The sequence below is a fragment of the Paroedura picta genome, chromosome 4, assembly GCF_049243985.1.
Source record: "Paroedura picta isolate Pp20150507F chromosome 4, Ppicta_v3.0, whole genome shotgun sequence".
Lineage (NCBI taxonomy): Eukaryota > Metazoa > Chordata > Lepidosauria > Squamata > Gekkonidae > Paroedura > Paroedura picta.
This window is the reverse complement of record NC_135372.1, coordinates 131593773-131734442: the sequence shown is the minus strand read 5'-3', so window position 1 is coordinate 131734442 and position 140670 is coordinate 131593773. Positions and strand designations below refer to the sequence as shown.

The window sequence follows — 140670 nt, the reverse complement described above, 5'->3', positions numbered from 1 at the left end:
TCCAGTAGGAAATGGGGAAAGAAGAGATGTTCATAAGGACAACCCGGACAAATTTCCTATAGTTCTCTGGATTGCTCCTGGCCGGAAGAACCTCTCTGACTGCCAGCCGGAACTGAACTCCCTTGCGAGTCCCTTTCTCACCAAGGGTCTGACTCCTGAGTAGGTCTATAGAGTCTTAATGTTTTGCTTTCAACAAAGCAAGATTATGCCTGTGTGGTGTGGCTGTGATGGACCGGGATTGGAGAGACTTGGGTCCAGTCATCACTGGTCCCATGAAAGATTACTGGGTGACCTTGGGCCAGCCCCACTTTCTCAGCCTAACCCACCTTGCAGGGTTGTTGTGAGGATACAACGGGGAGGGGGGAAGGGAAATGAAGCCAGCTTCTTTGGGTCCTCCATGGGGAGAAGAATGGGGTACAAATGAACTCAGGGGCTTCTAGTCTGCGATTCTGTCACACAGAATGAAGCAAGAGCTGAGTGCGGTTCTTACCCCACCCTTGCTTCAAGGAGTTCTCTGAGCCGCATGCAAAGTTCTCCTCCTTCTCCTTCCTTGTATGCACACAACTACCCTGTGAGGCAAGCTAGATAGTAGCAGGGTGCCTTTGAGAGCCAGCGTGGCATTGTGGTTAAGAGCGGCAGTCTCTCCTCTTCGACATGCCGCCGGCTGGGTGACCTTGGGACCGTCACAGTTCTCTCAGAGCTCTCGCAGGCCCACCTAATCTCACAGGTTGTCTGCTGTGGGGAGAGGAAAGGAAAGGTGATTGTGAGCCGCTCCTCCAGTTTGTAAAAAATGGGGCACAAAAAAACTAGCTCTTCTTCTCCTCCCCTGCCCCTATCGTGAACCAGTTTGAAATTGTATTTATTCTTTTAGCTTCTGCAGTTGCCAAACTTTACCTTTATGTAAGGTGACCAGATTGTCCCACTTTTGGAGGGACATCTGGGGGCACCAGGCAAATTGTACTTATGTTGAAATTAAAAATATATGTATTACAATACTATTTTTGCGTTCTGTGCGTTCTATGAAAAATTTTGTTGCTCCATATAGACCAAATTTTTAATCAAGAACCCCCCATGGTCAATGAGTCTCCAGGGAGGGCGGTATATAAATATAATAAATAAGTATAATATATAATAAATAAATGGTGTCCCACTTTACCAATGTTAAAATCTGGTTACCTTACCATTATGCCAATTCGCTTGACTTTTTGCAGACCTGCCTGTCCTATAAAGCAGGGGTAGTCAACCTGTGGTCCTCCAGATGTCCATGGACTACAATTCCCATGAGCCCCTGCCAGCATTTGGGTCCCATATAAGGGTTACACGCCCACCAACACACCCACAAAATCCTCTCCCCACCATTTCAAGGCACACAGGCAAGTTGCCCCTCCCCCCTTGCCCAAATAGCTGAAGCTAGCTCTGTCTCCTCCCCCAGTCTCAGAAGCTCAGCAGGGTCAGCCCTGGCCAGTATTTGGATGGGAGACCACCAAGCAATCCTACAGCCATGATGTGGAGGCAGGCAATAGCAAGCCACCTCTGTATGTCTCTTGCCTTGAAAACGTCATGGACTCACCACGTCGGCTGGGACTTGACAGGCAAAAACAGCAGCACCTGGCTCCATTAAATGCTTTGAAGTGATACAGAAAACCAGAACAGACCTAAAAGCCGCTTGCATTTGCCCCCGGGGGGTGAAGGAGAAGCATTTTTGCTGCCAGGTTCAGGCATCCTCCAGATCACAGAGATTTTTGTTCTTGGCGGACCTACTGTGAATCCAGGACACCCTCCTGTGTTGGACCAGGATCTGGGAGACCCGGGTTCAGATCCCCCCTGCAAATCCTTGCTGGCCTCCACTAGTAATTTCTGGATCCGTGTCAGAGGAGGGGAGGGCCACAGCTCAGTGGCAGAGAAACTACCTGGCAGGCCCAGGGTCAATCACCTGCATCGCCAGTCGAAAGGAAGGGGCAGCAGGTGAAGGGAAGGCTCTCCAGCTAGTGACCTGCTGCCTGTCTGAGTTGACAATACTGACCTTGATGCGTTGAAGGTCGGGTTTGATACAAGGTGGCTTCCTATGTGTCAGAGAAAGTGGTTTGCCTACCTCCTCTGCAGAACTATTCCACAAGAGGAGGAAAGGACAGCCACAGAGATGCTTGTGGCTCTCTGGGAAGGAGAGGCTTTATCTGTCTTTCTAAGAAACCTACTTAAACAGATTATCCTGCAAGATTATCTCCCAAACTCCGTAAGGATAACCCACGCATTAAAGCAGGGCTGCTTCTTATAGACGTCCTTACAAGGCTGCTTATTTCAGGGAAGGGAATGATCCAGCAATTTGCCCCTAATTTTAGGACCAGAATTTCACATGGTCGGTCCTATACGACAATGGAAGAAGGGCTAAGGTGAACTAGGGGGAAATGGGGGGAGCTGGCACCCATGCCCAAGATTAAAGTTACACTTTCCCCCTCCATGGCAAACACAGGATGCTATCATAGCAGGTGTTTAGGGTTACAGGAAGAAAACCCACCCAAGCCACATGGATCTGCACATAAGTAACTGCAAAAAAAGGAAACAAGATTACAAGAACCAACTTCAGCTGTATGTAACTCTGCAGAAAACCCGGAAGGTTTTCAAAGGGGTTCGCTGTGGCCTTCTTTAGCAATGTCTTGCAGCCTCCCATCCCAAATACCGACCCTGCTTAGCTTCCGAAGATCGGGTTAAATGATACCATTTCACAGCCCTCCAATATTACTGAAGAAGAAGAAGAGTTGGTTCTTGTATGCCGCTTTTCTCTACGCAGAGGAGTCTCAACTGAGAGCCATTTTGGTGTAGTGGTTAGGAGTGCGGACTTCTAATCTGGCATGCTGGGTTCGATTCTGCACTCCCCCACATGCAGCCAGCTGGGTGACCTTGGGCTCCCCACAGCACTGATAAAGCTGTTCTGACCCAGCAGTACCCCACAGGGTGCTGTTGTGGGGAGAGGAAAGGGAAGGTGATGGTAAGCCGCTTTGAGCCTCCATCGGGTAGGGAAAAGCGGCATATAAGAACCAACTCTTCTTGTTCTTCAAAGCGGCTTGCATTCACCTTCCCTTTCTTCTCCCCACAACAGACACCCTGTGAAGTGGGTGAGGTTGAGAGAGCCCTGATATCACTGCTCAGTCAGAACAGCTTTATCAGTGCTTTGGCGAGCCCAAGGTCACCCAGCTGGCTGCATGTGGGGGAGCGGGGAATCAAACCCAGCTCTCCAGATTAGAAGTCTGCCCTCCCAACCCCTGCACCAAGCTGTAGTGGTCAGGGGGTGTCCTCGAGGGTCTGACCCAACAGCATGCAACTCTTTCATGGCAGATGGAGGTGAAGAAGACTGCCGTGCAGCATGCCCTCAAAGAGAGAAACCCTTGAACCCTTTTTCCTGGTCCTCTTCTCCTCTTCCAGAAGATGTGGAGATGGCAGGAGGGATCACATAGTGAGTGAAAGTAACCGGACCTCCCCGCCTCCCCCCTTTTGTGCTGCTGGCAAAACTCACATCAAAACACTCCATTTAATTCACCCTGTCATATATAATCACACTAATAAGGCACCAGCGATGTGCAGTCAGCATCGTAAAATATCAAGCGCCTGCTATTTTTTTTTTAATAAAAAGAAACAACCCTCCAAGTCTCACGGACAGGTGGCGGCATAATTGTGTTTGCGAACCAACATGCCACACTACCGACAAGGAGCCCACCCAAAAGCCCCCTGCCCTCAATTCCTGTGGAAGGGCCCTTGGCTGCATTTTGTTTCAGGAGCAAGTTTCTAGTCCCTTGGAACCCCTGTGGGTAATTGTGGGTCAGAATCTCAAAGGCAAAGAAATAACTCTGTCTATAACTCCACTACCATCTCATGGTTAGAAGCCACCTAGTTTTGTATGAGGAGGGGGCCAACTAGACCAGGGGTAGTCAAACTGCGGCCCTCCAGATGTCCATGGACATCTGGAGGGCCGCAGTTTGACTACCCCTGAACTAGACAGTGGGAGAGCCCTGTCTGGCCAGCATGTATATAATGACAGCACCTGCTTAATGGTAAATAATTAATGAGAGAATGATATTGATAAATAAATGGGGATGGTAAATAACAGTAGGGCCTGGCTCATATTGGGACTGTCGGTGAGGTTTACTTCTTCGCCCCGTGCTTCCTTCCGGAAATCACTTATATGTATTCATATAGGATAGAGATTTACTAAATAAGTACAAGTCATGTAATATATAAATGTATAGTAAATGCATAGAGAGTACTACACGCTAGCGCAGGGGTGGTAAAACTGCGGCCCTCCAGATGTCCATGGACTACAATTCCCATGAGCCCCTGCCAGCAATTGCTGGCAGGGGCTCATGGGAATTGTAGTCCATGGACATCTGGAGGGCTGCAGTTTGACTACCTCTCCTCTAGACGCATCAACAAGCTGGTGACCCCTGCCTCAGGAAAGCGGGTCCGGACGTGACCATGGCCAGAGCTTTCTCCGTCCTGGTCCCTGCTTGGTGGAAGGAGCTCCCAGAAGAAATCAGGGCCCTGCCAGAGTTAAAACAGTTCTGCAGGGCCTGTGAACTGGAGCTCTTCCACCAAGTCCTCGGTCAAGACCAGTGAAGCAACTCCACCAAACCAGAGGCCCTAGAGGCCTCCTTCTCTACAATCTGCACCCTGGAGATGAAGAACCGACCCACAGTGCAGTGTTAATCATTAAAAATGATACATAGAACCATAGAATCTATAAAGTTGGGACCTCCAGGGTCATCTAGTCCAACCTCCTGCACAATACAGGAACTCACAACTACCTGCTGTAATTCCTGTGGATCCCCAGATCCCAACTGGAGACAGGCATCCCTAAAAGCAGCAGTAGCAGAAGAGGTGGTTTTTATACCTCACTTTTCATTCTTACTATCAGCTTACAATCGCCTCTCTTCCTCTCCCCACAACAGACATCCTGTGAGGTAGGTGAGGCTGAGAGAGCCCTGACAGGACTGCTCTGGGAGAACAGCTCTGTCAGGACTGTGATGATCCCAAAGTCAGCCAGCTGGCTGCATATGGAGGAGCCAGAAATCAAACCTGGCCCTCCAGATTAGAAACTGGTGCTCTTAACCACTACACCACGCTGACTTCCTGATTTTGATGGCTACTAGCATCCCAGCTCAGTCCTAAACATGGACATGATTAGTGTGCTAGCAACTTTTAAATTGCTCCTCTAGCAGCCACTTTGATATCAGTTTAATCTGCTGCAAATACCAGGTGAGGTTAGTAAACTTCAGTGCAAAGTTTGTGTCTAGTGGCACCTTTAAGGCCAACACAGTTTAATTTGTGTGCAGGCACGGCGTGTGCTTGCAGATAAAAGCTTATACCCAGAATGAAACTTGGCTGGTCTTTAAAAGAGTTGAAGAAAAGTTGATCCTCATGCTGTGCGTTTCACTGTCCAAAGAAGTCTCAAAGCAGCTTTCAATCGCCTTCCCTTCCTCTCCCCACAGCAGACCTCCTGTGAGAGAGGTGGGGCTAAGAGAGCTCTGGGAGAACTGTGACTGGCCCTAGACCACTCAGCTGCCTGTATATATAGGAGTGGGGATTCAAACCCAGTTCTCCAGATTAGAGGCTGCCGCACCTAACCACTGCACCATGCTGGCTCTCTTAAAGGTGCCACGGGACTATTGCTTCAGACCCACATGGTGACCCATCTGAATTTATTTAACTTGATGATAGTAGCCTGGAAATCTCCCACTGTCCATTGCCTTCAGTTAAACCTCTGTTAAAGGGACAGGACACAATGTCTTCCTTGCCAGTCTGCATAAGAAATAATCAAGGCAAAAACGAAAGCACTCTAAATACCCCCTGTCTACAGCAGAAGGGAAAAAGCCACTTGTGGCACAGAGTGGTAAGGCAGCTGACATGCTGTCTGAACGTCTGCCCATGAGGCTGGGAGTTCGATCCCAGCAGCCGGCTCAAGGTCGACTCAGCCTTCCATCCTTCCGAGGTCGGTAAAATGAGTACCCAGCTTGCTTGCTGGGGGGTAAACGGTAATGACTGGGGAAGGCACTGGCAAATCACCCCGTATTGAGTCTGCCATGAAAACGCTAGAGGATGTCACCCCAAGGGTCAGGCATGACTCGGTGCTTGCACAGGGGATACCTTTACAGCGGAAGAAGTCACTTCACTCTGGGGCCGCCTTCCTCAACTTTTTTTACCATGGAGAAGCCCCTGAAACATTCTTCAGGCTCTGAGAACCCCCAGAAGTGGTGCGATCCTCCAGAATATATTTGGGAAGCAGAGCTGTGGACATGCCCACCCAAGGACCTTCCCCACCCCTCCAGGCCCATCATTGGCCATTTAATGAGGAGGGGGGGGACGGAAATGGGGCAACATGAGCATATGTGGTCATAACACCTGATAAAGGTTTAACAAATTTTAAAAATGAATGAATTCCCACCCATTTTGGAAACCCTTCCAGGGCTGTCAAGAAACCCCCGGGTTCAGAAAGCCTGCTCTTGGGGCAGGTTGGTCTCACTGAGGATACAGTGGAAGAACTCTTCCCTGGGAGTAACCAGCCATTGAGTACAATGGAGCGTACTTCCAAGAAGACCTCTGAGTACGTGTATCCTTTCCCTGAATTGTAGCATGGCTTATGTCATATTAATAAGAAGGGCTGCCCCACAGGTCTATCCAAAGGAATTGGCTTCAGTCCACCCACCTGAGCTAGTGACGGCACAATCCTAAATACTGTTGCAGCTCTCCAAACCCACTGAGTTCCACGGATTGTAAAAGGGTGCAACTCTTTTTAAGATTCCACGCTTAGGAAGGAATCCTTATGACGGCTTTACGGCATGGTCCACCGACCTCCTCTTTATCAGTCACAGCAAACGGAATGGCCTATTTGCTCACATCTGCTTGACGGAATGTTTCGTTTTTCAACAGCCAAGATCAAGTCTTGAAATCTTAAAAAAGAGGGGGAAAATGGGTATGTTAATACATACATTTCCCCCAGGGACAAGCCCAACTGTTGAGCAGCCTGTTATTGTAGCCAGGAAGGCCCAAATCCCAGCGAAATCAAGGAGATTCAGGCGAATGGTCACTAACTTTGCCCATGCCTTTTAGCAGGACGGACTCCTCTGAGTTTCTCGGTGGCCAGGATTTCTGCACATGCTAAAAGGCAGGGCAAGAGGCCAGAGACTGCCAGCCAGCCGAGCTCTCTTCGGGGTTGCCAGACGCACGGGGCTGTTCCTCGAGGCAGCAGCTCCTCACAGTGGTGTACTGAACAAACGCCATGGAGAGAAGAGAAGAGCAACCTCTTGCAACGAGGAAAAGTGTGCATGGGTTTTATTTATTTATTTAAGGGACTCATTTCATAGCGATGCTTTTATTTTGGCATACGCCTCTCCCGAGCCCCAGAACTTGTTTTTCAGTGCTGATTGTTGGGGGGGGGGGGGAGGGATACAATAACCTCTTGCAGCCGGTCCGGTCCGTGGCTCTGTGGCCTGGGGCTGCTGGAGATTCCGAATGAAGGGTGGAAGGCCACGGGTGTAACAAAAATGTGTCAGTCTGCTGGCGAACAAGCTGGTGTCGGAACGAATCCGTTCTTCCGCAGAACTGCCTACTGTGCTAGTGGTAAAGGCTTGACGTGAGTTTTTCTGTCCCAAACAGATCTCGGAAAATGTGGAGGGGGGGGGGGAGGGAGAATCCCCCAACATTATCCCTGGCAGATGAGGCAGTAATTGCTGCTTTCCTTGGAGCATAACAAGCTATGGATGTGAAAGCTGGAGGAGAATAAATGCTTTTGAATTATGGTGTTGGAGACGAATGCTGCGAATACCATGGACAGCCAAAGTTACCAACAAGATAGTTTTAGAGAGGAGCAAACCAAGTATGTCATCAGAAGGCAAGATATTACAGCTAAAGCTCACTTAGTTTGGACACATCATGCGATCAAACTTGCCAGAAAAATCATTAATGCTCGGCATGGTCAATGGCAAAAGGATCCACTGGTCGCCAAAGGATCCACTGGCTCAACACGATCAAAGACGATACAGGGATGACCATGAACCAATTAAAAGAAGCAGTCAGAGACAGGGGAGCGTGGCAAAAGACTTTCCTATAGAATCACCAAGGGTCAGACAGGACTGAACGGATAATATCATCATCATCATCATTGGGACATGCACCTTGTCCTTCACCCCTGTCTGCCCACAACTTACTGCTCCCATTCACTTTATGTCTGGAAACAAATCAAAGACTGTTAGAAACGAAAACGTGGCTGATTACTTTAAGGCAGAGGTAGTCAAACTGCGGCCCTCCAGATGTCCATGGACTACAATTCCCATGAGCCCCTACCAGCGAATGCATTCGCTGGCAGGGGCTCATGGGAATTGTAGTCCATGGACATCTGGAGGGCTGCAGTTTGACTACCCCTGCTTTAACCTTTTGGCTTCATGTGCACTTCAGATCTGATGCAAAACTGTTAGCATCCCTAATGCTCACAGAACATTCTGCATCTGAGCAGCTAAGATGTATTGAGCAAAAGATTAGATCTATGGGTACCTCCTGAGTTTCTTTGTTTATGGCAACTGAATCCTGTGCTTTTTGGAAGTGTTGGTCACTGGACATGGAATTACAAAATCTCACTGAAACAGCCGGACGAGCATGTTCTGCTTTGAGCCTGGGATTTCTGCCAAACTATGGATCCATTGCTTTATATTTTTACCCCCAAACAGCCCCCCCCAGTTGCCTCTTATCTAGCAGGATTTAATGCTCTCCCATCAGCTGTTCTTCAAGGGAGATTTACAAAAAGACCCTACTCTAAAAGGACATGTCCCTATAATTCTGGCTGCACTGAAACCAGCCTACATGTGTTTTTCTACTATCCCTTCTATGCCATTATTGGGGGCAGGTAATTTAACCCACTCTTTTCTAAACAACCAGGAATTGACGATGAGACTCGGATCATTTTCCGATTCGGAAACAAAATTCTCAAGTTGCTGATTCGGTTGCCAAGTTTGTACAGCTGGCAACAATTAATACTTTATAATGCATTTTTCTTCTTTTCTCAGCTTGGTATAGTGGTTCGGAGTGCAGACTTCTAATCTGGTGAGCCAGGTTTGATTCTGCACTTCCCCACAAGCAGCCAGCTGGATGACCTTGGGCTTGCCCCAGCACTGATAAAGCTGTTCTGGCCAAGCGGTGATATCAGGGCTGTCTCAGCCTCACCCACCTCACAGGATATCTGTTGTGGGGAGAGGAAAGGGAAGGCGAATGTAAGCCACTTTAAGACTCCTTCGGGTAGAGAAAAGCGGCATATAAGTACCAACCCTTCTTCTTCATCTTCTTTCTTTATATGCCAATAAAGGTCTTCTGATTCTGATCCCGTTCACCAGGCAAGGCAGCTTCTAGGCAAGAGACCTCTGTTTTGAGAAAGGTAAGCCATGGTCCCATGCGGACAGGTTCAGAAGGAAAGAATAGAAAGGGGGGGGGGGGAGGAAAGGAGACTCCAGACGACTTGTGTGCTGAGGTTGGGGTAAACAAGCCGGGTGCCTTGAATGTTCCTAGAACATAAATTAGTTTGCTGCAAGTTAATTATCACTGGTGCCTTTTTCACCCATGGTAATTAAGGGATTTGGATGCCGACACATTCATTACTTCGGTATTGCCCTCTCAGTTCTGGAGGGCCTACTGAGGCACGGTCCCAGCATGCTCTGCCGTCTGTAGACAGGAACTTTCGGATTTGCAGCCACCTTCAGAACTACCAACCTGTAGCCTGTGGGCCAGACGTGGTCCCTAATCCCAAGTTATCTGCCCATCAGTGGTGTATTTCAACGGAGGTTACCGAAAACATCTCCGCTTTTGCTTATACGGAAAGGGATACTCAGCGTAAATACTCAGCTTAATAACTGGGACATTCTGGCTAGGTGTGACCGAGAGTGTGTCCTGCATAGATGGCAGAAGCTCATGGCTTGGTGGAGCCAACTTTACCCTCATTCCGGTCCACCTGTTGGGTGGTTAGCTTGGGTGGCCTGATTCTCTTCCAATCTAGGTTCCTTGTTGAGAGCTTGCTGCTCTCCCTGTCTTTGGCCACCTTCCAATCATACGCTTATCCTGACCTTCCTCTGTGGAACTCAATGTGCTATCATCACCCAGCTGGGGAGCCAGTATGCACGGTGGAGGACACCTGGGTCTGCTGTGTACTGAGTCAGACCCTTGGTCCGTCAAGGTCAGTGTTCTCCACTCAGACTAGCAGCGGCTCTCCAGGGTCTCATGATCTTTCATGTCAACCACTGCCTGGTTCTTTTGAGTGGAGATGCTGGGGATTGAACTTGGGACCTTCTGCATGCCAGGCAGATGCTCTGAACCACAGCCCCTCCCCAACACACAAGGGGGAACATGAGAGATGTTTACAAATGGATTTAAGGGGGGAGTAGATAGATTTGAGGGGCCATGCATGGCCACTAGCCATGATGGCAGAAGGGAACTTCAATATCCAGAGGTAGTTGACTTCTGAATAACAGTGCAATGAGGCACTGTCAGCCTCTGTGCCTCTCAAAACAACAACACGGGATGATGCAGCAATCGGAAAAGGAAACTGTGGCTCCGCAGTCGTGTATATTCTAACAAAGTTGGCTTCAACGGCACTAAATGAATTTCAGCCTTCCATCCAATCTGGATGGAATAATGCATATTTACAGTATAAAGCAGAATATGATGAAAGTTGTCTTCACTTGAACACTATAGAACAAAGGGAGTAAAAGAACAAGCACCCCAGATGCGAGCTAGTTTCGTAAATCTTCCTCAGTTCATTCATCAGTTTCATGCAACCATACAAGTTAATCTTAGCACATAGCCTCTTCATCCTCTCAAGACATCTAGTTGGCCAGCATGCTGGTTACAAGCAATGAACCTTCCAAGGAAGGAAAGAAAGTCCTCCAATGCGGAGAAATGGAAATCCCTGTACAGGTGATATCGATGGTTCAAAGGCCTGCTGGCTTTGCTTTCTTTGGACTGTGGCAGAATCCTTACTGTCATCCCAGAACTTCATGGTGTTGTAGTTATTTTGGAAGTGTTGGCAAAGGACACGATTAAGCAAACCTGGGCTCACATTGCCAAAAATACCAGGCAGGAGATGGTACACCTGCATGTGTTTAGACGGTTCTTTCCTGCACTCTCAACCCCCAAAATTCTCTGAGCTGTGAGATTTGGGGGGGGGCGGGGGTGAGTAATGCAACAAATAAATAAAATTAAGAAACCCACCAGCTACAAACCTGCTTAAAACTAGCAAGATTGGACACCTGATGAGCCAGCGTGGTCTGGTGGTTACAATTCTGGTTGAGTTGAGACCTGTGTAGTAGGTCCTGGCATTTGGTTTGCACTTTTGATAGCTGGTTTCGGGAAGGGGGCCTCTGCTTTGCAGGCTGAAGGACCCCAGTTTCATCCCCAGCATTTCTGCTTAAAAGTATCAGAAGGTGATGGGAAAGAGGACCTCCGCCTGAGACCCTGGAGAGCTCCTGGCAGTCTCGGTGGACAATCCTGACTTTGACTCAGTATAAAGCTGTTTCATGTGTGTACAGTGATTGAGTGAATCATAGCAGTCCGGTTTACAGGGTGAGAAAACTACTTTTTGAACACGGACCCAAGAAAAAAAGAAGGACTCTGGTTACAGCTCTGCCTTCTCTTTGCTACACTCATTTCCTACATCTGCGGAGTTCCTTTTTATGTCCTGGATAATTTAAAACAGATAAAACTGGCTGGAAGCGATCACTCTGCAACTTCAGGATTCTAGTCCCCAACTAGACTAGCTGACAACCGTGCCATGACTCAGAGGGCCAAATATGCAATTAAAAATAACCTGTTGCTGCTAAAAGAGTATTTGTGGTCAGAAACATGAGCAACCTGGTTAGACCAATCTCTCCATGCTGGTCAGGGCTTGGGAGTTCAGCTGGTAGGGATGCCAGCTCATGGTTGGGAAAAACCTGGAGATTTGGGGGGGGGGGGTGGATCCTGAGGACAGCAGGAATTGGGGAGGGGGACTTTGGTGGGGCATAACGCCATGTCGTCCACATTCCAATGCAGCCAATTTCTCCAGGTGAATATCACCTGAATGGATCTCTAATCGCAGGTGATCTCCAGCCACCACCTGGAGGTTATAATATAACACAAAATGCTGCACGAAAAAAATGGACGATTCCAAAATAGCGACGAAGGAGAGACAGAATCTATCCAGTGGCTTAATTAAGCACAAGACAATAAAAAGTCTCTTATGTTATTTATTTAGGCTTTGACTCTGCCAGAACGGTCTCTAGATTGGTTTTCCAATGGTTTTCCGTTTTCAGTCTGGCTTTCGTCAGTGGCAATGAGTCCGTCCTTGTTAATATTTGAATATAATGAGGCAAATGCTCCTGTATCATGGAGAGTCAAGGCTGTGCCAGAGATCCGGGTGTGAATCCCATGCTGCCAAGGAGACTCACTCGACCTTCTGTCTTTTGGGGAGTTTCCTGTGAACCAGCACACCTGCCTTCAGTTCCTGCGCAAGCCCAAAATGAAACAGTCCGCCGGCACGTAGGCTTGCCAGCCTCCAGGTGGGGACTGGAGATCTCCTGGGATAACAAGAGTTCTCCAGATATCAGTTCTTTTAGGGAAAATGCAGCATACGTTGGGCAGCCTGTAGATTCTAGGTGAAATCCCTTCCCTGTTTGGCAACCGGGGCTGGCACTGTAAAGGCGAGCTCTGGCCCTCAAAAGCTAATGCTAAGATACCTTTTGTCCATCCTTTAGGATGCCCCTGGCCTCCTGTCGCCTTGTGCTTCTCCCATTCAAAGGCAGCAGGGCTACCTGTCTGCAGTTCTCTGGGGGAATCCAGTGGTTGGGGGGGGGGGGAGAAAGAGTGAGCCCCTTTGCATTCCCAGAGCTACTTAACTCAGGTGACACTTGAAACAAAGCCCTGCCCTAAATCAAAAGAGAACACTTGAGGAACAAGGGGGTGCTTAGGCAGCTTTAATAAGACAGATTGCCCCATTTGATAAGGGCTTCATTTAAATAAGCCCCAAGGAGCCTTTGGAAATTGAATGGAGGGGAGGGGATGAGCCGACACTTCTGCTGAGATGACTATTGTTTGACTGGAGACAGTTTTTTCTGCTAGACTGGTTTAACAAGGTAACAGTCCATTGACTCCCGAGGGGGCGAGGCCTCAACAAAAGGAGGGGATGGGAGATTGACTCCGGGAGCCGACATTCCACCCCCACCCCCACCCCAAGCCAGGTTTCCAGAACCACCATGCAGGGACAAGGAGACCTCTCACTTCTGTCTCCTGATTTTGCCTCTTGAAAATGTGCCTTTATCGCAGAAGGATCTGCTAAGGGCTCAGCCCCAGTTTCTGGACACATTCTGGAAAAGTGCAAATTCATCCTTTGATCTGTTTTCTGCATTTATATGGGATTGGGAGTCCAAAGTGGCTACTGAGATCTCTTCTCCTTTAATATGATGATGATAACAATAAATGTATTTTTCTATTCCACCCTTCTCAGTTGACTCTGGGCACATAGCATCAATAAAAACCATACAAGTGTCATTCATTCATTCATTCATTCATTCATTCATTCGTTTGATTTCTTGGCTGCCCACCCCGCAAGCCGGATCAGGGCGGTGTTCAAAATGGTGTATAAATGCAATATTTAAAACAAGTAAAAATGTAAGTTTAAGTAAAAATGTAAGCTTAAAATTAATTTTTAAAAAATAGATAACACACTCTCTGTGTTATCTACTTTAAAATTAATTTTAAACTTAAATTCAAACACAATAACACAAACTCTGTGCTATATACTTTAAAATTAATTTTAAACTTAAATTTTTACTTGTTTAAAATATCGTATCTATACACTATACAATCTCTGTGTTATCTACTTTAAACTTAATTTTAAATTTTGTTTTAAATACTGTATTTATACAATTTACAGTCTTTGTGTTATCTACTTTAAAATTAATTTTAAACTTAATTTTTTACTCGTTTTAAATAGGTAGTTCCATTGGCCTGCAGAAGATGTGCAAGATTACTGAGACCAACAACACTTTAAAGACCACCAAGATTTCCAGAATAGAAGCTTTTGAAAGTCAATGCTCCCTTTGTCAATTATGAAGGCAGCTTTGCTTATCCAAATTGTATGCCCTGGAAATCTCACTGATCTTTAAGGTGCTACCAGACAAGAACCACCTTTGCACTCCACCCTTCCTCTGAAGAGCTGAGAGCAGGATACATACATTTCACCTCCCTGCTTCTATCTCTGCAACTAGGGTTGCCAATCTCCAGAAGAGGCCTGGAGATCCTATGGTCACCAGACTACAGGGATGAGTTCCCCTGTAGTGTTGGAGAGCAAACTATGATATGCACAGACTCTCACTGAAATTCCTTCCTGAATTCCCCCTTCTTCAGGCATCATCTTCAAATCTCCAGAAAACGCTCTTTAGATGATGTAAGGGAAAAGGTGGTCCCATAGATATCTCCCAGACCATTTAGGGCTTTGAAGGTTAGCACCAACATCCTGATCTGGTCTGCAATCTGGAGCCAATGCAGATGGGTAAGCACTGGTGTCATGTGTGCCCTCCATTGGGTTCCCGTGAGGACCCACACTGCTGCATTTTGAACCCATGGGAGTTTCTGGAGCAGTCTCAAGGGAAGCCTGACACAGAGTGAGTTGCAAAAGTCTAATCTACAGGTGACCGTTTCAGGGATCATCCTGGCTAAGTCCGATGCTGAGAGATGGGGAGCAAGATGTTTGGCATAAGTCAAAAAATACCAGGCCTCCACTGAAAGAGAGGTATCCAGTCTCATGCCCAGAAGGCATTGGTATTAGTTGGGTTCTGTCAAGGGCTGGAAGATGCATCCCCTGTCTCTCTGCAGGCCAACCCAGCTAGAAGACCTCCATTTTGGCTGGATTCAACTTCAGCCAGCTTCGCTTGAGCCAGTCTACCATGGCCTCCAGGCATCTGGCCAGGTGGTCTGGTGGTGTTGACAGCTGGCTATCCATTAGCAGAAATTGCTGGGTGTCATCAACATTTTGATGACAACCTAGCCTGAAACTCCAGATCAATAGGAATATGACCTCCCTTGACCTGGATAGCCTAGTCTGACCTGATCTTGTCAGATCCCAGAAGCTAAGCAGGGTCAGCTCTGGTGGGCATTTGGATGGGAGACCATCAAGGAACCCTGGGGTTCTTATGTGGCGGCAGGCAATGGGAAACCAACTCTGAACATCTCTTACCTTGAAAATCCTACGAGTATAGGTTGGCAGCTGGTTCTCCAAGACAACTGATCTCTGCAGCTTGCAACTCTAGGAGATCTCCAGGCCCCACCTGGAGGTTACAAAAAACAAATGGGGTACACAGTAAATTGGAAAAAAAATCAGAAAGAGAGCTGTGTAACAGTAGCCTGGTGTAGTCACTCAAAGGCAATAGATATCCTATGGGGTAGTAATCTCTCCCCCTGGATATTCAGTAGGCCATGTGCAGCTAGAAAGATTATCTTGCTAAAGTAATGGTAAGTATTGACATTATATAACTGTCATATAGTGAATAAAAGGTAAAGGTAAAGGTATCCCCTGTGCAAGCACCGGGTCATGTCTGACCCTTGGGGTGATGCCCTCTAGTGTTTTCATGGCAGATTCAATACGGGGTGGTTTGCCAGTGCCTTCCCCAGTCATTACTGTTTACCCCCCAGCAAGCTGGGTCCTCATTTTACCGACCTCAGAAGGATGGAAGGCTGAGTCAACCATGAGCCGGCTGCTGGGATTGAACTCCTAGCCTCATGTGCAGAGCTTCAGACTGCATGTCTGCTGCCTTACCACTCTGCGCCACAAGAAGCTCATATATAGTGAATACAGCATTTTAATTAAGTAATTGTAGTATTTTCTATTTTAGAATTTGTTTGTGATAGAGAAATCTCCTAAGTTTGTATTATTCCTCTGGGGAACTTGATAGTACATTTTTTTCCTGTTGGGTAAGAAAAATGCATCTATGTGTTTGTGTTAAGATTTTGTACAGTTTCAAAACATTTGCATCTTTGAGATTTTGCACCATTCCACATTTTGACATTAATCATTCAGGTCCACAGTAGAAGACACCTTGCAAAATGGGGTATTACGGGATCCTCGTTTGGACCTCAGTTCAGCTAGAATCATGGAATAATAGAGTTGGAAGGGACCTCCTGGGTCATCTAGTCCAATCCCCTGCACTATGCAGGACACTCACATCCCAATCGCTCATCCACTGTAACCTGCCACCCCCTTGAACCTTCACAGGATCAGCCTCTCCGTTAGATGGCTATCCAGCCTTTGTTTTAAAATCACCAACTACACCCGTTGGACTGCTGTTTTGACCAGTTCTTTGTTCTACACCTGTTGAACTTTTGGACTTCAATTTTGAACTAACTGTTGCACTGTTGGATTTCTGTGTTGGCCATTTTTTTTTGTTCTACACCTGCTGATATTTTGCCTACAAATTTGTAAATTTACATATTCGTTGTTGATGCTTTCTTAGTTATGCCTTCTATACATATTTTGCGCTTTTGGAGGCATTTGCACCTGATCGTTAGAGCTCCTATTGCACAGCTCTCTTTTCACCTGGAGGTTGGCAACCCACTCGTAAGGCCTATTCAGCATCTCATGCAGAGAAGCACTTTTCCTCCTCAAACCTGCTCCATGAGTTGCTTCAAGTGGAGAATCCTGGGCTTGAGCCGAATTCATTCCCACTGAGTCACAATCCCTCCCCAAACCTTATCCAGCCTCCCGATCTTAAGAGGGAAAGAGCAGTTCTCTTGGATCTTTGCTTTTTCCCAGACAGACCCTAATTAAAGTCAGCAGATTCCAAAAGCGGCCGTGCCAGCTCATCTTTACAGCAGACTCTGCATTCTCCATGAATCATCGCATTAGCTTGTGGTCCGGCGTGCATTTTAGGGAGCTCAGGTTCTATTGTTGGCCATGGCTCTTAAATTGCTTCGCCTCGTCATAGCTCTGCAAGCTCAGCCAAAGAGGTTTCAGAGAAATGGAATTGGTAGGAAGTTTGGTTCTTATTAAAACACCCATTCGAATAATTAATTCCCCAAAGTGCATATTTCTTTTAAAAATCGTCACCAATAGATACTGGAGTTTGGAGAGATGAAGTTTTTAAATCTGAGCATTGGCATTCAAGAAACTTACTGCTGAATCTTGATAGATCCAGAAGAGCCCCATGTAAGTCCGTCTGTAGCCGGAGAAAAGAGCCAGAGCCCAGGAGGACCTTCAGAACTGCCAACATGAGTGGCAGGATGAGCCTTCCCGGGCCACTGCTCATGAAACAGAAGAAATTATATTAACTATATATCATCTAGGGGCATCTTGGGTCCATTATGGTCCATTATGGCCCTCCCACCCACTCTCTCCTCACTGGCAGTCTTCAAGCAAAGGTTGGATGCACACTTTTCTTGGATGCTTTAGGATGCTTTGGGCTGATCCTGCGTTGAGCAGGGGGTTGGACTAGATGGCCTGTAGGGCCCCTTCCAACTCTATGATTCTATGATTCCAGCCAATAGAAGAATTGCGCGATTGGTTGTTCAACTGTGTTTTTGATCATTTTAAAACACATTTGAACCACCAGTTGCTCAATTCTTCTATTCTTCTGATAATTAATGATTTAATAATTATCTGTACATTCTATTTGCTGTATTCATTTTACCTTGACTTAATCCGGCCTGAGTCCACAAGCAAAGGGCAGACAACAAATATTGTTATTATTCCGTGTAAATAATAATAATGATAATGATATAAACTGATTCACTGAAAAAGATTTTGTTAGATTCAAGGAGGTAGCCATGTAGGGCTGAAACAGCAGAGCAGATTTTGAGTCCAGGGGCACCTTTAAGACCAAAATTTGAATAAAACTTCATTGATCTTAAAGGTGCTACTGGACTCAAAATTTGTTCCACAGGCCTTGTAGTTTTTAAGGTGCTGCCAGACTCCTGCTCTTTTCTGCTGCCAAATCCTGACGTTTCTTTCGGCATGAAGTCCTGCAAAATATTTTCAGAAAGCACGGAATCTTACCTACCCATGTATTTTCCGAAAACAAAACAGGAAAATAAATTCTTGAAACCCAGGTTGCATTGTTTTGTGTGTGTGTGTGTGTTTTTTTAAGGGAGATTATGTCATTAACCATTTGCATTGCAAAATAAGGCATTTCTAGCTTGTGGCCCCACCCTTCATCTCATATCCTTACCAAAGGCAAATCAGTATTAGGAAAGGTTTATCAATGGTATGAAAGGTGCATTGTGTTAACTGTTTAAACCCCAAATATTGTGCAACGGGGTTAACTGCTTCACGGATGAATGCCAGAGCAGAAATATTTACAATTTTAAGGAGAGTTGGGCCTTGGCAGCCAATGACCTAGCAGGGTGTATCTGTGTTTAGAACCTCAGTGTTAGATTAGGTTTCCCTCTAATAGCAGGAGTGAATGACTCTCCCAAGGAAACATTCCAGCTTTTGAGATGGATGTCCACTTGGTAACGACTATGCATGCCTTGATGGGTTAATCCTGTGGGAATGATTCCAAGGCTCTGGTGTTTGATGAGAACTCTGATCACAAGTACCAATTACTGACTTGAAGCTGGGAAATACCTGGGAATATGGGGGAATTTGGGGAGGAGAGAGACCTCAATGGGCTTTCATGACACTCTCCGAAGCAGCCGGTTTCTCCAAGGGAATTGATCTCTGGAGTCTGGTCAGTTGCATTTCTGGAAGATCTCCAGACCTGGGAGTAGACAACCCTTGGATCAGAAAGAATGAGGCCATATCTAGAAAGAATGTGACTTTTCAACTTTTACAGTCAGGTCTTCAAGAGGTGAAGCTCTCCCTCTGTCATCCTGCTGTCTCAATTGAGCCAAGCTACTATGGCCCCAGAACACCTTGCCACAGTGACCCATGCAATGGTCATCTTGACTTCTGGAACTCGCTCTATGTGTGACTTCTCTTATCCAAGTTCTGGAAATTACAGTTGGTCTAAAATGCAGCTGCCTGCATTCTCATCTGAACAACAAATATCACACGAATCCTCTGGCACATGCACTGGCTACCAAATGAGTACAGGTTCAGGTTTAAGGTGCTGGTACTTACCTTCAAGGACATACGTGGACCAGGTCCTGCATACCTCAAGGGCTGTCTGTTTGTCCATATCCCCCAAAGAGTGAAACGCTCTGTCCTCTTGGTGGGTAAAGGTAAAGGTAAAGGTATCCCCTGTGCAAGCACCGAATCATGTCTGACCCTTGGGGTGATGCCCTCTAGCGTTTTCATGGCAGACTCAATACGGGGTGGTTTGCCAGTGCCTTCCCCAGTCATTACCGTTTACCCCCCAGCAAGCAAGCCGGGTACTCATTTTACCGACCTCGGAAGGATGGAAGGCTGAGTCAACCTTGAGCCAGCTGCTGGGATCGAACTCCCAGCCTCATGGGCAGAGCTTTCAGACTGCATGTCTGCTGCCTTACCACTCTGCGCCACACGAGGCTCTTCTTGGTGGATACCTGGCCCCAAAGAAGTCTGCCTGGCCTCAGCAAGAGCCAGGGCTTTTTCAATGGTGGCCCCAACCTGGTGGAATGAGCTCTCTATTGAGATCAAGGAACTTAAACAGTTCTGTAGGGCCTGCAAAATGGAGATCTTCCACCAGGCTTTTGGATGAACCCCAACAATGGGAGACCTTCCTGCAACCAGATCCATGTCCATCAGGCAACTCTCCCAGCTCATGGTCTCCTCCTCTCCAAATTGCCACAGTCACTGTTCAGTGTTTCCAAACTACATTTCTGATGTTGTCTTCATTCATTCATTCATTCATTCATTCATTCATTCATTCATTCATTCATTCATTCATTCATTCATTCATTCATTCATTCATTGCGTTTTTAGCTTGCCACTCTCAAGTTATGACTGTCTTTGATCTCTTTATACCATGAAAGAACAGTTGATGTGTGTTCCAATTTTACTGGTTCTATGTACACCGCCCGAGATGTCATAGGGCAGAGTGGTATATAAATTGAGCAGATAAATCAAAATTAGAGATGCCGGCCTCCAGAGATCATCCCCCTGGAGAGAATGGAGTCAGAAAGTTGCCTCTAAGGCTCCCCAGGCTCCATCCCAAAATCTCCAACTAGAATCGGGCATCCCCACCCCCACCAGAGGCCAGCAGGGACTGGCAATTCTTGTCTCCCTGCTGGGGGAAGCTGAGCTATGCTGGCTTCCGCTTGTCAATGCAAGGAGGTCCAGCGGTGGAGGAAAGGGCTGTCAAACCACAGCCATTGTATGGCATCTCCGTAGGGGCTTCCTCCCAAGAGCCTCTGTGTAGACTCCCCTCCAAGTATGAACCAGAGTTGGCCCTGCTTAGCTTCTGAGATCTGAGGCGACCAGGCTAGCTGGGCCCTCCAAGTTAGGGCTGCATGGTCTTTCCTGGCCACTGGCAAGGACACATGGAGGGGTACGGTTGCTAGATCCAGGCTCAGAAATGCCTGGAGATTTGGGGATGGAGTCTGGGGAGGACAAGGGCATCAGTGGAGGACAAGGCCAGATACCGCAGAACTCCCATCGGCAAGAGAGCAGGCAATTAATACCGAAATAACCAAGTCTATTTCAAGATGTCAGTTAGTCCTAATGAAATATATAATCTAGGGTTTGTTTTCTTGTAATGGACCAAGACAGCAAGCTGCTCTTTTTTCCATCCCTTATCAGCCAAGGAGCAGAGCCAAGAAAAACAGCAGCACCCTTCCTGACAGGTGCGGAATTTCTCAGCCTAGCAGCTTCCTACCAGCTGTACCCGTCTCCTTTTGCAGCTGGCTGATTGGAAGTCCCAAGATAAAATCTCACCAGCTCTGACTCTGGAAATTACAGCACGGTGCTCACCACACCCCTTCGTGAAGTGCGGCCACACCACAAGCCCCCGAACGAGGCTCCTCTGAGCCAGCCCTTTGCCTTAAGTACCTGTTTTCAAGGCCTGGGAGAGGTCCCAGAATCTGATGCCTTGGCCAGGTCCTCCTTAGGAGACTGGGATTAACTCAGGTGCCATGGCGGTGCCGTGTGGTCAGAGAATCAGCCTAGAATCTGGAAGGCCCAGGTTTGAACTCCCACTCTGCCATGGGTGCTTGCTGGATGACCTTGGGCCAGTGAGTCTCTCTCAGTGTAACCTACCTTGCAGGAGGGTTGTGAGAAGAAATGGAGAAGGAAAGAATGTCATAAAGACCTTTGGATCCTTGTTGGTTGCTGACCTCCATGTGAAGAGAAAATGGCTGCTTTGGAATATTTGTTTGTTTGTTTGTTTTGTCTCTATGGCATTATCCCTTGCTGTGGTCCCTCATTTCTCTAAACCCCATCTTTCCCAAGCTCTACCCTCAAACCTCCAGGTATTTACCACATGGGAGCTAGCAACCCTAGTCCCTATTGGGGAGACAAATGGGGTGAAAATGAAGAAAGCAAACGGTGTCCAGCTAGACCAGGGGTAGTCAAACTGCGGCCCTCCAGATGTCCATGGACTACAATTCCCAGGAGCCCTTGCCAGCGAATGCTGGCAGGGGCTCCTGGGAATTGTAGTCCATGGACATCTGGAGGGCCGTAGTTTGACTACCCCTGAGCTAGACCTTCCAAAGCTTTTGACCAGCCAAGCTAAAGACAGGCATCCCAGCCAGGGCTTGTGGCCTCCCAGGTATTAGCTGAAGCTCCCCTCTCTTCGTGCAGTCCCACCCAGGTAGCCAGAGTACTGGGCAACTACAGTGGGTTGCCAATGTCCAGGTGGGAGCCTGGAGATCTCCTGAAATTAAACTGCTCTTCAGCCTTCAGAGAACAGTTCTCCTGGTGAAAGTGCCAGCTTCCAAGGGTAGGCTCTATGGCATTATACTTGCAGGGGTCTTTCCCCTCCCAAGACTCTGAGAGCCAGCATAGTGTCGTTGTTAAGAGCAGCGGCCGCTAATATGGAGAATGAGCATTGCTCCTCCATTCCTCCACATGCAGCCAGCTGGGTGACCTTGGGCCAGTAACAGTTCTCTCAGAGCCTTCTCAGTCTCACAGGGTGCCTGTTGTGGGGAGCAAGAAGGTAGGCAATTGCAAGCAGCATTGAGACTCCTTTGGGTAGTACAAAAGAACTTTGGGGCACAAAGAAACAGTTCTCCTTTTCCTCCTCCTCTCCAGAATCCAGCCCCCAATCTCCAGGAATTTTCCAGCTCTGACCTGGCACCCTAACTGGTAGGAATGAGGTTCATTTGCATTGTGTCAACACAGGTAACATGACCACTTTGAAATTTCTGCTCCACGATCTGCTCAATTCTCAAGGGTGTTGTGGCATCAACAAGACCTGACCCCCATTTCTCCCTTGCCAGCCTCTGATGCAACAGTAGGGAAGGCATGGTGTTGGGGAATGCCGGGAGCCCCCCCCCCACCACCAAATTTATCAAGCTCCTTCTGAGCTTTCAACCTGAACCAGGGGAGAGTCCCAAGGTGAGCAGCGAAAGGTAGCAGAAGTGCAGTGGCCCTTTAAAGTTGAGCCGAACCTACGCTTTCTGGAGTCAATGCTCACTTCATCAGATGCAGTGGAGTGGATATGAGATGCATATGAAATGATATCTCAAAGGAAAGGTGGGGCCCCATGACAAAGAGAGGCACGGTCAAAGCAAGATCTGATAAGAAGAGTCATCAGTTTGCTCAGGATAGGAGAAGGGAGGGCCACCTCCAAGTGTTGTCAGATAGGAAAAGTACAAGATAAGGAGACACAACAGGAAGTTACAGGAAGAAATCAACATATTATCACTTACAGTAAGTGATAGAATTTCCCTTATAAAAAACATGATCTTCACTCAGAGTAAGTTAAGAGGCCAGCTCGGCATAGTGGTTAAGAGCTGCGGCCTCTAATTTGGAGAGCCGTGTTCAACTCCCCACTCCTCCTCCACATGCAGCCCACTGGGTGACCTTGGGCTAGTCACAGTCCTGTTAGAGCTGTTCTCACAGAGCATTTCTGTCAGAGCTCTCTCAGCCCCACCTACGGCACAGGGTGTTTGCTGTGGGGAGAGAAAGAGAAGGTGATTGTAAACCACTGAGACTCCTGTGGGTAGTGAAAAGTGGGGTATAAAAACTAACTCTTCTGCTGCTGCGGATGCTTTTAAGCAGAGGTAGTCAAACTGCGGCCTTCCAGCTGTCTATAGACTACAATTCCCATGAGCATTCACTGGGAGGGGCTCATGGAAATTGTAGTCCATGGACATCTGGAGGGCCGCAGTTTGACTACCCCTGCTTTTAAGGGTGCCAGTCTCAAAGTGGGACCTGGGGATCCCCTGGAATTATAGCTCCTCTCCAGACTACAGAGATCAATTCCTTTAAAAGCAACACATGCTTTGGAGGGCGGAGGGTGCATTGCACCTGACTGAGGTCCTTATTCCCCCAAGGCTCCTAGGATCTGGCTGCCCTACTCCCCACCCCCTGCCTGTGGCCAGCGATGACCTGTCAGCTCCACCTGTCTCAAATATTTGCAAGGGTGGAGCTCTGCTAATTTGTTGCAGGGAACCCATACAGTCAGTCCGGTGGCATCTTAAGGACTAACATCCTTTGTTTCAATAGGAACTGTCTGGAGTCACAGGCCACTCTGCCAGATATGTGTGAGCCAGCCTGTGAGTGACACATGAAACCTGCTCATAGAATCATAGAGTTGGAAGGGACCTCCAGGGTCATCTAGTCCAACCCCCTGCACAATGCGGGAACTTACAACTACCTGCTCACACACAGTGACCCCAATTTCATGCCCAAATGATCACCACCACCAAAAATCTCCAGAATCCAGCCCGGCCTGGAGGAAATTCATCTACCATCCTACAGTGGTGATCAGCACTTCCCTGGATATGCAAGGAAAGGCCACAAGAGACAAACACTGGCGCTCCCCTTTCTGCCCACCCATTCACAAACTGCCTAAATTCACAGAATCAGCATTTCTGTCAGATGTCTATCTAGCCTCTGCTTAAAGACTTCCAAAGAAGGAGGTCACCTCCCAAGGAAGCCTGTTCCACTGAGAAACCGCTCTACCTGTCAGGAACAACTTCTGAATGTTTAGCCAAAAATTCTTTTGAATTAATTTCATCCCATTGGTTCTGGTCTGATTCTCTGGGGCAACAGAAAACAACTCTGCTCCATCTTCTCTATGGCAGCCCTTCAAGTATTTGAAGATGGTTATCATATCACCTCATTGTCACCTTTTCTCCTGGCTAAACAGACCAAGCTCCCTCAACTTTTCCTGATACGACTTGGTCTCCAAACCCCTCACCAACCTCCTCTGGACACGCTCAAGTTTCTCTACATCTTTCTTCAGTTGTGGTGCCCAAAACTGAACACACTATTCCAATTGAGATCTAACAAGAGCGGAGTAAAAAGGTAACATCACCTCGCGTGATCTGGACACTATACTTCTTTTAATACAGCCCAAAATCCCGTTTGCCTTTTTAGCTACCGAGTCACACTGCTGACTCATGTTCAGTGTCTGGTCTACTAAGATCCCCAGATCCTTTTCACGTGTACTACTGCCAAGTCTCACCCATCCTATAGTGATGCATTTGATTTTTTCCTACCTAAATGAAGAAGTTGACATTTATCCTATTGAAAGAATTGTTACCCATTTTTAAGGTTCCCTTGGACTTTTGCTTTAAATAGGAGAAGGTGCTCAGCATGGGTGCAAATGCTGGATTTCATCCATCAGCTGACCTGCACAGATGCAAAGTGGAACAATTAGGAAAGCTGGATGGAGTGGGAAAAATTGTGGAAGGGGCATTCGCAATTTGAGACATGCAGATGACACTGCATTACTGGCAGACAACAGCAAAGAAAGTTAGAGCAAAAAGTGTGCCATCTCTGAACCTATGGCAAGGACTGAGATTGAGGTCTGAGGCAGGACCTCAACCCTTCACCCAGTCATCCAATGTGCAGCTCGATCCAGTCAGTTTGATCTAAAGCTGACCTATCGCGTGCACTGGCAGGAAGATCCATTGTGTTGCAATGCACATAGGTTGGGGATTTTGGTGGACTTCCTAGTTCAGTGCTGCTCTCTTTCTGAACCATGCTGGAGTCCTAATAAAGAGCTTAAATCACTTCCAAGATCCATGCTCCTTCGAACCACCGATTTAACAAAGCAACCTGGGTACTCATTTTACCGACCTCGGATGCTTTAGGATGCTTAGGGCTGATCCTGCGTTGAGCAGGGGGTTGGACTAGATGGCCTGTCTGGCCCCTTCCAACTCTGTAATTCTATGATTCTATAACTGCCAACAAGGGAGAGAGAGGGCCCTGATGCCCCTCTCTACTGCTGCTCTGATCACTCTTATGGGGGGGGCTGATGTTCCTTGTCGATAGTTCAGCAGTGGAATAGGCTGCCTAAGGAGGTGGTGAGCTCCCCCTCACTGGCAGTCTTCAAGCAAAGGTTGGACACACACTTTTCTTGGATGCTTTAGGATGCTTTGGGCTGATCCTGCGTTGAGCAGGGGGTTGGACTAGATGGCCTGTATGGCCCCTTCCAACTCTATGATTCTATGATTCTATGATTCTACCAAAGCAGGATTCCAGCAGAGCATCAAGAAGACAAAAGTAGTGACTACTAGGCAATGACATGACTTGAAGGATGTCAATGAAAAAAAAATTGAAATTGTTCAGGATTTTCTCTTCCTTGGTTCCATCGTCAACCATAAAGGAGACTGAAACCAAGAAACCAGAAGGAGACTGAGACGGGGAAGGGCAGCCATGAAGGAGCCAGAAAAGATCCTTAAGGGTAAGGATGTCTCACTGGGGACCAAGACCAAGTTAATTTGTGCCCTGGGATTCTCCATTACTGAGCATGGGTGTGACAATTTGGACAATAAAGGAAGCTGCCAGGAAGAAAGTTGAGTCATTCAAAATAGGGTGTTTGAGAAGAGTTGTACGGAGACTGTGGCCCACCCAAAAGACAAATGGGTTCTAGATCAAGTCAAGGGGGTTCTAGATCAAATCAAGAGTAGCTCAGTTCAGTTCAATTTATTGATCAGCCATGGGCCATTTTAGATGTTAAAAGTATACAAATTAGAACGGGATTTGAATATAGAATGGATAAAACAATGAACATTGAAATGTTGTCAGATAAAGTTCTTACAAAATAAGATAAATAAACCATTAAAAGAAATCCACGCAATATAAAAAGTCGTACTAGTTAAAATCTTAAATCTAGTCGCACAATTTGGATCTTATTTTCCTGGTGGCCAGGGAGAACAGGACAACTCTACCGGTGACATGGACATCATTATCTGACACTTTCAAATCAGATTTTCAGTTTTGGAAAGACCCAAATAGGTGGGGAGTATTCTTTGGATGAAGTTGGTTCGTTATAAAATGGGCAATCCATTATATCAGGGTTAGTCAACCTGTGGTCCTCCAGATGTCCATGGACTACATTTCCCATGAGCCCCATGCCAGCAAATGCTGGCAGGGGCTCATGGGAATTGTAGTCCATTGACATCATGGGAATTGTAGTCCATGGACATCTGGAGGACCACAGGTTGACTACCCCTGCATTATATCCTGCAATCAAATAAACTGGGATCAGATAAAGTGGGTTCTAGATCAATTCCAGTGGGGTTTAGATCAAACCAAGCCTGAATTCTCCCTCAAAGCGAAAAATGACTAAACTGAGGCTGTTATCCCTTGCTCACATTGACCGTTTACACACTGGGAACTTCACTGCCCCGGCTCCCGTGCAGGAGCACAAATCAGGGGTGGATGAGGTGCACCAGGCCAAATGCTCCCCCGTGTGGGTGCAGGAAGAGGTGGGGCAACCTGCCATGACTAAAACTCCAGCCTGCAGCCCGGCATGAAACCTCCAGTGCGTAAACGGTCGTTATGAGAAGATTAGAGTCACTGGAAAAGGCAATACTTCTAGAAAAAGTTGAAGGCAGCAGGAAAAGAGGAAGAGCCAAAATAAGATGGATGGACAGAAGTAAGGAAGCCGAGACCCTCAGTTTGCAGCACCCGAACAAGGCTGTTAAGGAGAGGACTTTGGGGAGGACATGAAGGCATAGGACCGCCATAAATCAGAAGTGATTTGATGGCATTAACACACACAACCCAGCCCCAGGCACAGCCTTCCTTCCCACGGGGAGCGAACAACACTGTTCTTCCCTCCTCTGCTTAACCCTTATAAACCCGGCCGTGTGAGGTAGGTCAGGCAGAGGATGTGTGACCAGGCCAAAGTCACCAAACCAGGTTCCATGTCTCGGATCACGGCTTGGACGCCCTCTCCCTTCCTGCTTTTCGAAAGGGTTCTTTTCTGACCACCGCCTTGTGTCCCTGATTCTAGCGGTTTCTCTTCTGAAAACTTAATGGGATGTTTATTCTCACAAGGGATCTGGTTTGCACTGATGACTCAAGCAGCCTGGGCAATATTAACTTTTTATAGCCGGTTAATGGTCCCTGTACTTATCTTGTACACTTTGCATGAAAATGTCACAGATCTCTTGCCTTTTGTGGCCTTGTAACCTTTCACAATGCCTTCCCAACTCATGTTAATGCCGCGTTGTGTAGGCGTTGTGTAGTGAGGATCCATCTCCCTCGCATCTGAAAAGGGATGCTAAGCCATGAATATTTCTGCTGAATTAAAACCATTCAGCGGGATGGAGAAATTAGGTAGGGAGAATTTACCACCACACACCCACACCCAAAAACCCATAATGTTAACTTGGGGCACTTAAGGAGAGGAGAATTACAGAAAGGTCTTTGGGAGAAAAGTGAGGTATAATAAATACATAAAAGATCATGCTTTACCAGGGACCAATTGAGGACTTATCTTTGAGAGGGGACGGGATGGCTCTTTTGAAATATTCCTGTGGGCCTTGGTCTGAAGCAGCAGGGCAAATTTTGAGTCCAGTAGAACCTTTAAGACCTGCAATTTTTTATTCAAGGGATGAGATTTCGTGTGCATGTATGCTTCAGACATTGAATCTGAAGAAGTGTGCAGGCTCATGAAAGCTCATTCCTTGAATAAAACTTTGTTGGTCTTAAAAGAGCCCCTGGACTCAAAATTGGTTCCCTTTAAATATTGGAAAGGTTGTCATTTGGAAAGGGATAGAGAGTTTTTCCTGTTGGCAGCAGAGGAAAGGACCCTCAGTAATAGATTTAAATTACATGTAAAACAATACCGGCTAGGTATCAAGGGAAATTTCCACAGTCAGGCAAGTGCAGTAGGGGAATGGGCTGCCTAAGGAGGTGGTGAGCTCCCCCTCACTGGGGTCCTCCAGAAGCAGCTGGATGGATCCTTATCCTGGTTGTTTTAGTCTGATCCTGTACTGAGCAGGGGGTTGGTCTAGATGGCCTGTAAGGCCCTCCCAACCCTATGAATCTAAATGGAGCCAGATGGAGCAATTACACTGAATCTTCCCAGTTTTTCCACAGGTACCTCTTTTGAACTCCAGAAAGGCTACACCGAGCATTGTGGAAATACTAGGCTTGCCAACTCAGGTCTGGGAAATGGAGAAAATGGCCACTTTGGAAAGTGGACTCTGGCAAGATACCACATTGAAGTTCCTCCCCTCTCTAAACCCTGCTCTTCTCTGGGTCTCTACTCCGAAATCTCCAGGTATTTCCCGACCTGGATCTAGTAAACCTCGGAGTGCTGTGGCTGGACTGCATGGCCTCACGGTCTGCTTTGAACTGGATTGCTATCTGTGTAGCTATGAATGCCTTGGTGGATGTTGTGCAAAGTGAACATGGACATTCCTTCCTTCCTTCCTTCCTTCCTTCCTTCCTTCCTTCCTTCCTTCCTTCCTTCCTTCCTTCCTTCCTTCCTTCCTTCCTTCCTTCCTTCCTTCCTTCCTTCCTTCCTTCCACAGAGTGAATCCATACAATCAACAAGATGGGGGCATTCAATAAACAGTGAAACAAGATTTGGGCTGTCGACCCAACCCGAAGTCTTGTGCCTGTGCAAAGTTTGCTTATTCTCTATTTTATTTTTATTTATACCCTGCTTTTTGACCCAATGAAGTCTCAGAGCAGCTTACAACATCTCCTGCCTGTTCTTTTTTGGACCTTACAATAACAACCTTCTGCAATGACTTAGGTAGAGACATGGTGACTGGCAACGCAGGGATTCGAACCTGGAGACCCAGACCCCTGACCATGGTATGTGAGCAGTCTCTCCCTTCCCTTAGTGTCATGTTTTAATCAAGCCCAAGAAGAGGAGAATTGTACTAAATTTGATCTAAATTGACAGCTCGGAGGTGGGAAAGTCCTAGGGATGGGGAGGTGGAGCCTGGAGAAGGCGGGGTCTGGAAAAGGGAGGGGCCCCTGGAGGGTATGTAAGGCCATGCAGTCCACAGTTCTTCAGAGGAACTGATCTCTGTTGTTCATGGAGTAGAGCAGCTAGAAAAAGAAATACTTTTCTCCGTTTCTCACAATACCAGGTGCATGATACAAAAATATCTCCTCAAGGTCCTCTTCATTCTAATGTTTATGAGGCATTCTCTATAAAATGCTATGATTAGTTAAAATCTATGAAATGCTATCATCCTTACTCTTTAAAATTTCATATTTCCTAACTGATGCATTTTACAACCAGATTACTCCTTGCATCATTGCTATGTATTCTAAGCCTTGACAGCTTCAGGAGGGGGTTGGATAAATGTGGGGCAGAGGTCCTTCTGTGACTATTAGCCACACCGTATAGAGGGAACCCTACGACTGGGGCTCTGATGCACTGTATTCTAGGTCAGGGATAGTCAACCTGTGGTCCTCCAGATGTCCATGGACTACAATTCCCATGAGCCCCTGCCAGCATTTGCTGGCAGGGGCTCATGGGAATTGTAGTCCATGGACATCTGGAGGACCACAGGTTGACTACCCCTGTTCTAGGAGCTTGGGGAGCCACAGTGGGAGGGCTTGGACAGTTCTGGCCCTGCTGAGGGACTTCCTGATGGCCCCTGGATTTTGGCCACTGAATGACACAGAGTGTTGGACTGGATAGGCCGTTGGCCTGATCCAACATGACTTCTCTTATGTTCGTAGCACAACTACAAAGTACTGAGTGTTGAGACAATGAGGTTAGATTTTATTGGTGAGGAGTGTTGCCCAAAACTGTTTTTGTTTTGTTTTCACTTTACTGTAATCTTGCTAACTGCCTAGCTGTCCTTTTAAGATCCAGGGAGACGAAACAGCAAGGCGATTTGCATAACCTAATCACACAGGGAATTCCCCAGTCTCAAACTTGGTCTGTGAACCCCTGGTCCATTCGCAAGTAGTTACCACTTATCAATGGATTGCGAATAAATATAACCCAGCCGATTGGTGCCAGCACCTCGGAGGGTGATAGGGCGCTGCTGATGACTAAGGTGCTTTATCTGTTTTGGACTGTTTTTGGAAAGAAGATAATTCCATTCCACAAACCAAAGCCAACATTCGGAAGAAGATAGAATGATCAAAGGGCTGAAAGGGAGTGAAACTCTCAAGTGTGAGAATCCTTTAAGATTGCTCACACTTGCAGGTTTTGACCTTGGCCACTCAAGGACAAACTTGGCCTTTTGTATGTTTTTTAGAACTTAAATCCTAGGACAGGGTGGCCATATTATGAGAAGCAAAAAAGCGTATGTATTTCCCGATCATTATGACAAATCTCATGTTAAATACTCCTACAGCTTCAGCTGTGGAAATTGCTATACACTAGGGATATTCCTAACCTTCCAGCCGTCAAAAGAGGACATTTTCACCAGTTTTTACAATGAGCCGAAAAGAGAACAGACACCAAAAACAAGGACATATCCAGCAAGGTGTTGTTGTTAAGAGCGGCTGTCTCTAATCTGGCAAGCCGGGTTTGATGCCACACTCCTCCACATGCAGCCAGCTGGCTGACCTTGGGCTAGTCACTGTCCTGTTAGAAGCTGTTCTCACAGAGCAATTTCTCTCAGCGCTCTCTCAGCCTTACCTACCTCACCTTACTGACCAGGGGAAAGGAAGGGAAAATGATTATGAACTGCTTTGAGACTCCTTTGGGTGGTGAAAAGTGGGGTATAAAAACCACCTCTTCTGCTGCTGCTGCTTTTAAGGATGCCAGTCTCCAGAGACACGTTTTTATAATAACCCCTACATGGCTTATGCTTGCCAACCCCCAGCTGGGGCTGGAGATCTGACCTGGAATTACAACTGACCTCCAGACTACGTCATTCATTCATTCATTCATTCATTCATTCATTCATTCATTCATTCATTCATTCATTCATTCATTCATTCTGCCCCCTTCTCCCGGAGAAAATGGCTGCTTCGGAAGGTGGACTCCGTGGCATTCCACCCTACTGAGATTGCTCCCCTCTCTCAGTCCTCCCCTCCCCAGGCTTCACCCCCCCAGAACCTCTGTGGCCTCCAGATGTCCATGGACTACAATTCCCAGAAGCCCCTGCCAGCATTTGCTGGCAGGGGCTTCTGGGAATTGTAGTCCATGGACATCTGGAGGGCTGCAGTTTGACTACCCCTGCTCTAGGTATTTCCAGAGTTGGCAACCCGGTCTCAGTTAATAGTTTAAGAATGCAATGGACTGGGCAAGGTTTGGCATTCATAGCTTTGCTCAAGGTTGATCATCAGGGGTATGGCTTTTGAGCTTGAGAGGAATGGGAAGGCGACTGTAAGCTGCTTTGAGCCTCCTTTGGGTAGGGAAAAGCTGCATATAAGAACCAACTCTTCTTCTTCTTCTTCTTCGGGTCCCTTAGCCATACCCATTTAATTGAAGTGCTCCCCTCTACCTAGGCTCATTTGTCCCCATGGAGAGCACTTGGATACCGAAGCCAGATACATTAAAACATATGCACATCTCATTTGCCTCTGGAATTCTCTCTGACTGGCAGGGTAACAGCATCCAGCAATGGATGCAGCCAGTGAATTGGGCTATGGGTCACAAAAGTTTATACCATTAAAAAAAACCCCGTCAGTCTAATTATCTTCCCCAGTGCTCATATACAATTCACGAGGCCTGTCACAGTTGGAACAATATGTCATATCAGTTGATCTAAATGTCATGAACTGTTTTGAGAACCACTGGAAAGTGGCATCCAAACTTTGTACAGCACATTTTTTTGATGTGCACACAGATGTCAACCAGAGACAGGGTCTGTTTGGTAGCAGCCCCCTCCCCATTTATGGAATGCCCTTCTCCTTGAAGCTTTCCTGGTTTCTATGTTGCTTTTGTTTAGGCACCAGGCCAAAAAATGTTTTTTCACCCAGACTTTTAATTAAGGGGTTGCTCTTTTTAACATGATTTTATAGTGTGCCTTTAGTCTGAAAGCTATTATTTTTAAGCTACTCAATTATCCATTTTCCGCCTTCTGGCTGGGTCTGTTGATTCGGTATTTTAATTAATAACTTTTAATGCTTCACGTTTTTATTAAGTTCTATGTTGTAGGCTGCCCTAGGCAGATTCCTTGAAGCGGTGCTACAAAAACCATTCTAAATAAATATCAGTATGCACCCTGTTTCTAATATTCCTGCCATCAGTACCTCTATGAACACAGTGTGACCATTTTATTAGAGAAGCATCTCATAGTTTTCTCTCCTGGAATCATAAAGTTGGAAGAGTCCATAGAGGCCATCTAGTCCAACCCCCTGCTCAATGCAGGATCAGCCTAAAGCAGTGGTTCTCAACCTTCCTAATGCCTTGACCCTTTAATACAGTTCCTCATATTGTGGTGACCTCCAACCACAAAATTATGCAAGGGTTCTTTCACAGAAATTAAACCAAAACTGACCAAGGGCATGAAGATCCATTGTTCATGATTGTATATAAATTGGTTATAAGTTGGTTATAAATTGGTTATAAATTGGTTATAAATTGGCGGGTGCCTTCAGGAGGTGCCCAACCCCCCCCCCCAGTCAAGCTGCTCACCCTGCCGCAACCCCTGTGAAATGGTCGTTTGACCCCCGAAAGAGGTCCTGACCCCCAGGTTGAGAACCATTGGCCTAAAGCAGGGGTAGTCAAACTGCGGCCCTCCAGATGTCCATGGACTACAATTCCCAGGAGCCCCTGCCAGCATTCGCTGGCAGGGGCTCCTGGGAATTGTAGTCCATGGACATCTGGAGGGCCGCAGTTTGACTACCCCTGGCCTAAAGCATCAAGGATACGCATCTGTCCAGCTGCTGCTTGAAGACCACCAGTGAGGGGGAGCTCACCACCTCCTTAGGCCACCCATCCCACTGCTGAACTACTCTGACTGTGATCCCTCCTGCCCACAATATCTAGTTGGTCACATTTTACGCATGTTTTAAAGCATTGCTGTGAGTCATCCACATCTATCCGTTTTTGTCCCACCTTCCCTTCAAAGAACTCAAAAAATAGCTTCAGCTGAAATAATTTGATTGGGCTGAGATTACGGTGAGTTTCGTGGCTGAGGGTGGCTCTGAACCCAAGACTCCCCTGCCCGAGTTCAGTATTATCCACATCACTATATTGTATGCTCAGGCAAAATTTCATTCATTTATTTTATAGTCCACCTTTCTCAAAGGGATGCAAGGTGGTTACAAACTGTGAGTCAGCACCATCAATCAAATGGGATGTTTAATAGCCAATGCAGGAGGGATTTAGAAGTCTGGAACCACCGGAAAGAACTGACACATAGCACAAGTATTCTCATGACACATGAAGAGGTACAGGAATTACATAAATAGGCTCCTACTTACAGTAGGCTAGACTCAGCTGTCTAGACCACAGTCCCCAGCCATTTATCCAATCAAGTTAGTACAGCTATTTTGTGTGGTACAACCAACGCTTCCTTCCTTCCTTCCTTCCTTCCTTCCTTCCTTCCTTCCTTCCTTCATTCCTTCTAGAATTCAATTACTCCTTCCTTCCTTCCTTCCTTCCTTCCTTCCTTCCTTCCTTCCTTCCTTCCTTCCTTCCTTCCTCCCTTCCTTCCTTCCTCCTAGAATTTAATTACTCCTCCCTCCCTCCCTCCCTCCCTCCCTCCCTCCCTTCCTTCCTTCCTTCCTTCCTTCCTTCCTTCCTTCCTTCCTTCCTTCCTTCCTTCCTCCTAGAATTTAATTACTCCTCCTTCCCTCCCTCCCTCCCTCCCTCCCTCCCTCCCTCCCTTCCTTCCTTCCTTCCTTCCTTCCAACTTTTACCGTCAAGTCTTAGCTGTCTTGTGGTGACACCATCAAAATACTACCCAGGGCCTTCCCTGTTTAGCTTCTGAGATCTGGTGAGATGGGACTAGCCTGGGCTCTCCGTGTTAGGCTATTTCCTCACATCAATCGTGTATTAAAAGTATGGGACATTTCCTGCATTCTGCAGGGAGTTGGGCTAGATGACCCATGAGGTCCCTCCCAGCTCTGTGATTCTATGATTCTCCATGCCAGCTGGCAGCTCTACGAGGAGGATTGGACCACTGCTGCAGCTCTAGCTCCTAAGGAACCCCCAAAGGTGAAGAGGCCATTGACTGACCACCTCTAACTGGCTTTAGCAGCAACAGAACTGAAATCCGGATGCACCTGCAGTTGCACAGGTGTGCACAGCGTTCAGCAGTGCTGACTGGGTAAAAGTTTTCCTTGATGGTGGAAAGTGCCAATAAGTCACAGCTGACTTAGGGTGACCCCATGGGGATCTTTGAGACAAGAGAGGTTCAGAAAGTGGCTTGCCATCACCTGACTCCAGCCCTGGAATTCCTTGGCAGTCTCCCATGCAAATACTAGACAGGTTCCACCCTACTTAGCTTCTGAGACCTCAAAGGATTGAGCTAGCCTGGGCCATCCAGGTCAGGGGGCAGGCCTATGATCTGCACAGAAAAGTCCTCTTGAACCAATCCGTTTTGCATGGTTTACAGAGAGCCAGGAGAGCTTTCCTGACCTCCTCAGGTGAAGCTTTTGAAAAGTTGGATTGAATTTTTTAAAAATTATACCCTTATGTATAAAATGTAGGGGGAAATGTGTTTTGTCAGTCCTTTCAATATTTTAAGAGTGATCACAAGATGTCATAGTCCAGCTGTATACTGCATTGGTCAGACCCCACCTGGAGTCCTGTGTTCAGTTCTGGAGGCCCCACTTCAAAAAGGACATGCAGAAAATTGAGAGGGTTCAGGGGAGACCGACAAGGATGATAAAGGCCTGGGGACCAGGCCCTCTGAGGAAAGGCTGAAGGGCTTGGGAATGTTCAGCTTGGAGAAGAGGAAGTTGAGAGGGGACAAGATGGCTCTCTTGAAGTATCTGAAAGGTTGGCACTTGGAGGAGGGCAGGGAGCAGTTGACAGCTGAGGAGAGGGCCCACATTAATGGGTTTAAACTACATGTAGAACAATAGCAACTAGAAATCAAGAAATAATTTTTCACAGTCATCAGCAGCGGAATGGGCTGCCTAAGGAGATGGTGAGCTCCCCCTCTCTGGCGGTCTTCAAGCAGCAGCTAGACCAATACTTATCCTGGATGCTTTAGGGTGAATCTGCATTGAGCAGGGGGTTGGACTAGATGGCCTGCATGGGCCCTTCCAACTCAATAGTTCTACATAGTCTTGGTGGTGGAAAGAGCTGTCAAGTCACTGGTGACATGGCTACTTCACACAAGGCAAGAGACGTTCAGAGGCGGTTAGCCATTGTGTGTCTTGGCATAATGACCCTTGCTTTCCTCAGTGGTCTCCCATCCAAATTCAAATCACAGCCGACCCTGCTTAGCTTTTGAGATCTGACAAAGTAAGGCTAGCCTGGGCCAGGGTACATTTTGTCTAGATCAGGGGTAGTCAAACTGCGGCCCTCCAGATGTCCATGGACTACAATTCCCAGGAGCCCCCTGCCAGCGAATGCAGTTTGACTACCCCTGGTCTAGATTGATGCTCATTCACAAAGGTTATAGTATTGCAGGTGAGAAACTCCTTGTTCGTTTCAAGTAGCCAAGTATGTCTGCCTTACTTTTTTTTTCTTTTTTAACATTGAGCGATTTAGAAAAAAGGCTTTGTAAACCTGCAACTTGACATTTTATATCAGATTTTTAAATTTGCATACATTTATTCTAAATATTTCTTTCCCGCAAGGTCCCGACCAACTGGTTCGCGGGACGACTTGCAAGAGATCTACAACCCGTCATTAAAAGCACACAAAAATTACTTATAAAACAGTTATTAAAAAAAATCCTAAACCCCGAACACCAGTGGAAGCAGATAAACAGTAAAACGTTATCTGAAAATCAGTAGATGTAGCAGTGTCATTAAGGACAAAAGGCAGGTAACATAAAATCAAATTACATGACATCCAGCATAAGAAGACGTACAGCACCCAAAAACCACACACCTAGCAATCAACACGCTGCCTGGGAAAACAGGTATGTCTATTATTTATATAGCTGCGTGTGTGAAGTTTCTTGGGGTTGGGGAAACCTGTTGGAAATTTCCTTCCACCGCCAAGGACAAATAGGTCACCAATTTTCTTGGGAGCCAGACAGGAGAGATAATGATACCACTACAAGCTGTGAGATGAAGGACTCCAGAGCTCTTGGTGGCCCTTTCAAATGCAAATGTGGCCGTTTCTTTCTTTGGTTTTGTTTTTTTTTTGTTTAAAAAATAAAGAGAGGAATAAGACAAAACACCCATCCAGGGTCGTTGAAATTTATTGTGAAATATTTTATGTTGCTAATTAGGGAGTCCTGATGGATGGAGAGGGCATTTCCTGGGTGTTAAGTAAAACCACCGGACCTCTGAGGTCAGGATCAGTCCTTGAGAAATTATCTCTTTAAAAAGGAAAAAGCCAAAGCCGTTGAGTTTTTTTGCTCCTGTAAGTTTATACCCTGAATTAAGCTTCATTGAACTCCAAGGTGCCACTGAACTCAAAGTAGGGCAATGGATCTCTCCCATAGGGTTGCATGCATCATGCCCCACCTGCTGATGCCAGATTCCCTAGAGAATTTCAAGGAAACAACAGCCATCTTAAAAATCTGTCTGAGAATGCGATCGTGCTATAAAATGCCAGTGCTTCTGGAGGGTGGGTGACGGGGAGTCTCTTGGCCTCCTCACCTGGTGAGGAGGCGATATGGAGAGCCGTTTCAGAGCTGTACCCTGTGGGTGCTTTGGGGCACGAAACCATTCAGTGATACCCTAACTGGTGAAGGCCTGGATCTATTGTGGCCAGTGTGTTTGTGTGTGTGTGTGTGTTGGGGAAGGGGGGGCTAGAGAACCCCTGGAATTAAAGCTGATCTCCAGACTACATACGGTGATTGTTGATTATTTATGTCCTTGACACATTTATTCTACCCCTCTTGGAGAAACCGGCTGCTTTGGCAGGGGGATTTCCTAGCTCACTATAACTCTATAACATTATAGGTCACTGAGACCAGATTGATGTAGTGAGCCCGCTTGGAGTAGTGGTTAAGAGCAGAGGCTTCTAATCTGGTGAGCCAGGTTTGATTTCCTGCTCCTCACCATGCAGCCAGCTGGGGGACCTGCAGCCAGTCATGGCCCTTTTAGAAGCTGTTCTCACCGGACGTTCTGTCATGCTCTCTCAGCCTCACCTCCCTCACAGGGTGTCTGATGTGGGGAGAGGAAGGGAAGGCAAACGTAAGCCGCTTTGAGACTCCTTCGGGTAGGGAAAAGCGGCATATAAGAACCAACTCTTCTTCTTCTTCAGTAATATCAGGGCTCTCTAAGCCTCACTTCCCTCACAGGGTGTCTGATGTGGGGAGAGGAAAGGGAAGGCAAACATAAGCCGCTTTGAGACTCCTTCGGGTAGAGAAAGTGGCATATAAGAACCAACTCTTCTTCTTCAGGAATCTCAGGGCTCTCTAAGCCTCATTTCCCTCACAGGGTGTCTGTTGTGGGGAGAGGAAGGGAAGGTGAATGGAAGCCCCTTTGAGACTCCTTCAGGTAGAGAAAAGCGGCATATAAGAACCAACTCTTCTTCTTCAGTAATATCAGGGCTGTCTCAGCCTCCCCTCCCTCACAGGGTGTCTGATGTGGGGAGAGGAAAGGGAAGGCAATGGTGCCTTGAGGCTCCTTCAGGGAGTGAGAAATGAGGCATCAAACCCAGCTCTTCTTTTTCTCCCCAAGCCTCACCGTATAAAATTTTATTTTGGATAACTTATTTTGTAGGATAACAAAATCAATGGAGACAGAGCCCATATAAAAATATCCGCTTGTCAGATAAGAGTCTCCTTTTCTCAGGCTGCTTAAACATTGCCGTGAGTGCCCATGAAGCTGGCAGTGATTATATTGGCTGCTTTATGTACTTTCTACCGGAACATTGTGTGCATCCATAATTAGGAGGGAGACCCAATTTGGGAATAAAGTGTATTACTGTATAGCGCATATTATGTTCTTCTAAGAATAACCTATGGGCTTTAAGCATGTTTTTAATTTTATACGTTGCGCACAATAAATGTTCATAGGATTTTATGGTTCATATTGTACAGACTTCCAATCTTTAGGGTTATAGAATCATAGAACAATAGAGTTGGAAGGGACCTCCTGGGTCATCTAGTCCAACCCCCTGCACTATGCAGGACACTCACAACCCTATCGCTCATCCACCAGTTCCTCTCTCCTTCTGCACATCCGCAGGGAGCTTTTCCCAAGGATCCGCTCTCTGTTTCTCTGTCGGTGTGGGGCAGGCCTGTTCATGAGGACCAGGACTTGAGAGAACTTCCCCCCAACAGGTGCCGGAATCCAGTAGCACTGAGTACCATCATGAAAAAAACAAAATGGAAGACATCCATGAGAAATGATAATGACTCATCAAAGACCAAGGGATAGAGCAACTGGGAAGTCAAGAGACTTTGGGTCCTTTGAACAGATCTGAAGACAAATATCAGTGGGTCAAACTTTCCTCGTGTCCATGTGTCTGCCGAAGAGCCCTGCTGGATCAGCCCAGTGGGGTATCTGTCCCAGCATCCTGTCTCACACAGTGGCCAACCAATTGCTAAGGAAGGCTGACAACAGGCCATAGAGACTGTGGCCTTCCCCTGATGTTACCTCCTGGCTCTGGAATTCAGTGGTTTAGTGCCTCTGAACGTGGAGGTTCCTCTCAGTCACTATGGCTAGTAGCCATTCATATTCTTGAATCTCCATGAATCAAATTCCCTTTTGGAGTTGTTTATTCCTGTGGCCAACGCAACATCTTCTGGCAGTGAATCCCACATTTTAACCACCCTCTGTGTAAAGCAGTATTTCCTTAATCTCTGCTGAACCTACTGCCCATCAGTTTAATTGGACGGCCTTGAGTTCTAGTCTTTTGAGAGAGGGAGAGCAATTTCTCTTTGCCAGCTCTCTCCAGAGCCAGTTTGGTGTAGCGGTTAGGAGTGCAGACTTCTAATCTGGCATGCCAGGTTCGATTCTGCGCTCCCCCACATGCAGCCAGCTGGGTGACCTTGAGCTCGCCTTCCTTATAAAACTGTTCTGACCGAGCAGTGATATCAGGGCTCTCTCAGCCTCACCCACCTCACAGGGTGTCTGTTGTGGGGAGAGGAATGGGAAGGCGACTGTAATCCGCTTTGAGCCTCCTTCAGGTAGGGAAAAGCGGCATATAAGAACCAACTCTTCTTCTTCTTCTTCTTCTTCTTCTTCTTCTTCTTCTTCTTCTTCTTCTTCTTCTTCTTCTTCTTCTTCTTCTTCTTCTTCTTCCTCCACCCCAGGCATGATTTGATAAAGCACTATCATCTCCCCCGCCCCCCGATGTCTCTTTTCTTAACTGAGAAGGTCTATCGAGCTGAACAACAAGGGCCAGTGTGTTATAACAGGGAAAAACCTATACCTGCAAATGGCTGCCACAAGAGATGGTCCCTCTTACAAAGAGATTATTCAGTGGTGCAGTTGGTGTGCAGAGACCTAATAAGGTGCCCCATTATTAGTTGCAATTAAAATGCCTTGCAGGTGGCAGGAAGGGACAACTGATTATTTTTTTTTCCTTATCCCTATTATAATCCACTGGCATTTGTTATTTAGCCCCACAGGTTGATAGCTGGCTATTAGCCACAGTCACTAATTAGAACTCTCATCTTTAGAGGCAGCATACCTCTGAGCATCTGCGTCTATGGCCTGGCCTGCACATGCCGTGGAATGAAGGGGCATCACGGACTGTACCATTTCAAAATGAGGAGGCCGACACGTGCTTAATGCCTCCCGGCCCACGGGTTAAAAATCACCGCATATTAACAAAATAGCACATCAGGTTCAGTTCTCAGTGACACAGGTGTAGACGTTATGCTCCAGTTTGGCACCCCCCCCCCCTTCACTTCAGTGTTTTCCTCTGCTTTGCTATGATCTTTCCAAACCAGTGGTGGAGGGATAGCATCTTTCTGGAGAAATTGCAGCCAGAACATGCTTGTGTGTTGCGTGGAATGGAAGGTGTATATTTTTGCTCATTCCTGGCATCAAATGGCTGCCATTTCCCCTCACCATCAGAGGGTTTATTTAAAAAAAACAACACAACAGTGGCTATAGCATTATAATGTAGTGATCTATCCGCTTGCTTCTATAAAATCACAGCTCTTTTGCTATTTTTGTTGAAGTGACATGCTTTCCCTTTATATCTCCACAAGGAGACTTGCTCTCTTCTAGGGGATGAGGCATGCAGACAACACGTGGGGAACCGTAATCTGGAAAGCTGAAATGTCGCCTTTGCTCTCAGCCTCTGCATTCCCACCTTATTCTACCGCATGTCCGGACCAGGGCTTTGCACAAGTACATACGGTGAAAGAAGCAGCCACACGCTTTGCTTACGATCTTTATGACGGTGCTCCTGACAGGGCTGGTTTATCCATGTGGCACGTGCTATGGGCCCCACACTTCCAGGGGCCCCACACAGTGCCTTCCCCCCCACCATGGATCTGGGATGTAGCCTCTCACCTTGCCCCTCCTTAAGGACACTGGGAGTGACACCCCTTTCCACTGTTTGGGTCCCCTCTGTTCCCAAACTGGTTGTTCCTGCCGCAGTTGTGCTCCACTAGGGACCCACAAATCCTTAAACCGCTCTTGGCTGGCTGAAACAGGCCACCCTCCAGTCGAATCCAACCTGGCCATTTTGAGGCTCAGGTGTGATTTTACTCCACGTTGCCCTAAAGTCGATGTCACAGAGGAGGGCTCTGGCCAGGGGGACGAAGCTTTCGACTGGCCAAGAGGGTCAGAGGTCCGGGCTGTTGACTTGTTGCTGAGAAAAGAATTTCCCCTTCTCCCCCTTCCCAAATTCTTTCCGCGAATCGTCTGAATTTTTACCGTCCCTGCAGCCGAAGTGGCTCCCCAGCTGTACATTTTATGACGGGGCTGTTGAGACAGAAATATTACAGGAATGCGATTGCTACCTGATCTGCCATCTGAGGGTTTTTTGGGCTAAGGTAACAATCTGGGGAAAAGGTAAGGGCTTTGTTGTCAGGTGCTTGTTGCTGAGCCGGTCATGTGAAAGTGTGCCTCAGATGGAACGAGGGATGCCAGCCTCCAGGCGGGATCTGGGGATCATTTCCCCTGTAGAAAGAGGCTGCTTTGGAGGGGGGACTCCAGAGCATTACACTCCATTGAGGTCCCTCCCTGCCCCAAATCCCACCCACTCCCAGATCCACCCCCAAAATCTCCAGGTGTTTCCTAACCCAGAAGTGACCACCCTAGATGGAACAGAGAAGAAGAAGAATTGGTTCTTATATGCCGTTTTTCTCTACCAGAAGGTGTCTCAAAGCGGCTTACAGTTGCCTTCCCTTTCCTCTCCCCACAACAGACACCATGTGAGGAAGGTGGGGCTGAGAGAGCCCTGATATTACTGAAGAAGAAGAGTAGGTTCTTATATGCCGCTTTTCTCTACCCGAAGGAGTCTCAAAGCGGCTTACAGTCGCCTTCCCTTTCCTCTCCCCACAGCAGACCCTGTGAGGAAGGTGAAGCCCAGATATTATACTCGGTCAGAACAGCTTTATCAGTGCCGTGGCAAGCCCAAGGTCACCCAGCTGGCTGCAGGTGGGGGAGTGTGGAATCAAACCCGGCTCGCCAGATTAGAAGTCCGCACTCCTAACCACTACACCAAGCTGGCTCTCCCAAGCTGGCTCCTGTGAGGCAGAGGAATCTCTGCCTCACAGGAGGCACCAGCATTCCTGCAATGACTCTTTTGCCACTAGTCATTTGGCACTGCCCTGAAACGGGTGGCCTGTCAGCTAGCCCAAGCGCCTCAGATCTCCGAAGCTAAGCAGGGGTGGGAGACCATCAAGAAAGCCCAGGGTCACAGAGCAGAGGCATCCAACGGCAAACCTCCTCTGAACCTCTTGTTGCTTGAAAACCCAATGGAGGTCTCCCACCCTAAGTGGCCTGCAACTTTCCACCACCACGCTGGTGTTCCAGGATGTGCAATGCGTGCATCTCGCGAAGCTCCCACACACGCACATGGCAGAGCTCGGAACAGACCGGGGCATGCTGACAAGGGACTCGTCAGGGGCTTAAGCCGGCCGATCTGTCAAGAGCACTTTGTCTGCATGCAGATGTAACCACAGTTAAGGGAAGACATGCATGGACCTGGCCTGTGGCCGAGCCGTGCCTGCCTACCCCACGGCTTCACAGGCTGAACGCCACATTCACTCAGGCTCCCTCGGATCCCCGCTCTGGATGAAATCCTGGCGGGTGGTGGGAAAGCAATGGTCCGAAAGGAAAGGGAGCACCGTGTGGTTCTGCTGGCACAGGGAACAGCGCAAGGGATGGAACTACCCCTAGCCCTTCCATGTTGGTTTTAGCTAAACAAGTATCTGTGCATAGAGCCAGGGACTGCTGGAAGGGATCTTGGCTTGGAAATGCATTCAGCAGAAGCATTCTTGGGTCCATGGAAAGACAGCAAGGAAAAGATCACATCCAGTTAGGGCAAGTTGGCTCTCTTTTGGTTCCACAAGGACTGCCGCAAACATGGGGTCCGTCTGCCGGAAAGGAGGTTCCACTTAAATCAGGCTTTCCCAATCAGAAATTCGTGAAGCCCTGAGGTTTCTTGGTGGCCCTGGAGGGGCTTCCTGAATGGGTGGGAGTTATAGGACTTTGGGGTTTGTATTTTAGGATGTTTTTAAGATTATGTTGTATTTTATGAGATGTTTTATGGTGAACTGTCGCAAGCCAGTTTACTGAGAGCGGCGGTATAAAAATTATAAACAAATGCAAACATTTTAATCTATATTTTTAAAATATGTTGAACATTTATTGGGTGATGTAACTATATATGGTCAGGGTGACCCACCTCCCCTTCCAAAACGGCTGATGATGGGCCTGGAGGGGGTGGGGAGGGGCCCGTGGTGGGCATGTCCACAGCTCTGCTTCCCAACCATATTCTGCATGATCGCATCACTGCTGGGGTTTCTTGAAGCCTGAAGAATGTTTCAGGGGTTGCTCAATGGGAAAGAAGGTTAAGAAAGGCTGGCTTAAATATTAAAGTAGCATTTTCTGATGGTCAGGGCTGTTCGTAGATGGGAAATGCTGCCTCAGAGGGCAGGGAGTGGAACTGTTGTCCTTGGAAGTTTTAAAGAGGAGACTGGATGAGCATCTGTCAACAGTGTGCGTTTTTTAAGTCCCCAAGAAGGTGGGGGGCTGGGCTGGATGGCCCTTGGTGGTCTTTTCCAGCTCTGTGTGATTCCGATTTGATCCCCACGCAGCTGCAGTTGACTGTCAAGGGTAATCACATCCCACATGCATTAGACCAGGGGTAGTCAAACTGCGGCCCTCCAGATGTCCATGAACTACAATTCCCAAGAGCCCCCTGCCAGCATTCGCTGGCAGGGGGCTCCTGGGAATTGTAGTCCATGGACATCTGGAGGGCCGCAGTTTGACTACCCCTGCATTAGACAATGCACTTCCATTGTGCAGAACAGGGAATTCTGCTTCTACAGAGCCCTGTTCAGTGCGTGCAAAATGAGTCTACAGTTGGCTTTTCCACAGGGGCTGTTTCTCCTGGGGCTGATGCTGCAAGACAGCACCCCCTGCCCCCATTTCCCCGTAGCATTGTGGTTCCAAATCTTTCCCAAACGTGCCTCGGTCTGATGTTTTGGGAAAGCTTGCAACAAAGGGCTGATGTGCAAGTGGGGAAGTCCCAGTTTCCCCAGTCCTGCCCACAGCGAAGGTGTTTTCTCAGGGTGTGCCCAAGCCAGGAGGTTGCACAGTTTCCCTTGACCTGGGTTACACTTGCCATCCCCATCGAACCAGTTCCCATTGCTCAACTCAGGGTCCTTATGCGGGTGGGTGGGAGTGTCCTTGTGAAGGTGAAACGGGGTGGCCCTGTCTATTCTGTCCATCATGCTAGAAGAAGACACGCTGTCGTCATTATTCCTCAGGGGACTCCAGCAACACCTTCGAGGACAACAAAATTTGGGGAGGGGGGTGGTGGTATGAGCTTTGGAAAGCTCCCTTCATACTATGATGGTGGTGGTGGTGGTGGTGGTGGTGGTGGTGGACTGCTGGCCTACATAACACCAAAGCGATGGTGAGGACATGGCTCTGCAGCAGCGCACCTGATTCGTGTGCAGAAGGTCCCAGGTTCAATTCCCGCTGACCCCAGTTGAGAGGAGGGTCAGGGAGCAGGCAGTACAACCTCTGCCCCAGACGCAAGGCCACAACCCTCTGCAGAGAGGTGGGCTGGCCAGAGCTTCCAGGCAGCGCAAAGCTCCGGAGCTCCTTTGGCTTGTGCCGGCCGCAACCCCGAGAGAAGCACCCAGAAGAACTCGGATGGAAACGGCAGCTCCAGAGGCATCGAAAAACGGCTCCAAGTGGAGGCTTTGAAAGGAGGATTCTGCAATGTCTCTACATGAAAGATCATAATAAAAAAAAGTACAAGGGCTCTAATCCTCCCCAATCCCTTACATTGTAGAGTTTTGAGGCACAGGCTGTCTTGAGATTAGGCGCTTCTAAGTGTTAGTTTAGCTGCTTAGTGAAAGATGCCAGCTGAATTTTGGCATACTGAGCAGAACAGAACAGCAATGGGTGGATTCATACAGAAGCCAGTTTCTTTCTTTCTTTCTTTCTTTCTTTCTTTCTTTCTTTCTTTCTTTCTTTCTTTCTTCCTTCCTTTCTTCCTTCCTTCCTTCCTTCCTTCCTTCCGATTCCCTCCTCCATAGGCACTGCCCCCAAAATTTCCAAAATTTCCCAGCCCAGAGTTGGCAACCTTAATGGAGAACAGGAAGATGAGGCTGTAGCTCTGCTGATGCTGCTTAGGATCCCAAAGCGGAAATATCATGAACTTCAGGTGGCACAACAAGGGTGGCCAGGTCCAACCACCAGCAGAGGACGGGGGTGGGGTAGGGCTACCAGATTCAGGCTGGGAAACTCCTGAAGATTTGGGAGGACAGGGACCTCGGTGGGGATCAAGGCCCCAGAGTCCACCTTCCAAAGCAACCATGTCCTCCAGGGGAACTGAACACTGCAGTCCTGGAGATAAGCTGCAATTCCGAGGGAGCCCCAGGTCCTGCCTGGAGGCTGGCATCCCTCGTGCCAAGCCAGAAATGACATATTTTTGATTCACTGAATGGGTTGGCAATAGAACCAGGAGTGACCACTGCCCATGAAGGCTTCTCCCCCCTGCCCCGGACCTTCCGGAAGGGTTTCAGCCTGACACAAGCAGACTTCAGTGGTCTAGAAAAAGAAGAAGAGTTGGTTCTTATATGCCGCTTTTCTCTACTGGAAGGAGTCTCAAAGTGGCTTACAGTTGCCTTCCCTTTCCTCTCCCTACAACAGAGGGAGGGGAGGCTGAGAGAGCCCTGATATTACTGAAGAAGAAGAGTTGGTTCTTATATGCCACTTTACTGGAAGGAGTCTCAAAGCGGCTTACAGTCGCCTTCCTTTTCCTCTCCCCACAACAGACACCCTGCGAGGGAGGGGAGGCTGAGGGAGCTCGGATATCACTGCTCGGTCAGAACAGCTTTATCAGTCCCTGGCTTCATGTTGATCTAGCCCAGCCTCTGGAGGAGGGGGATCTGTGGTCTCATCTGTGGCATGTCACATCTCCTTGGATTGATTCAGTGCCCAGTTCTTCCTCGTGCTCCGTGGGGCTAGGTCTGTGGTCTTTCCCACTTCCCAAGGACCGAAGAAGGAACTGTCACCGCCAGAAAGGGGGAAATGAATGAAATCCTCCCAGATCAGGAACCGCAGCCAATTGGAGCCCAAGGCTGGGATCACCGGAGCCTCCTTGCCAGTTCCCCACCTGAGGGCACAATGGGTTTCACTGCTTGTTACGTTTACACGCTCCTCTGGAAAGGAGCAGGGTAATTACTTGGGGAGGGGGGGGGAGAACCCTTCCTTAGAGATCTCTCGGTGGAGATTCCAACCCAAGCGGGAAGTATTATTATCACATTTTCCCTCAATTTGGTGGCGCCCTTAATGAACATTTAATGAACGCTGTGACATTTTAAATTGTCTGGCGCATCCCTGCGTGAGCAAGATAACAGGTGCAGAGCCAGCTCCCCGGCTGCTCCGCTGTGGTCTTTAATTAGCGCTGGCTTTTTTAATTTGTTTAATTTGTACTCTCTGGTTAAACGACTTCTTCTTTTTTGGCAAGGCTTGAAAAGGAGCCCTTCTTTCACTCTCTTTGCCGTTTGGGAATTTCGGCGCAGCCTCGTCACCAGCAGAACCACGGCCCGCTTTGCCGAGGCACCGAAAGTCCCAGTTCAAAAAGTGCAAGGGAGGAATCTCGATGATTCGGGGCAGGGCAGCGCCCGGCGTCTTGAGCTGCCCGGCTTTTTATGCAATTAGGACCTTCACTGTGGGTTTAGGGGTGAGCCAGGCACATGGCGCAAAGCGGTTGTGGTTGGTAGTGACAGTGGGGGGAACTCCCCCAGTCCCAAATTCTTATTAGAATTTGGGAGGGCCCAGTGACTCACCGGTGGAACACGCATTTTGCAAGGTGAAGGTCTCAAATGGAACACTTGGCTTCTCTGGTTAAAAAAGACCCAGGAAATGACCTTACTCAAGGGAGACCCTGGAGAACTTCTGCCTGTCAGGGTCCAATTCCACATAAAATGTGCCACCACAGCGATGAGCAGTGGCTTAGATTCATAGAAGACGAAGAAGAAGAAGAAGAAGAAGAAGAAGAAGAAGAGTTGGTTCTTATATGCCGCTTTTCTCTACCTGAAGGAGTCTCAAAGCGGCTTACAGTCGCCTTCCCTTTCCTCTCCCCACAACAGACACCCTGTGAGGGAGGTGAGGCTGAGAGAGCCCTGATATTAGTGAAGAAGAGTTGGTTCTTATATGCCACTTTTTTCTACCCAAAGGAGTCTCAAGGTGGCTTTTATTTGCCTTTCCTTTCCTCTCCCCACGACAGACACCCTGTGAGGCTGTGAGAGCCCTGGTATTACTAAAGAAGAAGAAGAGTTGGTTCTTATATGCCGCTTTACTCTACCCAAAGGAGCCTCAAAGCGGCTTACAGTGAGGGGAGGCTGAGAGAGCCCTGATATCACTGCTCAGTCAGAACAGCTTTATCACTTCTGTGAGGAGCCCAAGGTCACCCAACTGGCTGCATGTGGGGTAGTGGGGAATCGAACCCGGCTCGCCAGATTAGAAGTCCGCACTCCTAACCACTACACCAAACAGGCACCGCTACAGCCCCCAGTGCTCCCCTGAATCCTCCCGAGGACAAAATGGGGAGAGTGGAGAACCAAGCACTTTGGGGGAAGGGTGGGATTTTTAGAAAGGCATAGAGGCAGACAATCTTGCAGTGGAGCTGGCTCTGAGGACTTCAGTGGGTGACTACACAGATTTACTGGAGTCAGGTGGATGGATATTACAGGGGATGGCGAAAGGACTCTTCCATGTTCAGGAGCAGTGTACCTGTGAACGCCAGAGTAGCAGCAGCCTTCTTCCTCTGCTGTTACCCTTCCTAGGTCAGCTGACGTGTCATAGAATCACAGAAGTGGAATGGAGCTGCAGGGTCATGCAGTCTGACTCCCTGCAGGATGCAGGAGATTCACACCCACAGTGACCCCATGCCCAGATGCCATCCATTGCTGAGAAGACGACGCAGGATGAGATTGACCTTAGATGTGGTCCAAAACGGTTGCCTCAGCTCAGAGGCTGTGGCCATCAGCTAAAACAGATCCCACTGCCTCTTCCCTGCCATCTAAAGAACAGTAGAGCACCTCCCTTTCTTTGGGCGCTGCTTGGGAGAGAAACCTCCACAGGTCAGTCGGAAAAGCGGGTGAAACCTTGAACATTTTGCAGCAATTCAGTGAGTCACTGCCTTCTTTGAAGTGAGGTTGCCATCTCACCAGCAAGAAACCAGCCCAGCCTGCTCCTCTGCTGTGAACAGGAGCGTAATTTTGAAGACAACAGGCACCCGTTGTCAGTAGACCAGGCCACTGCTAGAAGCACAGGGCAGTAACATGCACACACACACACACACACACACACACATACACAGACATGCACACCCCCTCCCCAAAAGCCAGCTAGCCAGTGTCAGATTAGTATCTTGGAGACCCAGGTTCAAATTTCCACTTGTGCTATTGGGAGCTCACTAGCTGATTTTGGGCCTACCTCACAGGGATGTTGTGAGGATTCAAGGGAAACAAGGAGAATGCTGTCAGACACTTTGGGGAGAAAGGAAGGATATAAAAGAATTAATGAATGAATTCAAAAACAGTGGTCCAGGCGCATTCGGCTCCTCATCGGAAGTGGTGCTGCCTTTCCACCCAGCAGTCCATTCTGGCAACAGAACCCAATTTGATTTATTGTACTTGACTGGGGAAATACCTGACACCTCCCCTGCCCTGATTTCAAATACTGAAAAAGCAGAAGGTCCCCTGCAGGTTGAGATGTTCCCATCCCTTACCTGACAAGGTGAGGCTTTGCTCCTTGCCAGGACGAAAAGGAACAGGAAGTAGAGCTGTCTTCACATCTCCCGGAGAAGCAAAGAAGAGTCTCAGTGGTACAGACCAAGGGGCCGGCATCTGGTTTCTCCCAGGAAAAGCACCGATCCTGTGTGGTTGGATGCTTGAGGGAGAGGAAGCAGGCTCCAGGGCAAGAGGCTATCTTGCCCTGAGGGGGGAGCCCTGCTGGTCTGTGCAGATCCAAGGGAGAATATTCTGGTGACAAATTGTAAGCTCCTGTGTGTCCTCCCTGGAACAGAAGGCGGCACAGAATCCTAGAGCAGGAAGGGTTCCATAAAGGCCATCCAGTCCAACCCCCTGCTCAAAGCAGGATCAGCCTCAAGCATCCAGGAGAAGCATCTGTCCAGCCGCTGCTTGAAGACCGCCAGTGAGGGGGAGCTCCCCACCTCCTTAAGCAGCCCGTTCTACTGCTGAACTAGTCTGACAATTCCTTCCCCATGATATCTAGCTGATACTGTTCTACACATAATTTAAAACCATTCCTGCAGGTCCTCTCCACTGCTGCCAACAGGAACCGCTCCCTGCCCTCCTCCAAGTGACAACCTTTCACATACTTAAAGGGAGCAAATATGTCCCCTCTCGGCCTCCTCTTCTCCAGGCTGAACATTCCCAGGCCCCTCAGCCTTTCCTCACAGGGCATATCAGTCTTCCCTAGAATAGCACTGCCTCGGAACGTTAAAAGTTCTCCTCGGCCACGGCGACAAGAGGAACAAACCTCCAGGTGAGGCCTGGAGTTCTCCTGGCATCCCATCCCACCTCCGCACTATAAAATGGAAGTCCTGGAGCCGCTGCAGAGAAGGGGTTGCTCTAGGACTTCCGTTTCTCCTGAGACTCCTCCGGAACATTCCAGTCAGCCGCCAACTGCCTAACAAACCGTAGGCAAAATCCTCAGTCATCGAGCGGGAAAGCTATATTTTTTAAAAGAGCTTTACCACTTGGTGTTCATTTAAATCATAGAATCATAGAATCATAGAGTTGGAAGGGGCCATACAGGCCATCTAGTCCAACCCCCTGCTCAACGCAGGATCAGCCCTAAGCATCCTAAAGCATCCAAGAAAAGTGTGTATCCAACCTTTGCTTGAAGCCTGCCAGTGAGGGGGAGCTCACCACCTCCTTAAGCAGCCTATTCCACTGCTGAACTACTCTGACTGTGAACATTTTTTCCCCTGATATCTAGCCTATATCGTTGTGCTTGTAGTTTAAACCCATTACGTGTCCTTTCCTCTGCAGCCAACGGGAACAGCATCCTGCCCCCCTCCAAGTGACAACCTTTCAAATACTTAAAGAGGGCTATCATGTCCCCTCTCAACCTCCTTTTCTCCAGGCTGAACATTCCCAAGTCCCTCAACCTATCTTCACAGGGCTTGGTCCCTTCAATCCATAGATTCAGGTAGGTAGGTCTGTTGGTCTGAAGCAGAGGAAGAAAATTTGAGTCCAGTCAGGGCTAGTTGATCCACGTAGCACACACTATGGGCCCCGTACTCTCAGGGCCATAGCCTCTCTCCTCCCCCTTCTCCCTCTGGAAGGACACTCAGAGTGACACTCCTTTCCACTGGGGGGGGGGGCTCTGCCTCCAATCTGGTTTCTTCCACCATAATGATTCTCTGCTAGGACCCCAGAAATCTTTAAACCACTCCTGAGTCCAGGAGCACTTTAAAAACCAAGCAAGCTTGATTCTGGGTCTCAGCTTTTTGTGTGCAGGTGCTCTTCTGCAGATCATTTCACCGGATCAGGTTCAAGGTTCTGGTTTTGACCTTCAAGGTAGAGACTTACATATCTGTGAGACTACCTGTCGCCCTATGCCCCCCCCATAGGGCTTTATGCTCTGTGGGTACTAACTTGTTGGTGGTCCCTGGACCCCGGGAAGTTCACCTGGCCCCGACCAAGACCAGGGCCTTTTCGGTCCTGGCCCCAACCTGGTGGAACGAGCTCCTGGAAGAGCTGAGGGCCCTGCAGGAGCTTCCAGCATTCTGCAGGGTCTGCAAGGTGGAGCTCTTCCGACAGGTCTACAGTTGAGGCCAGGGCATGGAAGATCAGATGGGCCCCCATAGAAGTGACCACCCCTGGCCCAGGGCATCGGCACTGGTGGACTGCTGGCATGCATAGTCGCCCTACGGCGCACCAAGAGGCAGCCTGTTGTTGTGGGGGTGGGAGGATAGGTTTCTGCTGCCAGGGCACATCATTTTAATGGGATATGATAGTTGTGCGTTTTATGTGGGGTTTTTACTGCGTAAGCCACTGCGAGATGATTTGTCAAAAGTGGCGGAAATAAATCTGATAATGATGATGATGAAAGCTTAGACCCAGAAGAAAAGCTGGTTGGTCTTCAAGGTGCCACCCGACTCAAACAGTTAAATCCACCTTCTTGATAGGATTCTGTGCGTGTGTCGTTTTGAACAGGCTCTTGGGAGTTGTAGTCCTCCCATTTCTCAGCGATGCAGGTGCTGTGGTGGCTCCGTGTCATTGCTGGGCCTTGCAGTGGCTTAGAAAGAAGAAGAAGAAGAAGAAAAAGAAGAAAAAGAAGAAAAAGAAGAGGAAGAAGAAGAGGAAGAGGAAGAGGAAGAGGAAGAAGCAGCAGTTGCTTTTTACTACCCAAAGGTGTCTCGATTCCCCCCTTCCCTTCCTCTCTCCACAACAGACACCCTGCGAGGTAGATGGGAGAGCTCTGAGAGAACTGGGTCTGTCACAAGATCACCCAGTTGGCTGCATGTGGTGGAGGAGTAAGGAATCCAACTTGGCTCTCCAGATAAGGGGCTACCACCAAGCTGGATTCTGTCATGCTCCTGGTTAGAACCATCTTCCCTGCAATGTAGCTTGGCAGTTTGGCAGCACCAGGAGGATGGCAGACAAGGGAAGAGGGTGCTTGTAGCTGTCTGGCCTCCTGGAGCCGCGTCACAGACTAGACTACTGTAATGCACTCTACTCAGATCTCCCCTTGAAGTCAACTAGGAGGTGCCAGTTGGTGCAGAACACTGCAGCTCAGTCTGTTTGCCCATTGGCTGTGATGGTCGCTGTGGAGCTGCCTGTCTGCCCTCCCTCCATCTGCCTACCCTGCTGAATAGCGGGTTCAACTAAGCGCAGAGTCGCTTGTGTGCCAAAACATCAGCTATTCAATAGATTACACTAACTGACCTTAACTCAGTAGCCCAGCACCCAAAATTATACACGATGTAGGGGTCCCACCAAAGCCTGTGATTGGCCCAGTGTGAGTTCAAACTAACTGGACCATTTTAACGAACCAGCAGCAGGACGGATCTGGAGAGCTAGCCAGTAACTTGAAGAGTCCCCAATGTTTGAATCGTGGTTCGTGTTTTGCGGTTCCACTAACCTGCTGACCCAACAAAGCCCCCCTTAGGTCTGGAAGAAGTTCTCTGCTGCAGACCAAACACAGTCATGCACACCAATCTTCCCCTTCGAAGCAAAATTAAAGCAAATCTGGTAATTATCACAACTTGGATTCTAGACCCACGAACACAAATACAGCTTGAAATCCCAGCTCCGCCTGCGTATGTGCAAAGTGAGAAGCGAGTGTGTGTGTGGGAGCTCCACCCTTTCACAAAATACTTCTATCAAGAAAGTATGGAGACGTCCAGGAGCATCTTCACTGTGAATACCACTTATGAGTCCAAATGGGAATCCAACGTGGTCATTCAAGCACATGCAGGGGGCAGCTAGGCTGTGTGATATAATCTTCAGAACTATCTTAATTTTCACATTTTTAGATGTCTGGATCAAGTTGTGTGTGTGTGTCCGTCTGTCTAATTGTCGCCACATCTTCAAAGTCGAGTTTTATACTTATGCCACGCTGCTAGTGCCACCTTGAGGACAAAGCTAGTAACTGCAGCTCATCGCCTCTAGAGGACCACAGGGGGCAGAAAGCTACAATTTGTTTTGTCTTCTTTTCATTCTTTGCACCAGATGTGTTGCTCAAAGCCACAAAGAATATGGGCAAGTTTATTCCCTTGAATTTGCCAGGGGAAATCTCAGATTTGCATCTGGATGTGTCCCTCAAATTTTAAAACATCTGAATGAAGAAGACTTGGTTTTTATACCCTGCTTTCCTCTACCCGGAGGAATCTCAGAGCGGCTTACAATCGCCTTCCGCTCCTCTCCCCACAACACGCACCCTGAGAGGCAGGTGGGGCTGGGAGAGCCCTGGAAGAACTGCTCTAAGAGAGCCCAACTATCAGAGCTGTGACTAGCCCAAGGTTACTCAGCTGGCTGCTTGGGAATAACTCTTTCCCTCGCCCTCCACCCCTTACCGAAGCAGATGATGCGACTTTATGGATTGTACAGCCACTTCCTTTGTCTTCTTAGAGCTTGCTGTCATTCCTCAGACCCTCCATTCTCGTTCTTTCTGCAGACCAACATGGCTAACCTGTTGGAAACCAGATCTGATGTCCTTTTGGTTGGCCCTAAGTAAAAGTATTACATGGATTTCCCCCCCCCCCTCCCCCTGTTCTGGGTTTTGCTTACAACTCCTTTTTTTTTTTTTTAATCCAGCATCTCCCCAAAACATTGCCTTCCCCCCCCCCCCAGTTACCTTGTGGGGAGGATTATCCCTAATGAGGGAGCCTGAAGAGGGGGGGGGGTACATCTCACACAGGTGGTTTCCACTGTAATTAGACCAAGAAGGTTTTTCAGTTCTTGGTTTGCAAACAGCAGCTGTGAGGTCCCTGTTCTGCGATACTCTAATTCACCTTGATTCAGATCACTGCCAAAGGCCTGTTTACACTGGAGAAAGTGCTGGTCGTTATGGCTCCCCCCACCCCTTTCCTGCTTCCTCCTGCACATTTGACGGATGCAGAACAGGGGAAAGGGATCGTCCCCTTTAGGAGAACCGAGGCGTCAGCACGAATCCAAGGCTGCGCTGCGTTTTCTTTTCGGATCTGCGGGTGAATCGAGCGCATGCACCATTGTACACCCATGTCGTGCCATGTGGCCCATGTGAGAACTCATAACAGCGAGAAGCGCTTATCAGATCCCCAATTTTATATTAAAAGATAATGATCCCTTTTCTTTCAATTACACCGAGTGCTGGCGAGCCTCTTGCTGGGGGAAGATGACAGGCTTCGTGGAAGCCAAGGCTTCCCAGCAGGTGCCGACTGGGTTTCGAGCTTTTATTGAAAAGCCGAAGAACGTTTCATTTTCCAGAGAGGCAGATAGGGTGTCTTTGCTGGCGGCAAAACAGGGCTTCTCGTTCTGATTCTCCGTTCGAGATAGTCGCTAATAAGCAGGTACAAATTCCCCGCATAGATAAAAATCGCACGGGGATCAGGTTGGCTTCCAAGCGTTTGCTTTTTAAAGAGTTGTCTTCTGACCCAAATTGTTTCCAAATCAACGCTGCAGAAACAGAGGGCCGGGTCTCCTGCAGACCCTGGGACTGCCGGAATCGCAGAACCAGGCACATTTTAATCAAAATTTCCACGCCAGAATAAGAACTTTTACTTCTCATCTTTTACTTTTACTTCTCATCAAACAGAACTGTATATAAGGTCAAACAGAACTCATCAAACAGAACTGTATATGAGGTCCACTTTAGAGCCTGAAAGAACAAGGCAGAAATGGGGAAATTCCCTATCCCCCATACACAATAACTTGCTTAATACTGAGTCAGGCAATCAGTCCATCAAGGTCAGTATTGTCTACTCAGACAGGCAGCTGCGCTCCACAGACTCAGGCAGAGGGCTTCCTTATCACCTACTGCCCGTTCCTTTTAAATGGAGATGCCGGGGATCGAACCAGATGTTCTCCCACTGAGCCACAGCCCCACATTCTTCCCAGGCCTGATCAGGACAGGTGAGGTCAAGTAAAGATCTCTTGGGGGTGGTGGGAGAATTCAGAAAGGAGTCAGGCAGGCTTTCCCGCGGCAGAAGTCTCAGAGATAATCTCACTTAGATGGAGGCAATCAGGGTAGGCATTGGGCTGCCATAAACGTGAGTTTGGGCAGGTTATTAAATGTATTTTTAAAAATGACCAGCGTTTATACCTTCGGGTTCTGTTATTGAACTAGCTGATCGAATGGAAGTGTTCCCGGCTTTCCTCAACAGATTTTCTTGGGAGCAGCTCTGTGGTCTAGAACAGGGGTAGTCAACCTGTGGTCCTCCAGATGTTCATGGACTACAATTCCCATGAGCCCCTGCCAGCAAATGCTGGCAGGGGCTCATGGGAAGTGTAGTCCATGATCATCTGGAGGACCACAGGTTGACTACCCCTGGTCTAGAAGAAGAAGAGTTGGTTTTTATACCCCAATTTTCACTGTCCAAAGGAGTCTCAAAGTGGCTTACCAACATCTTCCCTTTCCTCTCCCCAGGACAGCACCATCAGGGCTGTGATGAGCCCAAGGTCACCCAGCTGGCTGCATGTGGAGGAGGAGCAGGGAATCCAACTTGGCTCACCAGATTAGAAGCCGCTATACCACCCTGGCTCTCTACCCCATTATGGGTCCGACTCTCCAGAAGCAGGCTCTCTTGGGCACAATTAAAATGGCCTCCATAACATGTGATCTTGAACAGCTTTGCTCAGGTCCTGCAAGCAGAGGGCCATGGCTTCCTGGGTTGAGTCCATCGATCTCACCTTGGGTCTTCGTTTCCTGCTGCCTTCCACTCTTCCCAACTTGGTTGTCTTTCGTCTTCTCCTCATGTGACCAAAGTACCAGGGCTTCAGCAAAGTCATTGTAGCTTCAGGCTATTGTAGAGTTCAGGCTCGATTTGGCCTAGAACCCTCTGATTTGTCAGATTTGAAGGACCAAAAACTCTCCTCCAAAGCCGCATTTCAAAATTAGAAAGTAGCATGGTTTTCATGTAAGCCTTAGGCCACCTCTAGGTTGTGACACAGCCTGAATTTGTAGAGTGTCGGTTTTGTCAACTGATGACTGGCAGCTTCTCTGCCCACTCTTGCAGCTCTTCATCTTAAATTAAATTTCTTGGAAAGCAACGCGCACCTGTACGGCAGAGTGAGCGAGCCAAGCCGCACATTAAAGCGCACCCAGAGTCCCATAATCTTGGAAGAAGGGCTCCAACCTCTCTGGAGTCTCCACAGCATGCAACATGCAAAGGGCTGGGCCATATGATCAGTAGCATTTCTGTTCTTTCAGGACGTCTTCTTAACGGGTCAGACATGACCCGGTGCTTGCACAGGGGATACTTTTACCTTTACCTTTAGAGCTGAAGCAAGTGGGTGGGATCCAATGAGATTTTGCCTGGGTGAACAAGAGAGGAGAGGGTCTCCTTTGGCCACCCAAGAAGCTATGCTGGGGATCACGGCACCGGCATAGACAAAAGCTGTTTGGGGAGGGGTGGAAATGGGTGAAACTCAGCCCTTAAGAAGGCAAGTTGGATCCAACCCAATATTTGTACATCTTTGAACACCAGAATGAGAAATTTTGGATAGATTCAAATGAGTAGCTGTGTTGGTCTGAAGTAGCACAATAAAATCAGAGTCCATCACTGGCATTGACAGTTTTATTTCTCACATGTTTTTGTGAACTATTTATTATTATTATTATTATTATTAGATAACTACAACTGAATTCGAGGGGTCTGATTGGCTGGTTTAGCTGGTCTATATGGCTGTATTTGGATGCTGTGACACAGTTTGCTAATGTAACAGAATTAATTTTTGCTTATATATTCCCACTGTCATGGTCGGTTCATAGTCTGACAAAAGAGTGCTTGCACTCGAAAGCTCACGCCTTGAATAAATCTTTGTTGGTCTTAAAGGTGCCACTGGACTCTTGATTTTATTGAGAAATTTTGCAGTAAGTTTTGGATTTGCCTTCTTGATGAAAATATTTTAAAATGTCAGAATTCGCTGCCTGGACTATTATAGGACATATTAATAAGCTGAGGCAGTAGTGGTGGTGGGAGAGAAAATGTTCACTTAAGAACAAGATACTGAGAGTTTCAAAGCGGCAGAGGATAAACCCAAATTCATTTGCAAACCCCGTTGTGTTTCTGGAACTGGACACTTAAATATTCCATTTTTATCCCTCCCTTCCTCTAAGCAGCTTAAGGCAGCATACAGGGGTCTCTAATTGATTTCATTTTTCTCCTCACAACCATCCTGTGAAGGTGGTTAGGCTGGGAGAGCAACTGGCCCAGAATCACCCACTGAGTTTCGTGGCTGAGGGAGAATTTGACCCTTACCAAACCATTCAAAGATAAACCCACAGGCCCTGTAATACCTTTTCCACCCTTCACAAGCAGAACTTTCCATACAGAGTTTAGTCACCAGAGAGGGGGTGGGAGTCATGGGGAAACATCAATGAACACTACGGTTGCCAACCTCCAGGTGGTGACTGGTGGCCTCCTGGAATTTCAACTGGTATCCCGGCAACAAAGTTCGGTTCCCCTGGAGAAAATGGCCACTTGGGAAGGTGGACTCACAAGGGTAGTCAACCTGTGGCCCTCCAGATGTTCATGGACTACAATTCCCATGAGCCCCTGCCGGCAAACACTGGCAGGGGCTCATGGGAATTGTAGTCCATGGACATCTGGAGGACCACAGGTTGACTAACCCTGCTCTATGACATTATACCCCACTGAAATACATGCCATAGCCAAGCCCCACCCCTCCTCTACCTCTGTCCCCCTCCCCAAAATCTCCAGGCTATTTCCCAACGCATATCTGACAACCCAAATAAACACTCAAAATTAGGCCACAGAATTAAAGAGTCAGTCTTTCTCTCAGGACTTTTACAAGACTCTCAGTTTTTCTTCAGTTTGCCAGGGCTCTCTGAGGGGTAGCTATAGATCTCCAGAGGCTGCAGCTCTCTTTGAGAGAGAGAACATATTTTCCTTCACCCTCCAGGACCCATTTCCCCAATTGGACTGATTTATGCAATATGGGATCAGTTGTAATACTGGGATATCTCTGGGCCCCGTCTGGAGATTGACATCACTCCCTGGTAAATAGAATCCCATTAAAGGATCTGGGCAATTTTTCTCTCTCCAGCCGTTTGTCAACACAATGACACCTTGTGTTCCAAACCGGCTACTTTTTATGGGCACACAACACAGGTGTTCTGTAGCACGAACCCCTTCCTCTCAATTAAGCTCTTGTCAATTGATGTTAAACTATGTCAACAGACTGTCCAAAGAGCCAGCGTGGTAGTGGTTGAGAGCAGAGGACTGAGATCTGGGTCTGATTCCCCACTCCTCCACATGCGGCCTTGGGCTAGTCATAGTCCTGTTAGAGCTGTTCTCACAGAGCAGTTCTGTCAGAGTTCTCTCAGCCCCACCTACCTCACATGGTGTCTGTTGTGGGGAGAGGAAGGGAAAGGTGTTTATAAGCCACTTTGGGACTTTTTCGGGTAGTGAAAAGTGGGGTATTTTAAAAAACAAACAAACAGCTCTTCTTCTTGAGCAGCTTCAGGGCTTGATACTTTCCCTAACTGGACCAGTTCTCATGTTTATTGCAAGCATTTCCTATGGCTGATCATCCCCATCCAGAGCTAACTGTCTTTCTTATTCTCAAGTGCATTGGAGGATAAGAGGGAAAGAGCCCTGCAGGATCACACCGGAGCTTTCTGCTCTGTCCACGAACTGGAATTCAAAAACCACAAACAGGGCAACATTCGTAACAACTTTTGCTTTGTGGCTTTGGTTTGTGCCCATGCCTAGTAAAGACTCTGAGATGTTTCAAGGCAAGAGATGGAACGGAAATGGTTTGTCATTCTTTATCTCTGCATAGCAACCCTGGATTTCCTTGGTGGTTCTCCCACCCAGATACTAATTCGCTGGCAGGGGGCCCATGGGAATTGTAGTCCATGGACATCTGGAGGGCCAGTTTGACTACCCCTGGCCTAGACTGAGTGGAAAACACATGACTTTCCCCCCAAATGCTCATCTAGGCAGTGGGTATGCTAGTGAACCAGTCCAGGAGAGAAGTGAGAGATGCCCGTTCTTTCAGCGGTACATGTACCCTTTAGATGTCCGTTACTGTGACAGGATGTTCTCTGGTCCAGCAGTAATAGCCACTTTGATATAGCGGCCTCTAATCTGGAGAAATGAATATTCTTCCTTACTCCTCCACACAAAGCTTGCTGGGTGACCTTGGGTCAATACAACCATTCTCTCAGAGCTCTCTCAGCCTCACCTCCCTCACAAGGTACCTGTTCGGGGGAGAGGAAGGGAAGGCGATTGTAAGCCACTTCTTCAGGTGGTAAAAAAAGCAGGGTACAGAAAAGCAACTCTTCTTTTTTGTCTTATTATTAAGTCCAACGTTCATTTTGTCCCCATGATTTGGCAGTGTATCCTGGCTTGCTATACTTGAGGGAGGATAATGACTTTCAATTATCCCATCAGAATGTACCAGAGCGTTCCTGCTGGATCCCCAGAGCTTGTAAGGGCAAGGGCCATCTTTAGGGGAATATGACTTCAGCAATTCTTTTGTCCAATGTAAGGATAAAGTTCTCCAGTTGTTGGTCGGAACAGTAGATCATAGCTTTGGCTGTCACCACACCAAAGACTACCAGGCAGAGCTGACCTCCTGCAGAGGTTATTTGTCACAGTGTTGGACGGTCCCCAAAGACCCAGGTTCAAATCCCTACCCAACCACAAAAGCCATGGGGTGACCTTTTGCCAGTCATTCCCCCCCCCCCCCGCCTCTCAGCCTAACCTTCCTCACCAGGTTGTTTTGAAGACGTGGTAGAGGAAGGGAGAGCCACCGACACCACCCTGCGGTCCTTGCAGGAAAGGTGGCACAAAAATGTACCAAACAAAATAAATTGCCAGAAAGTCTCTCTCTCTCTCCCTCCCTCTTCCTGTTGGTTGGAATCCGAGCTGCCAACGGGCACCTGACAGGGGGCCGACTTTGACTCCAAGGCTGGCAGATGCCGATCAGGAGCCCTCATTCGAGCGGATGGCACCCCGAACCCTCGAGCGAGACAGAACTGCAGGGCACCCGAGAACCAGCTGAGTCTGTTCCCCTGCTAGGATATGAGCCACATTTAATAAGTCAGGAGGTAATAAGCATTTTTTAACTCTAATATCCCCAGGGCAGGGATGCTCTCTAGAAGGAAAAAAAAATAAAGAGATGTTGTCAAAACACAACCAGGCTATGAATTAGACTGTCATATTGTGGCTCCTCCACTGGGAAGTTTATTGTCATGGTGCCTTGAGAAAAAGTGGGATCGTTGTGGGGAGGGAAGAAGGAGAGGGGCGGAAAAACCCCAATAAATCAAAATGTCAGGCATTCATTTATAAATGGCAAATGTGGAGGAATGAGTCCTTGGGGCGCCACAAATGCTTTCCATGTTTTGATCTGGAAGGGGGGGGGGTGGGAAATTCTCGAAGGAGACAAAGAGTTTCTTATAGGTTAACATTTTGGAAGCCGAGAAAGATTATGCAAATCCCATGACAAACCCAAAGTGTGGAAAATATCGCTAATTATGCTTGGGGGTGGGAGACGGCAAAACTGTTCCAGCTGTTAATGGCCTGCACCCACATATCAGAGAAATCACCCAAGTGTAAACACGATAATCTGAATTTCTAATCAACACTTCCTTATTGCATCCGAGGACACTTTTCAAAATAAATTAAGCCTAATTTATCACCCTCCCTCCACCTGTAAGGAGGCAGCAAAGCAGCACCATGCTGAGTGCTGGAAAGCTTGCACTCAAAACATGACCGATCCCGGTGCGCGTGAACAAGAGCCACGCAAAATATGACACTTAAAATTAGGCTTTGCAGAGAAAGGCAAACGCAATGGAACGTCAGGCTTTTAATCACAGAATCATAGCGTTGAAAGGGACCTCCTGTGTCATCTAGTCCAACCCCCTGCACAATGCAAGACACTCACAACCCTATTGCTCATCCACTCTAACCTGCCACCCCATTGAACCTTCACAGAATCAGTCTCTCTGTCCAGCCTGTTTAAAAATCTCCAAAGATGGAGAATCCACCACCTCCCGAGGAAGCCTGTTCCACTGAGAAACCGCTCTGTCAGGAACTTCTTCCTGATGTTTAGACAGAATTTAATTTGAATTAATTTTATCCCATTGGTTCTGGTCTGTCCCTCCGGGGCAAGAGAGAACAACTCTGCTCCATCCTCCATAGGGGAGCCTTTTAAATACTTGAAGATGGTGATCAGATTCCCCTCTCAGTTCATCTCCTCTCCAGGCTAAACAGACCAGGCTCCCCCAACCTTTCTTCATACGTCTTGGTCTCCAAACCCCTCACCATCTTTGTTGCCCTCCTCTGGACACGCTCCAGTTGGAGCAAAGCACGGCAACTTCTGCAGTGAGATTCTTGGGGCAAGGATGAAGTCAGTTTCTGCAATGTAAACCCTGGTCATCCAATTCTGTGACGGCTTCCCCAGCTGCTACAAGTGAGCTTTGATAATTCATGTTAGATGACAGATGGCCACCTGGTGGCTTGTAGAAGGGACCCAGGGCTCTGGAAAGAAAGTGGCCTTCCCTGCTTGCCAGGAGATCTCCACCTGCTTTCCAACCTCCAGGTGGGGCCTGGAGGCCTCTAGAAATTACAACCAATCTCCAGACTATATAATTCATTCATTTATCTGGAAGGCCCATTCTACATCTCCTGTAGAGCACGGCTGCTTTGAAAGGTGAGCTACATGCCAAAGTCCCTTGCCTCCCTATATCTCACGCTCCTGGGCCCCACCCTCGATTCTCCAGGTATGTCCAAACTGAGTTGGTAACCCTAATTTAACCTTTTTGTTTCAGGCTTTTAATTGAAGGGGCTCCATCTTTTTGGCTGGTTTTATGATCGGCGTGGTGCTTCGTGTATGTTTGTATCTTCTGTGGGTTTTATATGTATGCTGCTGCAGCTCAAAATATATAGTTCCAAAATTGTCTAGCTCAGGGCCCTTCTACTCAGCTCAGGAATTACCGCATCAAGGAAAAGGGCGCGATCCAGCCCGTAACTTTAGAAACAATTTGGGTCTCTCAGCCATGGTTCTCTATGGACTCTCTCAGCCCCACCTGCCTCACAAGGGGCCTGTTGTGGGCAGAGGAAGGGTAGTGCATTGTACGCCACTATGAGACTCCTTAGGACAGAGCAGGGTCAATGATCAATTGATTTCTCCATCTTATGAAGGGGCCGGTCATCACTTCCAAGGTTCCTTGAAGCCTCAAAAATATTTCAGGGGTTCCTCCACGGTCAAGTTTGCAAAAAGCTGGGGTAGGGAAAAGCAGGGTAGTTAAAAACTAACTTTTCTCCTCTTCCTCTTATTCCTCTCAGTCCATTGTCCCTCCTGTTGAGGTTGAATCCCTCTACCTTACAAACATTACAAGGCCAGGTTGTAGTGTTTGGTCTCTGCTCTTATTTGGATGCAACAGAAAATCTGTTCAGCTCTGGTCATCAGCCTCCAAACATACTAATGTTTGCACAGGTGCAAGGACTTCGGCCCACCGAGCACCTGTCAGGATTGCTAAAAACCCTGCCATAAATTAGCCTGAGTTCTTCCATGACAGTTATATTGCTTGGTGCCTGGTTGCTCCAGGTCCTGTAATCATGCTAACAAGTAGAAAGTGAAATGTAGGTTGTGGTATCCATTATCTCTTGCTGGGGCCTCTCGGCTGGATCTGGTTTCACTATCAACAGTGGAAGCCAGTCAAGGCCATGAGAATGTAACACTGTTTTTAATTGCAAGTGTCTCCTCTCTCCCTCTCCCCTCCCTTGGGAACTTTCAAGTTTTGGGCGGGAGAATTGTATTGATAAGAAGAAGCAAATCTGCCCTCAAGCCAGATTTGACTTCGCTAGTCTAGATGTTTGTAGTGCTTCTCAATAAAGCTTTCTTATTATTAAGAAGTTAGTTGTGAGTTCTTTCAACGTCTGACAGCACCGTGTTCCTGCCTACCCTCCTGTGGCCCTTGAAATCCTGTTTCTTGGGGATCCCTCACCCCCCCACCCCCAGTATCTTTGGCTGTTAGGGGAAGGCAGGACAATTGTGCTGGGGTGGTGGAGGATCCTAGTCGGACACCACACCTCACTGCTATGTCCTGTTGCTCGACAATAACAATAAGTATTTATTTATGCTAGTTTTTGAAAAATCCTCAGTGTTGATGATTCTTGCCTTTGTATGTTGGGGAGGCAGGAAAAAAACAGCTTACTCAGAAAGGGAGTGTTAAAAAGCAGAGTATAGAGCAGTGGTCCTCAGCCTGGGGGTCGGGACCCCTTTGGGGGTCGAACGACCCTTTCACAGGGGTCATGGCAGGGCAAACAGCTTCTCCAGAGGGGTGCCATACACACAACAGCCTTGTGGGGTAGATTGAGACAGAGCATTTGTTTGTCTGGACCAGCGGAAAAGAGCAAGATCCACATGGCAGTACAAGAGACAGAACTGAACTGAGAAACCCCGGGGAAAAAACCCAATTGATATGCAAGCATGAACAATGGATCTTCACGCCATTGGTCAGTTTCGGTTTAATTTCTGTGAAAGAACACTTGCCTAATTTTATGGTTGGGGATCACCACAACATGAGGAACTGGATTAAAGGGTCGCGGCATTAGGAAGGTTGATATAGAGTACAGAGGCAGGGTCCAATTCAAACCATTTGAAAACCACTTCTTTCTACCCCATCCTCCTCCTAAGAAACTCTTGCCTTGAAGACCCTACAGTAGGGGTGGCCAAACGGTGGCTCTCCAGATGTCTGTGGACTACAATGACCATGAGCCCCTGCCAGCATGCATTTATCTCCATGGACTACACTGACCATGAGCCCCTGCCAGCATGCTGGCAGGGGCTCATGGTCAGTGTAGTCCACAGACACCTGGAGAGCCACCATTTGGCCACCCCTGTCCTACAGGCTTGCCGTGGATTGGCTGTGCCTGGATGCAATGGCAGCACTTCAGCGCCTAGCAGACTGCACCCCTCCTGTGTAACTAACACTCCAGCCCAGAATGGCAGGAACAGAAGGCAGATTGCATAGCGTGGGAAGGACCCCGTCATTTGAGGCTGGGTTGGAGACACCCGACCAAGTGGGATGTGGTCCATGGGAGAAGGGAGAACAGGGATTAGAGAAGGTTCCAGCCAAATGAAAGAAGATGCCTTGAGAAGTGGCACAGCTCCTTCAGTGTGGATGGAAGACAGCGTGATCTCTTCCAATCTTGGAAACGAAGCAGGGCTGATACATGGATGGGAGAACACCAAGGAAGGCTCTGCAGAGGAAAGCCATGGCAAACCACCTCGGCTTCTTACTTGCCTTGGGAGTTCCCTGCAGGGGTTGCCATGGGCAGCACTGGCGTACGCCCTGCAGCGTGGCGCGCCGGATGTGGAAAGTCAGCACGAGATGCAGAGGCAAATCAACAAGCAGCTGCAGGCGACGCAAATGAAAACTGCGCAGAGAATGACCCCTGTGGGGACGACGTACCACTGGTCTTTGGAGAACCAATTAAGCACACCGCAGTTGAGGAAAACATGGTATTACACTGCGTTTTATTTGGAAGGAGAAAGGCATCGGAAAGCCGCAAAAGACAGGGACAAGCGTGGAGATGGTATCTTCAGTAACACTCCACGCCTGCAAAACTGGGAGGAGAAAGAGCTGTGACTAGTGGAACAGCCAGTAGAGTCTGCAATGCTGCTTTTGACCTGGCTACAAAACTGCCCACATACTGCTGATGGGGGAAAGCAGGGCTGGCTAAAGTAATCTTCTAGATCAGGGGTAGTCAAACTGTGGCCTTCCAGATGTCCATGGACTACAATCCCCATGAGACCCTGCCAGCATTCGCTGGCAGGGGGCTCCTGGGAATTGTAGTCCATGGACATCTGGAGGGCCACAGTTTGACTACCCCTGTTCTAGATTTTAAAAAGAGGGCTAGTCGAATGTCCTGTTTGGTGGGACCTTCTCAGACTGCATCTTGCCCCACCAAGTCAGAAGAAGAACTGGGCAAGAACTGTGTGTGTGTGCGTGTGTGTGTGAGTGACAAAGGTACTGGATGGTGCTCACACGACCTCGGCCCTGGGATTCTGTCTCCTACGTCCGCACTCCTATGGATGCACGTGGCCCAGTTGTGAAAATGAAGTGGGAACAAGAAAAAATCACTGAACAAAGACACCAGCTGTGAGAAAGGGTGACAGGAGGTGATCTTAAATTCTGGTGCTTCTCCAACAAGCTAAGACAATCTGAATAATGCTTTCTTATCTACTTCCCCGCCTTTTGAACTGGCAGATCCCTGGAGAAGCTGCGCAAAAAGCGCATGACAAAGACCTGCCTTATCAGAGGTTAAAGAGGACTTGGAGGAGCCGCGCACTGCACTGCGTCAGAAATAGTAAGCTGTGTGAGTAATCCAATTGGATGACTGCTCCTTGGAGCGCTTGGCAGAGCTGTGGGAAGTAAAAATCGACTTGTAGGCTTCGGATTTCTCCTCCTTGCTTGCTGCAGGTCGCTTGAAGGGCCCAGATGCATTCTTGCCGTCTTTCCCGGACGAAGAGGACAGGCTCCCCTCGACTGCTGCAGGGAAAAACCAACAGCAAATAAAAGCAAATGAGAACCGGTGGCCAAATTGTGTTATGTAGCCAGAAAGATCAGACTATGTTTTAGGGCTGATTTTGACCGGCACGAAGATCATTTCCCGTTGCAAAGGCTGCTGCAGTGTTAACATCAGTAACAAGGTATTTTTTTTAATGTTTAATTAAAAAAATACAAATATGGTACATCCAAACAGATGCCAAAACCAAATGAAGATGCATCTTTTTAAATTTCACTTTTTGTGCGTATCACGCACGGACATTATCCAACAACAGCGATAACCGTGCAGCAATTGGAATGACTTCCGGAACAAGGGAGCTGAAAGGTTCATGCCCTACAAGGAAGCTGGCCAAGTCAGCTGACCAGCTTCAAATGCCTGCCTTAAAATGGGAGCTTGCTTATCTGCTTAGAGTCAGCTACTCTTATGGCTGGGGCCAAGTCTGCCAGGGTTAAAGCCAGCAGGGAGGTGCTTAAGAGGGGAGCGGGTGTCATCCCAGGGCTCATTCTGATCCTTTAACCTTGACTAAGGAACGTGGGGTGTGATGGCCTGGATCCTATCAGGTTTTCCCTTGGGGGAACAAGGAGGATGGGGTCCTCTTGGACTCCCAAGTACATTGACAACCTGAAGGGTGACTGAGACGGTTGAGGGGTTGGAATCCAGGCCTTACGAGCTGAACGTGAGTTGGGTCTGTGGAGTTTGGAGAAGAGGCGGGCCAGGGCTAATGGGATAGCTGGGTTAGCTATGCATAAGGTAGATATGTTGAAGAGGGGGCCAGCTTGCTTATTGCAGCTTTAGAGACAAGGACTAGGAGCCATGGGTTCAAACAACGGGAAAGGAGGTCCCACTTAAATATTAGGAAGCATTTTCTGACGGTGAGGGCAGTTTGTAGACGGAATTTTCTGCCTCAGAGTGTGGCGGAGTCTCCTTCGCTGGGCCTTCTTAGGAGGAGATCGGAGAAGCACCAGTCAGGAGTGTGTGATTTTCAAGTCCTCGAGAAGTCCTCAAGTAAATTGGATGCAATATTTAGTAAACGAATGGGGCGGTAGTTTTGTGGGTCGATCTTGCTGCCTTTTTTGTGGATAGGAACCACTATGCTCATCTTCCAGCCATTGGGGAAAATGCCTGATTCATTTATCTGGGTGAAGACCCTAGCTAAGACTGGGGCCCACCAGTTAGGGAACGCTTTGAATAAATCAGGTGGAATTAGATCTTCTCCAGGTGATTTATTTGAAGCTCTTTGCAGCCAAGGTCATTCCTCACCTACTATATGGCATTGACATCTGGGGCTGGAAAGAACAAACAATCAATAGCTTGGAGCCCATTCAGAACTTTTTCTTCAGACGTATCCTGGCTCTTCCAAAAGGGTCCCCCGCAGCCCTGATGAGGGCAGAGCTTGGTTTTCCCTCACTCAAAGCCCACGCCCACTTAGCTATTCTGAAATCTTGGAAGAAAGACATCACAACCAAATTAGATTCTTTAAGCCACCAAAGTTTTAAGCTCTTATTGAGCAAAGACAGGACTCGGTCTGATTTTTTTAGCTCCATTCTTTCATGCTATACCATACCAGATGACTTACTGCATACATCAGCCAATATTTCTGATTTACATGATTGGGTGTTCAAAGCTGACTCACTGATTGACCACTCTTCAATAAAGCTATCACAAGCAGCCCCATGGTATAAAACAATTAAAAAAGACCATTCTAGAGCATCATATTTAGTCAATATAACAACACGTAATCTTAGAATGGCCCTAACATCTTTGCGGTTTGAAACGATGCCATCAGCCATGCTCTCTGGGTGATATCTCCGAATACCCACAGCCCAACGCCTGTGCATATGTGGAAATCCATCTGTGGAGGACCTGCCCCACTATGTTTTGGCTTGTCCCCTGTACTCCGAACCCAGGGGCAAATTCCTTGCCAAGTTATTACAAAACTCTCACCCTATTTCTGATTTTAACAAAGTCACCTATCTGTTATCAGATGTCGACCCCTATGTCTCTTATAGGGTGGCACTTTTTGCTCTGGCTGCCAGGAAGATTCGAGCTAATGCATTTTTACACCTTGATACGCCATTTATCCCTTTTATTGTAACTTAGTTGTCCATGTTTACATTTTTAGGTACACAATATTGGAGAAATATTGTTTTATTTATTTATATTTGTGCCATATTGTTTTAATTGTGTTTTGTAATGGCCTTTGGCTACATACAATAAATGTTATCGTATCGTAAGTAAATTGGAAGAAACATCAAAAAAGCACAACGTGGGCTGATCTGCACAACAGAAAGCAACATCGAACGAGGACTTGCTACAATGACCAAAGCCGTGCAAGGCTGAAGCAGCAGCATGGAGGAGACCTGAAAAAGGCTGGCTGGGTGCAACCCAAGGCCTATCCGCTCCGACGAATATTTGGCTGTGAGTGACTCACAAAGGCTTGCTCCCAATAATGAGGCTAGGCTGCAATATCTCCACCGACCTGTGCCCTTGCAGAAGGCGATATTCCTCTTCTCTCCAGAACTGATGCTTGTGGTGTCCTTTCCGGTATTTGTTTGCGATGGTCCGGGTGACTCTGTAAAAAGCGAAAAAGAAAGAAGAGGTGTGTGGCAGGAGATTAAAAGATAAAGCTGCAAGTGCCATCCTATTAAAATCAACAGCTGAGCTCCCTGTCATTACTTAAATGTATATCCTGCTTTTTCATACAATCACAGAATCATAGAGTTGGAAGGGGCCACACAGGCAATCCAGTCCAACCCCCTGCTCAACGCAGGATCAGCCCCAAGCATCCTAAAGCATCCAAGAAAAGTGTGTATCCAACCTTTGCTTGAAGACTGCCAGTGAGGGGGAGCTCACCATCTCCTTAGGCAGCCTATTCCACTGCTGAACTACTCTGACTATGAAATTTCCCCCCCTGATATCTAGCCTATCTCGTAGTTTAACTTGTAGTTTAAACCCATTACTGTGTGTCCTCTCCTCTGCAGCCAACAGAAACAGCATCCTGCCCTCCTCCAAGTGACAACCTTTCAAATACTTAAAGAGGGCTATCATGTGCCCTCTCAACCTCCTTTTCTCCAGGTTGAACATTCCCAAGTCTCTCAACCTATCTTCATAGGGCTTGGTCCCTTGGCCCCAGATCATCCTCGTCGCTCTCCTCTGTACCCTTTCAATTTTATCCACGTCCTTCTTGAAGAGAGGCCTCCAGAACTGCACAGAACTTTTTGGCCCAAAGGTACTTAAAGTAGCTTTTAAAACAAACCATGGGCACATGCTTGGAGACGGAGGGCAAAGTCCCCAAGCGCGGTGAAACCACAGATAGGAGGCAACCGGTTCCAACACCTCTGCACAGCCATAAGCAAGTTGTGCTACCTTGGGGGGGGGGGGCATCATTTGGGTTTCAAAAGCAATGGAATTCTGGTGCAGTGGTTAAGAGCAGCGGCTTCTAATCTGGCAAGCCGGGTCTGATCCCCTGCTCTTCCACATGCAGCCAGTTGGGTGACCTGGGGCTCCTCCCAGTCCTGATCGTGCTGTTCTCGCAGAGCAGTCCTCTCAGGGCTCTCTCGGCCGACACAGCTACCCCCAAACAGCACTGGAAAAGAGTCTCTTTGCTGCATCTCCACAGGATGATCAACTCACCTTCGACAACATCCGATTTCACAATGGTCTCTGCGGCTTTTGGTTTCTTGGCTTTCTGAAACAACAGAGGCCAGCATGAAGGTACGTTAGGAGCTCTGACAGTGACAACTTCCTGGCATATGCTTGATAATTAGAAAAATCTCACAAAAATCTCACAACTGGATCCGGTCCAACGTTTTGGTTTTAAACTTCAAGGCCTTACGCGGGTTGGACCACCTATCGCCCTATGCCCCCTACAGGGCCTTACGCTCTGCGGGGGGAAATCTATTGGTCGTTCCCGGTCCTAGGGAAGCACGCCTAGTCTCAACCAGGGCCAGGGCTTTTTCTGTCCTGGCCCCTGCCTGGTGGAATGAGCTTCCAGGTGAGCTGCAGGCCCTGCAGGATTTACCAGTTTTCCGCAGGGCCTGTAAAACTGAGCTCTTCCGCCAGGTCTATGGTTGAGGCTGGGGTCAGCGAGGTAGATTTATCCCCCCCCCCCCGGGGTTTGTAGTGTACATCTTTCCTCTTCATTTTCTCCACTGCCTTTGGCCATAGAGGTGGAAGTAGGATATTTTTCGCTATGTTGGATTTTTTTGTGTGTCTTTTAGTGGGAGTTTTAATGGGGTTTTAAGACTATTGTTACCCACCACGAGCCTTAAGGAGTGGCAGGAAATAAACTGAATCATCATCATCCTGCTATGCTTTGTACTGGGGGTTTTAGACAGACTTTGTAACCCGCCACGAGCCATTCAGGGGTGGTGGGTAAGAAATGGAAGAAATAAATAAAAGACTTTGTTCCATACACCTGCTCTGTGCTTTTCGTATTACCCCCAACTGACTTGGCTAAAACGAGTTGAGTTGGCCCCTTTATACAGCTGGGGGCCTATTGACTGCTCCCTGTAAGTGGACCTATGAGATATGGGAAAGCGAGAAGAAGACTCATTCCTTAAGAACTCTCAGGAGCTATCTGGTTGCTAGCCACCTGCCGTGACCATGTCAGTGCCGGCTGTCCATGTCCCCTGCTGGCACCTGACAGTGGAGAGCAGATCTGGGGAGGTTAACGGATCATATCTGTTTTCCTTGCTTTGCATTGCTCACTCGTTTGCATAGTCTAAGGGTCAATTTTCTCATGGGAGGATGGAGCTGTGGGAGAGGGTTATCGGCGAGGCTGGCCTTCTTGCCTTGCGAGGATGCTATGTGCACCTGGGTGCAGGATGAGTTTGCATGCTCTTACCAGGGAACTGGGGAAACCCCCCCTCTTGTTAGTTCCAGGATTATATGGATCATTGTATCACAGTCATCAAAGACCTGATTAAGAGTATCTGATGAAATGTGCATGCACAAGAAAGCTTATACCCAAAATTAAACTCTGTTGATCATAAAGGTGCCGCCGGACTCAAACTTTAATCACCACAGATGCTATTCTTCCATCAGTTTAAGGAGCCTCTCTTTGACCTGGGCCCTTCTATTGGTCGAAAAGCCAGAGAAGTCAGAGGAAAATTCCTGGAGCAAGGCATTAAGCCGTGCGGAGCAGAAAGGTAAGACAGGCTAATCACAACGCAAATATTTCTCTGTATTTCTTCCAGCAGAGGGCAGCAAAGGGCTGAAAAAGAAACTAGCTATGAAGGGTGGGGAAGTCTGATCTCTCCCATGTTCTGTTCTCATCAGACAACTGAGACCAAGCAAGATTGCAAATTGGACATTTGTATTTCTTGGAATTACACAGCGGCTTCTGATGTTCCGCAGCCTTCCCTACATTCTGAAAATGACGTGAAACAAAAAATGGGCCAAGGCACACAGCTTTGCATGGTTTGGAAGGTGCAAAATGGAGGATCCGCAGACACCAACCAATTTATTCAATCTCACCCTCAATACAGAACAAATCCTTTGGACTTCTGCAGCCACCTTCTGGCCCACTTCCTCAACAATAAGTTCTGCAAGCCCAAATAGGGAAACGGTAACACCAGAAACAGCTGACAGAACACCAAGGAAAAGAACACAAGTAGAAGACAATAGAGCCACAGAACTCAAAGTGTAACAAGCAGCATTACAGTGGACAGAAGTCAAGGATGTCCTTTTGTGCCTAAAAGCTTCACTCCAAAAGGATAAGAAGAGGGGCTGTGGCTTGGTGGCAGAGCACCTGCTTGGCATGCAGAAGGTCCCTGATTCAATCCCTGACATTATCTGTTAGGAATCAGGTGATGTGAATGACCTTCCCCCTGACATGATGGAGATGCAGCAAGCCTGAGTTAACAATACTGACCTTGACGGACCAACAGCCTAAATCAAAACAAAGACCTCTGTTCTGTTTTCCAAGCAACCTTGAGCTCTGCTTGAATTTTCTGGTTGCAGGCAATTACAGTTACACAACTGAGGAAGTCTGTCAACGAAACTAGCTGTTACATAGGATACTAGTCTTTGGTTGTTTTGATGATGATGATGATTAAAGATTCTGAAGACAAGAACTTTTCTTCCTGCTTAATATTTACTGTCAGTTGGACTACACAAATTCTTCTGTAACTTGCAAAATCTATTGAGCCACACATTAATTTGTTTTCCTCCCTCTTCCCACCAATCAGAACAGAGCATGTTCTTGTGTGGTTAAGAAAAGCCGTGCTGGATCAAACCAGTGGTCCCTGTTTCGAGAAACCCAGGAAGTGGCGCAATCAGGGCAGCATATGGTTGGGAAGTGTAGCTGTGGACACGCCCACCCGGGACCCCTCCCCTTTCCACCCTGTGGACACACGCACCCGGGACCCCTCCCCTTTCCACCCCTCCAGACTTATTTTGGGGGAGGGGAGATCAACATGACCATATATGGTCCTATCACCCAATATTTTAACACACTTTAAAATATACATTAAAAATTAATTATTTCCCACCCATTTGGGAAACCCTTCCAGGGTCAACAAGAAACCTCAGGGTTTCTGGTTGAGAAAGATCTGGTTGATCTAAAGGGGTAATTTTGAGAGAAACCAACAAACAGCAGGAGAGGCTACTTGAGGTTAAGAAGAAAGCACCGAGGGAACATTCCTTATGAGAGTGTTGAGAGCTCTCAGTTTAGCCTGAGAGTGGCAGCGAGAGCCAGAATGCCCCCGGTTCAAGGCTCACGGGAGCCACAAATGCATGAAGGAGTTTTGCCCGGCAAGAAGGCTTTCCCCAGGCCAAGGTCTTCTCGAGTTTACTGGACCCGACTGTGCAATCTCAGCTACGAACAAGGGGCGTGCCCGGCCGATAAGACTAAGTGCAATAGGCTTTGCAGGGATTTCAGCAGAGGAAATAGCCTGGAAACAGGCCAGTGGCCCATTTGGGAGGGCGCCGTGGTCACCCGCTGCCTTCCTCACACCAATGCCCGGTGATGACAGCACTGGCCTGGCTTACAGGGCTGCTGGATGGACGACTTGAGATAATGCGTGCAGCTGAAAAACAGCATGCACAACTGCAATCATGCATGCAAGGGCTGTGAAGGCAAGACCGGCTTACGACCCCCCCCCCAGGGAGGGGGCAAATGAGAAGCAGAGGGGCTTCTCCAGGTTGCTATGGGTCCCATCCTGTTGGTGGGCAGCCATTCCCTGGCGTCCCACCCCCACCGCTAGGATCTCGGGTTGGCGGGCAGTTTTAGAAGCTGCATTGGGCTCCCTGGGGCTGGCCAGAGGCCCAGCCTCTCCCTCCCTCCCAGCTACCATGCTCTCTGGCAGCCTTACCTTTGGAAAGTGGGCTGGCAGAGCCGGCTGGCTCTTCTTCCGGGTGGGAGGAGGAGGAGGGGGAGCTGCCCATCGACAGATCAGACCTACAATTGACCATAGTGGAGTGAATGTTCCCTATTGGGGGCCTCTCCTTTCCTGGCAAATGAGAAGCAGAGGGGCCAGGGCCTTCTGCTGCAGAGCCTTTCTTGGTGGCCTCCCATCCCCACTTCAATCCTGTTGAATGATGATGATGATGATAAGATTTCTATCCCGCCGTTTTCTGAAGACTCGCAGCAGATTTAGCTACTCAGGTCAGAAACTGGGCTACCCTATGCCACCTTCCTTTCTATTGACAGCAGGGAGTACCAGCCTTATTCTTCTGCAATGAGTATCTGAAGATCTATAATGCAACCTCTGACTTGGATGCACCCACTACTGGATATGTAACCCAACGGGTGGAGGAAGAAGGGGTACAAGTGAAAGAGCTTAATACCGTAATATGGTTTAAGTCATTTTAGTGTTGTCTATTTGTGTGCGTGTGTGTGTGTGTGTGTGTGGGGGGGGTGTTCCTGACCTTGTGATTTTTCCATTTCGTCTACCTGACAAAAGAATCTGTTCTAAGCCCTGGGAGAGAAAATACCGCTCAAGGTATTTGTTTGTTTAAAGCTTGTTGTCCGACAAATACTCAAAGGGTCGCGCACGAATACTCATAGAATCATAGAGTTGGAAGGGATCTCCTGGGTCATCTAGTCCAACCCCCTGCACTATGCAGGACACTCACCACCCTATCGCTCACCCACTGTAACCTGCCACCCCCAGATGGCTATCCAGCCTTTGTTTAAAAAGTTCCAAAGATGGAGAAATATTATACCCCATTAGAGCTGTGGAGGAAAGAATGTAGACTCGTTTGAAAAAAAGCCCTGGAGTAAATCCTGACTGGGCGAGTAGATGCCACAGACAACACACCTTTCCCAATTTGCTCTTCAGCCTCCTCTCTTCCATTCTTTTCTTCAGGACTTCCACGTCCTCCTTCGTGCCGTTCAGTACGATCACGTCATCTTCTTGAAAAGGAACGGCACACTGTAATAAGAACAGAAGTAAGCAAGGCATGTTGGCATGGCCTCAGACAATGACAAACCTTATGGTTTGGGGGTTTTGTTTTTAAAAAAGATTAAGAATTCAGATCACTGCTTCCAGCACCTGGGCCTGGGCGGATGAGCCACCCATAGGCAACCCGGGGGCTTCTACAAACTTGGCTGGACAGGTAAGTAGAAGCTTGGGAACATGTTCAAATGAATAAATCCTGATTATCTGGCCTGATGAGCAATGTTCTATTTCAGGAGTAGTCAACCTGTGGTCCTCCAGATGTCCATGGACTACAATTCCCATGAGCCCCCTGCCAGAAAATGCTGGCAGGGGGCTCATGGGAATTGTAGTCCATGGACATCTGGAGGACCACAGGTTGACTACCCCTGTTCTATTTAACACCCCCACCCACATACACACTAAGTGGAACAGTCCACATCCTGAACAGAACAGCACTGCTGTCCTCTTAAAATTGGTACCAGGTAGTGGAAGACCCTGTGAGGCTCCAGCCTGCTGCTGTGGGACTTCCTGTGTTAATGAGTGGATGCTCACATGCGCAGTTCAAAAACAATGGGATGTTGAAAGCTACGGAAGGTCAGTTTAAGGATAAAAAGACAGGAGGAGAAATCAGTCTGGTCAAGCCTTTGAAAGCTTAGAGCTGGGGTAGTCAAACTGCGGCCCTCCAGATGCCCATGGACAGCGAACGCTAGCAGGGGCTCATGGGAATTGTAGTCCATGGACATCTGGAGGACCACAGTTTGCCCACCCCTGCCTTTGGTGGACCAAGGGTCTGATTCAGTAGAAGGCAGTTTCATGAGTGGGAAAGTAGTTATGATTGCTGACCGGCACAATAAACCAGTTAATTTATTCACTCCCACAGCTGGAGGTAAGCTATCAAAGCTTATCTCTCCTTAGGTAACCTTATCTGTCCTACTAATGAGGTCATAAAACATAAGGAGAGGAAATGCTCACGTTCAGCCAGAGGCTGCCTACGGAGGCTGTATCAATTTAATTTTTTTTAAAATATAGAACTTGCCTTTCTGCCCTCCTGAGAACCACCAAAGGGGGTTAACAAAGCACACCTGATAAAATAACTACTTAAAAACCATTGTAACCAATGAAAATTAAAACCAGAGCTAAGATAAGTCCAAAGACATAAAATCAACAATTAAAACAATGGGAAGGAAGAGGGGATCACCGAGGGAATGTCAGATGAGACAAACACATCTTCACCTGCCAGTGGGACATGGCAACCGAAGGGGACAGACAAATCTCCCTGGGGAGAATTGGTGTCACAACCAAGAAGGGCCATTTGCCTAATCTTAGAGTGGTAAGGCAGCAGTCATGCAGCCTGAAAGCTCTGCCCATGAGGCTGGGAGTTCGATCCCAGCAGCCGGCTCAGGGTTGACTCAGCCTTCCATCCTTCCGAGGTCGGTAAATTGAGGACCCAGCTTGCTAGGGAGTAAACAGTAATGACTGGGGAAGGCACTGGCAAACCACCCCGTATTGAGTCTGCCATGAAAACGCTAGAGGGCGTCACCCCAAGGGTCAGACATGACTCGGTGCTTGCACAGGGGATACCTTTACCCTTTACCTTTAGAAGGAAGAGGCACCTGAACCAGATCCTTTGGAGATGACCACAGTATTCAAGTGAGCTCATATACTGCATCTAAGCTTAGCAAACTATACATACCAGAATTAGTATGCCTTGCACTGATTACACAGCGAAATCACCTAAGAACTTTGTCCTGTTAGATTGGCTGAGCATTACAACTGAGTCACGATGGGAGTGGAGGGGAACAAGGTACAGCAGATCTGATAGCTCTGTGGACCATGATGACCCGGCCTCCCCACTGAGCAAGCTGGATCTCTGCCTAAAATCAGAGGGGATTCTCTAATCTGACCTGAACTCCTCTGAGTCCTACCAGCCTCCCTGGAAATGTTACCTGGGCAACTAAAAAAACAGGGATGAAAGACTGACACCACCCCTATTTCCTCCATTTTAAGAAAATACCCTCATTTGTAGGGTTACCAACTCCTGCTTGGGAAATCTCTGGAGATTTGGGGGGGGGGTGGAGTCTGGGAAGGTCAGGGTTTGGGGGTATAATGCCACAGAGTATGCTTTCTAAAGCAACCATTTCCTCCTGGGGAACGGATCTGTATCTTCTGGAGATTAGTTGAAATCCCAAGAGACAACCCTCTCTCACCTGGCAACAGAAAACTGAGCTGTGCTGGTGGAGAACTGGCCAGCCCACAACCCCACCCGGGGCGGAAAGGGTGAGAATGGAGGAAGGAAAGGAAAGCTTTAAGAAAAAGCCTTGCTCCAGCATGGCGTAATGGTTAGAGTGTCAGTATAAAATCTGGGAGACCCAGGTTCAAATCCCCACTCTGCCATATCGCCAGAGACGTATTAGGGCAATAGAATTTCAGGATGTATGAATACAGGTTTGACATATACCTATTGAATCCAGTGAATTTCCCTACTTTATCCAAGTTTCTCTTCCCAAAATGTATCTTGTATCTCTGCAGAATACGACTCAAAAGTAATCTATCCCAGTGTGAAAACGCTGCTTTGTTGATTTTGAGGATGAAAGTGCTCTGAAATGCTCATCCAATGCTTGTTGCCTGTCTCTTCCTAAAGGCAGGAATCTAGATGCCAATCTCCCCCATCCCCAAAGATCTGCACACAAATGGAAGGACTTTAGGAGGGGGGGGGGAATCAGGATGAAGTGGGTGGGCAACTGATGCAGGATGGACACCTGACAAGCTAGCTATAGAATTCACTGGCCGAGGGATGCAGTGGTGACTTTAAAAGGTCAAACAGATTCATGGAAGACAGATCCCAAGGCAATCGCTAGCCCAGATTACTCAATCCCAGTGCCAGGAAGCAGCATCGGAGAAGCTCATGGCCTCTCAGCCTTGTTTGTTGGCCTCTGCGTGAAACAGGATGCTCAACTAAATAGATCATTGTTCAAGTCAAGTCAAGCCAAGTTTATTTATATGGTCACAGACCAGGATGATCATTGTTCAGATCCAGCCAGACGCCTCTTATGTTTTACAGGAGCCGAGAGGAAGGAATGACTCTCGGGAACTGAGAAATTCCCAGCACCTTGGATTGTGGAGGTACCCGGTGTTGGTCTGGAAGGACAGACCCATTCTTTTTTGGATGGGGAGTGCCTCTCGAATCTGCTCAGACTCCTTATAATGTGAGTGAAATGGCTGGGGGGGGGAGGAGTCAAGATCCAAGTGTTTGGATGTTTCTCATCTGTGTCCTTCACCTCCAAGGCTCTTCCCATCAGCTCATTCACAGCACTGGGAATCTCTTAAGAATATCAGAAGAGCCCTGATGGATCAGACCAAGGGCCCATCTAGTCTAGCATCATGTCTCACACAGTGGCCAACCAGTTCCTCTGGAGGGCCAACAACAGGACAAAGAGTCTGAGGCCTTCATAAGAACATCAGAAGAGTCCTGCTGGATCTGACCAAGGGCCCATCTAGTCTAGTATCCTGACTCACACAGTGGCCAACCAGTTCCTCTGGAGGGTCAATAACAGGTCAAAGAGGCTGAGGCCTTCATAAGAACATCAGAAGAGCCCTGCTAGATCAGACCAGGGGTCCCTCTAGTCCAGCTGAGGCCTTCTCCTGATGTTGCCTCCTGACTCTGGGATTCAAAGGCTTAGTGTGTCAGAATGCAGAAGTTCCCCTCGGTCACCATGGCTAGTAGTAGACTTATCCTCTATGAATCTATCAAATTCCATTTCAAAGCTATTTATTCCTGCAGCCATCACTCCATCCTCTGACAGCAGACCCCACATTTTAATCACTCTCTTTGTAAAGAAGGATTTCCTTTTCTCCATCCTGAACCTACTGCCCATCAGCTTCACTAGATGTCCTCGAGTTCTAGTGTCCGGGAAGCCGGAGAAAAGTTTCTCTTTGTCAACTCTCTTCAACTCATGCATAATTTAATAAACCTGTATCATAATCCCCCCACCCCAAGTGATCTCTTTTCTAAGCTGAAAAGTCTTCAGCCTTTCCTCAGAGGGAAGGTGCTCCGACCCCTGACTCATCCTGGTTGCCCTCCTCTGGACTTTTTCCAGCTCTGCAATGCCTCTTCCCACAGACTTTTGGGGATCCGTGCATTTCCTTGCTTACCCTGGATCTTCAAATCGATGGATTTGTCCATCTGTCAAGCCTTGTCATGTTTTGCATTATTTATGTGCCTGTCAAGTAACTAAGGGCTTATTATATTGCCGCTGCTCTCTTTTTCACATACACACAAGCAACCCCCGACCCCGTGTTAACCCTTCCATTGCTGAAGTGCAGCCAGTGATTTACTAGCATGTTCACTTAACACAAGCAGGAGGGAGGGGACAACAGGAAGCTAGAGTGCATGCCATCCCACTGCAATGCCAGGAATTGGTCTCTCTCTCTCTCTCCACCCTTCCACTAAAGCCACCTGCCATCTTTGTGTATCTCCTCAAGCCAGGGCCCCTCAAACCCACCTCCTCAAATGCCAGCTCTGGACCAGCAGAGAAGGAGGAGGAGATGAACTTCCACGTGCTTGAGGTTCATAGAGGGGCAGCTGTACCCTTTCTATAAGGTTTGTTGGTTTCTCAAAACAACCTGGTTGAGCACTGAAGAAAATGGTACACTGGAACAGATAGGTGCCAAGGTCATAGTTGGCCTAAGGTAGCGATCCCCAACCTGTGGGCCGCGGACCACAGGTGGGCCTTCGACTAATTGGAGGTGGGCCCCGAAGGACACCTTCTCTCCCCCCCAGCCCTTTACTCCCCCCCCCCCCGGCCCTTTACAACACACTTCGGGTGTCATTGTCTCCCATCCCAGATGGGACTATCTCGTTGCAGAAACAAGCTCAGGGTTCCCATTGATTTCTCATTGTCATGAGTTACAATTTCCATGAAAATAAAATGTTTCTCATGTTCATTGTTGTGGCGTGTCTGTATCTTATTTTGAAGGGATGTTAAACATTACCATAGCAACCAGAGAGTGTTAGGGCAGTGGTTGAGAGTAGAGGAGTAAACTACCCCCCCCCCCCCCCGGGCCTCAGTAAAAGGCGTTGAGTGGTCCCCAGTGATAAAAAAGTTGGGGACCACTGGCCTAAGGCACCAAAAAACCTTGGCTGGGTCACTGTACAAAGCAAATGCCAACAGGTTTGGGAACCACTGCACCAAAGGCATGCACTAATTTTGGGAGGGACGCTGCAAGAGCCCACCTGACTTTTAAAGTGATATTTTCCTAGAAAGGACTGAATCAAAAGGGTTTCCTGTATTAAAAAGGGGATGTCGCCAGACGGTGCTCCAAATGTAGGTTTTGGACCCCGAAGTGCACCTAGTGCACTGTGACCTGAGCCACTGGAATCAGGTGCAGAATCAGGTGTAGAAGATCTGGTTGTGGATTGGGACCAGCCAGACCCCCTCAGGCAAAGAGCTGCCTGGTTCCAGCCAAGGGCCAAGCCAGCTTATGGTGCCACTTGCATCAAAGCCCGTTCCACCAGTTATGTCCAGCCTGGAAGACTCACTGGAACGCCAGAGGCAGCAGAGGTGAGCTGGTTTGACAGGTCACCAGAGAAGTGCAAGACTGACAGCTCACTGTCAAAGTAGATGGCACACAGCTGAGGGCCTTTCCTCTGAAGAGAACTGTGCTCAGCTGCAAGCACTTTGGAGAGCTTTCACAATTACTTAAGGGGAATCTTAGCCAGGCTTCCCTGTGGATGCAACGTGCATGTTCTTTGCCTGGGCTCTGTGCTCCACAGCGAAGGTCTGTTGGTCTGACTATCCTCCAGTTCCGGACTTTGGCTCAGCTTTCGACTGCTTCCCAGTTCCTGACCTCAGCTCGGCTTCTATTCCTGTTTTCTCACCTTCAGCTCAGCTCTGGACCTTGCTCCAGTTCCTGATCTCAGCTCAGCTTAGGAATACACTCTGGTATTTGGTTTGGTAACCACAGCCCTGTCCCTGCTTCCGCTTCACTTTCCCTTGTGAACTGACCCCCCTTGAACTCGATTCTTTGGCTTGTCTCCTGGACGTTGCTCTCACCTCACCTCACGACTTGCTGACCTAGCAAGTATTCACTCAGTCCTCATGTGCAGCCCAATGGGACAGCATAGGGCAGGGGTAGTCAAACTGCAGCCCTCCAGATGTCCATGGACTACAATTCCCAGGAGCCCCCTGCCAGCTTTTGCTGGCAGGGGGCTCCTGGGAATTGTAGTTCATGGACATCTGGAGGGCCGCAGTTTGACTACCCGTGGCATAGGGGATTAGTTAGATTCATGGAGGATATACCAGTCAATGGCTCTGAACCATGGTGGCTGAGGGAAACCCCCACATAAACTGTCATCAAACCTCTGAATCCCAGAGCCAGAAGGCAAAATCTGGGGAAGGCCTCAGCATCTGTGCCTTGTTGCTGGCCTTCCAGAGGAACTGGTTGGCCACTGTGTGAGACAGGATGCTGAAACAGATGGACTGATCCAACAGGGCCCTTCATTCTTATGCTGACCCTTAGAGCTCTCTTGACTTAGGTGACCAGATTTTAACATTGGTAAAGCAGGACAACATTGACTGGGGGGGGGGTTCTTGATTAAAAATTTAGTCTATATGGAGCAACAAAAAGTTTCATAGAATGCATAGAATGCAAAATAGTATTTTTATATATATATTTTTAATTTCAACATAAGTACAATTTGCCAGGTGCCCCCAGATGTCCCTCCAAAAGTGGGACAATCTGGTCACTTTACTCTTGACATACATTTAAGAGCTTTCTAATCCTTACAACTGCACATATCCCAGATTCAGAAGAGTACTTTTGTTTCCAACTACCTCCACAGGAGCATTTTCACACAACTTATCTCTCGTGTTACCACTCTGGTTAGGAGCTAGGCCAGGCTTTCTCAATGAGGGTTTCGTGAAACCCTGGATTATCTTGAAAGCCATGGATGGGTTTCCAGCATGGGTGGGAATTAATTAATTAATTATATATATATATATATATATATATATATATATATATATATATATATATATATATATATATATATATATATATATATATATATATATATATATATATATATATATATATATATATATATATATATATATATATATATATATATATATATATATATATATATATATATATATATTACTGTTTCTCCACAGTAAAAAAGTTGAAAAAGGCTGAGCTAGGTGCTAGAGCCAAAAGGAATATCTTTTCCGCCACTGCCTCACGGGGTATTGTTTCCAAGGCATTCCTATAATGTGGGTAGAGATGTGGGTAGAGATAGCTTTCCCCATCAGAGGACGGCCTCGTGAGACTCTGTAGAAAAGGGAACATTAAAAATTGATGCCCAATTCGGGTTTTGTTTTGTTGCTCTCTGCTCTAAAGTGATGGAAAGGTTTGCTGGAGATGGAAAGAAGGCTTGCTATCTGTAAGGGTGAAAAGGGCAGTCAAGTTGCAGCTGACTTACGGCAACCCCCTCATGGGCATTTTGAGACAAGAGATAGAATCATAGAATCATAGAGTTGGAAGGGGCCATACAGGCCATCTAGTCCAACCCCCTGCTCAATGCAGGATCAGCCCAAAGCATCCTAAAGCATCCAAGAAAAGTGTGTATCCAACCTTTGCTTGAAGACTGCCAGTGAGGGGGAGCTCACCACCTCCTTAGGCAGCCAATTCCACTGCTGAACTACTCTGATTGTGAAAATTTTTTTCCTGATATCTAGCCTATATCGTTGAGCAAAGGTGGTGGTTGGCCACTGGCTGCCTCTGCATAACAAGCCTGGATTTCCTTGGTAGTCTCCACTCCAAGTACTCACCATGGCTGATTCCCAACTTAGCTTCTGAGCTTTGAGGTTGAGCTGCCCTGGGTCATCCTTGGCGGTCTACAATCCATGTCCTAATCAGCAACGATCCTGCTCAGATTCTAAGATCTGACAAGGCTGAGCCATCTTTGGTGGTCCTCCAGCCAACTACTAACCATGGCTGACCCCACTTAGCTTCTGAGCTGTAAGAAGACTGAGCCACCCTGGGTCATCCTTGGTGGTCTGCAGTCCACGTACTAATCAGCAAGGCACACAAGTGTATGGCTTTCATATGAAACTGTCCACTTATCAGTAGGTGTGCCGGCTTAGTGGTTTGTGAGCTGCTCAGATCCTCTTTTGGGACACTCAGGCAATAATTCTGAAACACGTATTAAAGAAATACATCTTGTTTTAGTATTTTTGTTTGTTTTCAACTATGGAGCATTCGCTTTTTTACACGGCGGCAACCAAGAACGGTCTGCTTTGCATTCTATTTCCCCCCGCCTAGCCCCTTTGCCATTAATTCTTGCCTGAATTACAAATAACAACAACATTATATTGTGATGACAGCGGTGATGTCACCTGTGGCCATAGATGAAAGCTGGTGAGAAAATTAGTGCCAGTGTCACTTAATAGTGCTGGCATTCAGGTTGACGGTTCTAATTGTGCAGTTTCCTTCCTTCCTCCTCCAGCTGCGGTAGAGCTCAGACAACTGAGAGCACTTGGAGAGAGCTACTGGGGAGAGTTGCTGCTGACCAGGTGAGGCTATTGTTCTGCCTGGGTGAGGTGATTGCTGGGTAATTGTTGGGAGGATTATAAAGGGCTGCTCCTCACCAGAGGCGAGAGCCGAAGGGCGAGAGACAAAGGGCTCTTGGCCTGGGGTTCTTGGCCGAGCAATTAGAATCAGTAGATTATATTTCCCTAGTACTTCCACTGCCTAGTCATTCCAATGGACCTCCAGGACACTCATCCCATCATCTGCAGTGAGTGTGACATGATTGCCTTCCTCCCAGAAGACAAGATGGACTACAGCTGCCCCAAGTGAGACTTTTGGAGGAAAAGATTAGGGGATTAGAAAACAGAATTTTTACTCTGACCCAAAGTAAGAAAGGGGAGGAGTTCATAGTCCAGAGCTCTGCAACTTGGAATAAAGAGAATGCAACCAGTCCTGAAGAGGATAAGGAGATTGACCACAATAGGGAGCCTCTGCAGGCAGTTCGGAAAAAGACTTAACGGCGAAGGGCGAGACAGTTCTCGGGGCCTTTGGAGCTCCAGAATAGATTTCAGGCCCTTGCAGAGGAGGTGCAAGGGTCAACAAGGGAAGAGGTCCCAAAACAAACTCTAAGACAAAGGGAAGAGGCCACGGGAACAGAAGGAAATGGAGTTGAGAAGAAAAAAAAAAAGGAGAGTACTGGTAATTGGAGACTCCCTGCTAAGAGGAATGGATCGCCATGTGGCTGGGCCCGACCCCCTAACCTGAGAGGTGTGTTGCTTGCCAGGGGCGAAAATTAAAGATGTTTCAGAAAGGCTGCCCAAACTCCTCAAATCTACGGATCACTACCCATTTGTGATGGTCCATGTGGGAACAAATGACATGTCCCTGAATACCATCGCTCCTATTAAAAAAGACTATCAAGATCTGGGGAGGAAGCTCAAGCAAATGGGGGCACAAGTGGTATTCTCTTCAATCTTGCCTGTCAAGGGAAGAGGAATGCGTCGGGAGAGGAAGATAATGGAGGTGAATCACTGGCTGCGTAGTTGGTGCCGGCAGGAGAGATTTGGTTTCTGGGACCATGGGATAGGCTTTCTTGAGGAAGGCCTACTAGCACCTGATGGACTGCACTTATCGAAACTGGGGAAGAATGTGTTTGGCATGAACCTGGGGAGATTCATCAGGAGAGCTTTAAACTAAAGCCACTAGGGGAAGGAGACGATCAACATAGGGAGTGTATGGAAGGAAAATGATCGGAGGCAGCCCAACCGGCAAGGCCAGCTCATAGGGAACCAAAAGTAAAAGGATTCAGATGTCTTTATACTAACGCCCGAAGCATGGGCCATAAAAAGGAAGAGCTGGAACTTCTCATGCTGATGGAAAGGTATGATCTAGTAGGCTTGGTGGAATGATTCTCATGACTGGAATGTAATGGTGGATGGATATGAACTGTTCAGAAAAAACAGAATAGATCGAAGAGGTGGAGGAGTGGCACTGTATGTGAGGAAAGGGCTTACCTGTCAGGAAATTCTAGTGAAGGAGAGCATATCTACAGTGGAAAGCATCTGGGTGAAAATAAGTGAGGGGAAAACAAACAGTGTGGTAGTTGGTGTCTGCTACCGACCGCCTGACCAACGAGAGGATGTGGATGCTGCACTTTGTGAGCAGCTTGAGACAATATCCAAGCGGCAGGACCTTGTCATCATGGGTGACTTCAATTTCCCAGATGTGTGCTGGGAAACAAACTCTGCGAAGCGTCCTCAGTCATGCAAGTTTCTGACTTGCCTGGCTGACAATTTCATTTATCAAATGGTAGATGAACCCACAAGAGGTTCAGCCATACTGGACTTAATACTGACCAACAGGCAAGAGTTGGTGGATGAGGGGAAGGAGGTGGGGACCCTAGGGGAAAGTGACCATGTCCTCATAGAATTCCTTTTAAGATGGGGAGCCAAGGAAGCTTGTAGCCAGACGCGGATGTTGGATTTTCGTAGGGCAAACTTTAATAAACTCAGAGACATGATGAGTGTCATACCATGGACGACAATGCTGGAAGGGAAGGGAGCATGTGAAGGGTGGGCGCTACTCAAACAGGAGCTATTGCATGCTCAATCAATGACTATCCCAGAAAGACGAAAACACTGCAGGAGCTCTAAGAAGCCTATTTGGATGAACAGAGAACTTCAAGAGGAACTAAGAAAGAAAAGGAAAATGTTCAGGAAATGGAGGGAAGGACAGAGCTCTAAAGAAGAGTACCTACAGGTTACTAGGCACTGTAGATCAATCATAAGAAAGGCCAAAGCTGAAGGTGAGCTAAGATTGGCCAGGGAAGCCCATTGTAACAAGAAAAGATTTTTCAGCTATGTGAGGAGCAAACGTAAAGTGAAGGAGGCAATAGGCCCACTGTTGAGTGCGGATGGACAAACTCTAACAGAAGATGCAGAGAAAGCAGAAAGGCTTAGTGCCTATTTTACATCTGTTTTTTCCCACAGGTCAAAGTGTTTAGGCACATCTAGAGATGGCCATAGCCAAAGGACAGTGTCTGGGTGGCAGGTTAACATGGATAGAGAGGTTGTCGAGAGGCATTTAGCTGCACTGGATGAGTTCAAATCCCCTGGTCCGGATGAAATGCACCCGAGAGTACTCAAAGAACTTTCCAGAGAACTTGCACAGCCCTTGTCCATCATCTTCGGAACCTCTTTAAGGACTGGAGATGTCCCGGAGGACTGGAAGAGAGCAAATGTTATTCCGATCTTCAAAAAAGGGAGGAAGGATGACCCGGGAAACTACAGACCAGTGAGTCTGACCTCTGTTGTGGGGAAGATAATGGAGCAGATATTAAAGGGAGCGATCTGCAAACATCTGGAGGACAATTTGGTGATCCAAGGAAGTCAGCATGGATTTGTCTCCAACAGGTCCTGCCAGACCAACCTGGTTTCCTTTTTTGACCAAGTAACAGGTTTGCTGGATCGGGGAAATTCAGTTGATGTCATTTACTTGGATTTTAGTAAAGCTTTTGACAAGGTTCCCCATGATGTTCTGATGGATAAGTTGAAGGACTGCAATCTGGATTTTCAGATAGTTAGGTGGATAGGGAATTGGTTAGAGAACCGCACTCAAAGAGTTGTTGTCAATGGTGTTTCATCAGACTGGAGAGAGGTGAGTAGCGGGGTACCTCAGGGCTCGGTGCTCGGCCCGGTACTTTTTAACATATTTATTAATGATCTAGATGAGGGGGTGCAGGGACTACTCATCAAGTTTGCAGATGACACCAAATTGGGAGGACTGGCAAATACTCCGGAAGATAGAGACAGAGTTCAACGAGATCTGAACACAATGGAAAAATGGGCAAATGAGAACAAGATGCAATTTAATAAAGGTAAGTGTAAAGTTCTGCATCTGGGTCAGAAAAATGAAAAGCATGCCTACTGGATGGGGGATACGCTTCTAGGTAGCACTGTGTGTGAACGAGACCTTTGGGGTACTTGTGGACTGTAAACTAAACATGAGCAGGCAGTGTGATGCAGCGGTAAAAAAGGCAAATGCCATTTTGGGCTGTATCAACAGGGGCATCACATCAAAATCACAAGATGTCATAGTCCCAATGTATACGGCACTGGTCAGACCACACCTGGAGTACTGTGTGCAGTTCTGGAGGCCTCACTTCAAGACAGACGTCGATAAAATTGAAAGGGTACAGAGGAGAGCGACGAAGATGATCTGGGGCCAAGGGACCAAGCCCTATGAAGATAGGTTGAGGGACTTGGGAATGTTCAGCCTGGAGAAAAGGAGGTTGAGAGGGGACATGATAGCCCTCTTTAAGTATTTGAAAGGTTGTCACTTGGAGGAGGGCAGGATGCTGTTTCTGCTGGCTGCAGAGGAGAGGACACGCAGTAATGGGTTTAAACTTCAAGTACAACGATATAGGCTAGATATCAGGAAAAGGTTTTTCACAGTCAGAGTAGTTCAGCAGTGGAATAGGCTGCCTAAGGAGGTGGTGAGCTCCCCCTCACTGGAAGTCTTCAAGCAAAGGTTGGATACACACTTTTCTTGGATGCTTTAGGATGCTTAGGGCTAATCCTGCATTGAGCAGGGGGTTGGACTAGATGGCCTGTATGGCCCCTTCCAACTCTATGATTCTATGATTCTATGAATTACTTTCCATCTCACTGGACTAAAGCAACAAATGGTTACAACAGACCCTGGAGGTATCAAGCGGGCCAAGAGAGCACACAAGTCAGTTGCATGTTTCCACTATCAACATCCAGCTTTCGGGCAAGAGCATCTTCTCCCATGGCTTTCCCCCAAATCTGGCCCTGCACTTCTTTCAGTCTACACTTTGGGTTAAACACCCCTCTGTTTTTTGGTGTGGTGTTCTCACACTCCAAAGAACACGTGCAAAATGCAGACCTAATGGAATGATCTGCAATCGTCAGGGACTTAGAGCAGGGGTAGTCAAACTGCAGCCCTCCAGATGTCCATGGACCACAATTCCCAGAAGCCCCTGCCAGCGAATGCTGGCAGGGGCTTCTGGGAATTGTAGTCCATGGACATCTGGAGGGCCACAGTTTGACTACCCCTGACTTAGAGGCTTTGACAAAATGTGAGCCCGATAGAACAACACAGATTTATTCAAGGCGTGAGCTTTCGTGTGGCCTTTCCATTCCTTGGATAAAAATCAGAATTCATCCTATATTACTGCCAAACATGCAATATTAGCAATTAAATGTAGAAGTGCCTGGCTAAATATGTATAAGGGTTGGGAAGGATCTATTGAACACAGGAAGTATTTTGGAACTTTTAATCAACTTCATATAGCGTTTTACTGTTTTGTATTTTGTCGTTGACCAAAATAAATGGATCTGTCTGTCATTCCTCAGACAATGGGACGGGATCATGAGAGGACAGGTATAAGGAGAAAGTACATTAGGAGCGAATTGGTAAACGGCATCGTAGCATGGCTACCCACTTGAATCTATCTTAACGGATGGCTTGAGTGTGAGCATTATGGTAGCATGGTCCACTCTGCTCGAAGGAGAGGTTGGCAATGGGCATGCCTTGAGGGGTGGGGCAATTTCATCCTGCTGGAATGATGCAACAGGTCCATAAGATGCACAAGTGCTCAGGAGGAATGGGAGCAGGACACCTGAGTATACAAATGGCTGCTTGAAGTATACTGGTTACAGCTAAGCAGTCTGGCTCTTCTTCATAATCTCTGGGCAGAAAGCAGATCTATCTGATGAGGAGCTGTAGAGACCAGGAGAACATGGAGTTGAACACTGCCCTGGGGAAGGCATTATTAAGTCCAGTCAGTCATCTCGGACATAACGCTTCATGAAAACAGAAGTCTAAGACCAGGTTGTTGCTCTAAACAAGTCTGGACGGGCGGGAATTCTGCTGAAGATTGTAGATGGAGCAACCGACATTATAGAGAAAGCTCAAACAGTGACTGAGCATGGATGACAAGCCAGTGCATAACTAAGTGCATAACAAATAACAGCTGTTAGTCTATGGTTCAAGAGTTGTGGGGGGTGTCCAGCTGCCTTTGTGCACCCAGCCGCAGCAAAGCAGTTCTAACTCCTAACGCAGTTCTAACGCAGAAGGGAATGGTCCGATATTTATAGGAAAGCCCCGAAAGAAGTGTGGTAGTGCCAGCAGGTGGAGCCTTTGGTGAAGAACAATTGGTTCTTCGGGGAGGGCAGTATATAAATATAATAAATAAATAAATTATACCCCTCTTTTTACTACCCGAAGAAGTCTCAAAGCAGCCTACAATTGCCTTCCCTTCCTCTCCCCATAAAAAACACCCTGTGAGGTTGGTGGGGCTGGAAGAGCTCTGATCGAACTGTGACTGACCGAAGGTCACCTAGCTGGCTGCACAGGGAGGAGGGGTGGAGGATCAAGCCCGGTTCTGCAGATTAACCGCCGCCACTCTAAACCGCTACACCACCCTGGTTCTCAACTGAAGTGAAGAACCCTGCGGAAGAAGCCAAAATGTGGAAGTGTGCCTCTGACTAAGCCAAATCAGGCCATTTGAGTTAGCCATGGAGAAGTGAAGAACAACAGTCTTAAATCATCTACTGAGAATGAAGGTGTTGACAGGTCTAGGATGTGACAATGATGAATATTCTTCCTTGGGATGGTAAAATAATGGGAATAGATACTCTTGGATTCTGAGAGGGAGAAAATATGTCTGTGGCATCCTTCCCCAGGAGGGCTGCACTGCCTTCAGCAGGGAAGCGTTCAACTCCATGTTCTCTTGGTCTCTGCAGCTCCCAACCAGGTAGGTCAGCTTCCTATTCATCCTGCACAGAGATTATGAAGAAGAGGAAAACTGGGTCCAGAGAATTGGGAAGGAAAGGCAAAATTAACTCAAGAATACAGTCCAGAGAGAAGATAGTGAAAACCCAGCTGGTTGGGTTTAATTTTTTTAGCCCTGGCAGTAATGATGTAGGTGATGGTTGAACAAGGGGGAAATCAACAGCTGCAGAGAGAGGCCATTGATTCCTAGGTGTGGTCTTGCAGAAATTTGAAACTAGGCTCTCTGGGCAGAGGATCAGGCGGCTAAAGAATGAACCACAGAAGTACTGCTTCTGTAGGCAGGAAACATGGCAAGTAAGCTTCACACACCATGCAGGTAATTTCAGTTTATAAGCCTGCTCCAGAGTTTTGGTCTTGGTGCTGAATATGTCCTGAACATTAGAAATGGTCTTCAGTCATAGAATCATAGAGTTGGAAAGGGACCTCCAGGATCATCTAGTCCAGGGTAGTCAAACTGCGGCCCTCCAGATGTCCATGGAGTACAATTCCCAGGAGCCCCCTGCCAGCATTCGCTGGCAGGGGGCTCCTGGGAATTGTAGTCCATGGACATCTGGAGGGCCGCAGTTTGACTACCCCTGATCTAGTCCATCATCTGTTCGTGTAATACAAAAAAATCTGCGGGGTGCTGCAGGGAGGGAAGCAAGAAGACCCAAAGTGCACCAGGAAAAACTACATTATACATAGAATCAGAGAGTTGGAAGGGATCTCCAGGATCATCTAGTCCAACCCCCTGCGTGTTGCAGGAACTCACAACTACCTGCCTACTCATAGTGACCCCAATTTCATGCCCAAGTGATCCCACACACACACACCAAAAATCTCCAGACTCCAGCCTGGCCTGCAGGGAATTCACCTGCTATCCTAGTCCTAGTCTTAATGTGAGGTGAGAACAGTAGAATGAATCTAGGCATGTCTACAAAGGATGACAAAGCCTCTTGTGGCGCAGGGTGGTAAAGCAGCTGTCTGAAGCTCTGACCATGAGGATGGGAGCTCGATCCCAGCAGCCGGCTCAAGGTTGACTCAGCCTTCCATCCTTCTGAGGTTAGTAAAATGAGGACCCAGCTTGCTGGGGGGTAAACAGTAGTGACTGGGGAAGGCACTGGCAATCCACCCCGTATTGAGTCTGCCAAGAAAACGCTAGAGGGCGTCACCCCAAGGGTCAGACATGACCCGGTGCTTGCACTGGGGATACCTTTACCTTTACAAAGGATGACAGAACCAAGAAATGGTCTTCAAGTAAGTAGCCTGCGACTGTATCATAACACATTTGTATTGGGGGGGTTTTAACGTAAAGATCTTTTAAACGTAAGAAGTAAGCCACAGTGCATTGATAGCTGGCAGGGTGGAGAGGAGTCATTGTGCAAGAACACGGTTTACACATCACAAAGATGAGTCCCCCCCCCCCCTATATCCGTTCAGATAAGAGTGCAACTTTTATTTCCTTTTCCTTGCATAGGGATGGATTTAGGGGTGAGACGGGAAAACAGAAGGCTCGGTTTTCTTGATGCATCCTACCCATGTTCTCTAACCTTGATCTAAGTCAGTGGTCCCCAACCTTTTTCGGTCTGGGGACCGGGGGGGGGGGAGAGGGAGGCGTGCTAGCGTCAGCAAACCAGCAGGCACGCCTCCCTCCCCACCCTGCAGCGCAGTGCTCACTGCGCCAGGAGCTGGCGATTCCTCCCGGCGCAGTGACCACGCACCACAGGGGAGGGAGGGAAGCATGCCTACTGGTGCGCCCGCACCCCCCCCCCCCGCGGCCCGGTGGTTGGGGAACACCGATCTAAGTTGTACAACAAGCCCTCTTCTCTGCAAGCTCTAAAGAAGAGCAAAAGGGTATCTGACTCCACTAACTCAAAATCTGGATCCATCCCAGGGGACGGCAGTTTTTCAAAGTTCAGACACACTGAGGCATCCGGAGTGCAGCCTGAATCCTCAGCAGGGTGCTTGGTTTTTGGTTACTTACTAAGGGATTCAGGAAAGCATCTGATGGTTTGCCAGAAGACTTGGACTCAGAAGAGTCAACTTCCGCTTCCCTAGAGAAGTGAGAGGAAGGAAGTTTCCAAAGATGCAGGGGCTGCCTCAGTCAACAGAGAACTGAGCATGGAGATGTTTCTGGCTCTCAAAGCATGCACACTAGCACCCGTTCCCTTGTTTCGGACAGGGCCCACAAAATGCTTCCAACTAAGCTCTAGAAGGTTCCGAACATCACTCTATTCAGGCACAGAATCCCATTAGGGTGCCTGCAATCGAGACTGCAAAACAATGAGTAGCAAACTTTTCTCACGACCACAGAGAAGGAATTCTGTTCGTGTAATACAAACAAATCTGTAGGGTGCTGCAGGGAGGGAAGCAAGAAGACCCAAAGTGCACCAGGAAAAACTATATTATACATAGAATCATTGAGTTGGAAGGGACTTCCACGGTCATCTAGTCCAACTGCCTGCATAATGCAAGAACTCACAACTACCTGCCTACCCACAGTGACCCCAGTTTCATGCCGAAGTGATCCCCTCACCAAAAATTCCCAGAATCCAGCCTGACCTGGAGGAAATTCACTTCCCATCCTACAGCTGCAATTAGCAGTTCCCTGGGTATGCAAGGAAGGGCCACAAGAGACAAACACTGGCACATCACCTCCTGCCCACCCACCCACCCACTCACAAGTTCATAGAATCGGACTTTCTATAGCATTTAAATTTGTTCCAGGATTGATCTCACACACACATTCCATTTGATCTCTCAATGGAGGAGGGGTGTGTGCTTTGGTTGGGAAAGAAAAGCCATTTGAGGCAATAGGAAAATTTTGCATCTCAAATTTGCCTTTGATTTCCTTGTTACACAAATGAAACCACCACTTCATGTTGCAGCTGCCCAGCTGCACCTGTGAACTGACTGTCGGGGCTTCTCGGATGGAGCCCTGGCAATCAGTGCCAATCCTTTAGTGAAGCCCTGCCAATGAAAAAAACAAAACAAAAGACAACACTGGTTTAGGTGTCCGGTGGAGGCACAGCACTAGGTTATAGGGACAGACCGATTCCACAGGAGAGAAGTGAAGAGGGTTGCAGGGGCAGAAGCTTGCCTGGCCTTGGGGGAATGTTCTTTCCTAACCTCTGCCGTGGTGACCAGCTGGAAAACGGATATTTCTTTTGCCTTAGAATCATTTGCACAGCCTAGGACTCCTGTGCAAAAATCTTGAGAGCAGCAAGGTTAACTTAAACTACCGTATTTGCCGGCGTATAAGACGACTGGGCGTATAAGACGACCCCCCAACATTTCCACTCAAAATATAGAGTTCGTTACATTACATTACAGTACTATGGGCCACTATGGGCAGCTATGTCTATCCCAACTGAAGGGCACCCGGCGTATAGGACGACCCCCCCACGTGGAGGCATGTTTTTCAGGGGGGGAAAGTAGTCTTATACGCCAGCAAATACTGTTCTCATATTTGCAAACAGTACATTACAGGCAAATTGCTTCTGTGGTTTGGTGCAAAGCACCAGGACTTGAGTTAGATATAAGCCATGGAAATAAACCCCACTTGTAGTTTTTTCTCCCACAAAACCCACACGATTCCCACATATCCTATTTTGTGCTTTGTGTGTTGCCGTAAAGTGTGTCTGGACAGCGAGAGGGGAAGAGCAACATCGACTCATTCCTATTGTGCATCATGCTCAGTGCTAAGCTGCAAACATTTCGTGGACCCCAAAGCACGAGAGCTGTGTGACTTGAATGGATTGGGTACACCCACCTCACAGGGTGTCTGTTGTGGGGAGAGGAAAGGGAAGGTGGATGTAAGCCGCTTTGGGACTTCTTCGGGTAGAGAAAAGTGGCATATAAGAACCAACTCTTCTTCTTCTTCAGTAATTTCACAGGGTGTCTGTTGTGGGGAGGGGAAAGGAAAGGCGATTGTAAGCCGCTTTGAGACTCCAGCTAGAGAAAAGCGGCATATAAGAACAACCACCACCACCACCACCTCCTCCCCCCCCCTCACCCTGCCCCCCTCCTCCTCATCATCGTGAAAGCCTGCGATTCTCCAGGGCGTATAACCTGTAACAGAGATTCTCTGAACATTTTCAAAGTCCTTGAAACTTGAGTTTAAAACTAAGACGCTCAAAGCAGAGAAAATTGTAATGGTGGCTTGTCAAGCGGATAAACCTGATAGGTTATTAGCTTAGCTAGTGAAGACTAATCCTCATTGTACTGGAGGGGGGCACAGGAACGGGACAGAATAGTATGCAGTTACAAACAAGAACACTGATAAACTGCTCCAGGGAAACAAGGAGGCACAGAAGTCCATGTGCAGCTAATAGCCCCAAGGTAGAGAGGGGATTGATCATAGAGCCAAGAAAGATGAAATCATCAATACATTCCATGTTCTCATTGTCAAAGTGGTGGGTGCAGCCATGAAATCAAACGGCGAATAACACTGGGCTGGAACGCAATGTTAGGCATGAACCGAATATGGAAGAGTAAGGATATCAGCCTTAATACAAAGTGCTGGCTAGTCAATGCCGTTGTCTTCCCCATAACAACCTATGGATGCGAAAGCTGGACCCTGAAGAAGGAAGACAGGAGGAGAATAGATGCTTTCGAATTATGGTGTTGGAGACGAATGCTGCGAATCCCATGGGCAGCCAAAGTTACCAACAAGATCGTTTTAGAGAGGAGCAAACTAACTATGTCATTAGAAGGGAGGATATTACGGCTGAAGCCCACTTACTTTGGACACATCATGCGATCAAACTTGCCAGAAAAATCATTAATGCTCGCCATGGTCAGCGGCAAAAGGAAACGTGGCCGCCAAAGGATCCGCTGGCTCGACACGATCAAAGCCCATACAGGGATGACCATGAAGCAACTAAAAGAAGCAGTCAGAGACAGGGGCGCATGGCGAAGACTTTCCTACAGAATCGCCGAGGGTCGGACACAACTGAACGGAAAACATTATCATCATCATAGAGGGGCAGAGGTGCTCTGTAGTCTTGGTTGTTTGGGAGGCAACAGTGAGAGGGCTTCTACAATTCTTGCCTGACTGGTAGAGCTCTGATGGCACTTGGGTTTTCATCTATGTGTGACCCTGAGTGTTGGACTAGATGGGCCACTGGCCTGGCTCAACATGACTTCTCGTACTTGATCATGCCGTTCAGGTTTCCCATTCTGTGAGAAGTGGAAAGTCCTGGGCAAAGTAAAAGAGGTCAGGTTTTGCGGGAGAAAAAAGACCGGATACGGGAGGTTCCTCTGCAATCATGGGAGTGTTTGCCAACATTTAGGCGGGGGTGGAGAAACTGGTATATAGACCAGACTGGATGCACACAGCAGCCTCAACGGTCTTCACTGGCGACATCCCCGTCCCTATCAAAATGACCTCTTCATACATAAAACACAAAACCACCTTTCCTTTTTAATAGCCCCTGCAGACTTGACAGACCGGTTTCAATTGCTTGCTACCCTGCAGGCAGATGTGACTGAAGACAGAGACTGCAGTGACAAAGAGCTGCCAAATTTCACATTATGCCTTCCGGCTGATAAAGAGGGAAACATCTTTATACAGAGCATGGGTTCCGGCTGGATAGCTTTCCTACTCCTGAAATGATCCAGGAATAGAAGGATTTATTGGACCTTCTCTGAAGCAAAGAAGAAGAGTTGATTCTTATATGCCGCTTTTCTCTACCCGAAGGAGGCTCAAAGCAGCTTACAGTCGCCTTCCCTTTCCTCTCCCCACAACAGACACCCTGTGAGGTGGGTGAGGCTGAGAGAGCCCTGATATCACTGCTTGGTCAGAACAGCTTGATCAGTGCTGTGGCGAGCCCAAGGTCACCCAGCTGGCTGCATGTGGGGGGGGGGGTGCCGAATTGAACCCGGCTCGCCAGATTAGAAGTCCGCACTCCTAACCACTACACCAAGCTGGCTCTCAAAGGCCTAATAAAAACGGTCCCCGGAAGACTGAATTTTGTGTGTGCGTGCGCACATGCCCCCTCTATGGATTTATGGGATGGAGCCAGCCTGATTTTCTCCCTGACTGCACCCAAGAACTACATCACCGCTCAGCATTCCACTGTACTTTAAGGCTATCAATTCATTTGCTCACACAAAGGCTTGTAGATCAGATTTCCGAGATATATAAGAGCAAAGGAGAGATACACATACAAAAGGTACAGCAAAGGGGGGGGGTTAATACTGTGGAAAACAAGGTTGAGGTTTTTGTAGACAGAGTGGTACATTTGCCCCTACTCTCCACTTGGCCCTTCTCCATCTGAGAAGACATTTCAGTTTAGACTTCCACACTCTGCCTTTTAGAGTCATTAAAAGGGATGACTCAGGCGAGATATACTTAATACTTGGACAACAGCATGGCCACAAGAAGATGGCTGTGAGATCTGTAAATGGTACACGGTTCGGTATAAATGCAATCTGGACAGTGCTGGTGGTATGGGGAATCCAAGGTAGACTATTTATTGGTTTCTAGAAATGTAGCAAGATCAAAATTATGGTGTTGGGGACGAATGCTGCGAATACCATGGACAGCCACAGTTATCCACAGGATAGTTTTAGAGAGGAGAAACCAACTATGTCATTAGAAAGCAAGATATTATGGCTGAAGCTCACTTACTTTGGGCACATCATGTGATCAAACTTGCTAGAAAAATCATTAATGCTCAGCATGGTCAGCGGCAAAAGGAAACGTGATTGTCAAAGGACTCGACACGATCAAAGCCCATACAGGGACCATGAAGCAACTAAAAGACGCAGTCAGAGACAGGGGCGCGTGGCGGAGACTTTCCTATAGAATCGCCGAGGATCGGACACGACTGAACGGATAACAACAACAAAATGTTTTGGAAGACAGTTCTAAACGGTTCTGAATGAAGGACAGGGAGCACAATTCCATCAGAACCTCGAGAACTTGAAATCATTTTGAGGGAAAAGGCAGAAAGTGTAACTTGCCTACTAGAGTGTAGCTAAAATGGTTATTGGCTTCTACAGGAGAGAGAAAAAATTGCATTTAGAAGATCTGAGATACACCAGTAATGTCAAAGAATAATTTCTTAACCCAAGTAAGAGAACAGCAGATTGGCAGGGATCCGTTTCCTTATTTCTTAGCTTTTTGTAACGAGCAATTTCAGAACAATATCAAATTACCCGCTCTTCCCCCCCCCCATGATTTCATCTATGAGAGCTATAATGAGATTCTGAGCTTTATAATCGATGTATAACCTGATTAACTAACATTAACAGTGTACGCATATGGTGATATACGTGCATCTAAATGTATCCTATGCAGCTTGAGTGGATTGTTATCTGATTTGGAGATGGTACATTTTGTACAGCATGGAATTAATAGGGTGAGCTTTAATGTTTTACTAATTTTGTTATGTGGGTTTTTACCTAATTCCATTCATTAATTTTAACTTAATAACTTTGTGGTTATGCCAGACTGCTACATTTCTCCTTCCTTATTCACAAGAAAACCAACCTACTATTCCAATTAAGAGAAGAAATAAAAAGGATATATGTATGTCCCTTTTACAGATGTAAGGACTGAATCAGGTTCTCCTTTGCAGAGGAACTTCGGGAACAGACTAAAAAGCAAAACTCATGAGTTGCAAGTTATTCCAGCACTCAGAACAATAGCATTCCCCAGGACTTAACAGAGATATTGGTTTCTTATCTCACTGCATATGCTAACCTCATTCAATTTTTACATGTACATGTATATTCTCACCAATTCCCCCAGAAGAGACATACATACATCCTCTTTATTTTATTTCTTATTTGGCTCAGAAGATTACAATAGTAGATTGTAATGTAATGAATAGTAGAATGTAACGTAATTTGGTACAGTAGTGGAATGTACTCCTCTGGTCTGGGGACAGGAGAGATAATGGTGAGGTGGGTGAGGCTGAGAGAGCTCTGACAGGACTGCTCCGTCAATACAGCTCTACCAGCGCTGTGACGAGCCTAAAGTCACCCAGCTGGCTGCATGTGGAGGAGAGGGGAATCAAACCCAGCTTACCAGATTAGAAACCACCGCTCTTAACCACTACACCAAGATGGCAAGCTATATAACCAATCACCTTTCTTCAAAGAATAAGATGCTGTAAGGTCACTTTCAGCTGCATATAAGAACCAACTCTTCTTCTTCAGTAATATCTGTTGTGGGGAGAGGAAAGGGAAGGCGATTGTAACCCACTTTGAGACTCCTTTGGGTAAATAAAAACGGTATATAAGAACCAACTACTCTTCTTCTATATTTCCTCACCAAAGTCTCCAGAAGTACCTGTGCTCATTCTGAGTCAGTCTCTGGGGCTAAAAGCAGAAGAAGCTGAAGTGGATTCCAAACAAAAGAGATTCAAGTGGGTAGCCATGTTGGTCTGAAGCAGGAGAACAAATTTAGAGTCCAGGGGCACCTTTAAGACCAACAAAGTTTACCCTAGGTATGAGCTTTCCTGTGCATGGACACTTCCTCAGATACCATGTCACTGACATTGTATCCAAACAAAACAAAACAAAACACAGAGTTGGGCAAGAAGGCCCTCCAGCAAAGGCACCGGGAGAGGTCACGGGACCCCCTGTGAGGAAAAAGCCATCAGGCACAAAGGGCTGCAAGGAAGACAGGGGACTGAGCAAAATCTCTCCCCCTACTAATCTTGTGCATAAAACACAGACCCTTTTCTACTCTTTTTCTTCCTGTCGCTGCAAAAGTTGCACAGGGACATTTTCACCCAATAGCCCCCCCTTCCTTACTGTCACTCCCAAAGCTTTTTGTGCAGCACAGGTCCAATGACAGCAACAGAAGAAAACAAGAGAGGATTAACTGGTTTGCTTAGGCTGCAGCCTTTAGGGACATTCTCTGTGAGAATCGGCTGTTGTAGAATCTGCAATTTTTGGCAAGAGCTGGTTATTGTAAGATTTGTGTGTGTTTATTTTAGCCCACCCTCTTCCTTCAGATGGGCAAGCCTGGCTCTCCCTCCCTCAATTACTCCTCTCAACTACCCTCTGAAGCAGGTTAGGTCAAAAGAGAATGACTAACCCAAGGCTGAAAGCAAGTTTCAAGGCTTAGCAGGGATCTGAATGCAGGTCTCTCCTGGCCAAGACGCTGCTTTTCTGAAAAAAACGCTTAAAAAAAAGCCCTGATTCTATACAACGTTCTTCATCCTTTAAGTCAGGGTTAGTCAACCTGTGGTCCTCCAGATGTTCATGGACTACAATTCCCATGAGCCCCTGCCAGCATCCGCTGGCAGGGGCTCATGGGAATTGTAGTTCAAGAACATCTGGAGGACCACAGGTTGACTAACCCTGCTTTAAGTGACATGGAATGCAGGCACTGCTCTGCTTCCACAAGCATACCACCCATAGCTGTGCCAAGGCTTTTTATATTCACCATCGTCAGTTAAAAAAATAGCAATATAAGAAAAATAGTTGCATATGCTGTTTTGAATTTTTCCTGTACAGTTCTAATTTAATGGCAGATCTGATACCCAGAGTTTTTATTATCATTATACTGCATTAACACCCTGTGTTTCTCCCTGGATGGTGTAGTGGTTCAGAGCGACAGAACTCTAATATGGAGAACGGAACTTGATTCCCCACTCCTCTACATTGTCAGTTTGATGACCTTGAGCCAGTCACAGTTCTCTTTGAACTCTCTCAGCCCCACCTCCCTAAGGTGCCTGCTGCGGGGAGAGGAAGGGAAGGCGATTGTAAGCCACTCTGCGACTTAAGGCAGAGAAAAGTGGGGTATAAGAAGAAGGTTGGTTTTTATATGCCACTTTTCTCTACCCAAAGAAGTCTCAAACCAGTTTACATTTGCCTTCCCTTTCCTCTCCCCACAAGAGATACCCTGTGATGGAGGTGAGGTTGAGAGAGCCCCTGATATTACAGAAGAAGAAGAGTTGATTCTTATATAGATCCTTTGAGGCGGGACAGGTTGAGCACCCAAGTCACCCAAAGACCTTCCACAGCAGAGCAGAGATTTGAACCTTGGTCTTCCAGATCCCTGGCCTGACCCTCTAGTCTAAACCATTACAGCATACAGGTTCATTTCATCGTATAAACCTCTTAACTTTGCTGAAACAAAAATAACTTCAGCCGCACAAACTATATAAGGGAAAGTGAATTTATTTAGATTAGGACGAAGGAAAAGACACAAAATGTCTCCAAATGTTCCATCATTCCTACAGTATCCCCAAAGGAATCCTTACGGCTGATGTCATTTGCCTGCCCTGCTATGGAAAGTTTCAGCAACTGGAGAGTTAAAACAAAAAGCACATTTCTTCCTCCCCCCCCCCCCACATTGTTCACTGTACACTGCTAGAAGCCTAGAGGTTAAAGCCATACAGAGACTATTTATAATCAACAGCAATGTCATATCTACAGATCTCATTTACAAAGACTGGTTTCACTGCCGTAAAAGGCTTCCAGAACAAGGACGGGGCCAGAAAAATCCCAAAGCTCTCCTTCACACATACATGCTGTTTTTAATTATGCTGTACGGAATATCACTGTGGCTTAAGTACTAGAAGTTTAGATTTCAGCAGCTCAGGATAACCTGCACTCACCCCATTTTTTAAAAAAAAAATATTAAACATTAACTAATTTTATGAGAGATCCCAGCATTAGAAATAGGAAATTTTGATTCATGCAAAGCCCTTGAGACCATCGGCCTATTTTCTGCTGGAGCTGTCCAAGTCTATGAGCGTCTCTCTTACAGCAAGTTAGAAGCTTAGGAACTTAGCTTGCAACCATTTCCTCATGCGTACAATTACATTTCTTCAGAAATTACCAACAGATCAGCTGTTCAGAAGAAAAGCTTGTTTTTATACCCAATTTTTCACTACCTGAAGGCGTCTCAAAGCAGCTGACAACTGCCTTCCCTTCCTCTCCCCACAACTGGCACCCGGTGGGGCTGAGAGAGCTCCAGAAGAACTGTTCTGCAAGAACAGCTCCAAAAGAACCATGACTAACCCAAGGTCACCCAGCTGGCTGCATATGGAAGAGCGGGGACTCCAACCTGGCTCTCCAGATTAGAGGTTGCCACTCTTTAACCTCTTGTGGCGCAGAGTGGCAAGACAGCAGACATGCAGTCTGAAAGCTCTGCCCATGAGGCTGGGAGTTCAATCTCAGCAGCCGGCTCAAGGTTGACTCAGCCTTCCATCCTTCCGAGGTCAGTAAAATGAGTACCCATCTTGCTGGGGGGTAAACGGTAACGACTGGGGAAGGCACTGGCAAACCACCCCGTATTGAGTCTGCCATGAAAACGCTGGAGGGCGTCACCCCAAGGGTCAGACATGACCTGGTGCTTGCACAGGGGATACCTTTACTCTTTAACCATTCACACCTCTTATTCAGGATTAACAATGACGTCAACTGAAATGGGAAAATGTGGCAATGCTGCAGGCTCAGTTATTCCCTCCTCTACCTTGAAATTTTTGATACTGACAGTGTATAGTGGTGCTAGATTGAAATGCTAGGGTGAATGCCTTGCTTCCAAAACCACGCTCTAAAATGGGCTTGCAAATAACTCTTTAGAGGCAAAGCAGTAACAAAGGTACATCAGCTCAGACATAAGGGAAAATTATGGTTAAAAAAAAAAAAAACAGGACAAGGAGAACGGAACTGGCATGTGAGAGCAGAGGAAGAGAGAAGACAGGGACCAAGCACGAAATAACAAACAGGAATTAACTCTGGATTGTGCCACTAGATGGAGCAGAGCCATAATGCATAACCTGGGACACTCTGTCTGGGGCCTGATGCTCTGTCTTCTTGGGGCTTGGGGGACAACAGTGGGAGGGCTTCTGGAGTTCTGGTGGACCTCCTGATGGCACCTGGGTTTCATTCACTGTGTGACACAGAAAGTCTGACCCGGATGGGCCACTGGCCAGATCCAACATGGCTCCTCTTAAATCAGAATGCCTGAATTGGCACTGAAGATTCATCAGTGGCTTAAAAGGACGTAAACAGGAAGTCTGGATACAGGGTTGATCCAACAGGTTTTCTGCAGGTAGAAAAAGGGAGGAGGGGTTTCCCATGGACCTCCCAAAAGGCTACTGCTGTGGAACACAGAACCTGCAGGGATATAACCCATGTGGGGCAGGCTATTGGTACTGGAAAAGGTTGACTGAAATAGCTGGCTAGATCCAACCCCTGGTGAAAAAGGGATGATTTATACGAACGTATGATGCTTCCTTACACTGAACCAGACTGGTGGAAAACTTAGTTCCGGGCTGTCTATTACCCAGTGTATTTCAGTTCACTCCAGCACCCTTCCAAGGCTTCCATGTGGTACCTCTGCAGTTCAAACTGACACCAGGTCACCTTTCTATGTAAGCTGCATGCAGAACAGTGGCCGTGGTGAGGATAGTAACGAACAAATGGCCAGCCTGCCAATTCTTCTAAGTGGCTACCAAAGATATCAAAGTATTATGTGAATAAGGTAAAAATATCCTCTGTGCAAGCACCAAGTCATGTCTGACCCTTGGGGTGACGCGATCCAGCATTTTCATGGCAGACTCAATAGGGGTGGTTTGCCAGTGCCTTCCCCAGTCATTACCGTTCACCCCCCAGCAAGCTGGGTACTCATTTTACCGACCTCGGAAGGATGGAAGGCTGAGTCAACCGTGAGCCGGCTGCTGGGACTGAACTCCCAGCCTCATGGTCGGAGCTTCAGACAGCATGTCGGCTGCCTTACCACTCTGCGCCACAATGTGAATACTGCCCGTCAAATGTTGCAGGAAACCATAGAAAGATGCTGCTTTCGTGTAGCAAAGGCTCCCAAGTTCAATCCTTATCCACCTTCAAGTGGGAGATCCAGGGACATGGAAAACGGGAGAAGCTTGCGAAAGTTTGAATGTAGCTGTGAATTCCTGCATTGTGCAAGGGGTTGGACTAGATGACCCTGGAGGTCTCTATGATTCTATGAAATAATGACTGTCGCATAGCAACACAGATTGCAATACGGCATGGGTGGCTAAACTGTGGCTCTCCAGAAGTCCATGGACTACAATTCCCACCAGCCCCTGCCAGCACATGGCTAACTGTAGTCCATAATCAGGTTTGATCAGGTTTGATGGCTTCAGGCGGCTCTCTTTATCCGAAGTGGACAAATTGCTAGGGTCGGTGAGGGCGACCACTTGCCCCCTTGATCCCTGTCCGTCGTGGTTGCTTAAGATCAGCGACCCACGGATAGGTGTTCCCCTGAGGGAGATTATAAACCTCTCCCTTACATCGGGAGAATTCCCTCAGCGGCTCAAGGAGGCAGTGGTTCGCCCTCTTCTGAAAAAACCATCGCTGAATCCGCGGGACCCCGCCAGCTACCGCCCGGTATCGCATCTTGCATTCCTGGGCAAGGTGGTTGAGAGGGCCGCCGCGGACCAGCTCCTAGCATTTTTGGAGGAAACTTCGGCCCTTGATCCATACCAGTCTGGCTTCCGTCCTGGCCATGGGGTGGAGACTGTGCTGGTCGCCCTGACAGATGATCTCCGGCGCCAGCTGGACCGGGGCGGGTCGGCCATTCTCGTGCTATTAGACCTGTCAGCCGCATTTGATGTGGTTGACCACGAGCTCTTGGTTCACCGCCTCGCTGATACTGGGATTGGAAGGGTGGCTCTTAAATGGCTATCCTCCTTTCTAGAGAACAGATCACAGAGGGTCGCTGTGGGGGAGGAGTTATCCGACTCCTTTGCACTCCCATGTGGGGTGCCACAGGGAGCGGTGCTCTCCCCCACGTTATTTAATATCTATATGCGTCCCCTGGCTCAGCTGGTACGGAGTTATGGGCTTGGGTGTCACCAGTACGCTGATGATACCCAGCTCTATCTCTTGATGGATGGCCGGCCAGATCTCCCCCCAGAAAAATTCGCCAGTTGTTTGGAAGCAGTGGCTGGATGGATCAGGAAGAGCCGCCTGAGACTCAACCCCTCCAAGACGGAGGTCCTTTGGCTAGGCCGAAGGGAGCAGGAACAGGAAGCGCGTCTTCCCTGCCTGGACGGGGTACAATTGTCATCTGTGCCCCAAGCCAGGAATTTGGGAGTGATTCTGGATGCCTCACTTTCCATGGAGGCCCAGGTCACTAAGGTAGCCCGGACGGCGTTTCTCCATCTACGCCAAGCTCGGCTACTAGCGCCCTACCTGCCCCCGGAACACCTGGCCACTGTGATCCATGCAACGGTTACTTCTAGATTAGACTTCTGTAACTCGCTCTACGCGGGCCTACCCTTGTCTCTAACCCGGAAGTTACAGCTGGTACAGAATGCAGCTGCACGGGTCCTCACTAAATCATCTTGGAGGTCCCATGTTCAGCCTCTGCTGAAGCAGCTGCACTGGTTGCCAGTTTGTTTCCGGATCAGGTTCAAGGTTTTGGTACTAACCTTTAAGACTATACGCGGCTTGGGTCCTGCATACTTGAGGGACCGCCTATCTCCTTATGCCCCCCGCAGGGCACTTCGCTCTGCGGGTAAGAATCTGCTGATGATCCCAGGACCCCGGGAGGCACGCCTGGCCTCGACAAGGGCCAGGGCCTTTTCGGTCCTGGCCCCTACCTGGTGGAATGAGCTCCCTGAAGAGCTGCGGGCCCTGTCGGAGCTCTCTGAGTTCCGCAGAGCCTGCAAAACGGAGCTCTTCCGCCAGGCGTTTGTCTAAGGCCGGGTGATGGCCCGGGGCTAAGATCGGACCCCTCTCCCCGGAGGGGGGAGACCAGTACTAAACTGACCTGGTTCCCCAGAGTGTTCCACCCTATGCCCAATTATCCTCCGTTCCCTTCTGCTCATCCAGTGGGCCTGTACGGGAATAGTTTTAATCGCCATCATTGTGACTTAGTCATTGTTTTAATGGGGTTTTAATGGGGAATTTTAATGATTAATATATTGTATTGTATTAAAATGTTGTGAACCGCCGCGAGCCGGTTTCCGAGAGCGGCGGTCATACAAATCAAATAAATAATAATAATAATAATAATAATAATAATAATAATCAACCAGAAAGCCACGGTTTGAGCACCCCTGCCATATGGTGTCTTCTGCCAGGGGCATTCCATGAGCAGGGCTCTCTAGCAAAGATCAGTTGGGTGGCACCTCATGTCCTGCCACGGTCTGACCTGGGACTACAGTTCTTGCTGGATGTCTTGAGGAGCTCCTTCCTTTTATTTCTTCCTCTCTGAGAGGCTTGTGACACATAAGAAGGGGGCAAAGTCATTTGTCAAGACTGGTTTTCGAAATGCTGCTTCTCAGTCTCCAAAAGTACAACGCTGATTTGACGCAGAGGTCGCTGCTTGAGTTGGACCCATGAAGAAACAACCAGAGACAGGTGGGTCTCCCTTGTTGGGCTAGCATCTGTCAGGGAGACACGCTGGTCACCTGTGGAAAATGCTTTCTACCCCTTAAGAAGGTCAGTCTCCCTTCGGCGGGCCAGAGGAATCTCAAAAGCAAACGCAGCGCTTTTGCGGTGTTTCTGTGCTGAAAGCCGCAGACCCTGCAGTGACCTATCGGTAGCTCAACAGAATCAGAGTCCAGGAGCACCTTTAAGACCGACAAAGATTTATTCAGGGCGTGAGCGCAAAAAAAAAAAAGTCTTTGTCGGTCTTAAAGGTGCTACTGGACTCTGATTCTATTGTGCTGCTTCAGACCAACACGGCTACCCTTTTGAATCTATCGGTAGCTGTTAAGCCTCAACGCCCTCTCCTCTTGTGCTCTTTGAATGACGGCACTCTACGACATCAAAGCTGCAGGCGCCGGATCAGTCGCGCTCTTCCCTTTTTAATTACGCTTTGCAACAGGGCACTCCTGCCTCTGTGTGACACGGCCCCTGCTCGCCCTGGTGTGGCCACCCCACCCCACCCCACCCCGCTTAACCCTCACTACAGGGTACATAATGTCCATTATGCTAATCTATTCTTGGCGCCATTAGTCCCTTGGCAGCAGCCTGTGATCTCCTGAGCTAGCATGTTTCTGCCGAGCTCAGAAAACCTTGCGCCTGGCTTCACAAAGCTTCCTCCTCGCTCCTCTCCTTCCTTCCTCTCTCCAGAAGGCTGATGTGATGCGAGGACAGAGCATTGTACAGATTCAATGCAGCCGCTGGGAGCTCGGGTTAAGAAGATGCTTGTTTCCCTGTGTATGTTTACACAGTAAGCGTATCCCTTATGAGCTTCTAGGTGAATGGTATCCTCTTGGGACCGGTTTTCCGGCTGTTTTTCTTAAGCCCGTGCAGACAGACCTGTGCAGGGACACGATGACTAATGCGGAGATAGGAGTCGGCGTCAAAATGGATGCATCTTCCAGCTAGTGTTCCGTGGAAAGGATTTCGACACCATGAAGTGGGGGAAAGGACAGTCTCCCTTGCCGAAACCCAGGGCGAGCCAGTAAGGACAGATCTGATTTCATTTTTCATCTCGTGTACTTCATTGATAGCTGGCCTTTCTCAGGAGAGTCAAGGTAGGTTTATAACATGATACATTGTGGGTCGGGGTTTTTTGCTTCTGTCCTTCTCCTTCTGCGTGCCCTGCTTTAAAAAGCAACCGGCCGCCCGGGGAAATAAAACTGGTTTTAAGCATGGATGTTGAGTTTTTTTTTAAAAAAAATGAAATAAAAAGGCGAAAAGGAAGTTTATAAGGTTAGTTTCTCATTTTGCAGACCGACACTGTTTAAGCGAAAGAATGCTCTCGAGTATGCATCGAAAAGGAGGCGTTGGGGGGTGGGAGGCAATCAATACTAGTCAATTAATGCCAGAAAATCGTTCGGAACTTGCAGAGTTTTCCAGACTTTTCCTCCTGCTACGTTTCTCTTCTCCTGCCAGGCATCCCCAGCACCTAAGAAGTCAAGGATGGAGACTTTCCCTCTCTCTGAGCCCTGAGAGCACACACGGCCGCATTGAGAGCGACACCATGCTTCGACAAAGCAAAGTCTGTGTAAGAATATGTGCTGAAAGGTAAAAGCATGGAACTGTAAACAAGGGGTTTTTTCCCAGGGCTTTGTATGTGTGTGTGTGTGTGTTTGTGTGTGTGGCTAAAATGGGACTGGAAACATTAACCAGAAATAGCACCGGGAGGCAAAGCTGAGGAGCTGGGTCTGGAGCCTCCTCTTTTAGGCTAAAAAGACAACGTTTTGATTTTATGCCTTGCCCTCCGAAGGGCTCTCTCTGGCACTAAGTAAAAGGCGAAAAAAGAGAGAGAAGAGAGCGAGGCCAGGCCTTGGGGGCGGTTTTCATCGCGACGGAGGCACAGATGCCGATTTCCTTCATGATCCGAACAAAACGAAACAGCCGTGAATGCATGCTAACCTGCCGTTTCTTGCCCGGCGAGGACGGGCACCTCGTTGCCCTTGCTGGAGGGAAAGCGAGCCGAGGCCAACGCCGGCCTCAAAAAGGACTTTGATTAAATAGGTCTAGTTTTAAAAAGGAACTCCGATAAGAAGCCAAAGCATTGTGCAACCGGCCCCACATGCCACAGCTTTGCATTTTGAGCTTATCAAGCAACACAGCGTGCCGCCGCGCGTGCCCCCCCCCCTACACACACACACACAAAATACAGCATGGATTCAGAGACATTTGACAGCAACTCATAATGGAGTAAGGCTGGGGGGGGAGAGAAGGGGGGGGGAGAATAATTTTTGAAAAGGAAGCCTCAAACATTTGTGCATGTTACTTCACAGCTCTTTGGATGCCAGCTTTTTAAAAAGGATAAAAACAGTCACCAAAGATTCTTGTAGGAGCGGGGAATGAGAATCCAAAATAAATAAATAAGCAGAGCACCAAACCAACAAGGGAATGTAAACAGAAACTCAGAGTGAGTAAGATGAGGGCAGAAGCTTAACGCTAAGCCACAGGATGGTAACGTCAAGAAAAGAACAGCCAGTTCTTCAATGTAGTTAGGCGTGTTTTTTCCTCAATATTTGCATTCATGAGAAAAGTGCTCTATACTAAATCCCATAGAGACAGGCTTCATCTCTCACCAGATGCCCCACTGGGGGACGCACAGGGAAGGAGTGGCCGTGGTTTGCCTGTTACGCGTAGTGGCCACCCGTCTTAATTCAAACACCGATGTCTCTTCCCATCTCTCCCCAGGTAGACTGAGCACGTCCCCCTGAACTATGCTCAGAAGAAAGCTTCTGGATCACGGAAGATGAACCAACTTGAGGCAGTCAAATCCGGGTTTTTAGTATGCATTGCGGGTTGCCTTTTCATCTTCGCCTTCATCTATGTCAAAAATACAATCCCCAAAGGAGCCAACGAGCAAAGACACTCCCTGGAATTAGCTGAGTGTGGCTTCTACCCAGATGAGCTTTGCTCGGCTCTCTTTGAGGGCAAGGATGCTGCTTCTCAAATCGGCCGCCTGTGCCAGCAGGCTCTTCGTGGCCGAGGGATGTCCACCTGCGTACGGACTCCCTGCAACTGTTCCATGGTCCGCAAGGGACTCCATTTCATTACGAGGCCGCTGTCGGAAGAAGAAGGGAACTTCTCGCTGGCGTACATCATCACCATCCACAAGGAGCTGGACATGTTTGTCAAGTTGCTCAGAGCCATTTATATGCCTCAGAACATTTACTGCGTACACATCGATGAGAAGTCGCCAAAGGATTACAAGGTCGCTGTGCAAGGCCTGGTTAGCTGCTTCGAAAACGTTTTCATCGCTTCCAAGAGAGAGACCGTCGTTTACGCCGGCTTCTCTAGGCTGCAAGCGGACATCAACTGCATGCACGACCTGATTCCTTCCAAAACTCAGTGGCATTATGTCATCAACCTATGCGGGCAGGATTTCCCCATCAAAACTAACAAGGAGCTGGTGCAATACATCAAGAGCAAATGGAACGGGAAGAACATGACTCCGGGAGTCGTTCAGCCGCCGCACATGAAACATCGGACGCGCATAAGTTACAATGAATACGCCCACGCGGGAAAATCTTACGTGTACCCGACGAAGAAGGTGAAAAGCGAGCCACCCCACAATTTGACTATCTATTTCGGGAGCGCCTACTACGTGCTCACGAGAAAATTCGTGGAGTTTGCGCTGACTGACGAACGCGCAAAAGATCTGCTCGAATGGTCGCGGGACACCTACAGTCCTGACGAACACTTCTGGGTCACTCTGAACAGACTGCCAGGTAAGCAGGATTCTTATCCTACGGAGCATTCCCATGTCCTTAATGCTCAGGCCCATGGGAATGAATTGGAAGCCAGAAACCAATGTGCCAAGGCAACGTTCCCATTTGGCCCTTCGGCAATCATAAAATAGCAAACCCACAATATTCTGTGCCATTCACAATCTCCTAGGTATTATATTTGAAAAATCTCTAAATCTAAACAACCTAGAATCACAGAGTTGGAGGGGACCTCCTGGGTCATCTAGTCCAGTGGTCCACAACCTTTTTATCACCGGGGACCACTCAACGCCTTTTACTGAGGCCCGGTGGGGGGGGGGTAGTTTACTCCTCTACTCTCAACCACTGGCCTAGCTCTCTTTGATCGCTATGGTAATGTTTAAACATCCCTTCAAAATAAGATACAGACATGCCACAACAATGAAGTGTGTTGTAAAAGGCTGGGGGGATGAAGTAAAGGGCCGGGGGGGGGGAGGCGTCCTTCGGGGCCCACCTCCAATTAGTCGAAGGACCACATGTGGTCCGTGGCCCACAGGCTGGGAATCGCTAATCTAGTCCAACCCCCTGTACTATGTAGGACACTCACAACCCTATCGTTCATCCACTGTGCATGCCAGCCCCTTGAGCCTTCACAGAATCAGCCTCTCCCTCACATGGCTATCTAGCCTCTGTTTAAAAATCTCCAAAGATGGACCTGTTAAGTGGTTAATACACGGTTGTCATAGTCTGTCATCTCAAGAGTTATTTGTTCATTTTGTTGTATTTACTCTGGGATTCGTATTCCACCCTGCCTTTGTGATCTGGAGTGTCAATTACATGCATTAGGTTCTGAAGACATCAGAGCTTTAAACAGGAAAACCTCTGAAGCGCACAAGAGATGTTCAGCGTACTCTCTTATTTCCAAACACTTAACCTATTCTTAACCTATCAAGCTGCCCATAACAGTTTATGCTTTCCTTTACTCAAGAAAAAAACCTTAAAACCTTAAGAAATGGACAATTTCTCTACCTGCCCAATGCACACAGCCCAAAGTACCCCTACAGTGCTTCTCCTGGGGAGAAAGGGGAGGCCCTGAAAGGGCATGAGAGAGGAAATTTGCTGTGGGGCGGGGGACTCAGACCCATGGAAATGATCACCAAAATGGAACCCATGATATCCCTGTCTCCCCATCTTTCAGGCTAAGAGCAATGCTTCATATATGGTAGTCACAGATGATTCACTTTCGTAGCACCCTCCTGAAAGGAGAGACAGGGAATGGAAGGGACCTTTCCCCTCCACACCTTTTGATGCACAAATTGAGCCTGGCAGCCCCTTACCTGGGCACACTGTCCCACGTGAGAGCCTGCCATCCTGCACTGAGGATAAGATTGTGGGAATGGAGCTTTCCTCTCTAAGACTGCTCCTGCCAGGCTACTCCTTTCAAGCAAGGGGTGCTATAAAGGCCCACCCCCCTGCAATGAAGCTTCACCCTCCCCTCAAAATCAGCCAGGATGTGCCCTGGGCTGGTTGGCTCTGACAACTTGGCAGAGCCGTCACAATCCCCTTCTGATGCTGAGATTCACACCTCCTCTTTGACTAGGTGCCAGGGGAACTGCCTTCTCCAAGGCTGTTTGCTTCAAAGGATTTTATGACCTTCTGAGCCCTTCCCTAGTCCCTCCCCCCTTAACATATATGTGAAACCTAAGGTTCCCTTCCACGGTCACGTGAGAGTTTCTGAATCTCCCAAAGATAAATAGTCTGTTAGAATCTAGGCTCTATCCTGAAAGGTTGGAAACACATTAGCTCTGTCTGCTGAGTGAGAGCAACTAAAGAGTGGCGGGCAAAATAAGATACGTAGATCAGGGGGAGTCAACCTGTGGTCCTCCCAACCACAGGTTGACTCCCCCTGACGTAGATCATCTTACTGGATTGAGCGGGCGGGCGGGAAGGTTTGTCGTAGCAAGGCTCAAGGTAGAACAGATTTCCTAGTTTCTTACTCTGAGGTCATTGGTACCATAGTTACATTGACTGTTATTATTACTATATTATTTGATACCTATACCACCCTCCCAGCAGACTGGCTCAGAGAGGTGCAAACACAGCAACATTCTCTTCTGGTAGCTTGGTGTTTAATGAATCTCTTCAAGAGGGCCTTACTGGTGGCAGCAGAAAGGGGGGAAAATACTGGAAGCAGAAGGGGAAGGGGGAAGCACGAAGGATTTCTGTAATGCGGCTATCGTTGGACCGCACTTACCCCCAGTTCACCACAGTCCCCAAGCAAGCCTCAGGAATAGAAGCTATTTTTGTTTTCTGAAGACAGCTCGGAATCACGAGATGAGGCTGTACTGAAATTGCAAGGAGACCTAACAGGGCATGCGGGGAGGCAAAAGAGTCAGCGTTTTAATTAAACAACCCTGCTTTCTGATGTGACTGTTAGATGCCCCGGGCGCCACGCCGGACGCAGAGTGGGATGGCAACATACGAGCTATCAAGTGGAGCGATCAAGAAGGAAAATCACACCACGGCTGCAAAGGTAACACGAAAACCAAGCGCGGTGCAAGCTCGCCTCCAGATGCACGGTACACTTTCTCTCTCTCTATACCAGAGTGGCAGCCTGCTTAAGAGCAGTGGGCCCTAAGATGGAGAAGTGGGTTTGATTCCCCTCTCTTCCTCCAGTTGCAGCCAGCTGGGTGAATTTGGGACAGTCACAGTTCTCAGAGCGCTCTCAGGCACAGCTACCTCACAGGGTGTCTGTGGTGGGGAGAAGAAGGGAAGGTGATTGTAAGCTGATTTGAGACTCCTTTGGGTAGTGAAAAGCGGGGTATAAAGGCCAACGGCCTGGCGGAATGAGCTCCTGGAAGAGTTAAGGGTCCTGCTGGAATTATCAGCTTTCCGCAGGGCCTGCAAGATGGAACTCTTCTGCCAGGCGTATGGTTGAGGCCAGGCTGAGGTCCCGGAGTTACCATCAGTGGATCCCCTAGAATTAGAACTAGTGAGATCAAGACCCTTGTTCCTAAGGAAGGAGCTCTGACTGCTGCTAGACACAGGAGGAGAGATGGGGAAGCTTACACCATAGAACAGCCAACTTTTAATGCAGGGGTAGTCAACCTGTGGTCCTCCAGATGTCCTTGGACTACAATTTCTATGAGCCCCTGCCAGCATTTGCTGGCAGGGGCTCATGGGAATTGTAGTCCATGGACGTCTGGAGGACCACAAGTTGACTACCCTTGTTTTAATGTACTGGGGATTTTGTGGGTTGGGTTGTTTTATTCTTTTACTGTAAACCGCCGTGAGTCTTTGAGAGCAGTGGCATATGAGTCAAAATATAAATAAATAATAGAGCCGGGAGATCTGAAGATCGCCTGGCTGCCAGGCAAGAGACTTTGAGAGGTGGTTTGCCATTACCTACCCGTGTCATGACCCCGGCATGGTTCCTGGGAGGTCACCCTTCCAAGTGCTAGCCAGGGCTGACCCTGCTAAGCCGAGATCTGACAGGATGGGGCTTGCCTGGGCTGTTTGGTTGGTAATTGGAATTATAATACAAAATAATTGCTATGCTGGGAAAGGTTTGACTGGTAGCATTGTATAGCTGTCAGTACGACATAGCCTTTGCCTCCCATGATACATTTGTTGTAGAAGTGACTCAGAATAGGGAAACAACAGACTAATGCTGTTACTAGAAATATGAAATGAGGAAGCATTACCCGGAGCCTTAAATAAATATTCCGGAAGGCTTGGGTTACAACGATGTTAACAGCAGAGGCCTGTTTCAAATTAGGGGTGTCCGTTCTGTTAACCTGAGCCGAAAAAATACCTTACCAGAATGTTCCAGATATTATTTAAGCCGATTACAGATTCTCTTATTAGATTAGTTAACCGTATGGTTGAGCCGCAATAAAAGTCCATTGTATTTGTACGAATTGTCTCCAGGTCCATAATTCAAAGGCATCTATCTTCTCTCTTGGATCTATTGGACCAGAACTGAAAGAAACTTGATTTTTTTTGTTTTTGGTCACCCCTATTTCAAGCACAGTGAGATGTCATCTTTGACAAGGGCTGAATGAAGGACTTGTTCCAGTACTTAGTGACAAATCTGTCTTTAAACTCTTGTCCCTCCAGAAGTAAAGGTGGGGAAACAACCTCCCAATTACTTTTGCATTTTCCTCCTATCCCACCCCACCCCATTCCTTAGCCGCTGCCTCACAGAAGACAAAATGCTTACCCCCGAGGAAACTAGTGTGACTTTTCTCCCCGCTCCAAATACAGCCTCTGTGTACTGTCCTAGATTCGTGTATGTAAAAAAATCTCCCCTGACTCACAAAAGCTGGAGGATCCAAACTTTTGATCCCAAGGGCCACATGACGGTACGGAAGCTGAGTCAGGGTGGGCTCCGTTTTACAAAACCAGGCCTAAGAAAAAGGACTGAGTGATGCTTGAGGGGTGGGACTGGAACCCTTGTTCTCCAAACCCCTCCTCTTAAGCAGATCCAGTCCCACCTCAGCGTCAGCTTTCAGCAGGTGTTGAAAGGTGCTTCACCGTGGCATTCATTGCTTGAGTTTCAAACATGAGGGTGCTAAACTTGAGTAGAAAGCTACACGAGCAAATAAGAGGAGGAATGCTCGTATGCGCAGTTGTACATGGTTTGAGCGTGTAAGATGCAAAATGTGTGCATGTCCTTTGGTCAGGCCCCACCAGCATATGTACTGGGTCCATTAAGGCAGGAGGGTAAAAGACAAGGACCCCCACCAGAGTTCCCACAGATCCCCAAGGGTCCACGGACCCCTGGTGGGGAATCCCTGTTCTAGATTGTGCAATTTAATTCTTTTTTCCCCCCCTTCAGGTCATTACGTCAGAGACATTTGCGTGTATGGACTTGGCGACATCAAATGGATCATTGAATCTCCTCATTTGTTTGCCAACAAATTTGAGCCAGAAACCTATCCACTTGTCACTGACTGCCTAGAGAGGCGTTATCGACTCAAAGTACTCCAGCAGGCAGAAGTCCCACTGGAAGAGCACTGGGCTTTGCAGGAGCACGCTTATTTTAATATGAAGCCAAACATCTGAATCAACTGTGATGGACATCGGAAGGGCAAAAGACAGGAAGAAAAGAAGGTCGTTTTGTTTAACGCGAATGTTACAGATATGAAATCTGTCCGATGCAGCACCCGAATTCTGTATCTTGGGACCACCAACAATATTACAGGGGGGGGAAATCATTCACATAATGAACAACATATATATATATATATATATATATATATACATGTGCTATCTTTAGCAATCTGGCCAGGAGGACCTAATTATCCGAACACATTAATTAGGGATGCAGCATTTAGTCAATTGATCGGTTTATTAAAAACTTTTTAATATTTCTGGAACAAAGATTCCACAAATGTATCTGGCAGCAGATGCTTTAGAATGCTTAACAGTATTTTCTTAATCAAAGTATCACACTAGGGATGGGCATTACTTTGGAAGAGGCATTTAAAAAGGAGAGGATGCCTCTAAGATGCATGTGTATGTTGCAAACATCATGCATGATTTTCCTCCCTCCTACTGGTCTTTATCCATGTGCAAATTTAGGTGTATTTAATCAATTTAGTTGACAAATCTGTGACTGGACTACAAAAATCCTTTAAAAAATCCAAGTTGTCTACATGTAAAAATATCAAAACGATGTACATGAGAAGCAACTATGAAGACAATACAAGCTGAAATCTGGGGTTCCATATGCCTCTATTGAGACAGAAGGACATATTAGACAATTCACTGGAAGAAAAGAATCAACGGCTAAATGAGCGAGAACATGAACAAAGATATTGATTTGGATCCAGCAGTGGAGCTCTTGTAGAAGAGAAAAGCAAGAAAAAGACAATTTTCACTTGAGATAGGTGAAAATTATTGTATCCCTCACTTAAGTTTCTGCTACATAGGGCCCAGAAATTGGTGGTACATCTTACCATGGGTGGCCAAAATGTGGTTCGTCAGATGTCCAGGGACTACAGTTGACATGAGCCCCTGGGACATCTGGAGAGCCACAGTTTGGACGCCCCTGCTAAGATGCTGTGGGCCCTATAAAGATATAGACAGGAAAGTGCTGGGTATTTCCCAAGGCATTGAGCAAGCAAAGCTGCAGAAAGTTCACTTAGGTTTCTGCTTGTTCACCACTGGACCCAAGCTATAATAACGGAATTCTACAGATCTCAGCGGAATGACACAGCATGACACTGGAAGTTTAAAAAAGAGAACAAGTAGCTTGAAAAGAGAACAGACTCAGACAACAAAATGTTTTATATCCCTGGTTTCTCACTGTCCCCTAAGTTATTGAAAAAAAATTGATATTTTATTTCATCATGAATGTGAAGACTGATAAAAAGGGGAGAAGAACCACATGCGTATGAATCATTCCCTTTTTGTGTACTTGTGGTTTCCGATGCTGTGATCACAGTGTGCGTGCATGCGTCTGGGTTATGCATCTGGTTTAAAATTTAGCGGAAGCATTTTAGAATAGGGGTGGCCAACAAGAGAGACCATAAACCAATTTTATATTATTAAGAAAATTGACTGGTCTGTGGTTTTGATTAGAATAGATAGGAAAATTGGGTTTCAGACATTTTGAGAAGCAGATGAACCCCACACCTTTCAGCCTTTCTCAACTTTTTTAGCATCAAGAACCCCCTGAAACATTCTTCAGGCTTCAAGAAATCCCAGCAGTGGTGCAATGGTGCAGAATATGGTTGGGAAGCAGAGCTGTGGACACGCCCACCTAGGGCCCCTCCCCTTCCTACCCCCTCCAGGCCCATCATTGGCCATTTGCGGGGGAGGCTCACTTAAGCGTTAAGTCTTTACCTTAACAAAACCCTGGTTGAGGAAGCCTGTGTTAGATGTTTGATGTGAACCGCCCTGAGACTGTCATCAGAGAGGGGCAGTCTACAAGCCTAATAAATTATTAGTATCAGAGTTTGATAGATCGAGTTCTTATCATGCTGAATCCCCACACTCCACAATTGTGGAAACATTCTGGAAGGTGGCAGTGGACTTGATGCCCACCCCACATAGAATTTTGTAAAAGTGTGTTATTCCTGTTTTAGAGTACTTTTAAAAAGTGTATAAGGCTTCCCGGGGCCTGGCTCGGCGCAGGCAGGCAGCCACAATCTGGGATGTTCTCCCAGGGCCGGGGAAAGCCTCACTGTGTTGGCGAGGCGGCAAGGCTGTTCTCGGGCAGGGAAAAGGCCGCTGGGCAGCCATCCAAGTGGCCGTGACGTGGGCCGTGCTCCCCTGCCCAGCTTACTGTTCCTCCGGGCGGCGAGGCAGGTTGTGGGAGGCATGGCTGCGGGGATGTAGGGCGGCTGGGGGTGGGGGGGCGGGGTGAGGGGCGGGCCGCGCTGGCACGCCGGCCAGGGCAACCAGGCATGCACAGAAGTCCACGCATGCCTGGTTCATTCTTGCAGCACGGGGGAGGCCGCGCAGGCCACGCTGTGTGGGCGAGGCGCAGCGTGGCCTAGCTGCAGCAAGCAGAGGAAAGGGGCAGGGAAGCGGAGGACGGCGTGAACGTGAGTACGGTAGCGGCGAGAGTCCGGGGGAAGGGACGGTCGGGGTGGGGGGGGCAGGAGTGGGAGGGCAGCAGTTTGAGAAGCGGGCGGTGGGTGTGGGGTCGTCGTGAGGGGGCCAGGGGCGCGGGAAGGGTTCGGGGGATCGAGGGAGTAGTCGGTGGTGGGTGGGTGGTCTTTGACGCGGCGTCCCTGCTCCTTTCCCAACGGGAAGGAGCGGTCGCCGGGAGGACTCACCGGGTCGGAGGTCTGTTCCTTCTGTGCGGTGAGTCCCCTGGTGGGTGAGGCGAGGCCGGGCCAAGCAGCCAATGGGGGAGCCGCTTGGCTCCTGATTCACCCCTCCGAGTTTTATCCTGGACAGGGCCCGCCCTAACTCCTTCCCAGTTGCCCTTACTGCTTTATTTTATCCGCTTCACAGGAGCGGTTAAAGATATTTATACACTGCCCTCCCTTTCTCCTCAACATAAGAGATTCTCCTGGAACAGCCTCTTGCATCAAGGAAGGCTTCTTGTGCCAGAGGAAACAGCTACTTTGACAGAATCCAACCTGGAAAGTAGAGCGCTTCAACATAAGACTGAATAAATATGATGTTTAACTATGACAATTCAGGAAAAGATCCGTGATTGTCAAGGGAGCTGTTTTCACAGACATGGCACACACTTTATACGTGAACCAAGTAGGCAGTCCTCCCCATATGTCTCTGCTCTTTTCAAATTTCCCAACCCAATCGCACAAATTACACAAACTTGTATACATTGTGCTGCCTACAATCTAAGGCAGGGGCAGTCAACCTGTGGTCCTCCAGATGTCCATGGACTACAATTCCCATGAGCCCCTGCCAGCATTTGCTGGCAGGGGCTCCTGGGAATTGTAGTCCAAGGACATCTTGAGGACTACAGGTTGACTACAGGTTGATCTAGGGAATTCTGCACACCTTATGTCCTACCAAATGTAATGTAAACAAAATGTACACAAAAAATCAGATCAGAGAGGAACCTGTAAACTGAAGATGTGGGGTAGGAACCAGCCAGTCGTTCTGCTCAAACTCACTCATTCCCTCTCCTTGCTACGGCCTTCATCACACAGAGCATTCTTACGTGCTTGAGCTCCAGCATAGCCTTCTGGGCAAACAAAGGAGACCTATTTGCTTCCTTTTCCACCAGCAGAAAAGCCGGCTGGAGTCAACTCAGGCCCTTTTGCTACTGAAGAGGCTCACTCAAGTGTCAAGTCTTCACCTTGCTGCAAAGTCTTTGGTCCGAGCGGTGCTGATTCCAGGACCGTTTTGAAAAGACTTTCCCTTTTCCAAGTGCAGCTGTTGGCATGGCTTTCCCAAGAGGAAGGATGGCTCGGCGTGGAAAGGACTATTAACCCTTTCATCCCTTGCCCTTTTTTGCCACTGCAAAAGAATCACTATCAAGTTGCTTGTACTCCAACCTGGGGGAAGGAGGAATCCAATACCTGACCATTAAGCCCCTTCGCAGACCAAGTCCCATATATCTGAGGGACCACCTGCTGTCCTATGCTCCCCGCAGGGTCTTGCGTTCTGTGGATACTAACCTGTTGGTGATTCCTGGTCCTCGAGAGGATCTCCTGGCCTCAACCAGGGCCAGGGCCTTTTCAGTCCTGGCCTCCACCTGGTGGAATGAGCTCCCAGGAAGATCTAAGAGCTCTGCAGGAGCTTCCACGGTTCCGCAGGGCCTGTAAAACAGAGCTCTTCTGCCAGGTCTTTGGTTGAGGCCAGGGTGCAGGAGATCGCAGGGCACCTCCACAACTAGAACTACCAGCATCCCTGGGGTTTGGGGTCCCGAAGTGCTGGGAAGGGGGTGCTCATGGGAGAGGAGGTTTTATTCTTCTTGTCACCGGTGTTGATTGGGATTTGAGTTTTATGGTTTTTATACTTTTATGTATCAGCGTTTTATTCTTGTTGTAACTGGCCATGAGTCAACTCTGAGAGCGGTGGAGAAGAAATCTAATAAATAAATATAAATAAACAATCAACTCCCATTCATTTGGGAAACCTTTCCAGGGCCATCAAGAAATCACATGGTTTCACGAAACCCTGGTTGAGGAAGCCTGCCTTAGAGACCAGATTTCTAGAATATAATCTTTCAAGAGACAAAGTTCCCTAAGCGATCTCTTTTGACGCTTGAAAGCTGGAAATCTTGGTGGTCTTTAAGGGCCTACTGGGCTTGCATCCTGCTCTTCTATTGCAGGCCAACATGGTTACCCATCTGAAAAGTCTTCAGGTGGCTCTTCGTCTGAGAAGACTGGTAGGACACAAGCCACCACACTGGATCCTGTCAAAAAGACCCATGCATGACATCCAATTCCATCCCTACCCAGCCTTACAAGCATGGATCTTTTTGATGAGATCCAACACTCATGACGCTGGCTGGAGAGATCGGCATTCCTAATGTGTTTTTTAGCAATGACTGAATCACTTAATGCATTCAGCATGCCAATTGTGCAAGGACTTCACACAAACAAACACACACACACACTCCGCATCAGTGACCTCAATCACCGCTGTTACTGAGAAGAGTACGCAATCTCAACATTTTCACAGCCAGGTGGATTAAAGGGCATGCTTCTAGCAAAAAGATGAGTTTTTAAAAGTGCCTTCTTTGAACAAGATATCCCTGTTGAAAATGGGAACACAGGAATCCCTTTCTTAGTAGACTTCCCAGATTCAGAGCCAACATAGTTTTGCACTTCGGCAAAGTCTCCCCTTTGCGGTACACAGAAGAATTTGGCAATCATTAATGACTTCACTGCTGTGTTCAGTAGTGAGGCAGGCTCCTCCTTTTTGGCGGTCAAAATTACGAGCCAGAAAACAGGAGAGGCAGCGCTTCATGTGTTATGCTCAAGGGGATTTTCCCCCTGCAGCTTTCAAGGGGATTTCGCATTACCAGTGAGGCCGAAGGGGCTCACACCGGACCCCCTGCACAAGACCTGGATGGAGGCTGTGAAGGCGACCCTCTTCAAATGTTCCCATCTGTAGCTTAACTAGAAGGTCATCGGAGCAAATCATTAAACATTTTCCCACAGCTGTGAGAGAGGCCTTTGGCAGCCGAGCTCACTTTCGACCACCTCTACTCCGTGCTGGTCATCTGCTCGTGATTTCCTTGGGAAACCAAAACTCCCCCACCCCCGTGCAGTCTTTCTCAAACATCTTTAGATTTGAGGAGGAAACTCCAGCACACAAATCTTGGTGCATTCCATGTTACGCAGCAGGAGCAGACCAAAAACCACTTGGGAGTGACCAATCACTTGCCAAGCAATTCACGGTAGCTTTCCACTCTTCCTCCTCCTCCGTTGCTGATGTCTTTCTTATCTTTCCCCATAAAGATCCGGCAGCCGTTTCCCTTATCATCCCTTTCACGCAGAGGGAGCATAGTACAGGTGCTCTGGACCGGGAACCGACAGTGCCAGAACCCCGGCCCATCTGCCTCTTCTCCTCTTCCATGTGTGCATACGTACACTCTTGCTCTGTAAGCAAAAGGAACATGCCACTGACTCCCCTCTTGAGGAGCTGCTGTTTCCGTCTTCCAGGGAAAACACAGAGGTAACTGTACATCTGTTTACCCTGCAGATCATACTGCAATTTGGGAAAACTTGCTTTGGGAAAACGCAACAGGAAAGTCCCACCCCCCCCAGAACACGGCAGACCTGGAATGCAGCCATTTTTGTACAAGCTGCTCTCGGGTGTTTGGTAGCCCCCAAGGGGGAGGGAAGGCAGCATAAGGCAGTCTGCTTTCCTCGGATCTTGGGAGCTAAGTAAGGCTGGCACCTGAAAGGGAGACCACCATGGAAGATGACCAGAGGAAGGCAATGGCAAACCTGGTTCTCACTTCCCTAGAAAGCCCTCTTGCTGTGGTCGCCATAAGCTCGTTGAAACATGACAGTACTTATATACGTGTGTGTGTGTGTGTGCAATCAAGCAGTTCCGAGAAGCAAAAAGTCTGCCCACGCCCCGGTCGTACAGAATTAACTGGAAAACATCTTCTTTAAAGAAACAAGTTCCTGCAAAAAACATCCCCACTGGTTTTGAAAAACAGAAATGGGCCCAAAGCCCATGAAGTTCAGGATGTTTAGGATATGCAGCTGCAATAAAAAAAATATTGAAGTTTTTACAGCCAACCACCCGTACAGCGTCTCGGATAAACAAAAAGGATTTCAAAAGGGAACAGGACACTGGCTTTCCCAGGAGAGCGGGTGCTCCAAGAGCTGAATCCACGATACTTAATCTTCTCAAACAACAAGAACAAAACACTGAAACCTGGATAGAAAGCACTAAAATGCTTGTCTGAATTGGCAAGAGGATACAGAACTCCGCTGGGCCGCAGGGAGCTCCTCCACCAGGCTTTTGGAAGAGGTCCTCTAGCACAGTGGTTCTCAACCTTCCTAATGCCATGACCCTTTAATACAGATGTTGTGGCGTGAAGTTCCATTGTTCAAGATTATATATAAAATTACAGAATCACAGAATCATAGAGTTGGAAGGCGCCATACAGGCCATCTAGTCCAACCCCCTGCTCTACGCAGGATCCGCCCTAAGCATCCTAAAGCATCCAAGAAAAGTGTGTATCCAACCTTTGCTTGAAGACTGCCAGTGAGGAGGAGCTCACCACCTCCTTAGGCAACCTATTCCATTGCTGAACTACTCTGACTGTGAATTTTTTCCCCTGATATCTAGCCTATATCGTTGTACTTGTAGTTTAAACCCATTACTGCGCGTCCTTTCCTCTGCAGCCAACGGAAACAGCATCCTGCCGTCCTCCAAGTCAGTGGTCCCCAACCTGCGGGCCGTGGCCCGGTGCCGGGCCACAAAGGCCATGGCGCCGGGTCGCGGCTCCCTCTCCCCGCCCCCCCCCCCCCCGCAGTAAAAAACTTCCCAGGCCGCAAGCTTGCGGCCCGGGAAGCATCTTACTGCGGAAGCATCTTACTCGCTCTTTTCCGCTGCTCCAGACAGACGAATGCTCTATCTAGATCTCCCCCACAAGGCTGTTGTGTGGATGGCGCCCCCCTTGGCCAAGATGCTCACCCTGCCACGACCCCCCCCCCAGGTTGAGAACCACTGCTCTAGTGCCATCTTCTTCCACTGGACCCCTGAGCCTCCCTCCTATGAAACTGAAACTGACCGCTCACGGGCCCACCCACAAGTTCCAGTTATGAATGTATTGTCTTCCATTACTGTTCCATAGAATAATCATGGAATAATAGAGTTGGAAGGGACCTCCCGGGTCATCATGCCATTGTTCCACTATTCCATGTTTAATGATTTATGACCTCTCTGTACTGTTACCATGTACAGTACATGTACACCACCCTGAGCCTTTGGGGAGGGCAGTATATAAATGTGATAAATAAAGTGTCCATCACTGTGATTGAATGCCTTTAAAGTAGAAGAAGAAGAAGAAGAAGAGTTGGTTCTTATATGCCGCTTTTCCCTACTCAAAGGAGGCTCAAAGCGGCTTACAGTCGCCTTCCCATTCCTCTCCCCACAACAGACACCCTGTGGGGTGGGTGAGGCTGAGAGAGCCCTGATATCACTGCCCGGTCAGAACAGTTTTTATCAGTGCCGTGGCGAGCCCAAGGTCACCCAGCTGGCTGCATGTTGGGGAGCGCAGAATCGAACCCGGCATGCCAGATTAGAAGTCCGCACTCCTAACCACTACACCAAGCTGGCTGGTAGACAGAAATCTGGGGCAGATTCTCCCACCGCACGTAATCCCTTTAGCACCACGTTCCAAAAACACTTGGTGGGAACCAGGAAAGGTGCTGGTCGGTGCCCTGGAGCCCCACAATGGCGACCCGTTTTAAAACCAAAAAACAGGATAATGACTGTGGCTATTTTTTGGCACTACAAAAAATATCAAAATTCAGCACGCTTGCAGTGGCTGGTTTGTCAACAGGCAAAAGAGAGCGAGTTTGGTGTAGTGTTTAGGACTGCGGACTTCTAATCTTGCATGCCAGGTTCGATTCTGCACTCCCCCGCATGCAGCCAGCTGGGTGACCTTGGGCTTGCCACGTCACTGATAAAACTGTTCTGACCGAGCAGTGATATCAGGGCTCTCTCAGCCTCACCCACCTCACAGGGTGTCTGTTGTGGCGAAAGGGAAGGCAACTATAAGCCGCTTTGAGCCTCCTTCTGGTAGAGAAAAGTGGCATATAAGAACCAACTCTTCTTCTTCTTCAAATAATTTTGAACTGCGGTATTTAAGAAACATTGATGTGCTGTAAATGTCCTTTACGAGCCCTGGCACTTGAGAGAGATCTGTTGAGGCCGGGCAAGTGGGTGTCAACGTGGCAAGTGAGGTTCAGTGTAGACAAGAACAAAGAAATGCACACTGAAGCCAAAAATCCTAGTTATAAATATACATTGATGGAGTCTGAAGAAACAATACCTTATCAAAAGGTGCTAGGGTTGTCGCTGGAATGCCTTGGAGGGCCAATATCCAGCCAGTGCTGAGGCAGCTGCATTGGTTGCCAATTTTGCCCCGGATCAGGTTCAAGGTTTTGGTGTTGATCTTGAAGGCCGTCCGATGCCTGGGCTCCACCTATCTGAGGTACTGCTTATCTCCCTATGCCCCCCACAGAGCTTTGCGCTCTGTGGGTGCAAATCTGCTGGTGGTTCCTGGCCCCCGAGACGTTTGCCTGGCTTCAACCAGGGCCAGGATCTTTTCTATCCTGACACCGACCAGTGGAACGAGTTCCTGGAAGAACTAAAGGCCCCAATGGAGCTCTCACAGATCCGCAGGGCCTACAAGACAGAGCTCTTCTGCAAGGTATTTGGTTGAGGCCGGGTGACAGTAAAAATCTGGGGCCCCTCCTGAGTTCAGCTGGGATATTAGGCCTTTCCCCCATACCATCTCCTACTCCTGAGGCGCAGATGAGAGACTATGGAACAGATTTGGCGGGGGGGGGGGGGGAGAGGAGGTTAATGCTCCCCATTGAGTGGTGGTATGACATATGGGTTTTTAATAGGGATTGTTTTATGTTTTTATTGTGGGATTTTACTGTTGTCAACCGCCGCAAGGGAGCATGCTGGAAACAGTGGGTAAGACATCAAATAAATAAATAAGGATTAGTGCCACCCCATTGGCAGACACACAACAGAAGAATCAGTACATTTTTGGAGGGAGCAGAGTTCTTACCAAGTGAGCAGTGGGGCAGCAATGGAGTTTCGGTACTGCTGGAGAGTGGCATGGCCTGGGACTGTCACTGGGAGAGGGGAGGCCCACCCAGGGGGGGCCAATCAGAGCCCCCCTCCTGGTCGCTTCCTGATGGCGTGTCATTTCCTCTGAGTGGCCCTCAGTGATTCTAACCATACACTGATGTCTTTCTTATATCCATCACATAATTCACAAGCTGCTTTGAAAGCCGGAATTGACTGAGGAGCGCAAAACAGAAAATTTCAAAATAAACCTCCCTGCCTGGCAGCTTTGTAACTGAGAAAATATCATTTATGGGTATATCTGTGCATTTTTAGGGATGCAATCAGCATATTTCTCAGGCTTGTAAACAAACACTTGGCTTATTGCCACCAAGCCACCATTTTGATTGATTTCTTTTGCACCCTCCACTTCTTTCCACTTAACAGGCCATGTACAGAAGCTTCTGGGCCTTTCAGAACTTCCAAAGACTGAGAGCCAGGAGATGGAGGGCAGAGAGGCAATGCCTGACCCGAATCACTCACCACACTCTTAATTATTAGGCCATTAATCAGGGCGCTTAGTAGAAGCTGTACTGGCACACTGCCTCAGAAAGCATTATACCCACATTAGCACGTCACATTAACAGATTCTCACTTCTGAGTGATCTATTTTGGACTGAATTCCATACCGAAAACACGAATGCAATGACGGACTGCCTTCAAAAATACCTCTTCTCAGCCCTCTCTTTCTTATTTGGAAATACTCTTAAGATCATCCTGTTCCCCTCTGTCCACACAGGGAAAGTAAACAATCTTTTCATTTGCGCTCACGTCTCTTGTCCTGTACAGCTACAAATGGGCCCAAAATCGGACTCAAACAGAGCTTTGTTCTGCTTAGGACCCACCCCTTGGGACAGGGGGAAGCAATTGAGTCTCAGTTCTGAACACTCCATTACATCTCTCTTCCACATGGATTAGTTTACTTGCTCCCAAGACCCTTAAACACAGGGAACTAGACATTGGTTAAACCTGCAAAGGAAAGTCGCTAAGGCTCCTCCTATAACTGATTTCTGCATTTCTTTAGCCTCTTGTGTCTCTCCTTTTTTGAGTGGTGGATGTTAAACTCTGCACGTGCATCTCTTGACATGGGCATTCTAGTGCTGAGTAGCACTGCTGAATACCTGAACCTATTGTGAATGCTTGAATCTGCTGATTATCTCTAGGCCAACTGACTGTGTTGTTTCGTTCAATAAATGTTGCTTGGTTTTTCACTCTATCCAGGTTCTCAATATTCCTTCCAGATTCTCAATATTCCTTCCAAGCTTGAAGAGGCACTTCACCACTTTGTCAAAGATCTCTTTGGCCATCTGGGTGGTTCATTACCATGGTGTAAAATCAAGAGCAGCAGCTTCCTCAGCATAAGAGAGAGAAGCAGTAGAAGGAAGGTCACTTTCTTACGTCCAGACTATTTAACACAGCTCTAAGCCAAACTGGAAAGTGGGTCACAAACACATCTAGTCTGCATGGTTACAGCCTCTAGGCCAGGCTTTCTCAACCAGGGTATCATGACGGCCCTGGAAGAGTTTCCTGAATGAGTGAGAGTTAATTAATTTTAATATATAGATTTAATTTGTTAAACATTTACCAGGTGATGTGGCCATATGTGGTCATGTATTGATTTCTTAAGATTTTTAGCCTGCCACGCTCCAGAGACTCGTGGCGAGGTTGACCGCCCCCCCCTCCCCCCAAAACCAATGATGGGCCTGGAGGTTTCTCAAAGCCCGAGGAATGTTTCAGGGGTTTCTCAGCAGTAAAAAAAAGTTGAGAAAGGCCACGCTAGGCAATTCATGGTCCCATGTGACAGATCCTTTGGAGTAATGCACAAACTGCTACCACAATGCTGCTTTCTTGGTTAAGCAGACAAATTACCTCCACTTTGTGCATATCAAATTGTTTGGTTTGCTCTTTTCTCTGGGTGCCAGGGGAAAAAAGCTAGCACAGAGAGGTCTCTGAAAACAACTTTGTTGTCCTATCCTATTAATGAATAAAGATCAATTCGGCAAAATGCCAGTGAGAGATATGCAAGACTTTGAGGGGGAGGGACGCAGAGGGAACGTGACATAACCTAATGAAGCCACATTATTTCCCTCCGGCGTGCCTAGCAACTGGCAAAGGCTGTGCATAGAATGTGACCCTCAGATTAGATAACACAAAGGCAGCTGCTCTCTTCACTTAGGGCTCCCTTTCTTCTGCAGACGCAATCAGACACACCTCAGGGGTTTCCATAAATGTGTCCAAGAATGACGATAGATTTCCTACCAACATACATATATGTTAACAACTTAGCAGTTATATTTATGCCTTCCGTTGTTTCGGAGGGTGCATGACTGTGAACAACTATCCTTGAGGATATTAATAGAATCACAGAGTTGGAAAGGGCCTCCAGGGTCATCTAGTACAACCCCCTGCACTAAGCACAATAATGTTTTTCTAAAATCCAGCTTTATCGCACCAATTATTTTGAGGAATAGAACAAACCCAGGCTTGCATCTAAGTCCAGCCCTGCCAAGGGGAGACAGAGGCTGAACCTAGAAAAGGCACGGGGCAGAGCTCGGAGTAGAACACATGCTTTGAATGTATAAAATTAGAATTATAAAGTTGGATGAGTCATAGAGGCCATCTATCCTCTGCTCCGTGCAGGATCAGCCTAAAGCATCTCTGAGAAGTGTTTGTCTAGCCGCTGCTTAAAGACCACCAATGAGGGGGAGCTCTTTACCCAGGGGGTATAGTCCTCATCTGCCAGATTATACTTCCTAGAGAGGCTTATACCATGCCCCCCCTCCCCAAATACTACCGCAGGAATTTTATGGGCAATATTAGAGTTTAATTTATATTAGACATTTTTAATTTAAATCAGATTTCATATTGTATATTGTATTTAAATCAGATGTCATATTGGATTCTAGAATGAGGGGTTTTTAATTAGGTTGTGATTCTGCTGAGAAAGGGCGGAATAAAAGCTTAAATAATAAATTAATACCCCTAGGAGGCTGATTCTACTGCTGAATGACTCTTTCCCTGATATCCAACTGGTACCTTTCTCCCCTTAACGTAAACCCATTACTATGAGCCCTATCCTCTGCTGCCAATGGAAACAGCTCCCTGCCCTTCTCTAAGTGACAGCCTTTCAAATATTTAGAGAATAATCATGTCCTCCCGCAACCTCCTCTTCTCCAGACAGCACAGTCCCAAGTCCAAAATATTGTTAGCAGGCAGACGCCTCCTGGATGGGGAGGGCTGTTTCCGCAGCAAAAAAACCTTCAGCCGTGTTTACACAAACCCGGCTAAGCATTCTGGTTTGCAATGGCTTCCTTGGCGTTAGAAACATACAAATAACAGCAATGCCTGCCCTCGCTTTAGACCGGTGCCAAACCTTCCAGGAGCAGGCTGGGTTTCTGAAGCGAAATCCTCATTCACAGCCAGCTAGGGCTGTGCAGCTGCTGACAGTGTATCCCGGCACACACACCCCTGCATTACTCATTTGCAGAACAATGAAGCTGCTAATACTCATTCCTTCTCTGACACACATCCAAGGCATCAAGCTTTCTTTGACTCACTCCCATTTAACATGCTCCACACCCTCCCTAAACCTCTCATCTAGAGCAAGTCAATACATAATTTGGCATTTTCTTGGTAAGTTGATGGCCCATCCCTTTGATCCATGTTTCGAGGAAAGATAGTCAAGATTGCGATCTCTTTCTTGCCCAGCCTCGTGATCTCTCATCATTAGGGCTCTCACCAGGGCGGCCCACTCTGAATATACACACACCATATTTCTTCATTTCACACTAGCAATCATCTCAGTGTTCCAACACAAATCTAGCTGTTTAAGACACACTCGGAAGCTTCTCAGTGGGACTGTGTCTCTGGACACCCCGGCACGCACCCAGGGGGGCTGGTCCCCTTAAGCTGACTCTTCAAAAAAATAAAAGGACTTCTACATGTCGGAAGGTAGCTATAAACTTTCATTTTCTCCCAATTTATATCCCACCATTGCACCCACTTTCTCTCTCTTGTGTTCCTTTTGTGTGAGCGTGTTTAGTGCAACACCTGGCTGACATGGGAATTCAAGGTTAAGCCTTACAATGGCTACAGTCTTTCCTTCAAGGTTGGGGGCAGAAGGTGGCACTATGCAAGAAAATATCCCAGTAGTGAGCTGTAAAAGGAGGAGACACACAGGGAACTCTTCCCTCACCAATGTTACTTAACACCTACATGTGACTCCTTGCCCAACTGGTCTGGAATTTTGGGCTGGGTTATTTCTGCTGATAGGTTATCAACACCTCCACGGAAGGGGTGGACGGATGGCCAGTTTGGTGTAGTGGTTAGGAGTGCGGACTTCTAATCTGGCATGCCGGGTTCGATTCTGCGCTCCCCCACATGCAACCAGCTGGGTGACCTTGGGCTCGCCACGGCACTGATAAAACTGTTCTGACCGGGCAGTGATATCAGGGCTCTCTCAGCCTCACCCACCCCACAGGGTGTCTGTTGTGGGGAGAGGAATGGGAAGGCAACTGTAAGCCACTTTGAGCCTCCTTCGGGTAGGGAAAAGCGGCATATAAGAACCAACTCTTCTTCTTCTTCTTACTTCCTGCTGGCAAGTGCTGGACGTGGCACGGAAGAGGAGGGGAAGAGCCTCTGACTAGCCTTCAGTGGGGGAGGGCCCTCCCACTGTGGGTTAATCAGAGGGCTGTCACGTTGCTGGGTAGCACCCAACACTTATTATTAGGTATGATGACGATGATAAGCTTTAATGCGTATGCATACTTCTTCAGATACACTGAAATGGGAGTTGCCAGTCCGTACATATAGGTCGAGGGTGAGCAGCAAATTAGCATACAGTTTAATGAAACTCTCAGGGCTCTCTCAGCACCACCTGCTTACAGGGGGTCTGTTGTGGGGAGAGGAAGGGTAGGTGACTGTAAGGCACTCTGAGACTTCTTTGGGCAGTAAAAAGCAGAAAACAAAAAACAGTCCTCGCGCTTTCCAGATTGTGTTACTTTAATCATACATAAATAGACGTTTCTTAATCATTCTTAAGGCTTCCTGTCTGGTAACTGAATAAAGGAAATCTAAAGGAAGAAGATTGAGGAACCGCAGCCTTTTTTCGACAAGTTTATCCCACAAGAGTCCTCAGTGATGGAGCCCCGGTAGCTCCCTCGGATGGCAGAGTGTGTAATTTTAACTTTAAGAGAAAAAGTCTCCATCTAGGCCTGAGCTTCACGAGAAGCAATTCATCTTTGAGCTCAGAGGGAGTAGAAGAGTTGGTTCTTATATGCCGCTTTTCTCTACCCAAAAGCACCTTACAATCGCCTTCCCTTTCCTCTCTCCACAACAGACACCCTGTGAGATGGGTGAGGCTGAGAGAGCCCTGATAACAGCCTTATCCAGGTTGTGGGGAGCCCAAGGTCACCCAGCTGGCTGCATGTGGAGGAGTGCAGAATCGAACCCAGCATGCCAGATTAGAAGTCCGCACTCCTAACCACTACACCAAGCTGGCTCAAAAGACAACGCTGCGCCAGAGCTGCAGATCTGTCGCTTCTGCTGAAGCAAAGCAGGGAGATAAAACTGGGTCAGGCGACCAGAAGAGAGGGGATTACAAGAAGATGCTGAATGATCGCAACCATGATTGTTAGACTAAATCCCAACAAGGGAGACAATGAATAAAACAGGAGTGCTTAATTACCCACTGTTGTACCAGGGTAATGGAGCCTTATTGTGTATGAACTACAACCGAAGGACCCAGACTTCAACGGCACAATGCCGCCTCCCTCCATCTAGAAGGCAGATTCAGCTGGATCCAGGAGTTATCTTTTAAAAAATCCTCCTTTTGTTTTAGGGTGGGAAGGAAGATGGAGACAGCGGTTGCATATATGATGCCTGCCACCTCACACGGTTTCCTTCTTTTCCTGCTATGGGTTTAATTTCTCAGTGGTGCACAAAGCAAGGCGGGGTATGCTTGGGGAACAGAGCTAATTGCCACTTTAAATAAAAACAAAACATTATATGCTCAATACATGGCAACCAATGCCCGCTGGACCCATTTATTAAACCTCAGCTGATCTTAAGAAGGCATTATCAGTCGTGCTTCTGAAAGTAACGTGTGATCTATTGTCAAAGTGTGCTTTTAATAATAGAGAACATGAAACCTGGGAAAAGATTACAGTCATTTCTCATGTCCAACCTGTCACTTCTGTCTAGGTTCTTTTGAACCCAATTATGTGGATCGCTCTGTAAAGTGTACTGGGGGGGGGGGGGGAGAATTACATCTACAATTCAAAGCCTTAACAAGAACCTTTGAACTGAAAGATTTGTTTTCAACATGGCAGCTTATGTTCACAATTTGCAAAAAGCTTTAAAGCAACTGTTCATTGTAAAGTTTCAGGCAGGTAGCTATTTTAGTTTGCAGTAGAAGAGCAGTATCGCTTTAGATATTCAGCCTGGAGAAGAGGAGGTTGAGAGGGGACATGATGGCTCTCTTTAAGTATTTGAAAGGTTTTCCCTTGGAAGAGGGTAGGGAGTGGTTTCTGTTGGTAGCAGAGGAGAAGACCAGCAGTAATGGGTTTAAACTATATGTACCAGCTAGATATGGGGGGGGATTCACAGTCAGAGCAGTTCAGCAGTGAAATTGGCTGGCTAAGGAAACTGTGAGCTCCCCCTCACTGGTGGTCTTTAAGCAGCGGCTGGACAGATACTTGTCATGGAGGCTTTAGGTTCAACCTGCACTGAGCAGGGGGTTGGACTAGATGGCCCGTATGGCTCCTTCCAACTCTATGATTCTAAGATGCCAGTGAGATTTGTAGGGCATAATTTTCAAGAGCCAAAGCTCCCTGTGTCAGATACTGTATCTGCTTTCTGGAGAACGGTGATTTGCCTCTCAAAAGCAGATCTAGTTGGTCTTGAAGGTGATAAAGGGACCAAATCTTGTTTATTTTAAAGATGATAATCTTTCAGGCCAGCAGTACTGGGATGTGTCAATCAATCAAACCTTTAATGGCATATAAATCAGATTAAAATATATATCAGGTAAAATATAAAAGGTATAAATATGACTGAGGTAAATAAGAATTAAGAGAATAATTTGGAAATAGTAAAAATTCATGCCATGTCCTTCTGTTGGCACAGGTCTACGGCACATTGCAAAAAATCTGCCACTTTATCAACAATTTCAGAAATACAGGAGGAACGAAATCTTAGAAGTGTCAGAAAGTCCATTCTTGTTTCCTAAAAAGGGGCTATTTAAAATGAATATTTATGTTAAAAGGGCCATAGAGAAAGACGTGAGATATAGTTTTGATGAACTTCACTCCACAAGGATAGTGCCTATCTGAATATGATATTTTTGGAGTCTCCCTGACAGAACTGCTGATGGTAAAACATTAACATTAGTAAGAGAAAAAAATCTACATTAAAATAGTATACTCAAATTGTTCAAATAAAAGCCATATTTGTTGTTGTTGTTACGTGCGAAGTCGTGTCCGACCTATCGCGACCCCATGGACAATGATCCTCCAGGCCTTCCTGTCTTCTACAATTCCCTGGAGTACATTTAAGTTTGCACCGACTGCTTCAGTGACTCCATCTAGCCACCTCATTCTCTGTCGTCTCCTTCTTCTTTTGCCCTCGATCGCTCCCAGCATTAGGCTCTTCTCCAGGGAGTCCTTCCTTCTCATGAGGTGGCCAAATTATTTCAGTTTCATCTTCAGGATCTGGCCTTCTAAGGAGCAGTCGGGGCTGATCTGCATTTAATGGGATTTACTGGGATGTGTGATTACTAATAGCAGAAATCAGCCTGTAACCATAAAATTAGTTTCTTGGGGCTCCTTGTCTGCTGTCCTGCTGCAGTCGTAAATGCAATAGAGCCTAACAAGGCTTGTACTGGGACATCTGAAAGATTGTTGTCTCCAGTATGTTCCTGCCCACAAATTAAAATCACAGGGATAGGCCTCTTGACGATCCTAACAATCAAAGAAGCTCACTTGGAAGGTACACAAAAGAGCCCTTTTCAGTGGCAGCCCCACAGTTAGAGAAGAACCTCCCCGGGGCATGCCCCCCTGGTCCCTTCACTATCTATCTTTAGCAGGCAGTTGGAAGAGGTTTTATTTAGGACCCTGTCTCTTTAAGTTAATGAGTCTCTTGTGGCACAGGGTGGTAAGGAAGCCGACATGCTGTGTGAAGCTCTGACCATGAGGCTGTGAGTTCGATCCCAGCAGCAGGCTCAAGGTCAACTCAGCCTTCCATCCTTCCAAGGTCGGTAAAATGAGTACCCAGCTTGCTCAGGGGTAAAACGGTAATGACTGGGGAAGGGAATGGCAAAACTACCCTGTATTGAGTCTGCCAAGAAAACGCTAGAGGGTGTCCCCCCAAGGGTCAGACATGACTCAGTGCTTGCACAGGGGATACCTTTACCTTTACTGCTTAAGTTATGGCAAGTAGGAGAAAGGACTGTCAAGTAACAGCCAGTTCATGGTGGCTGCATATGTTTTTCACGGCTAGAAAGGCTCTGAGCTGGTTTGCCACTGCCTGACCCCCTGTCACAACCTTATACTTCCTTGGGAGGACCCCCCCCCCCAAATCCAAATACTAAACAGGGCTGACCCTGCTTGGCTTCCAAAATATCGCAACACTGGGCTGACCAGGCCAGAGAGATTCAGTTTCTAGCAGTTCTAAATGGTGATTTTATATTTTACTTTTTATGGGTTTTATTTTATGCATTTTATTTATATTGTACACTGCCAGAAGGAGCCATTAAATGCTGACAGAGCCAGACAGCTTCAAATCCATCCTGAAGAAATGTCCTTTCTATAAGGTACAATAATTTCAGGGACAGCCAGATAAGGATTACTGTCTGCTAGGCTGCCTCCCTTTCCAAGGAGGATATGGCAATTATGTGCAGAAGAAATTGGCAGAGGGAGCACAAATGACTGGGCTACGCTTGCTGGATTGCATTCAAGTGTTCAATCTCTATGTTTACAATCAATAGTCACTTCAGTTAAGTCTCTATGTAAAGGGCAAACATGTTTAACACTTCTGCAACGATACACTCATGATGAAACCAAACTTATTTAGTGAATGGATACTAGAAACAACCATAAATTATTACTGTACACGGAAATCCATCACAGCAGGATCTTAAAAGCCTATGCTAGCTTCTAAATGGAATTATTTAGAGGATGTATCAGTGCATAGGATGTATTGCACCTAAGCATACGCTGATTACACTCTAAAACGTCCTGCAGGGCCTGTAAAACAGAACTCTTCCGCCAGGCGTTTGGTTGAGGCCAGGTCAGGAAGATCAGCTCCCTCCCTTCATGGGCCTATTGGAAAGCTGCTGGCCCGGATAATCTCAAAGCTACCTCCTGGAATGTCGACTGTTGTGTATGGGGGGCGGGGGGAATGAAGGAGTATCCTGTAGATCAGGGGTAGTCAACCTGTGGTCCTCCAGATGTCCATGGACTACAATTCCCATGAGCCCCTGCCAGCAAATGCCCTGCGGGAATTGTAGTCCATGGACATCTGGAGGACCACAGGTTGACTACCCCTGCTGTAGATAGTGTTTTTCCACCATCTGGGGCTTTTTAGACTTGGTTGGGTATTGTTTTATGTGGGGTTTTAAATGTATGTAAACCCCAAGGTGCCGGTAGTGGCGGTCAATAAATATAAGTATAAATAAATAAAAATAAAAACTATAGAAGAGCTGGTTTTCTACCCTGCTTTTCACAACTTAAAGGAGTCTCAAAGTAGCTTACAATCGCCTTCCCATCCTCTCCCCACAACAGACACCTTGTGAGGGAGGTTGGGCTGAAAGAGCTGAGAACTGGGACTAGCCCAAGGTTACTCTGCTGGCTGCATGTGGAAAAGGAGTGGGGAATCAAACCCGGTTCTCTGGAACAGAAGCTACTGCTCTTAACCGCTACACCACGCTGGCTTTAGGTCTAATCTACAGTGCTGCTACATCAGCTGGGAGCTGTGGGGAAAAGGTGAGACGCCTCCCAATTACCACCAAGCCTGGGGCTGAATAACCAGGGAAGTCAATTGCATAAAAAGACTGGCAACATGGTTCTGACTGGAATAGCCCAAATAATCCCATAAACCAGGGCCTCCCCAACATTAGGAAGCCTGAGAGAACCTTTGGAATTTTGAAGGTGGAGGGCATGTCTATGATCAGTCAGTTCCTAGAGTGTTCCTCCCAGCACTGGAACCAGTGAATAGGGGAAGGGTTACCAAACAAGGTAGACGTGGAAGAGGTGCAGGGAGATCAGGAGCTAAGCAAGTCAAATCTAAGGACAGATCTGGATTCTTAGGCCAGGGGCACGCAACTTTTTCGAGCCTGTCAGCACCTTTGGAATCCCAACCCAGGCTGTTGAGCACAACCACAAAGCGGCTACCACCGGAAGTGGTACCAGGAAGCATCATTCTAGTAGTAACTCTTCACATTTCAGGCAGAAGCCAAGTTTGACAGGATGCCTTCAAACAGGAACGTGTTGATTTAAAACACTTTGCATATGCCTTTAGTCAAACAATGAAGACCGTTGGGCTTTGGTGGCAGCTACAGCTGAAGGAATTCTGTTAATCTGCGCAGCCAATCAGATATCCAACAGCCAATCAGAAGGCCTGCTGGCAAAAACCCAGTCTGGCCTGGACCACTTTCTAGAAACACTTGGAGAGCACCAGGAAAAGTTCTGGAGGGCACCGTGGCAGCCCACAGTCACCATGCTGGGTTCCCTTGCCTCAAACTCTCAACTTCTTTCAGAATGGAGGAAAAGGCAGCAAAAGTCTCTCCTGCCAGAATGAAACCATGAGTTAAAGACCAGCAAGGACAAAAAAGCAAGTCTCCTAGTTCAGGAAAGCATAAAACTAGACACCACTGGGACAACAAAGTGAAGGGTGACACTCCTGCATGACTTTCACCATGCTGTTAAACACAAGAGGCCAAAATTCTCTTTCTCTTGCTGAATTCAGGAGCATGAAAAAGGAAACCCAGAGCAACCTAGCAAATAATTACACAAGTTTCATGTCCTCCGTTCTTAAAAAGACGTAAGTGCACGCAATTCTGGATTGAAGCACGACACAAATTTACAAGGGATGATGACTTGGTTGGAAGAAGACAGCCAAAAATACCACTTACCCGGTGACAGGTTTCTGTTTTGATTTCTTTGAGGGCCCGTTCAGAGAACACACATCCGCAGTTCCGCAAGAAGCAAAACCTTGCAAGGATAAAAATCCAATAAAAATAGACGTTAGCACACAGAATGCAGAGAGGCAAGCTAGCTAAAGTCAGGACTGAAAGCCATCCAGCTTAAATTAGTTACCACCTTACATTCACCTCCATGGGATCTGGGCTGTATTCCTATGCACGTTTACCTGGAAAGAAGTCCTATTTAAACTCATGGAACTTGCTTCCAACTACCCAACAAGTATTTGTTTATGGTTTATGGTTGAGGCCGGGGCTGATAATAGATCTATGCCTCCCCCGGGGACTCGGGTTCTGGACCCGAAGCAAAACATCATCAGGACCTCCTCTCCACCCGCTAGTAGTGGGGGGGGGGGGGAGTTGAGCTGCCATTCTTGCCATGCCGGCAATATTGGCAATGTTATTATTGTTTTATGGGGTTTTAATGGGGAATTGCGATATTATTACCCGCCACGAGCCCCAAGGGAGTGGCGGGCTATAAATCTAATAATAATAATAATAATAATAATAATAATAATAATAATAATAATAATAATAATAATAATAATTCAAAACCCCAAAACAGGCCACAATTTATAAGCAACAGACTGGGGACTTTTTATTGCCTACACAGGCTTGATGCCAGTAACCAGAATCTTAGTTGGCATATGTGGAAGTACCCCCTTGTGGCTGTCTCTGAAAGTACATAGTAAGAAAAGGACTATGTAGAATGACAATCCTCATTGCAGCATTGAAATGATGAATTTCAGTAAATAAGCATAGATACAGGTGTGCAGCCACGTGGGACTGAAGCAACACGAGAAAGTTGGAATCCAGCGGCACCTTTAAGGCCAACAAATTTTTATGCAAAGTATGAGCTTGAACAAAACCTTGCTGGTCTTAAAAGGTGCCGCTGGACTCAGGTGTTGCTCAGGAAATAAACAATTAAAAATGAAGCAATCCAATCCGCTTGTATAGATGTCTTAATTTCAGATACTAAAAAGCAGTATTAAGGGGGAAATGTGTAGATGAGCTCCATGCCTACAGTGCCTTCTGCCCACCACACAGCTCTGCACAGCTTCAGCATGGCGGTAAAGGATCATAGAATCATAGAGTTGGAATCATCTAGTCCAACCCCCTGCACTACGCAGGAACTCACAACTACTTGCCCAGATCAGAATGGCCTCTGCATCTTTCAGTTCTGCATATTAAATGTAACAAAAAGGCACAGGATTTTAGGAATATCAGAATCCAGGGCATACTTTCTATTAATTTTACTAGGGAAGACTTCTTCAGGGGAGCTACTGTGGCTTAGTTCTTCTGATACGCATTTCTTGGGCTCGGCTACCGGCTCCTTATTTGTAAAATGGGGCTGCACGCTATAAATTCATTCAGAGACATGATTACCAAATTAATTAAGGAAGAAACAGCTGAGCTATATGAAGCAGATTCTTATTAAGGGAAGAGAATGATCCAGAATATATATTTTCTTGCAGTTAAACAGAAAACACTCACTTATGTCTTCCATTCATTTCCAATCCCACAACAGGGCAAATAAAACGAGCACTCTGGATATCATCGTATTTATCTCCCTTTGTGTTCCCTTTGTCCCCTGTCCAAGCTGGGTTGTCTGTGAGGTTCAGTTCTATGACATTCTGAAAGAGAATACACACACGTTTTTGTTAGTCTGCTTTTCACTCAAGTAACGTGCATAACACAACCAAAGAGGCCACAATCCTCCCCTCAACCATTCAACCATTAATAAACCCATATGTTGAGTTACTTGAGGGTGAAGTCCTAATCTGGAACAAAAAAAAATAATCTATGCAAAACAAATAATGGAACCTGATTCCCAATTGATGGATATATTCAGTTTGGTGCAGTTGTTAAGAGAGGTGGCGTCTAATCTGAAGAGTTGGGTTTGATTCCTCACTCCTCTGCATGCAGCCAGCTCAGTGACTTTGGGCTAGTTGCAGTCCTGAGAGCTGTTCTCACAGAGCTCTCTCAGCCTCACAGACACAATCCCTTCTGCCCACCCACAATTTGCCAAAGTTCACATGACAAAGACAATGAAACTGGCACAGGACAACAGAATTGAAACAAGAGAAAAAGCACCTAACAGGGGGTTGAGAAACAGACCTCTATCTGCCCTATGCTTGCTAAAATTCCTGTGGCTCTGCAACCTTTAACTGTGAACTTTGCTTTCCTCCCAAGGGGGAGAAGAAGAGATATTTTGAAAGACCATGCTATTGGCTGAAGCTGCTGAGGTCGCACCTCCAGCATTGCTTAGGGACATGACCTTTTCAGTGAAGCCACAAAGGAATACCTATTGGACTACCTTGAGATTGAACTTTGATGGACAAGTACAGCTGCTTCCACCTCTTTTTTTTTTTTATAATAATTTTATTGTTTATTATTATATAAAGCATTTACAGAGAAGTTGTAAAGAGAAAACGACCAGTTGATATGGTTTGCCATCTCTTTTAACATAGATATTTAGTTCTCATCACATATTATTCCTAGTCTAGAAGTTTTTACCATATTTCTTAGCCAAGTGATTGTTAATACATATGAGATCTGTTATAGGAATACATTCTGTTATTATCTTAAATGATATTAGGTCAATCTCCTTCATAAGTTGGCCCTAACCCAAGAATTACTACTGTTGTCTTGTTAATGCCTATAAAATATGGTTTGTCATCCTCTTTTGGCATACATATTAACATACATATTCAATTCCCATCGCATATTAATCCTGATCTAGGAGTTATTACCATCTTTCTTAACAAAGTAGTAGTTGATACATAGGAAGGTATAATCTCTTATAAGGATATATTCTATTACTGTCTTAAGTGATATAAAGTCAGTTCCCTTCATATATTAGACCTGTCCTAAAGATTGCTACTGCTTTTTTTTTTTTTTTCTCACAAGAAGCCAGGAGAATACTCCATTGTTCAGCTCATCTTTCAGGTGGTCGCAGAAAATGAAATTGTATTTTTTTCCATAGTAGAGTGTTTCTGATTGTCCTTCTGTCAGGGCCAGAGAAATCTCTTGCTTGATTTTTGCTTGTAATCGCCTTTGAGGGGGCTCTGAATCCTTTGTCAATCTGGATCTCTTCCTCTGGTCGCACAGAAATATCTTCTGATAGCTTCCTAGTTGCTGTCGCTTTTGAATAGACTCTTTTTATTTTGCTGATCCAAGTCATTTCCTGCTCTGAATAGACTTCCAGGTTTTTGGTACTTTCCTTCCATGAATCTGTTTTCCCGGGTTCTTTAAAGATACTTTGGGTTTTTACATCTCTGGCACTCTCTCCCTCCTGAAGTTTCACTTGATTTACTGTTGGCTGAGCTGCGTCATCAGCTGGTCTCTCCGGATCTTGGGCTCCATCCAAAAACTCCCCCTTAGTCCCACGAATTTCCTTTTCCAGCTTATTGACTGCTTTCAGTATCTCTGAGTTTCCTTTGCATAACAAATGGAAAAGCTGTGCCTTTGTTAATTCTTTCATAGTTCTAGGCAGTCACAAACTATAAACAGAAAGTCTCGTGAGGTCTCGCGGGAGCACGAGCGATCCCAAATTATCAGTTTGTCGATCTCCGTATCAAGTCAAATTCTCCCACTGAACGTTCACCCATAAATCTTCAAAGCACTCTCTTTGTTTGGTTAATGGGTGTAATTAGCTGGGAGTCTCTCACTCGGGGAAAGAAGGAATGGGGAAAGAAGGAATTCGCTTGTAAATTGGTTGAGGGGGGGGGGAGGGAAGAGCTTGTGAGAGGAGAGAGAGAAAAGCCAGAAAGCTTTCAATTCTTACTGTTGTAGGTTCCAGCTTCTGTCAGCTTCTGCTCCTATCGATCTGGTAAATGATGGTCTGGGAAGAATGTGAGGTCGGCTGGTCGTTTCAAGCTTGTAAAGTTGTTTGCGACAAAGACGCCATCTTGACCTTGAGCTCAAGCCGCTATTAATCCAGGGAGGTCTTGCTTCTCCCTACGGATCTGTAGGACCCTCAGGTCACCGTTCCCGGTTCCTGGGGCGACCGGTGAGCAGATTTGCGTATCTGTTCAGGTCAGCCAGGTGCATAAGCCCCTGACCCTCGGCATGGCTTAAGAGCTGAACTGAAGTCCAGCATTCTTTATGGCGCCATCTTGAGGTCTCTCCTTCCACCTCTTAAAGAATAAAATGACTCATTATGGACGGACAGCAGAAAACACAAGCTGGAACTTCGAGGAACGTCCTCAAGCGACTAATGCATTGAGGGGCAGAGTTGATTCATGAAGATGAGCTTTTTTTTTGAATCCCACTTTTTATTACCAAAGGAATCTCAGAGTGGCTTCCAATCCTTCCTCTCTCCACAACAGGTTCCCCTGTGAGATAGATGAGGCTGAGAGAACTCTGGGCGAAATGTTATTGGTCCAGGATTACCCATCTGGCTGCATAAATTGGAGGAGGGGGGAATAAAACCTGATTCTCCAGATTAGGAAACATCACTCTTAACCACTTCATGAAACTGGCGCTCAAGAACATTAGATGAGCCCTTTGGAGCAGACATAAAGGAGAAGATTCATGAGCTAACTGTAAGGTCTGTAAGTTCTCTAGACAACACAGTGAGGACAAAAATATTCTGAAGATGAATTTCAGAGAGATAGAGGGCCATTTAAGACATCAGGAACATCATGATAGAAGAGGCATGTGGCTCAACCACAGGTGTGCCAGACAGGTTCAAAGGAGAAGCACATGGAACTTCATTAGAGAAAGGGGGAAAAACACATCTCAAAGTCACCTCATTTTACAGACATATATAATTCTAGAGAAATCGGTTGCTTCTCAATTAAAAAAAAAATAAACAGAGAATATTTTGAGGCATCAGACACAATTAACTGTCTCTGAGCTGGGCACAATAGATATAGCCAATTCAGAAAGTGTTACCTTAATACTCTTGATATGGGATGCAGCCTCCACAATTGCTTTCTCCGAAGATTTATCCAGCAAAAATTCAATGATTGCATCTTTGTTATACAGCCTATAATAAGAAACGTATTGTGAAAATGAGACTCCACAATTAAAATTAGGATTCATTTAAAAGGGAGAAAAAATTATAATCATACCTGCCAAGTTCACACGCAACTATGGGTCTGCTTAGTTTTTCCTGACTCAGAGTGCAGTAATACCACTGGGCCACTAATTCTGCATTTTTGTCAACCTAAAGAGAGAAACATTATGCATGTCAAGGAGGTAAAGTTGCTGAAAACGAGCACATTTTAAACTCAACGTTCATCACACTTTAGAAACCAACTTGTTGCAAACAAGTCCGATTCCAGGTGCTTAAAAAGACAAACATAATTTCATAGTAATAAGTGTTTATTTTTCACCCTCCCCTCCAAAATCTCAGGGTTTTTAAACTTTAAAAGTTACAACACCCAAATAACCCCCTTTAAACAATCCAGACAGGGGAGTCCTCTAATAATTATTAGGAGACAATATATGGTTAGTGCTACTAAAGCTAACCACCTGCATAATTCTTGAAATTTCTAGCACTGATGTGAATAGTGTTATGAATTTCCTTCAGGTCAGACTATCTAGGGATTCTGGTTTTTTTTTGGGGGGGGGCATCATCTGGACATGGAATTGGAGTCACTGTGTGTGGGTAGTTGTGAGTTTTCTGCACTGAATAGGGGTTGGACTCTATGAATCTGAAAAGCATGTAAACTTGTAAGGAACTATAAGCACCTTTACTAACATGCTAACTATCTCAAGTTATTACTAAGTACAAGCCTGATAGTATCAAACTATCATATGAATTCCAGCTCACCAGCTTCTCACTGGAGTTTCCATCTGAAAAGTTTCATTCCTTCCACGGCAGAATTTAACAACCTGCAGTCAGGGTCTATAACTAGTCTCCAGATTACAGGGATCAGTACCCCTGGAGAAAATGGCTGCTTTGGAGGGTGGACTCCATAGCATTATACAGTGCTGAGGTCTTCCCCTTCCCATATCACACCCCAAATTCTCATGCATATACCAAGTGGGAGTTGGCAAATTTCAGTAGGGGGAGGAGATAAACGGATATATGGAAAGTGTTCAGTGTCCCGTTTTCCAACAAATAATTCACCCCTGGTACAACAAAGCTTGCATCCAGTGGCATCTTAGAATCCAAGAGTTGGACAGGACCATACAGGCCATCTAGTCCAACCCTCTGCTCAATGCAGGCTCAGCCTCCAGCATCCTTTTAAAGTAGCTGTCCAGCCGCTACTTAAAGACTGCCGGCGAGGGGGAGCTCACCACCTCCTGAGGCAGCCCATTGCGTTGCTGTACTTTAACCACCTTGCAGACCAACCAATTTTAATTCAAGGCACACCTAAAGAAGTGTGCGTGCACACACGAAAGCTTACACCCAGAATTAAACTTGGTTGGCCTTCAGGTTGCCCCTTGACTCCCAACTTTGTCCTGCTGCTTAAGACCAGCACGGCGGCCACTCTCCCCTAGTATTTACTTTCAGGAGAAGGAGAGGGGGGCTTCATCCTCCCAGAATGGAGAAACACGGAGCGGCATTCCCAGAGTGCCTCTCTCCCAGCCCCTTCCCACGCCGCCTTTTACCTTCTCGACCTTACGAGGCCCCTTCACCAGCTCGTGCCTCTTGGGGATAGTCCCCCCGTCGCAACCCATCTCGCCCCCTTCCGAACCCGCCCCACACTTCCTGGGTTCTCGACAACAAAGGGACTTCCGGTACAGAACTTCCGGCGCACAATTCAGAACGGGAAAGCAGCGATGACGTCGCCTCCCGCGTTGCTACCGGGCCCCTAGCAACGCGACTAGAGCGTTCGAGGAGGGGGCGGAGCCAAGGTGGGGCTGAGAGGCGGCGCTAAAGAGGCTTGTGCTCCGAATTGGGTCTGCAGTCTTAATGCGAATTGGCTAGGCTTCGGGCGGGTCTCCTGGGATGTGAATTGAAAGGAGAGCCCAAACTAAGCTGTGAACGCAGAAAGCGCCCAGGTCTGGAGCAGCAGACCTAATGGATATTGGGGGTATTCCGTGGTTTGGTAGTTTTAGTGCTTGATGGTTTGTCAGCAACTGTGGCTGACATCTTCAGAGATAGGACAGGGTGAGATGAGAATCTCCTTGTGAACTGTGTGAAACTTGTTGGGTATTTCACTTATTGGGGGTAGGTGGGAGATATAATGCATTGGATGCCTGTCTTATCTGGGAGACTCCCAGGGGCTGGAGTG

General features: G+C 47.5%; 2 protein-coding genes across 3 annotated transcripts; one reads left to right on the top strand and one right to left on the bottom strand.

Annotated features, from left to right (window-relative positions):
• Positions 1 to 64162: 64162 nt before the first annotated feature.
• On the bottom strand, positions 64163 to 140186 carry RTF2 (replication termination factor 2). Of its 2 annotated transcripts, XM_077335674.1 has the most exons (9): positions 140045 to 140186; positions 138556 to 138650; positions 138377 to 138470; positions 134972 to 135111; positions 133412 to 133490; positions 73478 to 73591; positions 68847 to 68901; positions 67693 to 67785; positions 64163 to 65194 (listed from the first exon to the last, which is right to left on the bottom strand). In XM_077335674.1, the coding sequence occupies exons 1-9, from the start codon at positions 140111 to 140113 to the stop codon at positions 65004 to 65006; spliced, it is 930 nt and encodes a 309-aa protein (XP_077191789.1). In that variant the 5' UTR covers positions 140114 to 140186; the 3' UTR covers positions 64163 to 65003. The 2 variants fall into 2 exon arrangements, with proteins under 2 accessions (XP_077191789.1, XP_077191792.1); XM_077335677.1 differs by lacking the exon at positions 73478 to 73591.
• Positions 104108 to 114453, top strand: LOC143836408 (putative beta-1,3-galactosyl-O-glycosyl-glycoprotein beta-1,6-N-acetylglucosaminyltransferase 7). The gene is made up of 5 exons (XM_077335673.1): positions 104108 to 104874; positions 105236 to 105367; positions 106502 to 107538; positions 109952 to 110047; positions 112355 to 114453. Exons 3-5 carry the CDS (start codon positions 106560 to 106562, stop codon positions 112579 to 112581), a joined length of 1302 nt encoding a protein of 433 aa, XP_077191788.1. The 5' UTR covers positions 104108 to 104874; positions 105236 to 105367; positions 106502 to 106559; the 3' UTR covers positions 112582 to 114453.
• Positions 140187 to 140670: the final 484 nt, after the last annotated feature.

Coding starts and splice junctions, on each gene's coding strand:
- LOC143836408 (XM_077335673.1), top strand. CDS start 106,560: ATGAACCAACTTGAGGCAGTCAAATCCGGGTTTTTAGTATGCATTGCG. Junction 107,539..109,951: donor CACTCTGAACAGACTGCCAG/GTAAGCAGGATT, acceptor TGTGACTGTTAG/ATGCCCCGGGCGCCACGCCG. Junction 110,048..112,354: donor ATCACACCACGGCTGCAAAG/GTAACACGAAAA, acceptor CCCCCCCTTCAG/GTCATTACGTCAGAGACATT.
- RTF2 (XM_077335674.1), bottom strand. CDS start 140,113: ATGGGTTGCGACGGGGGGACTATCCCCAAGAGGCACGAGCTGGTGAAG. Junction 138,471..138,555: donor GTTGCGTGTGAACTTGGCAG/GTATGATTATAA, acceptor TTCTTATTATAG/GCTGTATAACAAAGATGCAA. Junction 133,491..134,971: donor GAAATGAATGGAAGACATAA/GTGAGTGTTTTC, acceptor TATCCTTGCAAG/GTTTTGCTTCTTGCGGAACT.